The 141,447-nt window shown below is 41.1% G+C and overlaps 8 protein-coding genes across 11 annotated transcripts in view; 5 read left to right on the top strand and 3 right to left on the bottom strand.

Moving 5' to 3' along the window:
• Positions 1-233: 233 nt before the first annotated feature.
• sec61b (SEC61 translocon subunit beta) lies at positions 234-5,595 on the bottom strand. The gene is made up of 4 exons (XM_020093297.2): positions 3,684-5,595; positions 3,088-3,185; positions 1,904-2,008; positions 234-768 (listed from the first exon to the last, which is right to left on the bottom strand). The coding sequence occupies exons 1-4, from the start codon at positions 3,684-3,686 to the stop codon at positions 681-683; spliced, it is 294 nt and encodes a 97-aa protein (XP_019948856.1). The 5' UTR covers positions 3,687-5,595; the 3' UTR covers positions 234-680.
• On the top strand, positions 5,049-9,493 carry alg2 (ALG2 alpha-1,3/1,6-mannosyltransferase). Its single transcript, XM_020093295.2, has 4 exons — positions 5,049-5,219; positions 5,320-5,457; positions 6,312-6,479; positions 7,069-9,493. The coding sequence occupies exons 1-4, from the start codon at positions 5,049-5,051 to the stop codon at positions 7,807-7,809; spliced, it is 1,218 nt and encodes a 405-aa protein (XP_019948854.2). The 3' UTR covers positions 7,810-9,493.
• On the bottom strand, positions 8,794-10,172 carry LOC109633441 (phospholipase A and acyltransferase 4-like). Its single transcript, XM_020093296.2, has 4 exons — positions 10,050-10,172; positions 9,537-9,660; positions 9,143-9,444; positions 8,794-8,889 (listed from the first exon to the last, which is right to left on the bottom strand). The coding sequence occupies exons 1-4, from the start codon at positions 10,074-10,076 to the stop codon at positions 8,794-8,796; spliced, it is 549 nt and encodes a 182-aa protein (XP_019948855.1). The 5' UTR covers positions 10,077-10,172.
• Positions 10,173-21,735: 11,563 nt separating this feature from the next.
• On the top strand, positions 21,736-25,218 carry LOC109633381 (DOMON domain-containing protein FRRS1L). Its single transcript, XM_020093199.2, has 5 exons — positions 21,736-22,072; positions 22,846-22,930; positions 23,220-23,358; positions 23,865-24,111; positions 24,200-25,218. The coding sequence occupies exons 1-5, from the start codon at positions 21,868-21,870 to the stop codon at positions 24,370-24,372; spliced, it is 849 nt and encodes a 282-aa protein (XP_019948758.1). The 5' UTR covers positions 21,736-21,867; the 3' UTR covers positions 24,373-25,218.
• Positions 25,219-25,226: 8 nt separating this feature from the next.
• On the top strand, positions 25,227-39,433 carry tmem245 (transmembrane protein 245). Of its 2 annotated transcripts, XM_069537528.1 has the most exons (18): positions 26,019-26,654; positions 28,516-28,633; positions 29,173-29,268; positions 29,658-29,765; positions 30,179-30,382; positions 30,488-30,657; positions 31,732-31,755; positions 34,299-34,403; positions 34,489-34,571; positions 34,673-34,763; positions 34,870-34,968; positions 35,077-35,205; positions 35,382-35,504; positions 36,219-36,364; positions 36,473-36,573; positions 36,672-36,846; positions 37,846-38,040; positions 38,129-39,433. In XM_069537528.1, exons 1-18 carry the CDS (start codon positions 26,055-26,057, stop codon positions 38,175-38,177), a joined length of 2,616 nt encoding a protein of 871 aa, XP_069393629.1. In that variant the 5' UTR covers positions 26,019-26,054; the 3' UTR covers positions 38,178-39,433. The 2 variants fall into 2 exon arrangements, with proteins under 2 accessions (XP_019948755.1, XP_069393629.1); XM_020093196.2 differs by lacking the exon at positions 31,732-31,755 and having other exon boundaries at positions 25,227-26,654.
• Positions 39,434-43,553: 4,120 nt separating this feature from the next.
• On the bottom strand, positions 43,554-82,274 carry galnt1 (UDP-N-acetyl-alpha-D-galactosamine:polypeptide N-acetylgalactosaminyltransferase 1). Of its 3 annotated transcripts, none has more exons than XM_020093198.2 (14): positions 81,803-82,274; positions 66,634-66,746; positions 60,059-60,198; positions 59,770-59,938; positions 54,986-55,152; positions 53,563-53,690; positions 53,365-53,444; positions 52,795-52,965; positions 50,056-50,173; positions 49,541-49,721; positions 47,269-47,408; positions 46,948-47,046; positions 46,620-46,754; positions 43,554-45,694 (listed from the first exon to the last, which is right to left on the bottom strand). In XM_020093198.2, the coding sequence occupies exons 3-14, from the start codon at positions 60,195-60,197 to the stop codon at positions 45,548-45,550; spliced, it is 1,674 nt and encodes a 557-aa protein (XP_019948757.1). In that variant the 5' UTR covers position 60,198; positions 66,634-66,746; positions 81,803-82,274; the 3' UTR covers positions 43,554-45,547. The 3 variants fall into 3 exon arrangements, with proteins under 3 accessions (XP_019948757.1, XP_069393630.1, XP_069393631.1); XM_069537529.1 differs by lacking the exon at positions 81,803-82,274 and adding an exon at positions 80,847-80,879; XM_069537530.1 differs by lacking the exon at positions 81,803-82,274 and adding an exon at positions 80,851-80,874.
• Positions 82,275-88,085: 5,811 nt separating this feature from the next.
• On the top strand, positions 88,086-91,395 carry ino80c (INO80 complex subunit C). The gene is made up of 5 exons (XM_020092745.2): positions 88,086-88,403; positions 89,673-89,789; positions 89,884-89,995; positions 90,578-90,645; positions 90,730-91,395. The coding sequence occupies exons 1-5, from the start codon at positions 88,227-88,229 to the stop codon at positions 90,859-90,861; spliced, it is 606 nt and encodes a 201-aa protein (XP_019948304.2). The 5' UTR covers positions 88,086-88,226; the 3' UTR covers positions 90,862-91,395.
• A 44,757-nt stretch (positions 91,396-136,152) lies between these two features.
• The window catches only part of LOC109633180 (transcriptional repressor scratch 1), a 9,110-nt gene continuing 3,815 nt past the window's right edge, over positions 136,153-141,447 (top strand). The window contains exons 1-2 of the mRNA XM_020092820.2: positions 136,153-137,054; positions 141,170-141,447. The exon at positions 141,170-141,447 is cut by the window's right edge and continues 3,815 nt beyond it. Coding sequence (XP_019948379.1) covers positions 136,940-137,054; positions 141,170-141,447 — 393 coding nt within the window. The 5' untranslated portion in view covers positions 136,153-136,939. The remainder of the gene's footprint in view (positions 137,055-141,169) is intronic.

The raw sequence follows: 141,447 nt of genomic DNA, 5'->3' as shown, positions 1-141,447 counted from the left end.
TCAAAATGCAAGCAAGAGGAGCTGGGAATTGAACCATCAACCGTCTAGATAGTGGATGACCCTCTCTTCCTGCCCTTTGGAAATCATACAATAGTTCAAGAGTTTGTCAAGAAACAATTTTTTCTCTCTAACGACAAGAATTTACTTAATGTCAAAACAAGGTTCACAAAAGATTGAATTTGGACATCGGCACATTTTTTTTCCTTTTTTTATTGTACAATATTACAATTATATTTTGTACAAATGCAGGTTAACAAAAATGCAAGTCAGGCTACAAAGTCGAGAAATGTTTGCTGTGGGCCTGAAAAGAATAGTGTCTTTGAGCACGGCCATGAACCTTCATGCAGCAGATCTGCTGCTGCTACGAACAGGAAGCCACAGACACCAAACACACAGACATCACAATTGTGAGGTGGGCTAGCATGGTTTACTCCCAGTCATGTGATTAGATGTTCAAAACATGGGTGGGAAAAAAAAACAAGGTGGTTACCAACATCAGACTCAGATGAAGACTGTGTAGTAAAACAGTTGCATAACAATCCAGTTTGTTTGTCTGTCTGTGTGTTGCAAAGATGAAGAAGAGGGGAACTATGAGCGTAAAGTTGTTGTTCATTTCTTGTTTGGTCCAGTTCCAATGTGTTAAGAAGCCGAGTCGCAGGGTCAGAGGTCATCCGATGGAGTTAAGAGCGGGTGTACTTCCCCCAGATGTGCAGCATGAAGACTGATGCAATGAAGAGTAGGCTCATCACCAGCACTGGCACCGGGCCACTGTCACAACAAAGAGACACTGATTAACACCCAGATTGACATTTACATGCACGGACACACACATTCGTATTTTCCCATGGGGAAAGCACGACTGGTGTGGGAAGTGGCGACAACAATAACTATGCACGTTTTAAAGAACAACAAACAGAATCATTACACACACACACACACACACACACACACACACACACACACACACACACACACACACACACACACACACACACACACACACACACACACACACACACACACACACACACACAAAGCCTCAACCTTACGCTTTCACTCACTACTTGTGATATGTAATATGAGATTCTATGAGTTTGACCCTCACTTTTCTCCTTTTTCACAGCAAACATAAGACACCAAAAATCCCATAATTTGCGGTTACCCAGACCCGAGTGAGAGTCTCGATGGAGTGGCTGATTTTATTGATGAGCTTCGGAAACATGGAGGGACTCTTATCTCTCAAGGGGGCAGTGAGCTGGGGGAGGGGTGTTGGTCGGGGTTTAGAGGGTGCGCATCGCTAAGTAGCAGCATTTCCATGCCAACCATTTCCTTCACGCCCCCCCCTCCTCCCCCCTGTCAGAAGGCTGTAATTGAGTTGACCTTTCAGAGTGGATCCTTTAATGAAGCTTTGAGGCTGGCATCTAACGCAGAAACAAACACACACTCGATATACAGCACAGTATGGCAAGTCTGCCCTCCTTCGACTGCTGGAGAGACGAACTCAATAACCACCACGGCACTATCGATCAACCTGGCCACGAGACAGGATGCCTTCTCTAATATTCGGGACGAGGATGCAGTAGAATAAAAGTTTATGAGGGGGAGGGAATATGTGCTCTTCTTACACAAGCCTAATTGTGTGTATATGGATGCACACTTAAATGAAGCGGATCCAAAGCTCTGAAATTATTTGTTTCACCACAGCGGCACGTCTAACCAATTACCTGCCATTAAACCTGATGAACATAAACAACATTAATGATGGCGCAGGTATCGGACATCCTGAGAATTAGAGAGAATCTTGGATTTGAAGCATGGTAAATTATCAAAGATTAAATACGTGCATGTGAAAGTTGTGAAGTGTGTGGGTATATCAGCAGCTGCTTTTATTAACTGCACTTACACTTTGAGGCCTGGTGAGTCTTCTGTGTAGAAGCGCCACATGCCACCAGTGCCCGCCGATCCTGTGGTCCTGCCACCGCTGCGTGTACCACTGCTGGTAGCTTTCCTGTGGAACACAGACAGACATAACGCAACACGTCAACAACTGATAATACAATTATTAAGGGCTTCAAAATACAATAATAATGAACCTTTTATAAACAGCACGTTACAAAATATTTTTAATGAAATGAACAATGAGACTGGAAGCCAAAATTAAAAAAAATAATCTGTTTTTTACTCTTTCAAAATGAAGCCTCTAGAGAAACTAATAAGAATCATGAGACCATTCATTCTGAGCGAGCCATTTAGAAAAAACCTGTTTGCCATTTGAACTGTATTCAGAGACTAACTTCAACTACAGTAGTTAGTGATGAAATATTGGGGTGATTCATGGCTGTTCACTCGGTGATGAGATTAAAGGGAGGTTAATGAGGTAATGAAGATGGTGATTGAAGAAGGAAATATTGAGGGAGTTAACAGTGAGCCTCTGATTACACACTGATTAAGTCCTGCAGCACAACATCTATCTGCTGCTCCAATCTACAGAGGGCACACATACTATCTGAAATGTATTAATCACTCTTTACAGTACGATGAGGGAGGTCAGCAGGAGGGGCCGACGATGAGGGGGTTTGGGAAATAATTATGGAGTGTATGTTCAGGCCGAGACACAACACATGATGCATCAATGTTTGATGTGAAGTGTCCATTAATAGCTTAAACTGTACAGTGACAGCCAGTAAGGTGTAATACACAGTTATATGAGGGTTACAAAAGAAAAGTATCACAGTTTAAGTGCTGAGCGACTATAAGTGTCTGAACTCTACTGAAGTGGTGAGCATCCTCCTTCCAAAATATATTCTCTAGTTGAGTGTGATGGTTAAAAGACAGTGGTCCAAAATCTGTCATGGGCAAGAGGTGCAGAAATGGATCATGGGCAATATTTTCTGATTGGCATACTTTACAGATTTCTCTGAGTATCTGGAGAGCTCTCATGGCCTGTGTGGGACTGTTTTTGATGCAGTTTCCTTAATTTGTCATCCTTCCATGTTGTGGAAAGTTTACCCACTGTATCTGTGTGTGTGGATGACTGCAGCTTGGACAGACGTTTGGAGGTCGGATCATAAGCATGTCTGAGTATACCTTTGTCTGACTGTGGAGCCTGCGGCACGGGGGGCCACCGTCTTACTGGGGGAACGGCCAGAGGCCCCAACATTAGTTGCACTTACTGCGGGTCCAGGCTGCAAGAGAGAGACACCAGATTTAAAACACACGAATGAGATACAGCTCAATTACACCAGATATCTGTCACTCACACACACACATGAAAACACATGAACACAATGTTAAATCTAACCTGCAGAATAAAGACTCATGGGTATATAATGTACGTTTGATTGATAACTATACAATATAATATGTCACGTTAGAGACTGACAGTAAAGGCCCAGACTCAGAGTCCACACTATTCATTGGTTTCAACATCTGGAGTTAACTCACTGAGTCTCCACCAGATGTGATCACAAACATGTTTCAGTGATTAACTGAGAGCTGCACTAGACGAGCATGTGTGTTTTGTGGCTGTTTAAGTTGTAAGAAGTTAGCCACGTCTACAATTGTTGAGCTAACGTTAGCTAGCAAGCTAACAGATAGCAAAACGCTGGTTCGGTATCAATGACTGCGGGGAAACAGCTTAGCTTTAACTACGGTGATAGTTTGATGTGAGGCGAGAGTCCTACCATTTTGTTTTAGTGATGAGGATGCGAACTGAGTCCTTCTTCCAGCCGATGTCCAAGTCAGATGAGCAGCAGTCTGTGGGTTGACGGGTGAAAACTTAAGAAGAGAGTCCACAGGGCTGAGGATCGTCTGAAAAGGACACGACTGCAAAACACAAGACCATCGAGGGCGACCGAACATATGCCTGAGCGGGCTGACCGCTTCCAACACAAAAAACAATGATACAGACGATAACTTCAGAGCTTATCTTCACCAGACACTCACTAAATTTACTATTTAAAAATATATTAATATAAAGAATTAAATGTAGACATTTACTTTCACTTTAATTCACAGGCAAACGGATGAACCGCTCTGACTCTGAAGGAGACGTGTCCCCGTTAAGTCGAGGAAAAGGACGCCATTGTGGTTCTAACGGGAAGCGCAAGTGAATTAAGCTCAAGGGCCGATTTGAGCCAACATGGCGCCCGACCGATACAGTTTCAAGGCGGTAGTAGTGGCTGCTGCGGGCAGTAGATAAGCGTCAGCACAGGTTTCCAAACTCGGTGAAGATATAGAGGAGACGCGAAGGTAAACATGTGTTTAAATTGTAATGTGGTTATGGTCGTTTAATGTTAGTCAAGTCAACTGTCCAACGAGTTGTTCATCTGAAAGCTGTTATAGTTTCATTAGCTACAGGCTACTTGGTATCCATTATCTTATCTGTGTGCAAACACACGTATGTTACATATTATCAAACCTCATCTAAAGTCTCATGTGTGTATTTACCTGCAGTTCAGAGCCAGAGCTTCTCCTCTGGCTGGCACATGGCTCAGTTCTATGGAAACCGATGGTCATGGTGGTTAGAAGACAGATAGATTGATGTTTATCTCTCATAAACATGTGACATGAAGTGTTGTGAAATGTAAAAGTTAGAGAAAATAGGCAAAATCACACTATGTCTAGGTTTGCCATTAGTGCAGCTCTGAAATGTGTCCGTGTTGGCATCAAAGAGTAGATTCATGATTTTAGTTTCATATCTGTGAGTTATTTGTTTTCGATTTAAGTTGTTTTAATGCCACATTAAATGTCTCTTTGGTGCATCTCACAGATTAACGCAGTCACTCTTTTAAAGGTTCAGTGTGTGTAATCTGGTGTTAAATGTTGCAGCTGACTGCAAGGTCCCCCTTATACACTGGACCTTTAAGTACCAACTGTTGTAAACGCAAGTTTGCACTCCTGATTTGAACATTATTTGCACTGCACTGCCTGCTGATACTCATAGTCAACCACTTTTCTGTCACTTTAAATTAATTTCAAACCATGTCCGCAAACCAACATTGTATTTTTTGGATAATATATTGATTTGATCCGTTCTCGCGTGCAGGATGGTGCGGGTTGTGTTCCTCCATCCAGACCTGGGTATCGGTGGAGCAGAGCGACTGGTGGTGGATGCTGCTGTTGCCCTGAAGTCTCAGGGATGTAGCGTTCAGATCTGGACGGCCCATCATGATCCAACACACTGCTTCTCTGAAACCCTGGACCCAGACCTGCCTGTGGTGCGTAAACACACACCTACTGCGTATACTCAACAATGACATATGTAAAACACAGAATCTTTTAGCTATGATTTCATTGTTTCTGCTTCTTTTCTAATAGGTATGTGTGGGTGACTGGCTTCCCACCAGTGTGTTTGGTTACCTACATGCCCTATGTGCCTACCTGAGGATGATCTATGTAGCCCTCTACCTGGTCTTCCTCAGTGGGGTGGAGTATGATGTCATCTTCTGTGATCAGGTGAGTTGTGTCAAACAGCAACTATCTATCTGTTTGTTCGTGACTTATTGAATTCTTCTGAGCCTTCTCTCCTAACTGACTCTGCTGCTCAGAGAATAGCCTCCTTTGTGTTGCACAGTGGTCTGTCTCTTAGTGCCTCACCTTCGTACTGCACCATGTCCTGAAGTGGACACTCCCTTGTTTTTTTACTGTTTTGTGTTTCACACAAATGCACTAAGGTAACACCCTCTTACACATACAGTACATACAGAGAAAACCTATGTATACAGATCGACAAGAAGAACCATCACTCTTTAAGTTAATACAATCAATGAAAAAACATCTCACGCAAAAATAACAAAGAGCTTTTACAACAAATGAGATATGCAATGAAATTATGTTTCAAACCTTATTTTTCTGTGGTATTGTGAGATGTTTTAGAAACAGACATACATCATTAACAGGAAAATGATCTTTGGGTGCTTTTAATATTTTTCAATTTAGAATGTTGATTTAATGTTATATAATTTTGGAAGGGTATATCGCAAAAAGAAAGAATGCACTTAAAAGGATAGGTAAGGAAATGTTATTAAAGCTGAGGGCTTGACAAATCTTTTATTTAAGTTAAATTAATGTAAAGTTAATTGAAAAAATGTTTACTAAATCTCTTTCTCAATTGTTAACATGTACATTATTATACATAAAATAAATGTTTAGCAATCAGTTTAGATTTTCATTTTTTTTGTTTTGTCTCCATATTTAGAAAATGACATTATTGTTGTATTCTCTTAATATAGAGACAGAGCAAAGCAAATAAATGAAAATTATTATTTCTGGGAAAACACTTGATAGTATCAACTTTCATTCCACCTCAGGTGTCGGTGTGTATCCCGATGTTGAGACTTTCCCGTCAGAGGAAGAAAGTTTTGTTTTACTGTCACTTCCCCGACCAGCTGCTGACTCAGAGGAGGTCGGCTCTAAAGAAGCTTTACCGTGCTCCTATTGACTGGCTGGAGGAACGCACCACGGGAATGGCTGACATGGTATGTAATGGCTGAGGCTGGGAGGCCGGATCATACAAGAGAATGTGATGGTCTGATTTTACAGGTGTTTGTTTAAAATCCCATCAATATATAGTTGCTATACAAAATATTTCAAAAACAATTGCAGGATACAGAGACAAATTGCCTTCTGGGAAAAAAAGAAGTGAAAAAAACTACATTGGTTGAAATTTTGACTGTTTGACAGTTTCCAAATTATGTCTATGATTTTTGTCTCACTCTATTACAACACTTGGTTGCTGTAGTTCATACATGCATGTGATTAACTGGCCAGAAATACAAACTAACCATTTAAAACAGACAATAGTTGATCTTCTCAGAATTACTTTCCCTTGCTCTTGTATAAAAATACATTATTGAATAAACCAAGGTGATTATTTAAAGTGTGATACAGCTTGATCTCCACAGGCAGGATGTTGTAAAAAATCAGGGCCCTGATAGAAATGAAATGACATTTCAATTTTAGTCTAGACTTACGGCTAATCAGAGACCTCAGGCTGCTTTCCAACTCATAGGAACCTGTGATATATGTGAGATCCTTATGAACTAATCTCTCTGTATTTTCTCTTAGATTCTGGTAAACAGCAAGTTCACTGCAGGCATCTTCAGAGAGACCTTTCATAGTCTGAGCGGAGTCCAGACAGATGTCCTCTATCCTTCCCTCAACACACTTACCTTTGACCAGCCATCCACTGAAGCAAAAGGCCTGGAGGGGCTGCTCCCCGAGGCGACCTCCTGCCTTTTCCTCTCTCTGAACAGATATGAGAGAAAGAAGAATCTGGGCCTGGCTCTGGAGGCTCTGGCCTTCCTGAGGAGCAGCCTCCCTCCAAGTCAGAGAGCAGGCATTCACCTGGTGGTGGCAGGGGGCTACGATGACCGAGTTACGGAGAATGTTCAACATTACACTGAACTGAAAGAGCTTGCAGAGCAGCTCCACTTAAAGGACTGTGTCACTTTCCTGCGTTCCCCCTCAGATTCACTGAAGGTGGCACTGCTCCAGGGCAGCGCGGCCGTGCTCTACACCCCAAGCAGAGAGCATTTTGGTATAGTTCCTGTGGAGGCCATGTACTGCTGCTGCCCTGTTATCGCTGTGAATTCTGGGGGGCCCCTGGAGAGTGTGGCAGACGGGGAAACAGGCTTCTTGTGCGAGCCTACGGCTGAAGCCTTCTCCGAGGCCATGGAGAGGCTCGTCAGGGAGCCGCAGCTCCGCAGGGACATGGGACAAGCTGGGAGGAGGAGGGTACAAGATAAGTTCTCTCTTCAGGCCTTCTCAGACCAGCTGTATGGGTACATAGTCAGGCTGAGCCAGTGATGTGAAGGTCGGAGGAGACGCAGGGGAGAACCAGTGCAATATTGCACTGCAGACGACTTGGGTCGTCAGATTTGAAACGGATGTTTTCTAACAGAGAATGTATGTGTATATGTGCGGGGAGGTGAGGGGGTATTAGAGGACAATTAATCAGCATTCCCTTGGAGGGGTTGCTGCGAGGGAGAGAAGGATGGAATCTCTATACTAATTAAGAAAAGAGTAACGAGTTTACCAACCGTATCTCTGGAAAAATACCACCCCTGAAAGTGTGTTTACGTGTGTGTGTATAACCGTGTATGTGTAGCAGCGTGGCAACCAAGAGCCTAGCAAATGAGTGTACCAAAAGGATTGATTGTTAGACTGAAATGTTTTTGCACTGTGTATGTTATTTCTTCCTTTATACAGTAGTCTTTGTCTTTGTCTGTTTGGGGGATGATGATGAAGAAGAAGAATGCAGTTATAGCTACGTGCCATCAGGCAGCACACAGTCCCAGATCGATAAACAGGATGCTTTCTGCTACTTCCTGTCCACCCCGAGCTTAGTTCCCCTCTTGCATTCACAAGTTGCTGGCCTGTCCATGACTCTTGCTGCAGTGTGGAGGTTATTAGAAAATGACAGTGTGTCTGGCTTTATTAGAGTTCTGGCTGATGGGCGGTGTGCCTGTGTCTGGGTCATTATCAACAAGGAGAATAGCAGAAGGTCATTGTGTCTGCGCGCTGGCCTCCTCAGCCCTCCTACTGTATAGAAATGCTCTTATTGACATTCCTGAAGTCTTAATAAACAAGAGGACAAATAGTTTTGTGACTTTTATGGGCTTTGCTTTGTCGGCAAGTTTTTTTGGCCTTTAATAAAGTTTGCTAAGGATTTTGTGGGTGAGCATAGAGACAGAAACATTGTTAATGCAACGCACAGATTAATTTGTTCCTCGAGTTGTTAAATGAAACATTCTCAAAGTAGCAGTGAAGGATTCTTTTATTTACTTTGCCTCAGGAGGAGGATTCTGTCTCCATCCGTTGCTGCATTATCATTTGCAGAGTCTGAGTTGTGTCCACATGCGCCTCGTTCTTTTTCTTAAAGGGAATCTAAAAAAGTGGAAAAAAAACAATGCACCATATGATTATTTTCATGATTGACAGAAAATTATTCCATTTGAAAACCTGGATTTTTTGATTTTTTTGAAAATTACTGTGACGATTAATCAGTTAACACCTAGTTTGTTATAACATTTGATTTAGTTTTCTTTCAGTCTTTTAATCATTGCAGTTCCACAAAGAATTCCAGTTTGACTGGTTGTAGACATTTTCCACATCACTTTAGCATTGTCACTGAACTCACCTGGTTGCACACGGCGTGGCCGTAACGAACAAATGTGGCGAAATGCTCACTATTGAAGTTCATCAGGTCGTATTTGAACTCCTGCTGCAGAAAAGTGTCAGAGCGATATCTCATCATCTCCTGTGGTGACGGAATCAGGTTGTGTTTGTTGTTGTTGACCCTGATTCGAGTTCCTACAGGCAGTTTGATATCTTCAATGCGCTGCTTGCAGATTCTGGTCTGCTTCAGAACACGGTCCCCACTGGACTTTGGAGCCATTTGCTGAAAAAAGCTGCGGCAGGCTTTTTGTGTCATGTTCTCGTCTAGAAGGGAAAAATATGAACTGTCTGTAAATAAAACTGGTGTATTGTACTTGTCAGAATACTACTTTTTAAAAGTAATTTGAGTTTCTTACCTCCCACCCCAAAATGGATAACCAAGCCTTCTCCAACATAAACCCCCCAAAGAGACAATCCCAGCAGCGGGTTCACAAACTCAATCAAGTCTCCATAATCTGCCGTGGACACACTTTGATCCACCTGAAGAGACACAGGTTGAAGTCAGAGCAGTTTACTGTTTTACATGCACTTTAAATTTCCACTACATTTACTTATTGGATTCAGATGAGAATAAAATGCTGCCAAGGATATAGGAAAATAAAGAGGATAAAAAGAAAGTATTTTAATTTGAGTGACTTTTGAAGAACTACCTGTTGAGATCAATACTCAGCAAACAAGGCGGAGCTGCAGGATTAATATGGATCTCAAAATAGATAGACTCAGTATTTAATAAAAGTATATTCTTGCATATATATTAACATGTATGTAATAACATAATAACACAAGCAAACGCACACACATTACAGGACTGTAGGAAGGTACCAATGGACTAATAATATAAAGTAGACAATGTATTACTTAACGCTCACCTGTCGCCTTGTCATTTGGGAAAACATGCTTTTCCAGTTTCCCAACAGATCTGTTGTTGCTGTCGGCGGAAGTCAACGGACCAAATGGACTGAAGTGCATTTTCAGATTGTGAGGACGCAGTGACCAGGTTGTGTAATAATTAAAATGCCTTCATTTGTCACTGATAGCCTTGACTGTAGATGTTTCTGATTAATACGTTACCTATTAATCTCAACCAGACACTCTGTCATATCTCCTGTTCAGAAATATATTTTTATCTGCCATTTGTCTCAGTTTGTTTAAAATGTGTGGCTCACCTGCTCAGAGTTTTCAATTCCCACATCTCATATTGATTCAGACATTTCTTCAGAGTCAATTCCAAAAGCTGAAATGCAAAGAAACAGACAGTAACGCCACTTGTTTTTCAGAGCTGCAAATTATTTGTCCCTATAGGTCCAATTAGAGCAGATGGCCTTGGTTTGATTTGATATAGATGCAGGTCTAGTGTCTGGAACATCACAGAGATTTGTCAATTTATCTATCTATGTGATATGGATATTTTAAAGTTTGAAATAAATAAATTTAATATTCAGTATCTGTTCAGGCCACAAAATCCCAGTTCTATATATTTACACCTGTGACATTTGCTCTGTTGTTGGTTGTTTGATCTGTTACTGAACGGCAAACTCAATAATGGACATTGATTAATTGCTGATCTATTTGTCCCGACACATTATTCAGAGTAAGATATTTTACAGCCACTTTAATATAGTTTTTATGAAACAGCAACATAAAAAATATGCTAACAAACCTCTGAACAAAACTTAAAACAGAATATGTGGTTAAAAAAAACTAAAAACTAAATAAACAGTAGGAAAAGAACTGCATAAATCATGTTTGAAGACAATAAGTGAGTCATTACAGTTCATAAAGAAAAACTGAGTCCAATTAATTGTTCCTTTCATGACCAAAGTAAACTGCCATTGTTTTAAACACAGTTTGTGATTTTCATATTTAAGTTAACATTATGAATTAAACAGGTGTTTGTGGTTGGCAGTTATTATAACTGAGCTTTTTGCCATTCGAAACCCTTTGTGAAACACTGTAGGATAAAATTTTATAATATGACACCGTACGCCGAATAGAAAAGAAAATGAAAGAATGAAGAAATGCAAGTTGTTTACACAGTGTTAGAGTGTATAGGAAGATTAAAGAATGGGAGCTCACACTACTTATTTATAGAAAGTTTTAAGAATATAAAATGCTAACAGAGCAAGAAGCATGTTCCACATGCAGACACATTAAGAGTCGATGATGAGGGGGGCTTTCCTGCAGTGATTTAGGGTCCCTGCTCAGCCAAATGATAAAAAGGCCCCGAGGAGCCTGTGTGTGTGTGTGTGTGTGTGGGGGGGGGATGCACAAACACAAACACACAGCAGTAAACACTCATCAGACGGCTCTGTATTAGCTCAGTGGGAATGTGTCCCACTTTACTAACTACACAGACAGATGATGTGTGAAGTCTCTCCTCTCTTTACCTCAAAGTTGTGTCCCCTCTCCGCCCCTCCACCCTCGCCATCCCCTCTCTCACTCTCTCTCCCTCTCCGTGCCCTGTGGTGTGGTGGTTATTGAGATCACGGTGTGTCTGAGTGGCAGTGATAACCGGTACCCAGGTGCCACTGGCACATGCTGTTTAATTAATTAATGAGACCGCGGGGTTGGTTTTCTAATTCCACGTAGCCAGCACAGGGGTGTGGGGGGAGATAGCCTCGGAATGTTTAGGTGTGTGTTTTCAGGCGAGGAGAGGAGAGATGTATGTGCAAGTGTGTGTGTTTGTGTGTGTGTGTGTTATGGGTGTATATCTATTTTGTTGGCAGTTTGGGAGCTGGTTCCCTTGTTAGTGGAATATTAAATATGTATGGAATATTTTTACTCTGACTTTTAATCACGCCTCATGATTGGGAGTTAATCATGGGCTAAATGGAGCTGATGATGAGAGAAATGCAGCCTTAATACATCAATCTGAACTCTGCTGTACGGTAACCAGGTCATGGACTCGTTGCCCTGAAAACAGAAATGTACATGAAATGTAAACAAAAGGGAAGAAGTGGATGGTGTTCATTGCTGTTTATGGTCTGTGTTATACTGGTTTAAATGTAATGAACTGGGTGATGAAGAAGTAAGACTGTTAGAAGTCAATTTGCATAGTATATAAATACTTATATACATATTAGCATTTTGTCTTTATTGTTTGTAAGACTATTCTTTTCAAACAGGAACAAAACCATCAGAAGCCCGAGGGCAAGAAAACATAAACATTATAATAAATAAATATAATAAAACATTTAAATTACTCTAAGAGGTTACTGATAATTAGTCTTAAAATTAATAAAAAATTACTACATTCATCAGCTTGGTTGCTTTATATTATAAACTGTCCAATAAGGAAAAATATCAATCACAGTAAAACAAAATTATAATAGAACACAAATTATGAATTATCCTTTTGCAAAAAACACAATTTAGTCAATTTCTTAAATGTTTATAAAATCATAAATGAAGATGGAAAAAAACTTTACATTTATATTTTCTTAGTATTTTTACACAGTATAATATTTCATTTGCGATTCAAGATTCAAACCTTTGTCTCCATATATATTACTGCTCTATCAATGGAAATCAGGGAGGGCAACAAGAATTTTATCATATTATCTATGTTATATATTATATTTTTATATATAAACTAAACATATGAAATATGTAGTATGAATATTGCAAAGACAGATTTAGAAGAGTATGTTGTGCAGTAGTACACAAATAATCAAATGAACAACAATATGCAGTTGTATGGTATATACAGTATATATTCTGTACTGTGATGGAGAGTACATCGAGGAGAAAGAGCTTTTCTGCTCATGAACGATAGAATATGCTTAAACAAAAAGAATCTGCATTTGTATTCAAAGCTCATCTTTAAGAGCTGTTTTACATGGTACATGTTAGCAAATTATGTATTTTTCACTTTACTGCTTCCATAAACTATTCAAATATATGAGCTTACACCTCATAAATGTTAACACTGCACAACTCTCACCCTCACACAGGCAAAACAGTCGTTGGAGCTGGTTTCACGGAGAAAAGGAATGATTTACTAAAGCTGCATAAAACTCATCTCTTGTGGGAGATCACAATAAAACTTGTATAATCTCTGATAGTGGAATATTATAGATAGCCTCTATAAAAATAGCTTTATGGTTCAGGAAAGAGAAGTATTACGACTCGTTCTACTCTACGTGTTTTCTGGTTCAAACCATCTTAAAGCTTAGAGATAAACGAGACCATAGATTTCACTCAGCAGACGTCATTTAAATCACACTGGGTTTATCAATAAAAAGTCTTGTTTCAGATGTTAAGTTATGAGGAAATGTCTCCAGCGTTGATAGGGTGCAGTCAGATAAGAAACAACACATGATAACAGTAAATAAAAATGAAAGTAGGAGGTTGCACTCTGCTCCGATAAAAGAATACGTAACTTATTGATGAGATTGAATAATCACCTAAGTTTCCATTCATCAATTTGCCTGTTTACTACTCAGACTGGAACAACACACATTATTTTATTCTGTCAAAGTTACCTGGTAAAGATGCTTTACTGCTGCTCTCATTTGCAGCAAAAACATCTGGTCGCATTAGCATTTACAAGAGAAAGCACAAATCTGGAATGTTTGTACAAACTCATAGATGAACATATGTAATGATTGTAAATCCACACCTCCTTAAAAATGAACATAATGTATGTGGTGGTGTTTAAAACCCACATACAAACCTGGTATAATACGTTTTAATGTAGCACAGCCATTTGGATGGATGCTAGACACGAAAATATGATCTGGCAAAAAACTGCTGGTACAGATAAAGCGAGAACAACAGCAGGGACGTGTGCCTCCGATCAAACCCCTCTAACTCCAACCTCCATTGAGATGACCACACTCTCCTGAATGACTGTAAAGACCTGTCAGGTTAGTTTAACAATGCCAATTGCAATATCTAATGTTATAATTACACAAAATCAGTTATTACCTGACACGTTTAGGCCTCCTAGAACGTTTCTGTACCCCTACGTCCACTTTTTGGGAGACCCCTCCTCATAAAGGTGTGTCTCCCCCTTCACCTCTCCCCTCTCTTTTGGTGTGCTCCATGGGAGAGGTTAGTGACATTTTGGTCGTTCAAATTTCTGTATTTTAACCTCACAATCTCTATTTTTGTTCGTTTATACGCAAGCTTTAAGTTATTGTGTAATAGTCCATCCTAAACGTAATCTACATTTATGAAGGTGTTTAGACTAAATAAATGTAATTAATGGGCTTATAAACACTGTCTCCCACTTTCCCAACCCAGTTTGGATGAAACATCACTCATCTCTGTGTGACAAGCATTATTTTGAACACACAAACACACATCCTGGCTCCCTGGTTGCTCTTCCTGGATCAGCAGGGTGTTGTACGAGGAGGAGGAGGAGGAGGAGGAGGGAGGAGAGGGAAGAGGGAAGAGAGAGGAAGAGGCAACAGGAGAATAGACCTCCCATTGAACTTGGCCAGCTTCCAGCACTCATTCATCCAGTGATCGGCTGTAAGTCACTCACACTGGCTTTAAACAAACACATTTGTGTGAACATCACAGTGTTCACTTGTGTATGTGCAGACAGATGTTGTCATCACATCCTTACACACACACACACACACACTTCAATTTAAGTCCGTGTGTTTTCTTGCAGCACTCTTACCTGCTGCATTTTCATTTCTTTGCTTTTTGGGGTCTTTAATTGTGAGGGGGGTGGGGGCAAGACACATAATGGTGCATTTTAGCTGTGTGTGTGTGTGTGTGTGTGTGTGTGTGTGTGTGTGAGTGCGTGTGCGTGCGTGCAGGCAGATGTACGGGGTGAGCCTGCTACATCCTCATCCAGGGGCACCATCACCCACCTATGGCCCAGAGCTCACACTCGCCTGCGGGTACGACACTGGGCGCTGTGCAGGAGAAGCTGAGCAGACCCCTGCACAGCTGGGTGGGATAACCTCCGGTGATTACACTCACAGGGGTGAATGTCAATCAAAGTGTGTGTGTGTGTGTGTGGTACAATGCCCCTCGATTGTTGTTGCAAGTATGCTTTATGTACAACTATGCATTCTTGTTTGTGTGTGTGCGTGCACCCAGTGCCCAGTGATGGCCTGTTAGATTGAGCTGTCAGTCGAGAGGCAGCAGATGAAGATTAATGGAGCGAGCAAACAATACGATGCTGGCAATGATCATAAATATGCTAATGGACATTATCAATACACAGTCACTGACATGCATGAGGGAGAGAGAGAAAAAGTGTGTGCGTGTGTGTGTGTGTGTACAGTATTCATGCAAAGATTTTGGATATGAGGTGATTCAGGTTACTACGTTGAAATAATTCTCCCTCCCCTTGGGATACATGCCAAAAAGCCACACACACACACATTTAGACCATCAGTGTGTTGGCGCTGACTGACGGACGGGAGAGACGGGCGTCCCATGTGTTATGTTTGGGTTGTGGGCTACATGAGGGAGGGAGGAGGACGGGGCTCATTGAGTAGATGACATGATTGGTGTCACATTAAAATGTGTTTATTTAGCGTGTGTGGGTGGGTGAGAAGGGCAGACGATAGCGATGATGACTGTGCCAAGCCTCTGATTAAGACTACAGGTTCAGCTAATGGCACAATGAGAGGCTGATTAAGAGAGGAGGAGATGGTGGGGGAAAAAAATAAGCGCAGGGAGATAAAAGGGATGGATAGACAGATCCATTCACTAAAGTGATGATGGGGCTCTTTGTTGTCTCATCCCATTCTGTGGTTCTCTGGGGTCCATCCTGTGTCTGCAGCATGCACTCATTTTTTAAATGAAAAGCCTCTTTCTTCATCTCTCTCTGCCTCCCGCTGCTCCCCCCTCTCCCTCGCCGCCCATATGGGTCACACGGCACAAAAGAGCAGTGCAGGGGCCTGAAACCTGGTTGTCCACTCCATCACCTGAAAACACAGCTCTTAACCTCCTTCTGTCGACTTCTCACCTCCAGTTGTCTCCTCTCCTGCGTCCTCCTGCACACTCCGCTCTGCTCCACCAGGTTCTGCAAAGTCCACTGGGAAATGTCGGGGGGCTCACAGGGCTCTTCGACCTTCCCTGTCCTTTAAACACACATGCACTCCTACGGTCACAGACGCACGCTATCCATCCGATCCTGATGGAGAGTGTAATTTGTGTGTGGCAGGTTGGCGATGGATGGAGTGTGTAGAGTAGACATAGGGAAGTGGTTATGATTGGGGCTAATGAGCTCACAGGGGAGGCTGGGTTAGAGAAGGCTGGCCAATAGTAGGCCTGGCTCAGATACACTTCTCTGGAGGGTCCCTGCTGAGCTGAGGCCCCTTGTATCCCTGTGGGAATTTGTCTGTGTGTGAGTGTGTGTCTGGATGGTTCCGCTCGTCCCTGTGGTCATTATACACTCATTCTGCTGAGCTGGTTGTTATCGGGCTCCATGGACAGCAGTAGTTAAGCATTTAGATGTTGAACGAGAACGGTCATTAAGTCAAGGTCACAGCGACTCAGAGGGACTCGCTTGTTTTTGTTTTGAGTCTTATTGAGCATAAAACTCTTGGACGCAGAGCAGAAAAACTCAGTGATGATTGCTAACATTGCATCAGTGGGAAGTGTGGCTATGTGCGAACAGGTGTGTGTGACACTGAGTCATTCTGTGTGTGTCTCATTATCATGCATCGTGTGTCAGTGTTGTCCAGCAGGCTGAGCCTCCATGCCATGCTCCAGGGGAGAGTTATAGATTACTGGCTGGAACAGGCTGGGACCAGGGGAGCCGCTGGAGCCCAGACCCGAGAACTGTAGGCTGGGCACGGTTCTCAGCTCATCAGCCTGTCTCTTGAGGCTGCGGAGCTTAACCTGGAGCAAGGCTCTGATTAACCAGACTAATGACAGTGCAGCCCCCAGCTCCCAATGCCCAACACCATAATCACTGCTTAAGGCCCTGACCAGTCGGCATGTCTATATGGAGACAGAGAGAGAGCGGTGTCACAGCTTAATGGATAAGTCTACTGACAACAAGCATTTTAAGTCAGCTGTCAATACGAGCTTTGAGAGTCATTCACATGGAAGGGGACAGATGCACTATGTGCAAAGCTGGAATGAGATCAAATACATTTGGAGCTTAAATACATTTTTCTGTTTGTCAGCTGTACCTGTGCATGTAGCTGAGTGTGTGCCTGTAAATATGTGTCCCTGTGTTTGTGTGTGTGATCACAGTTGGAGGTGTTTAATGAGCACTGATCGATGTCTCATCTGGGCCTTCTTATCTCTAAAGCAAACATTTCATCAGCACAATGGAACCTCTCAGCCTTTGGTACACACAGAGACCCCAACAGACAAACTGCACAAACCAAACCAGGTACGCAAATAAGACAAAGACAGACATGCTTCTGTTCATATCCCACTGTCACAGAGAATTATCCAATAAGTCTAATAAGAGTGTGTGTCTTTTTAGTCTGTGTGTGAACTTCGGGAGGGGAAGGGCTGGTGGAGCACTCACTCCGCAGACAGAAGAGCATGTCAATAGTTCTTACTTTCATCTGTGAGTAAAGTGATTTCTGACATCTCCTAAATGAGGCCCTGGGGGTGGAGGGGCCTGCAGCGAGATCACAGACCTGCTTTATGACTGTTTGCGTGAGTGGGAGAGTTAGAGACAGAGGTAATAGCTTGACGCTATAAGTGGGGCTGAGTCGATAAGTGATCTAGCTATACTGTCCAGCAGAGAATGAGATGGGAGGTATCCAACGTAGAGTTCAGATGCCAAAATAAAAAAAAAGAAGCCACAGGGAGTTTACTGCTGCAGCTCTGTGAAGGGACAAAATGATACCTCTGCTACAAATACACTGTAATACATGAGCCACTTCATCACCATCCCCTGTTCATAGATATTAGCACTTACATGATCTCTTATAAAAGAAAGTAGGAAAAAAAAACATTCCTCCACTCCAGACATCGATGTGTTCTTCCTTGGCCACCATTCCATCAAGTTTTAATAAAATTGGTGCAAATATTGTCCATGGATTAAGAAGAGTTGCCACTTAGCAGGCTCCTTACCATGAAACGCTTAAAACAGGATTCATGAGTCCAAGACGTGTTTTGAGGCTTTTATCAATAATTAGACTAAAAGCAAAATGTCATGTTGAACAGAAGATATTGAAGTTCTACTCCTGTCTTTGTCTCTGAATCCTCAAATACATGAAACGTGAAAGAGAATCCTCCTTTACCCAGAAGATAAATATTTGCAGTTTAAATAAAAATGACAAACCTGGGATTATTAACTTTGGCCTCAGTAGTTTTTACAACTAACAGACAAACAGCAATATGATCTTAACCTCTTCCTACCTAAATGTGTCACTTTTAAATATGTAATCAATTCATTTAAATAATTTTTGGACTAAAAACTCTCAGTCAGATCATGTCACTGTTGGTTTTTGTCCCCCTCATAGGATTTGTTGATAGTAATGACACAATAAAAAATCACAACCTTTATTATTGAAGGTAACAGAGGGAAGAGAAGAAGCAGTGGCAGATATGAGTGCGCACAACTTACATGTATGTTCAATTGGCCACATGAGTCTGCAGGGGCTGTTACTTACTGACAGCCCTGACTACGCCTTCCACATCACTCCTGTTCCCCAATAACATCCAGCGCTTACCTTGTGTGTCTGGATGCACAATTGTGTATGGCTGGCTGTGTAGCAGGAATGTATTTTTCCTATTGATGTGTGTGTGTGTGTGTGTGTGTGTGTGTGTGTGTGTGTGTGTGTGTGTGTGTGTGTGTGTGTGTGTGTGTGTGTGTGTGTGTGTGTGTGTGTGGGTTTAGTTCCACCTTTGCTGGTTGATGGCTAAGCACACGACGGATCCAGGCATGCACTCATAGCAGCTGTGTTTCTGAATGGATCCAGCGGCCATTGTTCTGCTGTCACTAACTCGTCTCTCAGGCCCAGGAGACACACCACTGACATTTACCAGACTAACCCCCCTCCCTCCCTCAAACCCCATACCCCCCACCCCAAGGCATGCCTCACCCTCTCCTCACCGCTCCTCTCCCACCACCCTTTTCCTCTCTCCTGTCTCATTCCAGCTCTCCGTCTCTTCTTGTCTCTCTCTCTCTATGGCATGACGTGCGTGGACAGATGTGTTTGGACGGTGTGTGTGTGTGTGTGAAACTGAGTGAGTGTTTGTGTTAGGCCCTTTAAGGCTATTAAGATAAAATTGGTATGCCCAGAGTCCCTCATTACCCAGCAAGCATTGCTCCCTACATGGAATGGTAATTGGGAAGAGGAGAGAGAGGGATCGAGAGGGTTGGAGTAGAAGTGGAAATAATACGAGGATAAACGAGGGATAATTGGGCGGATTGAGAATAAGAGGAGCGATTGATCAGGTTGATTTGTGTCTGCAGAGAGAAGCGGTATGAATGGGGGGGGTTAAAGGTCACACACTCGTATGTGCACACACGTATGTGCACAGACATGATAAAAAAAACAAATTTTAAATGCACGAGGGGTTGATCTTCAGAACTGCACACTGTCCAACCTGAGTTTAGATTTCATACGTTAACATGCACTCAGACATGTTAGAGGAAAACTCTGAAGTGATATTTTTAAGTGGTTTATAGAATGGTCTCAATATTTTGTCATTTCCAAACTTTTACTGGTGATCACCAGATTTTATGTTTGTCTTTAAAACATTTTACATGCTTTATGTTTGAGTTTGTGTGTTAATGTGGGATTATCTATTTTAGTTCATCTTTACTGTCACTCAATTTTAGTTTCCTTCACACAGTGAAACACCAGCATCTCCTACAGGACACAGATGTCAACAGCAACGTTCCCTGCTTTATTCATCACCTCTTCAACTTCTGACCCTGGTAAAAATATGAAACTCCAAATAACGGACCAAAACAAATATAACAGTAACCAGTTATACAGTTTAATCACAACTTTTCTTCTAAAATATTTTGTTTTTTCGATATATTTTTACATTTATTAACTGAACCAAAATCTGCTGTCCAATTGCAATTATATTTAACTGAAAAATAAATGTGTGCTAATGCATAAAATATGTAACAAAATATTAATATATAACAATTCAATATTATGTCTCATTGCCATCATTATGAAATTTCTTTGAAGTGTTCTGTTAAGCTTGTATGCTGTGTTTTGACAGACAAGGTTAAATAAACTGACTGTTTTCTCTCTGAGGGATCAGAGTCTGTAAGTCTGTCATTCCTAAATAAGACACAAGTCCATTGAGGCGACTGAAATCCTCAACAATGAAAAGGTAAATCTTATGATATTTTTGATGACAGTCAGCCAAGTATAGTAAAAGTTTTGACACTGAGTCACAGAGAGAGTTTGGGTGTTTTCTGGGATATAAAAGAATAAAAGTGAGACAGATAGCTGGTCCGGGAGGAGACTTCCCAAGCAGAGCTGAATATAGAGTTGGAACTGTGGATTTATATCACCATCATGTGGCAGGACTGTGTACAAGCAGTTGCTGAATGTAAGCAGGGATCGTCAGATAACGATAATAGGTAGAGCTACACATGTGCGTCAGTGTTCCTAAAAGCATCTGGGACAAGACTTGTGGGGACATTGTGAGGCAAATTCACAAATTAAAGCAAAGCTGCACAGTATTAAATAAGTAATGCTTTCAGGGAGTTCTTATAGGGCTGCACAAACCTTTATACATTTTTAAACAGCATCTAGATGTGGACCAGCACAGAAATACACAATTTATTAGTTGTGGAAAACATTAACTAGATTTTCTTCCACTTGCTGGAGTAATCATGTCTTTATTTATATTGGGGGAGTCCAACATTTAGAAAACAGCTATCTTATTTGTTGAATTTAGCATTTTAAGATCCACCACATTTAAATGTATCCACAAAGATAAATAAAAGATTGCCCCTGCAGAAATTCAGTCCTGACAGTGTGGAAAAGAAAAACACTTACACCGTAATATTATAAAATAAAATGTACAGAATAATGTAGTTAATGAAACAAAACCTGATAATCCCATTGGAATATTATAGTAATATTCACTTTGAATTCTTAGTGGTGGGTGGCCACGTATTACAGGGATTCAAATCCTGGCTGTGGCTCTGGCAATAATTTTATTTTTAACTAACTATATATATATATATATATATATTTGTTTTTGATCTACCCAAATCAGTTTATTTCAATCCATTGGTTTTTGTTTTTACATTATGGCACGTCAAATCTGTCAGAGATTGTGTGTCATTGTTAAAACTTGCCTGTTTATCAGCATTGTCTTCAATAATCCCAAATTGATCGACCCTGATATCAGTACGTCTCGGCTCCTCATTGGTCGTGACTGTGACTGACTGAGGAGGGAGAAACCGGGCGAAACCATTCATCCAGCCAATACTTCCACCGACTAATGTCTCAGATTAACGAGCAGGAGTAGCAGCTACACTCAGATTTGAAAGAGGATTATGTTCGTGTATCTGGATGAGATGGTTAGATTACCAGTCTGGGTAATTTAGAGCTGGATTAGCCTGTTAATCACACGGTAACCCCCCCCCCTCAACATCCGCAAAAATAAACAGCCGAGCAGCCAATTATGATGCGTAGATGATTTTCGTGACGCTGCGATGGAGACCTACGGAGGAACAGGGATGGAAACAGAAATGAGCATCTGGTCTGATGTCCGCTCGGTTCAGTAGTTTTATGTCGCTTTTTCACGTTTAGATTATTGGCCATGATTTTCCTGCGGAGGCTCGTGCAGCTGCTGGTGCTGCTAATCCAGGGCGGATGGTGGGGGGTCGCTCCTAGCCCCACCGACGAGGGAGCACTCCGGGCCGGCCACGGGGAGCATGGAGAGCCGGGGCACCAGGAGCCACACAAGGACTCGTACAGCACCTTTGCCTCCGAGTTCCTGGAGTCCAGATATCTGTCCGATGACGGTGAGAAGCTACGGTTCAGTTTACTGACGACTCCCAGCCAGTGGGGTTTTGTTTACATGTCATTTACATGCGGCCAAACATAACATATGAGTATAACACACAAGATAGAGACAAATAAACAGAGACTACAAGAAGAAGAAAATGAACTGTGGTCTTTGTTATTTCTTGGATTCGACCTGCCTCTTCTGTAAGAGGCCTTTCAGCCTTTCAGCACCCAGGCCAGCTCCCTGCTGTTAGTACGCCTCTCTCTCTCTCTCTCTCTCTCTCTCTCACACACTCTCTCAATCTCTCTCTCCTCTCCCCCTCTCGTTTTTACTGCTATCTTAGTAAGAGAGTTCATTGACATAATACATATCCTATCCCCTTACCATAACCATCCTAACTAGATGTCTAAACTAAAACCAGTTCTCTCCCTCAAACAGCCCATTGAAGAGTAAAGTATTTTAGCTTCATTTCAACATTATCCCTAACCGTGACCATGTCTAACCATGACCTTAACTCAACCACAGTTCACATAATAACTCAAAACTTGACCAGGCCCTCAGAAATGATGTTTCATCAGGACCAGGCTTTGGTCCACATGAGGTCTACTGTTTTAAGGTCCTAATTAACAACACGTGTACACACAAACACACACACACACACACACACACGCACACACAAACACACACACACACACACACACACACACACACACAGTACAGATTGTCTTCCTCTAGCTTGCCTTATTGAAATCAAGCATCAGTTTTTATTTGTTGTTGCTGATTTTGCAGGTTATCCATTCCCCACCGCTCCACCAGTGGATCCCTTTGCCAAGATCAAAGTCATTGACTGTGGAGTCACCAAAGGCTGCATCAGGTCAGAGACAGAAACATCTTTTACCAGCTCCCTCATTCTGGAGACAGAGCTCATCTGCAGCTGTATTTCCCAGAGCTGCTTTATCCTAGATTCTGTGGCCTGACTTCAGAGATCTGCTGCTAAACATGGAAACTCTCCACTGTGCTTGTTCTCTGAAACATGAATAGAGCTTTACTTTGGCTCAACATTAATATTCTGAATATTGTGAGCCAAATGTTTTCCACTGCGCTCTTTTTGACTTATATTTCAATGTGAGTGTAAATAACTGTCTGTCTTTGTCTCGGTCCAGGTATGGGAAGCCAGGGTGTGATGCAGAGACGTGTGACTACTTTCTGAGTTACCGTCGCATTGGTACAGATGTGGAGTATGAAATGAGTGCAGACACAGACGGCTGGGTGGCCGTAGGTTTTTCCTCTGACAAGAAAATGGTGAGCAGCCATATACAATTATTTACATGAAAATATAATCATGGTCTGAACTGCTTGAGCTTATGTTCACACTAAGGCCATAATCTTTGATGATATGTCAAATGACATCACCGTGATGTTTCACGTGAAAGTTGGGAACCAGGAATTTATTATAATATATGTATGTAGTTTACACACAAACCTTTTATTTAATATTTATATTTTATTCAGAATCATTTGAAATTTGAAGAGTTTAAAAAACACATCAGTAAGTAACAATAAAGTGATAGGATCAAACATTTCTAGTGTTTATAACATTTGAACTAAGCATACAAATCAACTACAAGGTGGAAAACAGAATAAGCTGTGACCATAGAATATATATGTAAAAATGAAATATCAGCTGAAGATGAGTTTGACATCAGGCTAACATGTAGTCCATTGTTACAGTATTTCTGTTAATATGGTGATGAAGCATTTTTCTGTAAAGGTCTTCATTAATTGTTATTTCCTTATTATATCTTCAGGGCGGAGACGATGTCATGGGCTGCGTCCATGATGACAACGGTCGCGTGCGAATTCATCACTTCTACAACGTCGGCCAGTGGGCGAAGGAGATCAAGAGGAACCCGGCCAGAGATGAAGAGGGAATTTTCGAGAACAATCGGGTGACCTGCCGCTTCAAACGACCGCTGTATGTCCCCAGAGAGGAGACACTGGTGGACTTACACCTGTCGTGGTATTACCTGTTTGCATGGGGTCCCGCCATTCAAGGTGAGTCAAGCATCAGTGAAGTCAAATCTTTTTATTTATTTTTTCCTGCCTTTAATGTCATCTTACATTGTCTTACCTTTTCCAATAGGTTCCATCACGAGGCATGACATTGACAGTCCGCCCGTCAGTGATCACATGATCAGTATCTATAAGTACGAGGACCTCTTCATGCCTTCCACAGCGTACCAGACCTTCAACTCTCCCCTCTGCTTACTCCTCATCGTAGCTCTCACTTTCTACCTACTGATGGGGACACCATAATAAAGCACAGAAGAGCACAGAGGAGGAGATGAAGCAGCAATAAAAAAAAGTTGACTTTTTTTACATGCCACATTCAAGTGTGCACTTTGCACACAGTATTAGACATATTATCCAGGATAGAGAATATATATCCATTACTCTGAACTCATTCAGAGGATCCGGACAAATTATTAAACCTATATTTAAGTGTTATGTACTGCTGTCAGTACAAGAGGTCTGATAACAGAGTATTATTGTAGTTAAATAGGTAAACTACTTTAAGTATTTATTGTAGCTTCCAAGTATTAAAAAAGTTAGAGGGGTACACTTTCACAAGTATTTAAAATACTGCATGCACTGGGAAATCTGGGAATAATTTCAAAAAGCCACTATTCACCGGTGATCAGAAGAATAAGACAGCGCCAACTCACAGCAGTTTGCACAAACTCTTCATGTCCCCTCACTCATGTTTAAAAAGAAAATGAGACAGCTTATTTGGTGGTTTGTTCTCTGAAATATCCAAGGTCTGCCTACTGTATGTGTTTACAATTAAAAATATTTTCATTAACTTTTAAAAACTTTTAAAAAGAGGTTTTTGGTTGGCTCATCTTACTCATAACTTCCTTTAAGAACTGTTCCCCACCTTTACCTCAGCAGCGGCTGTTTGATTATCAGCACTGTTGCACTGTGACTGTCGCACAGAGAGAGAGACTGCTACACGAGTTCGTCTACGATTTCCAATGTGAGCAACAACAACACTGAACAAGAACAAACTGAGGATTTAACAACATTTTGCGTGGACATGGACTAACACCCCTCTTTCATTGTAGCCTTTTGATCTCTATTAAAAATGACTGAATACGTTGAGATGCCTCCTACTGAAACAATCTGCAATATTTGTTTATTATTAATAAAAAAATAACAATATACAATACAATATTATAAGGAAATACAGACATTGCTGTGTGTGAACAATCAGTCAAACAGTGTAAATATAAATAGGACATATTTGAACAGAATTACCACTGAGGTCATGTGCCTCGTATTTTGATGTTATTACTCTGAGTAACTTTGAATTTTGGTGGAAATTAGCTGTGGAAAATAGTCTTCCAGATGAATGACCAGTGACTGTAGCTCGTAACTTAAAATGTGTCAATTATGAACTGTAACCATGAGCTTCTAACCACACAGAACCAAACATTTCATGACAAATACTAAATCTGGCTGATTGCATTAAAGTCGATATACTTTTAAAAATCTTATGTGATTCTATCATGTTTCTAATCCATCTGAGAGATGTGCTTTATTGTCTCACACTGTTTGTTTAAAGGTACCACTGTGAGCCACCAGCCTTTCAATTCAAAATAGAATATATACTATACACATTAAATTCAATATATACATAATGCCTAACTATAAAAACAACAACCGTGTTTGTTTTAGATGAAATCATTTAAAGGGACAGTTCAGCAAAAAAATGGAATGGGGGTGAAGTGTTTGAGTTCACAAAACTTAAATCCTACAGGAAAAAAACAAGAGTAACTTCCGTTGCAGAGACAACGTAATTTCCTGTTTCTCCTGTTGAGGTCCGCCATGTTGTCTGCAGCTCGATGTCTCTGTGTTACGTCAGTGCTACGTCATATGTTTTCCTCCCTCACGCGGCGCGTCGCCCGGGTGGATCCAGCGAGGCGGGGTCCGGGAACATGGCAGACGAAGACGAGTCGGCATCGGAGCCAGCCGCCGTCTCTCCCCCGGAGAGCCCTCACCCTGGGCGGCCACACTGTGTTTCTTTCTCCGAGAGCTTCCAGCCGGCCGTCGGGATGGTGAGCCAGCTGCTGAGCCACCCGTCCTCCCTGAAGTTTGACAAGAACATCAAACAGGCCTTTTACAACACGGGGGCCATGATCTTCGTGGGGATCTGCTGCGCGGCCGCGGTGCTGGTCTACTTCATCCTGGAGGCCTTCCTCCGGCCGCTGCTGTGGGCAGTGCTCTGCGGCACCTTCCTCCACCCCTTCAAGCACTCCCTGGCCCGGCTCGGCCGCTCGTGGCTCAGCGGCCTGCAGGACAGTGGGACCCCGGTAGTGGTGGGGACCCTGTTGGTCCCGGTGTGGTGCGTGAACTACGGGGTGGAGGCGATGGGCCGGCTGGTGCTGGAGAGGCTCACGGTGCTGCTGGTGATCGGAGCCGGGGCGCCGCTGCTTTACTTCCTCTACCTCTTCTGGAGCGTCATCGGCATGCAGGTGATCCTCGGGCACATGTGTGGGATCATCGGCGCCGTGCTGGACTGTTTCCACGCAGTGTGGGTGAGTGACTAGACACAGACAACTGGACTGAGACAACTGGACTGTCCAGCTGGACAGACACAGCTGGACTGACCCACTGAGGACAGTCTGTGTGAGGGTGGTGCTGCTGGGTGGGTGAGGTCAGCTCTGACTGAACCGCTGCTCAGGTCTGATCTAATGGTTGAAATCAACATTATTATGTCCCACTTCTTCCTGTAAGCTTCACACATGTAAAACAAGAACTTAACTTTGGAGCTTAAACTATTTCATTAACTGAAAATTAATCAGCAACAATTTTGATGAACAATTTATCTTTAACCGATTCCAGCTTCTTTGGTTTGTTGGTTCTTTTACTATTTTGATTAAACGTAGAAACAAAGTCAGTTGTAATAAGAATACCTGCTGTTTGGTGCTTTCCCCACTATTACTTGACATATTCTCTAAACCGAATGTGGAAAGAAATTATTTTTAGTCTGCAGCCATACTTAAGTATTTTGCTATTGTAATTTTTTTGAGGTGTTTAGCCACTTGCAGCATCTGTTTCACTTCTGTCTGTCCTGGGAGAGGGATCCCTCACATGTGGCTCTCTGAGGTTTCTATGTTTTACCCCTGTTGATTGTTTTTGGTAGTTTTTTCTTGCTCTTGTTGACGGTTAAGAACAGAGGATGTTCTTAACTTTGAGACAAACTGGACAAATTGTCCAGTTTGGACGACAGTAAAACACATGCCAGCCTCCACAGAGAGGACCCCCCTCCATGTATATAATTTATATTTATATAAATATAAAGTTTTTTAGATATAAAGGGCCCATTCTATGGTAAAGAAAACAACATTTCATACAATGTTCCTCCTCAGGCAGCCTGTTCTTTCTCTGAATGCAGAGGGGGCCTGACACAGGGCCCTTGTCTGTTAATGGGAAGGAGGACATGATATTAAATTTCACTGAAATGTGTTTTTGTATGGAGCTGAACAATCTAAGATCTTTGTTACCAATTGATTACACACAGCTCAGAGTATCGTTCATCACTTCAGTGTTTTTAAATGTGCAGCAGTTATAGCGGCACACACTCTTAAAATCTTGATGCAGTAATATGTTTTCTTGAGCTATGACTGCTGTGATCTAGTTGACCTGTTGGCTGGTCAGTACGTTTGGGAGCAATATCACAGTATTATGAGAACATTTTCATGATATTGATAGAAGAAGTCATGATGCAAAGTCACATTTAAGTTAAGAAAATTAAAAGAAAACTCCCAAGTCACTCTGCTTTTAAATAATTAAATGTCTTTTAAGTATCCTGGTGTTGTCATATTAAACCCAAACTTCTCAGAGGGAGTATTTAAATCCCTGAAGAAGTTTCAGAGTTTAGGTTTGAAATGACCAGATAATGATTCTACAAATCTACAATTCAGACTCTATTTCAACTTGGCAGTTGGGAGACAATAAATCAGGTGTAATGTTTAATATTTTCAAAAAGGAAAGCTTGTCCTGATTTAAACTAGAATAGCTTAGTTTCAGAATAGCTACACTCCTCGTCTTCAGTACAATGACTTGTATTCTTATTCATTATATTAGACACAACTCTTCAGGATGATTCATTTGCAGTTTCTTTTCTTGATAATTTGATACATTGGTTGTAAAATGCCAGAACATTGTAAATTAAGCACAAGGTGATATCTTTTCTTGTACTCAGGTTTTGAGAAAGTTTCACAAAAACTTAAAACAAAGAAAAATGCTCTGTTCTCCCATGAATACTGACTTTTTGCTCGTTGTTTGAATAGTACTATAGTTACACCTCAGAGTCTTAGCCTGTAATTTAATGATTCTTGGAGTAATGGATTTTAAAAGCAACACGATTGTCTGTTTTTATCTCCTGTGTCTTAGGTGTGCACTGTGGTGTTTGGCTACTTGTCGACAGTTTGTTTCAAGTGGGGTCCTCAGACCGAGCACTACCTGAGGGTTCTGGCTCTTCCTGTCTGGGCCATCCTGCTCTTCTACATTGGTGAGTTAAGAAAGAAGAAGAAGCCTGGAGAATCTGCTCAGACATGTTAGTTTTCATTTCACTACCTCCTCTTCCCCCCTGGGTAGATTACTTAAATATTTTTGCCTGTCTGAATGCAGCAGTTAGCTCATAGCAAGCTGCAGAGAAACACTGTGTTCTTTCACATGTGAGCAGGTGGGTTTTTTTTCTAGCTGAGATAAGGAAGCTGATCTCTACAGGTCCACAAGTCCAACATACACAGCACAGGCAGAGTAACATAGTAAGATGAGGAAGTCTCTGGTATTTTTAGCACATACAAGGCGTGTCTAGAAAAAGTGTTGACCCCTGGGCATGAAATGTTAATGCATAAGTCGTCATGCTCAAGGAATGAACAAGCAGAGGACTGTTCGTTAAAGTGATCGATACTATCTCAAAGAAGTTTGCTTCCTATTTAAACCCACATTTTATGGCAAAAAGTGCTTTGAAAAATACTTCATCTGGTCAAAGTAAGTTTCTCCACAATACAGAGGAGACGTGCTCAACATGATTTCTGTTTTAAGTGTCTCTGACCGGCTCCTGGAGAGTGCCCATGTTTGTGGTGTTGGTCGTCCTGCTCATCGTGGGCTCCCAAGAGAAACCACCTGTCCCTGGCCGAGGTGAAGATTTATAGACACACTGCACACACACGCAATATCATCGCTATCATACTGACTCTTCAGAAGTGGTGTCAGTCATCTTATGCAAGTCTCAGCAAGAGAGCAAATATGCACATCTCTCAAAACTATTGCTTCAAAACACGAATGGGTTGAATAAGCGTATAAATTACAGATCAACACCATAGGCTCCCCATAACTCAACAGTGGAAAAGTGAACCTCCTGTAATGACAGTGTTTATATTGTATTATCTCAGACCTTTGACCTCACTCAGAGTGAGATATATCTTGCCTCAGTTTTCCCTTCAGGTCAGGTCCTGGAACCACTGGACTCTTCGCAGCCTCTTCCTGTGTGAGTCACTGTTGCTCTCCGTCTCTCTTCCTCTCCTCAGGTGAGCTGTCAGGGCAGGTATTGTCATTTGCTGCTAATACCTTTTACATGGCGATCTCCTGTAGCAACCTTCAGCCGAAAACTGAGCCCAGTGAAAACTCTGTCACAGGTAAGATCTTTTCTGTCTATAGCTTCCAAATGTCTCTGTGTTTGACCATTCAGACACAACACAGTTTCAGAAAACAAGCCTAAAATGGAGGAATAATGGTGATAGATAAAGCAGAGTAGAGGAGTGTTTATATATTACTATAATGTACATTAACCAGAAGTCAAATTAACTATTAATTAATGAAGGCATATTTTAAATGTGAAAACAATATATTCACTGTTATTTAGTGGAGAAACAATCTCTATTCTCCACAGTCAACTTGTATTTGGACGCAGCTTCTAGAACCTATTCCAGAAAATGCAGCTCAAAACACTTCTTTTGTTTCACCATTTAGTCATGGTGGTTAACACTTAGTCTGTCTTTCTCTTCCTCTTATATGCTTCCTCTGCTCCCTCCTCTCATCTCCCCCGAAGACGGTGTGCAATCTGTGGCCCCCCAGCCTGCCACCCCGGGGTTCCCTCGGGGCCCTCGTTCATTACCTGCTGGCCTCTTCCAGAGAGAGAGAACCTCCCACAAAGCCAGTGATATCTACTTTATTCTACTGGTCTGGGCCATAGTTCTGGTTCAGGTCTGGCTCAACCTCTGGATCCTAAAACTGCTGCCTATCCCTGTAGCTGGTAACACGCACACACGCACATGCACACACAATATATGTTTGCAAACATTCTTTGACATGCTTCTGTGTAAATCATAATGAAGCCCGTGTTGCATTAATTCTTCAGTGTGGGTCCTGAAGAAGCTGGTCGTCCACTTTGGCCTCATGGGCTTTGCAGAGCGGACTCTGTCCTCGTGGTGGACGGTGGTGGAGAGGTTTGGACGTGAGCGAGAGGAGGCCCTGCTGCCCGGACCCGTCAAAGGCCTTGCCCAGTTCCTGCTCCGCATCGACACGAAGGTAATGCCTCAGACTGATCTACAGGTGGCGCTGTTGCAGCTGGTGCTCTTACTTCCTCTGTCTTTGAATTCGCACGACCTTTTAACAGCACACAGAAGTATACAGGTAACATTATCACCAGCCTCTGCAGTTCCCCTGAGCTCATTTTAGCCTCTTTTAGTTAATAGCTCTGGATTCCAGGTCCTCGACTTTGTTATTTCGACTCACTGCTCTCCTCAGTGTCATTTCTAGCAGCAGCAGCATCATACAGCTGTTTCCACAGATAAAGCTCTGATAAACACACAGCTCCACAGTGCAGTGAGTTCTGAGAAGCTGGTGAACATTGTGCAACATTAATCAACTTGAATAGCTCTCAGTAGAGCACATACCTCCTGCAGTCCCTTTATTAAACCACATTTAAAACCAAGAGATCCAAGATATCAGTCCACTAAATATGCCACATTTCCAGGAATTACTCTATGGGAAATCTGTGAAGAGAAATGTGTGGATCCTCCCCTTTGTCTGGGTCCGCACCAAAATGTTATAGATTTATAGATTGTCCCATCTATCCACCAAGTTTCATAGGAAACCGTCCATTTTAGCTGTTGGTTTTGTGCTGTTCTGGTGATAAAGAAACCAACCAACCAATGGACGGGCAAAAACATGCTAGGGAGAATGAATGGGTCATAATGATGCTCCATGTCTACTGGATGTATAGTTAGGAAACTGTTTGTTAGTTCCATAACAAATGATAATATAAAAAGTATAAAACCAATTATTTCTCAGCATCTCTGGACTTAACTAGAAGTGCCTCTAAATGTGAGGCATAGCTCAGGTTCCTCATCGCTGAAAATATTTGTAGTCTTTGCTCTGACTGTTCTGGGATGTAGTTGTTTGTAATCACAGTGATTCTGATCCCACACTCCCTGTATGGTCAGTAGATAAACCCCGCCTGCCAATCTCTTGATCCCTCACTGCCTGTGCCCAAACAGACGTTGTGTTCTTGTTGCACGGGTACATGTGATGACTTACTGCACAGATCTTTGTTTTTTTTCCAACAATAATCTTCCCAATGTCTCTTTGTCTCCTCCCAAGCTCTGGCATTGGCTTAACAAGCAGGTAATGATTCTGAGGAGCAGCGTGTTGAGAGAAAGAGAGACTGACAGAAAGAGTGTTTGAAGTGAGAGACGGGGATAGAAAAAAAAAAATCCAGTGTGAGTGGGTGTGTGTGAAGGCGTGAACACACCTTGTAGTAGCTTCGACTGGCGCTTTACTCATTCACTATCATCACCCTCTCATCCTGTCTTAATATTTGTGTTGCTGCTTCCCCTGCTTCTCGCTTTTATTTGTTCAGGAAGCTACAGCTGGGGGGGGGGGACTGTTTGCTCCCTCTGCCCCGTCTGTACCTTCCCTGCTTTAATCTCACTGGCAGGTTTGGCTTGAGTGTGTCTGAGCTGCATGTAGAGGAGGCCGATGTAGAGGAGGCCGATGTAGCTCGAGTGGAACAGATTGGGAGGGGAGGGCAGTGCTTGTGAAAATGCTGTGATGGAAAAGGCCCAGAACAAAACGCCCTCTGAAAGATGAGTTTGCACTTTGGGACAAATCAATGGAAACCCTGAAATCAAATTCAGTTGGTTTTACTGAGTCATGTGTGCAGGAAGCAGTCTGTCACACAGTACAATGAAATTCTTAGTCTCTGAAACGTCCCAGCAACGTCCCAGCAACATCAGACATCACTAAATACAAGTCACAAGATATCAATGACAGTAGAACAGGCAGTGGAGGTGCATGGAAACATGGAGAGCCTCTGTAATTAAGAGTCTGTTCAGATCGTTTTGCAAAATCTGCAGATGTATCTGAAGTGTATGTGATGTAGGATATTAGATGTTTCCTCAGGACGTTAAGGCAGAAACATTCTTTTTTCCAGTAACAAATCCCTTGAAAAGACAAAAAAATCATCCATACATTTATAACACTATCAACTATTCTGTTTAACTGTTCCCTGATATAGTTGTGTGAAAACTTAAAAACACTTCCAGGGTAATGTGCTACTTCGTTACCATGAACATAGACTCTGTAGTTTATTCATTATTTATTTGTCAGTGTGTCAAGTGCTTGACAAAGAAGGACAAATAAAAACAAGAACACAAAACCTTAAAGACAACAAACAAAATACAAATGTATGATTTGCAAATGCATAGTTTAAATCAGATTTGGCACAGTACTGTTACTGATGGGGTGAGGGATGGGGGGACTTTGCCAGCATATTGCAGGGCCAACATACAGAGAAACTACAAACTGTGAGCTGCTTCTTACACATCCAGAGTGACGACATTAGAAATGATTTATTATCAAATTGGTTGGTTTTAATCTTTTCAGTTTATGAACCCAAAGAGAAATATAGACCAATGTCCGTCTAATGCTGAAAAGGTTCAGTTATATTTAGATTTTGAACTCGGGGGAGACGTGGTAGAGAGTTGTCATGGCTGTGCGGTTAATTCAGGCATTTGACCTTCTCACATGTACAAGCTGACTGTTGTGTGTTCACCACAATATTAAAGGAGCAACGAGCTGAGGTGCATTAACGTGTCCTCTCGCTTCCTTATAGAATAAAATGATGCTCACAACGTGCACTGGTCAGTTTGATCACGTGTCTTGGACTTCAGAGAAAAGTTATTTTACAAAGATGTTGTGTTTTTTGTTGAGACAGTATCAGATCTCTTATTACATAAATACTTTATATATTTTTTATTTTGTCTTCCTTTCATTTATTAGTGATCTCTCATGTTGCATTAAACGGCAGTGATTGTAATAACTTTTTCAAATCAGATCCGTATTTCTGCTCAAATATGAATTCACCTGTTCATCATTTTTTCAAATCAAAGTCATGTTAAAGGGATGTTTCCATGTTTTTGCTCCTTTAATTGAAGTGAGTCATTGTGTCCAGTGTTATTGTTCTCAGTAAAGCTACATTCCTACAGATGGTGAATCAAACTTCACTCATGAGATGACAGATTATTTCTGAGCTTTAGGTTCGACACTCATTGTGCAGCTGCAGATTAGTGGAACCTTTTACTGACACATCTCATCATAAAACATCAGGGCACAGTCTGATGAAAAGGAATCGTCCACTAACAGAGTAACTCCAGTAACCGGATTTTAACACGTGGTCACAGACACAAATGGAGATTAAATCAGTTTGCTGTTTGGAGCATCGAGAAACCTGAGTTGAGAATAACACCAACTCAAAACAGAATACGCACTTTGAAAGATACATTGATATTCTGACCATGCTTCCAAAATAAAATACACTCACAGAAACAGAAGTCGCACACACAGCAGCACGCAGCCCGGGGGTGTCTCCGGCATGTTTCCGTGCTGATGTGCAGAGACGTGTGAATGCGTGTGTGCAGATATCCCGACTGTTGGTTCACTCAGTCAACTTCCCTATTGTCCTCAGGGCTGAAGGGAGAAGCGTTTAGATCCAAAATGGCCTCTTCACATGGAAAAAGGACGCAGGTTTCTCCATGTGTCTGATCACTGTATGTTTTCAACCCCTTCAGAGCAGCACTGACTTTGCGTCTCCTCCACCACCTCTTTGCTTTCCCCTCTCTTCTTTCTCCCTGTTTTTGTGTCTCCTCCCTCCTCCCTACTCTGTGCAGATGATCGTGGGCCTGGAGCGATCTCTGGATAAAATCATCAGCATCTTCATCATCTTCCTCCTCGTCACAGGGACGCTGCTCATGGCTCTCCTGCTAACGGCTATGGTATCACTTATTCTGAGGAATGACTTCAGTGTATTTTGGGTGATACTGACATGGTCCGGGCTGACAAAGAAACGTTTTTGTTAAGGTTCATCATGAGAGCGTTCACATCATCGACGTAACCAGTAACCTCATCAATGAGACTGTTTCCAACCATCCAGAATGGGCCAAGTATGACGATGATGTTAAATCCCTTTCTTCATATCTCTTTAACATTTGGATTCATGATTTCTCTCATGCTGAACAGTTTTCATTCATCTGCTCTCCTGTAGTTGGCTTCCAGAGGCTCGTGTGGTGCAGAAGGCTCTGAATTCAGCTGCTACTAACGTGCATCAACACGGGAGAGAGTGGATAACACAGAAGGTTTGAATAATCGCTGACTTATCTCACTTTAGAAATAAAGAACATGTAAGTAAAAATATGTTGAGAGCCAACTGTGCGATAAATCTTTTTTTTCCCCTGTGTGCAGCTTCACAAGATGTTAGGAGACAAAGTGAACCACACAGCGGTGATCGAGAAACAAGTTTTGGAGCTTTGGGACCGATTGTACCACTCCTGGTTTGTGAAGGTAATATTCAGACGGTGGAGGTCTGACCAGTTTCTTTAACTTCTTGATGTCAAGAAGAAGATTCTTTAAATTCACCGGAGTAATGAAATATTCCCGTCCACTTTGCAGAACGTGACCCAGTCTGGACGCCCCCGTGGTCAGAAGTTGATTCATAGACAGAACAGCTGGTTAGTCGACCTGCTGGACTGGAAGGACATTGCCTCGTTCCTGCAGGAAAATATTGAGACTCTGCTGTCTGTAAGTACGGCCGTGTTTTTACACTATCTCCTGGATGAGGCAGAGGATTTGCATGTACATTTGAATAAACCTTTGCCTTAAGGCTGCTACGTTCTTTGTTTACCTCGCATCAAAAGGGATATATTTGACTTAGTACAGTTTTCCTGATGATGACATGTTGCCTCGTTGTTCCGTAGATCCTGGAGTCTCTGTGGGTGGTGATGAGCAGGAACGTTGGTCTCCTCATCTCCACGACAACCACCCTCTTCACTGTTTTGTTCCACAGCGGCACAGCTCTGCTCAACTTTGCCCTGAGTCTGGTATGAAACACTGACATTCAAATTTGCATTGGTTCATTGGGAACATTATGATAATCCTCTCTGTTTAGAACCAGAAGTTCCAGTTGGAGGTAAACTGTTCACATTAGCTGTATCTTTAGTGGTGTTGCAGAAGAATGGCAGGTTATTACAACTAATGTTTTCCTCAATGTGCAGGTTTTTACAGACCATATTCTAATAAAGGTATAAAAAAATACAACAACATCACTGCTTGTCCTGATATGTTACATGTCCTGTAATTTGCAGATTCAGTCTTGATTAATTGTTTAGTTTGTGAAATGTTAAAAACAGCAACTGGAGGGAGCTGGTTAGGGTGCGTTCCACGTATGTGTATACATGTCGAGTAGCGGGTCCCTGGTTCGAATCCCAGCCAGTGGACTGTTTTCTGCCTATTAGTCCATAACCATGTCATCTTGTTTTCTGTCTATGCTTCACTATCTCTATCAAAATGTCAAAAAGCCCCCTGAAATATATTCAGTAGAAAAGAGGAACCAGAAAATTGCTCCCATTTCATTTGAAGAATAACTGAAACAAATGATACATTTTCAAAATTGGATAGTGATAAATCTTCTTAATCTCCACAACTCCGTGCGGCTCTAATATCCTGCCGGGCATCTTTCCATTTAACATTTTCTTTTCACAGTCTATTGACCTTCAGTAACCTTTTATTCTCTGTTGTTTCCTGTGTGTATGCAGGTGATCTTCCTCACCACTCTCTTCTACCTGTTGAGCTCCAGTGGTGAATACTACAAACCAGTCAAATGGGTGATCAGCCTGACCCCTCTCTCCCAGCCCGGACCCTCGTCTAATATCATTGGCCAGTCTGTGGAAGAGGCGATCAGGTAGTCACATGCACACAATCATCTAAAGTGTTGTTTGGCAAATGATACAGAATCTATAAATATATCTACAGGATTATTTTTGACCTCTGCTGTGTGTTTGTGTTGAAGAGGAGTGTTTGACGCCTCTCTGAAAATGGCCGGCTTCTATGGCCTCTACACTTGGCTCACTCACACCATCTTTGGCATCAACATCGTCTTCATTCCTTCTGGTGAGTCAGCTTGTTCATTGTTTGCACAATATGTCCTGCTGCTAAGCCACGAGCCAACGATTTCCCCCCTCTCTGAATCCCTCTCTCCTGGCTTGAAGCTATGGCTGCCATCCTGGGTGCCGTGCCGTTCCTGGGGACATACTGGGCTGCCGTGCCGGCGGTGTGCGACCTGTGGCTGGTGCAGGGCGAAGGCGTCAAGGCCGTGCTGCTGCTGATCTGCCATCTGCTGCCCACATATTTTGTAGATACAGCAATCTACTCTGACATCTCCGGGTATGTGTGTGTGTGTGTGACAGCTTGTGTGAGTGTTATTGGAGCTTCCACTTAGAGCATTGCAACATTTAGCCGACAAAGTTCAACATCCCTTCTGTAACTGTTGTTGTAACACATAAGAGCCCAGTATCTTGACACAGCTACCAGAGGAAACTCTTTTAGTGAAATCTATAAACAGGGTCTTTTTGCTCTGCCACTTTCATCCACTGTTGGCTTATGGAGAGGCACCTCATGAAAACAGCACAGGCCTGATAATACTTACACTCAGCTCTGGGGTTAAGACTTCATTCAGCTTTTAACAAGGAGGTTATGTTTTCGTCTGCACTTGTTTCTTTGCAGGATTATGCAAAAAACACTCAACCAGTTTCCATTTCATATTGTGGCAGTGCGGTAAGATCCAATGAAAATCCCATTACATTTTAGTGCAGATCCAGATCAGGGGGCAGGTCCTGGAATTATTTATCACTTTCTTTCACAATGTGCGATAAAGTGTTTTTCTGCCTTTCTGTAGAATCATTTCTCAGAGAATTAATGATAGGGAAAAATCTGACATGTTTAGTCAGATTCTAGTGAATTTAAGTGCGATTTCATAAGCGGACTGTTGGACCTTGGTGGGACATGCAGTCTAAACGGGCTGGGTTTTTTTAGGTTTTAGGGCTTTTGCTCAAACACTAACTGTGTTTTAGGTTATTAAAGAAGGAGGATCCCAAGTTTTGAAAAATACCAGTGTACATGTGACCCAGGCCTCAGACCTTTGAATTCTCCTGTGGCTGAACTTCAGATTTACTTTTTGCACAGAATGAGGACTGTGAATCCTGCAATCCATTTCATACAGAGTAGACTGTGAAGGAATCACAGCCAGTGACAAATAATCACAGAGACCACTTCATTTCTTAATACACACGACCCGTCAATATTGTGTTCAGATAAATTTTAAAACCATCTGAATCAATCCTTTAATGAGCCCTTTATACGGTTTTTTTTTTCTCCGTGTCTCAGGGGTGGTCATCCGTATCTGACAGGTCTAGCGGTGGCAGGTGGAGCGTACTATCTGGGTTTGGAGGGCGCCATCATCGGGCCCATCCTCCTCTGCATCCTGGTGGTGGCCGCCAACATCTACAGTGCCATGTTAATGAGCCCCAGCTCTGCGGTGCCCACGCCGGTGCAGTCCTCCTGGCCTCTGCACCCCATCAGGTAAACACAGCACCTGAAATACCTGAAACACACAAAGAAAGCTGATCGATCTTCATGCCGTCACTGTCCTCTCACTTGTGACTTTCAGGACGTTTGCAGACTCCACGCCATCCGTCATGAAGATGACCAGTGAGTGATAGTAAGAAGGCGCGTCCCTGTGGAACGCTCCCTATTGGCTGATTCCTCAGGGGGAAGTGCTGCCCCACCCCCGAAGCTCTTCTTCCCTAAGCTGCCCGGCTCTACAGGCGTCAGCCTCGACCAAGAAGAGATGGTGGTGTAATGGTTGATCTCCCATGATGTCTTCTGCTCGTCAGACCAGTCTCTGTGTGAGCCGCTCTCATCTAATACCCTTAAATTACAAATGTGAGCGTATGTCCTGATCCCAAACATGGACCAACATGTAGAGATGTTGATGCAAATCACCTCGTCTTCAGGACATAGTGCCTAAATTCATTTTCTTATATTGAGAAATGGCAGAAATGTTCCTGTAGTTTATGAATTTTAAGATGATATATTTTATCTACGAGGCCCCTGATTTCCACCGTGTATGGCTGGCTCTGTTTGAAGCTGCAGCGTGTGGTCGCACCGCTTCTGTTCTCCCTACCTCTCTCCTCATGGAGGTTCAAGTAGAGTTTGTAGTGAAGGCAGGTAATGAACACTTCTCACCACAGCGACCTCACACCTCGCTCCACAGAACGGGTTGTTGAGTGTTTGATGTTTGAGTGGAAGAAGCTGTGAGTCTACAACACTCAAACTCTGCTTTAACAAAGACGTCCGTCTCCTGGACCAGGCTCTGTTACACTGTTTAAAGTGTCTGTACGATTAAAACATCGCACATGTTACAGTTTTTCTAACGGTTACAGGTTTAGACTGATGACGTTTCCCTCAGCGGGTCAGGTCAGAAGACCGACGTTTAGTAATTTATTATTTTTAATAGACACTGAGTGCACATATAGGTCGGAGTATTAGGGCCATGTTGAAGAAAGAAAGACTGACATTTTGAGAATGTAGTCGTAATATTCTGAGAAAAGTGGCTGTTGAGAGATGACTCATAATATTGTCATAAAATTGATTAGAAAAAAGCTGTTTCACTTCCTCTGGATCCAAAATCTTAAAGCAATTTTATGGTGAAACTAAGAAACATCTTTTGATTAACTCCCAGTTGACAAACATTTCCTTATCAACTAATAACGACTGAATTCTCGTAAATTACAACTTTATTCCCGTAACATTTCAACTTTATTCTTGTAATCTTTTAACATGGCCCTAACACTCTCTCTCACACACACACACACACACACACACACACACACACACACACACACACACACACACACACACACACACACACACACACACACACACACACACACACACACACACACACACACACTTCCATTCTTCACACTCTCAGCTGATCAGTCAGAACTGAAGGATGTTTACACTCTGAGGACGTTGATGTTTGAGAGTTTTCATCAGCACTTTTCAACCTTTGCTATGACTGTGACTTATATCCCCATCACATGATTTCATCAGTAGTTCAAACCTCACACACCTCTAATTTCTACTCCTGTTCTCCTGCACTTGTCCACCTCACATGTCACCTATAGTCAGCGGTGACGTAGTTTACATCACTTGAAGCTTTATTTAATGAATGTAATGTGACAACGGATGATTCATGGCCACTTTGTTATTTAGCTGACAGTGGGGGGGTGGTGATGTGGTTCTATCAATGGTTTCATACTGTAGTTTTATTTGGTACTGTTGCTGTGATTTATTAATTACTAGATATGCACTAACACAATAAACACTTTCAATTGATCTGCTGTGGCTTTGTAGCATTTAATATTTACTTTCATCCTTTTTTTATTAATGTATGAAATGTTTGGTCTATAAAAGTTTAGTAAATGTTAAAGGGCTCATTTCATTTTCTTATAGGAGTCATTTTATAAAACCAAACATCTAAGATATTGAATTAATGATATATGAAGTTTCTTTATCAAGTTAAGAATATTAATATTTTATTATGTCAAAGTCCTTGTTCTGCTTCAAATATGTACAGTTTGTAGTGTTATAACAGATTATCAAAGATGCCAATTAATTTTTTATTGATCAATTAATTGACTATTCTTTTCAGTTCTCAACTAAAGAGAGTTTCATTTTTGGGGTTAGCCTGAGGAATCTATTTACTTTTGCCTTTTTTCACTGTCATGGTTCAGTGAGTTCATGCAAACACTAAACAGGTTCAACTGGAGAGTTTGCTCAATGACAGGAAAAAAGACGACTAGGCAAAAAAATCTGCTGCTAAAATATTCAAAACTAGTTCACAAGAATTCAATTACAGAGCAGGATACCGTTGACGATCACGGACGTTGATTCCGGTTTGTTTTTCCACCAAACTACTAACAGTTTATGATCACTGCATCAGTTCTGCCTGAAAGAAAGAAAAGGAAATAGTTTTATTTGATTATCAACCCCTTCAGAAACAGCTTAGCGGCCTGTATTGCAGACTGAGGCCTAATGAGCAGCTCATAGGAGGGATGACGTTGAACTGCGTGAATATTAATCAGGCTAGAAACTTAGAAAAGTCTTAGTTTGCCTGCATGAATGAGAGTTACAGGCTCCCACTGTGTTTGTGTGAGTTGAGTCAGATGGTGTCGTCTGTTCCGTGAAGACTTTACAGATTGTCAATGTGTCAGTGAAGCTCTGGACAGATGGACAGAATAAATATCAGATCCATGTAAATCCACTGTGAGCCTGCTGCTGCTGAAGCCAGACATCCTGTTTCCTCTTCAGTCAACTAACAAACAATCCACAAAGCCACCCACCACAGGAAGAAAAATATAAATAAATAACTAAGTAAACAATAAAAGAAAAGGAAATGAACTAAAGTTGAATATAATCAACAGGCTAAGACAAAATGAAACACGATAAAACAACCATCAGGTAAAACACCTCTATTGAATAACAATTTTAATAAAATTAAAAATTAATTTGTAAATGTCAATAGATTTAAAGCCCCTGAGGAGACCATGCAGACTGTTCCAGTAGTGTTACTGATATACAGATACTGTATATTGTCCAAAACGCCTTAGTTGGACGACTTTTCAGTTTCAAAGGAATTAAAAAAAGTGTGATAAAACCTCTGCCTTCTCAATGTGATGATTAATAAATACCATCAACTTTTCTCAAATTAACAAGATATTTTTAATGTAATAATAAGATCATTATATTGATTACTAGGTCACAATAATGAGATAAGGAAGTCATACTTACAGACATTAAAAGTACAGTGTGTAGAATTTAGTGATATCTAGTGTTGAAATTACATGTTGCAGCTGAACACCCCTCACCTCAGGTGTTTAGTTTGTCCAGTCTGGACTAATGTAAAAAAACATGGCGGCCTCCATAGAGAGGGTCCCCTCGATGTAAATACGAAGTATTGAAATATAAAGGACATTTTCTGGGGTAAAGAAAACTACAATTCATACAATTTAGATGAAACTAACTAGTGGAAACATCCTGAGGATTATTCTACATTCAATTTCTGCCATAAGTTCCCTTTAACCTAAATGTTACACACTGGACCTTTTAATGCATTGTGTTAAAGTAATTAACTCCTCAGTACAGTAATAAATCAATTAAATACTTAATTGGTTATTTGTTGGATTTAAACTAATGAAATCTCATTTTTGTCTTAGTCTCAGACTCTTACTCAATATAAGATAATAATCAACTAAAATGCATAAGATAAAGTAAATATCTAAATTTTTTTACCTCTTCTTTTCAGAGAAAACTAACGTGTTTAGAGAAATAAAAGGCCACTTCCAACAAATCAAAGACAAGTTTAAATGAATGAGTGTTAGTTCAGTGTCTGACAAAATAAAAATATGAAGTCCACAGATAAAATCAATAAAACAGTAAAACAAATACATTTGATGGACACATTTGTGAGTTGATGAATTCACTGTGTTCCTCTGAACACGCTTCAGAATTCTGTCTCTTCTCCGAGTTTCCCCTCGGGGCCAGGGGCCGATTTGGCTTTGATCCATTTCTTCATATCAAAGACTCCACATGGTTCTTGTGAAGTCTGCATAAACCGGAGTGAAGTCTTCCTGAAATCACACAGCTTTAAATCTTCTTAACGGCAGAGTCATTCATTTCACTCGCACACAGGGAGCGTAGAGATGCATCTCTTGAAGGAGACTTTCTCTGCATCCACACGGCAGATTCATCTTCACCGAGGACCAGAGGGAAGAAGAGGATGAAGTTCACACAGATTTACATCCTATCATCTCAGCAACACTACACGTCTGCAACAAGAAGCTGTGTTAGTATATAACCTCACTTACTGGACAGGAGACGCTTTCAGAAAACAAATACACCAAAATGTAACATTAAAGAATCTGTATGCAAAACACTGTTGTCTAACGTGTCCTCCTGATGGCTCTCGTTGGGCCTAATCCCGACAAATGAATAATTCAACAGATCAAGTGGAGGAGTATAATCCCTTCCACAAAACATGTAGTCATTCGGCCGCCGCCCGACTCCGTTACCTTCGCACTGCACCGAGTGAATGATTAAAGAGGCAGCGAACAGTTTCCCCACAGGACTCATCTTGTTTCTGCTCAGACTCACCTCTGCTGCTGTGATTCTCACTGTGAGGAGATAAAACAGATCCCCCCCCCCCAACATCACAGCACTGGTCACAGTTCATGATCGTGACGATTTATCTTCCTCTTGGTTTTTCAAACAGAATTCTACAAAAAGCTGTGAATCTGACTTTAAAGTTTAGAACTACATATTAAACACACCTACTCATCAGCCATGTCAATATATATATATTGATATTAGCTGATCAAACTTATACTATGTCAGTGTGAGTGTATGTCAACTTAAAATATCCTGTTGAGTAAATATAACATTTATCTAAATTAAGGAAAATAAATCCACTTATTCACATTGTTCTGCAACTTTTGACTTATCATCTCATTAACAGATAAGGTTCGTTCCATTGTAGTGGAATTGTCACTGATCAATATTTATTATTTAGGACACAAGTCTTCTTGTCCTTGTTGACATTGGTCAGTTCATTTTCAACCTCAGAAACAGAAGTCGACAAAAAGTAAAGTTTCACTATCGTTACTATTGTGAGCTTTTTTTCAGTTTTTTGTCGAATTCTCTGAGAATAATTCAGGGCTGATATTTATGTGTGTGCATGGATCTAGTAAATTTAAATGTGGTTTTACTCTAGTGCCATTATAACTGCTGTTTTCAAAAGTCAAAGAAACAAACGTCAACCTCACATTTAACAGTTATGAAAGAAAGACTGTTAGCAGATATAAAATACTGAGTCAATATTGTAATACAAAACTAAAGCTTAAATGAAAATCAAACTTAACTAAACATTTAGTTAAACAGATTTATCTCCCTGCATCAGAGGGATTTTGACCAATGTGTTTCTGAGTGTGTTATTAACATGTGAGCAGAAAAAGGCAAAAACCCTCGTATCGTACTGTAAACCTTTTCACCTTTATTTTCTACATTTGGATCAGCTCAGTGTGGAAGCCTGGACATGTCAGTCAGCTGCAAACCCCCCGACCCTTGAAAATCAGAACATCTGATACACCACCCCTCCGGTGTCACAATCAGAAAATGCTCACATCTTCACCACAGTCACTCGCTTTGACATGAAAGAATAAAAATCTGTCGACACCCTCCTCACGACCGTGTCCACAACAAAGATGAACCAGTGACGTGTCCGGTGTGTAAACTCTTCCTCCACTGGAGGAAGCTGAAATGGTTAAAACCTTTATGAAGTCACCTCTCCTGCTCTGACTCACAGGAGTGATACAAATAGAAGTATAAAGAAAAGATGATGGTTGAAATGACACTGATGAAGCTGTTGAGCCTGTTTGGCTCCTCACAGAGATATGAACAGTGGAATACTGCAGGTGAGCTTGTAAAGAGAGATATGTAGTTATGGATTAAGATATGTCATCTGCTGCTGCTGTGCTCTTTGTAATCCACAGTTTAACACTTTCACTCCGTTCTGCTCTCTACAATATTAGTCTGTCCCTGATTAAGTTGTTGATACTCTCGCCGCGTCCCAGGCATCGTTTCCTACTGTAGATATGTCCTCAGGAGAGATCAGAGGCTCGGCTCTGTGAAGCAAAAATAAAAGCAGCTTTTTGTAAGACAGAAGCAGGAGTATGCTGATCTGCTGTCAGCCTATGCTACGGGCTCTTGGTCGTCCAACAGTGAGGACTCTGAGAGCTGCTTGTTCTGGAAAACCGGGAGCTGATGGACTGATTAGTTATAAAACCTGCACTGACGCATCCATCCACACACTCCGCTGGAGGGAAGAAGCCCTTGGAGTGTTTTTTTAATTTATTTTTTTACATGAGGTCATTGAGAAGAAGATATGCCAAAATGGATTAAAGTATCAGGCTTGTGAAGCCTTTTTTTCCTATATGTGTACTCTGTGTGTGTGTGTACTCTGTGTGTGTGTGTGTGAGAGAGTTAGGCAGTGAACATCGGTTACATATGCAGAGTCCTCTGTGTGTATGTGCCTGGTAGCTCTATGTTCAACACTGTTAAAGACAACAGACGGACAGACAGACTAGGGTTACTGCTCTGTGACTCTCACAGGACTGTAGAAACAGACAAAGCCATGTAAAAACTGGACATAGAAATCTCAAGATATCACAAACATCTTTTTTTTCTATACCACTAGATCTCTGCAGAAGGCAGACGTGGGTCCTCGTGTTCATCCTCCTGTTTTTTTTTTTGTTTTGTCTTTTTTAATTTGCAGTCCCTTGGAAAATTCCTCAGCATGGAGGCTTCAGTCTGCAGGATGAATTGCAGAGGAGTAACACCAGAGGGAGACATACACTGCTGCAGGTCTGTAGGAGGGGCTCTGACACGTGCACATGACAGTCTCACACATACACACGCTCACGTCCTCATGCACTCTTCTTCATATGAGTTAACCAGAGTTCATTTTCAAAAATCCAATACAAAATTAAATTAAAAAAAAAAAAAAAAAGAAAAGTAATGAACAAGGAATTCAGGAATTCTCAAAGCATACATTCATCTCAGAGAACACACAGCTGTGCACGCAGACACACATCTAAGTGCATACACTCGCTCATTAGAGGCAGTCAGTAATCCTTAAGTGATGAGTTGAGGGGTGGACTGCTTTATCCAGGGAAGCTGTGAGTGCAGAGCCTCGACTCCACCAGGCAGTCTCATACTGAGTCTCTGGTTAAAATCTCTTAAAAAAAAAACCATAAAAACATAAAGGAGTCTTTCCTCTCTTCCCCGCTCGGAGGAGGGTCGAACACACTCCTCCCTCTGATCTCTGGCAGAGGTAGTACCATCTAATCCGTCCTCCTCCCCTCCAGTGTCCCCTCGTGGGAAGTCTTTCCTTTCCTGCCCACGCTTTAATAAACACGTCCATTCCCCTCGTCGCTTACTCTGGGCTGCTGTGTGTTTGTGAGTGTGGTCAGAAGACCTCTGGTAGTGTGACGTTGCGGAGCAGCCACTGTTGGGAGCGTGTGTGTGTGCAGTCTCTGACGCTGGGCACCTGGCTGTCCTCCTCGCTGGCTTTGTCCAGACACTGGTTACTGTTGACGTGGATCAGAGTCAGCTTCTGCACAGCAGGAAACACAGAGCACATGTGCGTGAGAGGAAGCACATCTGGTTCATTTAAATTCACATAAACATGTTTATAAATCTTCATCTATACACAAGGTTCTCAGTCTTATTTCAGGCTGTATTTTTTTGACACCATTTTGTTTTTGGCTCTCAGTGTGAGACGTGCTGTGGTTGGGCTGGGTGATGTGTCACAGAGAATATATTACTCTCTAAGTGAAGACGATAAATACTGACTGAACTGACAGCTGGTCTGAAATATGTGTTGTCATAAAGTTTGTGTACTGGGAATACACAGGGCTCATTATAGTCAGTTAAAAACTGGGAATTCGTTAGTATTCCTTTTAATTAAATAGAAAAAATGTAAAACTGTAAAAAAAATATTAGGGATTACATTTTCTGAGCTGCAATTGCAAGAGGACCTTGGTATTGAAAAAAACTCTGGACCTATATGTATATTTTATGTTCAAGCCTGATGGTGTCCAACGCTTGTTGCAGACAATATCATCAAACCGACAATAATCACACATTCACAATTGGGACACAATGTTAATTAGTTAGTTACGCTAGCTATCAGTACAATGCTGATGAGAAGCAACACAGAAGATAAAATTCCCAACCAGATGAACACACCAGCAGCTTCCTCGCTCTAACACATAAGTATGTGTGAGTCCATCATTATTAATTTCTTTTCAGGGTTAGCGTTTTTTTATTTTTACTTATTTTGGACAGAAAAACATAAATGACGAGTATTCGGAATATAAAACTGGTGATAATCAAATATATTTTTCTGTACCTGCTAAGATGTGCATGAAAACCATCTGTGTACATGTACAGTTACTACACCAGTCAATCCATATCATTTATCATCATATTCTAACATGCATTCCAACATGTTGGTTTTCCTCTTCTCTTCCACTCACCACAGGGTCGTACTCCCAGAGCTGGTTGCCTTTGAGGTGGTGACACTTGAGCATCATGACGGGTCCGTTAAGCTTGGACACGTCTAAACACAAGTCGTCAGTCCTGATCTCCTTATTGGCCGTGTAGGAAAACACCTGCATGTCACATCAACAGATTCCAGCTTTTAAACAAATCCACCGCATATTTCTCCTTAACATTTTTACAAGCACTTCTATTTCCTGATTACTTCCTGGAATGACAGTAAACTTCAATGTTTTCTGTTAAGATAAACATGTTTTTCTTCTTATTTTGTGTTGTGTTTTTTGCTCTGCTTTGCTCATGTGTTACCTGGTTGCCTCCCATGCCGTGGCAGTTGAAAATGCCGACCTTCTCATTCTCCTTGCGGGCCATGTTGTCCAGGCACTGGTTTGTCTCCACATTTCGGATCTGAACCAAACACACAACCACAGTGAGTCAAACATAAAACATATATATATCAATGTCATTTATATTATTCGAGTGTGTGAGTGTGAGTGTGAGTGTGAGTGTGTCTGTCTGTCTGTCTGTCTGTCTGTCTGTCTGTCTGTGTGTGTGTGTGTCTGTGTGTGTGTGTGTGTGTGTGTGTGTGTGTGTGTGTGTGTGTGTGTGTGTGTGTGTGTGTGTGTGTACCTCTCCCAGGGAGTAATAGTGTCTGGGGATCTGGGAGTCAGGGTAGACGTTCTCCAGGTACCAGCTGAAGGGTTTACATTGAAGCTTTTGTCTCAGAGCAGAGCGAGATGTGATGTCACCGTAGTCCACTTTGGTCACACCTGGATAAACACACAACCAACATAAAGGTCAGGTCCTAGTTTGTTGTTTTATTTTTTTTAAATACATTTTTCCCTTCAAGAATTATCTAAAGAGTGTCAGTGGTAAAGGCCACATCGTTATGTGACACACACACAATCACAATATCATTGGATTTCAGAGCTCACTTCTCATGTGATCAAGTCTTTGAAAGAGAATTAAGTTGAACTCTAGCAGAACTCTATCTGATGAGCATCTAATCGACCTTTGCAGAAGCCGGCTGCCCTGCTTAACTGTGAATTCATGACATGTGATTCGAATGAAAACCTATTTTCAGGGAAAACACGTATTCGACCAGCTTCGCAGGGTAATCCACTTCTGACAAACTGATCAGGTTATGATTGGGAAAAGAGCAGAAAACTTGATCAACACATTAAACAGCCTGGTTCCTCTGACTGGCTGTGTCTGATCAACTAATATGAACGCCTCGGCCAACCGGTCACAATCATCCTCTTTGTTCCTGTTGGTAAATCACTGCCAGGAAAGTGTTTTTCCAGAATGAATCTGATGTCGCAGTGAATTTGACTTTTGGAAATAAAATATCATTATATCAAATATCATATCATTGTATCCTACTAGACATTTGTATCATAATTACCATACAAGTTGTGGCCAAAAACATGTTTTGTGAGGTCACAGTGACCTTTGATCATCAAATTCTAATCAATTGATCTTTGAGTCCAAGTGAATGTTAGAACCAAATATGAAAAAATTCCCTCGTGGCCTTTCTGAGAAATTGCACTGGACAGACCGATGTACAACCTGAAAACATAACAGACACAACTTAAATTAAAAAGCTTGTTGTGAAGCTGCTAACAAGAATAACTCAAACTTTATTTACACTGTATATTTCACCACAAAACAGGAAGGAATTACTTAAAACTTACTCTTCCTGAACTGAAAGCAGCTAAAATGAACTTATTATCACACAAAGTGATAGTGTAAAAATAAAAGAACAGTTTAGTCTCACTAACAAACTAAATGCTGTAGGTTGAGGTATCTACATCTGCAAGTGTAAGCCAAGTTTGTGAGGGTGTTACTGATGGCTCTAAGAATATTTGGTATTCTGTAATATAATAATAATAATAATAATAATAACTGTATTTGTATAGCACTTATCTAAACAAAGTTACAAAGTGCTTCACAAGAAAAATAATAACATCCATGGCTAGAAGAAGAATAAATTATAATAAAAGGTATTCAATTCAGTTACATTTTTTGGGCCACGGAGCAGTTTAACTATCACATTTGAGCTCTGTAAGAGTGGTTGTTGTAATGAAAATAATATCTTCAATTGTACCTTGTCATCAAGTGTTTCAGCCTATTAATCACAATAACGTTGAGAGAGGCTAAAGGGAAATCTGACTGGCTACTGGCTTGTATGGCAGTGCTATGAAAGCCATGTGGCTTCAGTAGATCAGACTTCATTACCTCCGTGCCTTTTTTATTCTATTTATTTATTTTTAAACTAGATTTAACTAAATACCTACTCTCATAGGTAACAGAGTCAGAAGCTGTCATATTAAACCCAACTGTTCCCACAATGAGCAAACCCTTTGGCGACTGTGGAGAGGGAAAAACTCTCTCTTCAACTGGGAGAAACCTCTGGCAGAACCAGACTCAGTGCGGGAGACCATCTGCCTCGACCGGCTGGGGTGAGCGGAGAAAAATGGGGAAGAGAGGAGGGTGGGTGGTAATGAGGGAGTAGAATAGAGAGAGAGATGGGGTGGTGAGGTCAGGAGAGGGGAGAGAGAGCTCAGGAACATCATACGTGAACTCTATAAGTTTCTATAACATTATTGTAATGACAGTAATTACAAGTCACATGTTCACACAGAAATGCTTTCCAGTAAAAATAGGTTTTGGGAGGTGTATGTGTGTGTGTGAGTGATTGTGCGTGTGTGTGTGTGTGAGTGATTGTGTGAGTTAATAGCTGCTTCGTAGCGTGAAATTACTCGCCGCCTCCTGTCCTGCACTGCTGGGTCGCAACTGCAATATCACACTGTCACTGGGTTAATGGATAGATCACACCTGCCACAGAGATTAACCTCCACACATGAGCACATACATGCACAACACACAAGCTCCAACTCACCAGGGGAGATGATATAGAAGAAGTTTTTAAATTCATCCATCCACACTTCTGCCAGGCGCCGGTTGTTTTTGTTGATGATCTGTCCCGTTCCCCCAGGGAACGTGTAGGGCGTCGCCTTTCTGAACACGTGACCCACATGAGAGCATGTGACAATTTCTAGTGTCCCACCGCACTGCCAGATCTGTGAAGAACACACGTACAGTTTACTGTGTAGAACACACACACTGAAAGGCCTGATCACTGAATTGGCTGATCAGTGAGCTCTGAAAGATGGATGATGCAGATTGGTCGTGTCCATGTTGTGACAGCCTGAATAAGTGTGACTGAGAGCCAGTCAGGATGACGCCTGACAAAGTATTAGTCAAGTCAACAATTCAGTCACTGAGCAGTCAAACTCAAGTGTTGTGTGTGTTTTTATGTGTGTGTGTTTCGGAACCTGAGCAGACATTCCTGGATGCCTGCCAGTGAATGGAAGAATACCGTCATTTCAATTGGCTGTGGGTGTGTTCACTCACTCTGAAAGAGATTTCCAGGTTCTCTCCACCCCAGATGTCCATGCCTGCGTCATACGTGCCGATCTCCTGGAAATAATCTCTGTCTATGGAGAACAAGCCGCCTGCCATGGTGGGAGTCCTGAGGGGAAACAGGAGAGCAGTGTAAATGAAGATTGAGGTGAGTCAGTGGCACTAAATTCACTTGTGGCTTGTTTTCTAAAGGTCACACGGTACTAACAGATCCCATCGGTTTTATATTTCACCGCTCACACGCCCTGCTCTTTGCGTTTTTCCAACTTATTCATTTTCTGCTCTGTTGTTGTGATGGCCGTGTCAGTGTTTATGTCCTTCCTTTATCTCTCCCTAGTAAACCGATTTGGTTTGTTTTCCCTACTGCCTGAATTTACTTTCATTTAACAACTAAATTCACATATGAACACATAATACCATGCACTCAAACAAAGACACAGATGAAACACTTCATGAGGGCACGCAAGGTTGTGGTTTGTTTGCAGTATTTAGCTGAGAGTAAGAAATAATAAGAAAGGGAGAAGTGGAGAAAAACAAATATATTCTTTGCAGTGTAACATTTAACTTAAACTTCTAATTAAATCACAAATTTAACATGACTGAAGCGCAAAATAATAAAGCAAACAGAGCATTTACAGTGGACCAATGATGTTGTGTCACAAAACAATCTCTAATTAAAGAAACATATATAATCAGGAAGCATTGAGCACTTAAAACACACTGTGACATTTCAATAAACACAAAGTGACAGAAACTATACATCTTGTTTTATGCTAAGAAAGTAAAACTATAGGATTTTTTAATGGTAGATTTGCGTGTCTTTTTTACATTTGCTGAGGATGTTATGTTTTCAAGGCCATTTGTCTATCTGTCAGCAGGATTACTCAAAAACTGTAGAACCAATTTCCATTAGAATTTCTGGAGGGGTGGGGCATGACCAAAGATGGAACTAACTGATTGAATTCTGGATCTGGATAAACGGGCGGATCCAGGAATCTCTTTTACCTTCATTAACATGGCAACAGACAAAACTAACAGCCTGAGCACATTTCTAGTTTGTTTTTGTAATTTCTCTCAGGTTTTGTGACTGACAAAGGCCAAATTCAGATAGTGTGAACACACCTAAGACACACTCAGACCAGATCATTGGTCTTTGAGAACAGAAATGATGTGTTTATTTGCATATAGAGCGGGGAAGAGAAATCTGATCACTGTTCACTGGAGACACATGTAGAGACACATTTTAAAGCCACATGTGACGTACTTGTGATAGGATCACAGGAAACAGAAGTTGATACCAGGTCTGAAGAGGGTCATGAGGTCATTTAATATTTTCTAAGGATTTCACTTAGACCTTGGATAGTTGTGTTTTTTCTGTCATGCCACGAGAAGAGTCTTTCAAAGTGACCTCAGACTTTTCCACAGTTTTACAAATTACAAGGCAGACAAGTCCCTAACAACCAGTTGAGCTGCTGAGGTTTCCTCCTGCACCATCACTCTTTGAGGCCTCTCAGTGTGTGACAGTTCTATAGCTTCCTATGCACTAGCTAATGAAGACCAGTTCCTTTCTTCTTCTTCTTCTTCTTCTTCTTCTTCTTCATCTTTCGGCTGCTCTCTTTTCGGGGTCGCCACAGCGGATCATCTGCCAATATATCCACTACCCCTCCTATTTGTGATCCGCATGTTTGTTTTGGCACAATTTTTCACGCCGGATGCCCTTCCTGACGCAACCCTCACTATTTATCCGGGCTTGGGACCGGCACTAGAGCTACCCAAAAGTGTGTCCCTAGTGGCTGGTTTGAAGACCAGTTCCTTTAATAACCATTATTTTAACAGCAAATATAATAACAAACACACATTTGACAAGTTGAATTTACACTAACACTGATTTACCAGTGGCCCATTATAATATGTTATATGAACTATATTGGTGCACGATTTAAAATAATAGGAGGTGCTTCCCTCTGAAGTCTCTAATGTGCAATACATGAAACTGCTGCGCGACAGGACAGTGTTTATGTAAATTGAGCCATTAGTGTAAAATACTTCCTAATTTCTTTAAACAAAACAGGCCACCCACAGGTCATCATTAAGAAAATGTTGTCAGGCAGAGACGTGAAAAAACAACTGAAAAACCGAGATGAAGAGTGTTACATAAGATCTATTATGTGTGTGACCTTGAATAATGGCGTCAATGGTGTTTAGAATCGAGAGCAGGAAGACCTGATGATAGACAGAAATAAGATTTTGATTTTCCTTCCAAGTCCTGGACCATGAGTAATGGTGCATGGAAAAGAATTACACAAAATCTCACTTAATCATCTTGAATCAAAGAACAACAGAGAAAAGTTTACTGTATTTTTTCACTCATCTTGTCCTGAGAACATTTTATGGTTCTGATGAAAATTAAATGGTGAAGTACGATTATGCTGTGCACGTTAATTGTGAATGCCTATCAGCGATGCTAAAGTTAAAGCAGATGTTATTTTAAATAGCTTAATCACACATCAAATGAGTATGATCACGTGTGCATGCTTATGTTACTGACATGATTCAGGCCTCATCCCTGAAGCAAAATTCTCTTTTTGCTTGACCCAGCAGAGGTCAGAGGGCTGGTTCAACCGCTGCCCTTCAGCTGCTGGAGCCTGAACAACTCGCTGGATGACACAAATATACTGCGAGTAAAACCCCTATGAGTCAGTGGTCCACTCGTCCAACTGTGTCACCAACCTGACAGGCAGTGTGCGGTCTCCTTTGCGGCGGTCCATCTCTCTCTGGGGTACAGGGTACCAGCGGAAATTGAGCTTCCAGTTGAAGCCTCCGTATGTCATGTCGGAACCTGCCATGTACTCAAACGTGTCGTCACTGATCACGTCGATGATGGGGCACACCACTGTTTTCCTACAGCAAACAGAAACACATCAGACATAAAAACACACACAAACCAGAACCCGCCCACACACAAACATAGCACATAAGCCTGTTATTCTTAACGGTGAGTGGTCATCAATTACGACTAAGGGCTCATCTACAAGGTGTGGTCCCTTCAGGACCAAATCCATTCCAACAATCATACATGCTGTGATGTAACCTTCAGCCATCACTCATCACACCTTAAACCTTATGTTTTGTGTGTGTGTGTTTTGAGTACCAGCTTGCAGGAAGCAGTTGACAGACAACAAGTAATTAAGCATCAAATAAACACAGGACAAGCCCCCTACAGGCTCAACAATAGTTTATTGATTTTTTTTATGCTCGCCAATGGTGTGTAGGTCTCCTGTGTGTTTGTGTGTGTCTTACTTGTCTTGCTTGATACGGGCGAGCAGAGGCTCCAGCCACCCCGTTGTGCATTCACAATGAGCATCCAGAAAGGTTATAACCTAGACACATGGCGAGAAAGGGTTAGACAAACCTAGCAGTGAACACACCATATGGAGAACAATTCACTGGGTAGTGGATGTCATGCATATGTGCATGCACGTGTGCACATGCACACACCTGGCCAGTGGAGAGGGACGCTCCTTTGAGACGAGCACGGATAAGTCCAGACCGCTGCTCCATCCTCACCACTTTGACAGGGACTTCAAGTCTTTTGACATACTGTTCCAATGGTCGCTTCAGGAAATCTGAAACATACAAAAGTGGGGGTCTTTATTATTTCAGCAACAGATACTATTTTTGAATGCAAGCAAGTACCAGTGTTGCATTGTGGGGTCTTCTGTAGTCTTAATGTTGCAAGGCTAGTGAGTGTTTGAGTCTATCTATATCATAGACTCTATATAAAGATGGACTACACGACAGCTCCACAAAAGTGAAGCTGACCACCACGCGTCAGCTGACTACAGTATAGTGTGATTGGTCAAGCTTGTGAATGGATGGGAACTCACTAGTGCTGCTCCATCTCCCTATTACTAAGTGCAGACTCAGAATCCAAATGTGCAAGATGGCAGCACTCTTATCCCGGAAATTTTAATTTCATTTCTGGATAGTGGGAAGAAGTTTAGACACGCTGTCCATCTTTATAAACAGTATATGGTCTATAGTGATTTCAGAATGAGCGTGAGAGGAATCGACTTGCTGCTGTCACTCAGTAGCCACTGGACATTGACCTGTCTATAGAGTCCAACAGAACAAAGATTTTGGTAAGCAGCCAAACGCTGTTTCATTGTCTGATGGTTATGGCTGGATGAGAAAACTGCAGAACAAATCCATTAACTATGAGCCTTATTTTACCAATGTTGTTTTGTATGGGGCACAGTGTGATCACTCACAAAAATGTGAAAGACGACAGGACATTGTGTTCACTTTGTCAGTGAGCATTATTATTATATTTCCATCAGTGTTTGTTTGTCTGTTAGTTAGCAGGATTACGCAACTGTTTACCAGAAAACTTGGTGGAAGGATGCAGTATGGGTCAGAGAAGAACCCATTAAATTTTGGAGCGGATCCAGATCCGGGGGTGGATTTTTTAATAATAATTCATGGATCTTGATTCATTTTTTTAACTTGGTTACATAAGGGGAATGTTGGGTCTCTCACTTGCACACACACACTGAATTGTACCGTCAAACCTGAGGTCCCATAGGGTGTAATGGTGCTGTGTGGTGGCGGCTGGGGGGGATTGAGGGTAATAACAGAGTGTAATCCCTGCGTCTGGCAAATTAAAGACCTAATCTCCCCCAAACAGGGATTATCAAGCATTGCACAGGATAGAGTGGCTCACACAGCACATATATGCTGACTGGCTGTTGGCCACACACACATACACACACTCAAAGTAAAGTAAAATCATACAGTAGTTCTCTAAATAAATAGGTTAAGCCTCAAACAAGAGACACTGAAGGAATTATCTGCAGTGAGTGTGTGTGTGTGTGTGTGTGTGTGTGTGTGTGTGTGTGTGTGTGTACATATGTGTACATACCTCTCTCACTGGCATCGTCCACCAAGACAATCTCCTCTAGCAATTTTTGCGTAGAGCGGTCGATGACGGAGTGGACGGTTCGCAGCAGCGTGCTCCACGCCTCATTGTGAAATACAATCACCACGCTGGTACGTGGAAGATTATCAGGGTATAATTTATTCTTGCACCTACAGCGAAAAGAGAAGAAGTGACAATATTTGATGTAAAAAATATTTCAAAGTACAACAAGCGGAAATGTTTGAATTGAATCCACCACATGTGCAATAAGTAAAGTTGTCGGAACACAGACAGACCTGAGCCAACAGAGGGAGAGAAGAGAAAAACACTCTGAAGACATCCCAATCCAGCCTCTGTCTGATTGTAAGAGACTGCTACAAGCAGAGCTGCAGCTAAAGTGAGTCTCCACAACAGAGAGCTGAATTACAGGGACTTGAACATCAACTCTACTGCATTAATCAGAAACTGAACTGTTGCATTAATTAAAATTATGAAAAGTCGAATTTTTATCGACTTCAAACAAAGAAAACTGAGGGAGAAAGACGAGTGAGCAGCTGAGCATGTATCTCCAAATTTAGATAGAGACTGGCACAGAAACAGTGGGTCAGCGCAATGACAGTTGATTAGTGATGCTAATGAGAGTGTGAGTCATTGTCAAAGCGGTGTAGCACACACACCAAACTCTCTTACTGAGAGACAGAGAGGGATGCACAGGTCAAACAGGTACGAGAATAAGTAAGTTTTAAATGAACATACTAATTAGTCTGCATCATTTGAGCCTTTAACTGTTAAGGTTTGCATATTTAAAATAACACCTGATCACTTTCCGAAGCATAGACTTGGTTTTTAAGGTCTAATTATCTATCTACAGGGCAGCCACTTATTAAAGAATGTTTACTTTCGTAAAAATACTTTAATCAGCTTGTGGAGAGTGGAAACTTGCTTCAGCCTTCACAGTTTGTGGCTTTATTTTTCAAAAGATGTTTGTCATCATCTCGTGATAGTCTGAAAGATATGTTATCTGTAAGTAGACTGACTTCCAGGAAATCTACTTCTGTATTTTATGATATTTTTGGAATAAATCATACACGGTTACAGAAGACTTTAACATATTCCCACTCCTGGGCCCACCTCTGGTTTGCAGCTTTCAACAGAGAAAATCTTTCAAACTGTTGGTTCTGACAAGAGTAGGAATTAACCAGATAAAGGCAATAGTCTGAATAAGACACTGCCATATAAACAGTATTTTCAGATGACTTTAAACTTGATAAGGTCATACTTGGAATAAGCAATAATAAAATTAAGATATATGGAGTATTCAAACCATAGTTTTTCAATGTAGTCATGTGTACATCTTAATCTAATTATAACATCCTATTGGAGTTTTTGAAGCATTTTGTGTCATCCACATACAAAACTTACCAACTGCTTGACGAACCATGCCCTGGGTTCCAGTTTAAACAAATAGTATGACATAATGTTGACGTAACTCATAATCGGACTATGATCTTTAACATGTAAAGGAAATATGAATGGAATAATATATTAACATCCCATGTAAATATCATAATCGGAGTAACGTCTTGTTCCCAATAAGGTCAATAGCCAGTGACCTACACATTTTAGACGATTTCAATTTAGAGTTATTCAGACTATAGTAGATGATTCAGTGATTAGTGTAAATTTACATAATACACTGCAATAATATACTGTATAAATATAATGATTCATTTAAACCACCGTTCCACTTTGCCCTTGCCATTTTGCAAAGGTTTTAAAGAGTTTGTCATATGGCTTTTCTTATGGCATGTGAGTCTTTCATAAGCATCTCACTAATCAAAATGAACAATTAATTACCTGTTAAAAAGCTTTGAAAGCCTTCTTGATTCATTGAGAGCAACATAGATATTACAGATGGATCTATTTGCACACCAGATGGCACAAAATATGGACACAATATATTCCACAAGAATGTTAATGTTACCCTCCAATAAAAAAGAGAGAGAGCGCAGATGAGAACGGTAGGAGACAACGTCTGTGGTTCAAGAAACACTGGGGCCTGACACGATACTTGCATTTGAGCTGTCTGACATTTCACTGCCGAATGAAAATGTTTTTTTAAAACGAACCTCAGTGAGCCGCTCAAACTGTAGAAACAAAACTGAAAGTAGCCTGTGACTTCCTGCCTCTGACAGACTCAACTCTCACAATAGCCAAATGGAACATGATCTCTCTCTTTATTCATCACCCTCCCTCCCTGTGTCTGACGGTGACAGAGAAGAGGAGGTCAAGAAGATACTCCATCATGCAGCCGCCTCTGAAGCATTTTAAATAACACACACAGTCATTTTCAGGCAGTGGCATGCAGGCCCATACCCTCATCTAGGAGGGGAGGTTGACGAGCGCAAGAAATGAATCACTGTAAAAACAGGAACACCCGATTTTATAGAGGTCAGGTAATTATCTCTGTCCGAGTGACAAACACAAACAAGACTTTACTTTCCCTGGATATGATCTTTGCTGCGAGGCTGATGGGAAACAAGACTTCTGTGTTTCAACCAACTAAACGTGTTGACACATGCACGCTCATGTGTCACACTTCCTGGGTATCCGAACAGACTCGGGTGGTGGAGCTACATTTGGCAATAGCTAAGCATGAGTACGAGTAATGCAGGAGTAATGAGCTGCAGGCTGTGTCTCCGGCCAGTGGATTGTGGGGATAGTTAGGAGGGGTGGGCTGAATGGTTGTAATTAAAACATTACACACACAAACATATACGTACATACATATATGTTTTCTCAGTCGGGAGAGAAGGTTGAGAAAATGTCAAGTTTTTTAAGTTGTGATCATGGAAAGTGTTTTCATATTCTGCAGATCCATCCAAAAACACACACACACACACACACACACACACACACACACACACACACACACACAGAGAGAGAGAGACAGAGAGAGAGACTTGACAGTCAGAACGACCAGTCCTCTCATCGCTGCAGTGCTGAAAATAATGAAAACGAACCATCAGTGAGTTTCAGCTAATGGTGACCTGCTTTACTATGATGAATTTATTCTGAGTTTCTCTAAAAGCCTGCCGATCCACATACACACAAATAAACACACATGCACACATGTGCATGGACCTACACACACAGGGACATTCCCTTGCTCGATATTGACTCAGCCTTATCTCCTAATTGGAAAAGCACATAGACAGAGAGAAGGCAGAGTGAAAACACACCTAGTAATCAACCCTCGCTCAAAGACTAAAACCCATTTCACGGATCAATGTCCTCTTTCTCTCCTGCCTGTCTGGTGTGCATGTGCCCCTGCCTGTCAGTCTTGTGTCTGTCAGTCAGTCTTTCCGTCTGTCTCACTGAAAACCTTCATTACTGATCTATGCATGTTCTGCTACTGAAGTGAAAAAAGGAGCAAAGGGGAACGAAAGGCTAAGCTGGCTTCCACTTGCTTGAACTAACCTTGACATATCTTGCTGCCCTGTCTGCACAACCTACAGCCACTGCTACTGACACACACTAAACCAACAATAAAATCCTAATTATAGACAAGAAGGACCTCTGAATTACACATATTAACAAATTCTACTCAAGTAAAATAAGAGGCGGAAAAACATTTTTACTTTCTCGTCACTATACTTAAAATGAACTTGTGTTTATGTTTGTTTTGATTTTCTTTACATCTTCATAAAACTGTGGGGCAGTTAACCTGGTCTATGTGTGCTGTTATCCTCAGTGTTTCATCATATGGTGTCATAACTTCTATAATGTCAGTTATTTCCTGTTGAACCTTCCGGGTGAACCAATGGGCTGTTGGTTATGGAGAAAAAGGCAGTTTGATTTGATAGGACAGGCAGAAAGGCAGCATTGTCATTAGTGCAGCATGAGGTCACTATGTCCCAGCTTGTTGTGTCCCAATTCCATAATATACACTAATCCTCAGCAGATTTTAAGTCTGTGTTTGTTCATACAGCAAAAGAAACAAAGTAATGACTATAAGGGTTTCACATCTGCAGTTTGGCTCATTTGGTCCAGACCAGGAGAGCCTTTTAGCTCTGAAGTGGCTTTTCACACTGTCTTGTTTTTTTTATTAATTTCTTTTATTTTAATGAACCAAGATCTGTTGACATGAAATTAAACTTACCAACACTCATTATTAAATTCAATCTCAGAAGCTCCATTAAGGTCTGGGCATTTTGTATCAGTAGTGAAATGAGCCGAACAGACGGTGAAATTCAGATGAGTGAAATGCTCTGATATTTCAATAATAATGCACCTTTGCCACTGGTCTCTAATATTTCTCCTTGAGAAGGCTGTGCAATGATATGTATCCGCTTCCTGACATTCAACGAGCATACACAGTTTCCGCAACATTTTGCTCTCATTGGAAATGTGTAGCCTAATGTTAGCCACTTAGCAGGGCTGGTCCGAATCATTGATCTGAATCATTGCTGTTTTTGCTGGTGGCTGGCTATGTGCGGATACTTGTAAAATTCCCTAAATGAAGCCGAGCATGCATTAAACCGCTCTGTACACGGCTGTACAACTCAGCAACAGAGAAAAACACCAAGTTATCTCTTATGTTATTATGAGAAGTGTAAAAAACTTTAGTTATGAAACTTTGGCAGGACAAATTATAATATTATAGCACACAACTGTAGTGAGTATCTCAACCATCAGTGCTACTAACATCCATTTCAAGTGGAACTTAATGTGAAAAGCAAGAGAAAGTGATAGAACAGATGATTAGGTGCAGGGAGGCTGCTCACCCTTCCAGGCGGACGTCAGGCAGTGAGCGATTGAGGGCAATCATCTCAGAGGCCATGAGGTTGAACTGGTTAATCTTAAACATCTCCTTCATCTTCTCCTGGTTGTCCTTAGGGATTACCACAGGCTTCCCCCCTTCACCGGGCCCATCTCGCGGCCTGGTGAGAGTGTCTATAAGAGGTACACATACAGATTTAGAAGAAGAAGGTGCTGGAGGGTGTGTGGGTGTGTGTGTGTGTGTGTGTGTGTGTGTGTGTGTGTGTGTGTGTGTGTGTGTCAGTATACACTCACGGTCTCTCCCAGGCAGTCCTCTCTCCTTCTTGTCATCGCACTTGTTGCACTCGCTGAAGTAGAGCAAAATGAACATGTCCAGCATCACCCACACCAGAGAGGTGGCCAAAACCACCTTACAGTAGGCAAACCTCCGCATCCTAGAAATATAATGAAAGGATGACAAAAATATTAGAGCTCTGGCTGAGATGAGAGGTAATGGCTAGCCTTGAGCTGCACACACAATCGTAGCCTTTTCCAAAGCTCTGCAGAGATCTCTCTCCACCCCCCCAAACCCCCCGACACCCCAACCTCCGCTCGTCCCAAAGCTCTGTGCCTGAGTATCTTCACAACACCTCCATCTGTCCTTCCGCCTGCCTGTCTGCCTGACTCTTGGTTCTTATCTGTCAGCTGTTTATCAGCACCTCTCCAAATGGTCACCTCCATACTCAGGAGGGAGCAACAAAATGGACACTGTGCATTGCTGCATTTATATCTAACATCACTCCAGAAGAAAAACTGTAAATCTATTAGGGAGTTTGTAAAAGTTACTCAATAAAGTTAGTGTCTGACATAATTCAAGGCACATTAAAGACTGTCATTTGTGTGTTTGTGACATGTGAGTGTTTTGGAGTGAATGTTTCATTGCTTTAGTTGCTTTCAATTGTCATGTGAATTACAAGGCAGAAACAGACTGTATCAGAGTAGTGTACAAGCCAAACTACCCTTTGCACATTTAACATACAAATCCCTGTGTGCCAAAGTGCAGACACAAACACCCCCTCGCAGGTAAGCTCAAACGCACACATGCACACATACACACCAGAGAGAGGAGCTGTGATAGTAATTGCTTTTTCTTTTGGCAGGCAGCGAGAGACAGACACAGCCACATTAAAATTCCTCTGCTCTCCTTTCCCTCTCTCCTCCAGCACCATCTCTCCTCTCTTTAGCTGAATCTTTGCCTCAATGATCCCTCAGGTTGCAGCAGCAGAAGGGAGAAAATTAATTTGGCCACGGTGATTTCTCTCGTGGCCCCTGGGAGGCAAAAAAGGTGCTTGTGCATAGCTAGCTTAGCTTAGTTTAGCTTTACTTAGCAGCCACAGAGGATGGAGAACTGCAGAGCAGCATTTCTAAATTCCACCTGATAGGATTCTGGTAGCATAATGTGCCTCATACAGCAGAAAAGTGAAGATCTGTCTGTTCTCTGTAAGTTTGTCCTTTCTCAAGACTTTTGTGCCTGCAGAGCCAAATAGTTTCAATGTCCTGACAATGCAGTAGTTTACAGTCCTACCAAGTGAAAGCTATGTGCTGTATCTACTCTGCAGCACAGCATGAAATCCACAACATCAGTTATACTTCCTCGTCAGACATATCAAATAAAATGTGCAAATGGCCTTATCATGCTACTTGTAAGACCTACTTGTAATAAGAAGTGAATGCTGCCATAAACCAGCCAATATCAATATTATCTGACACTGTCTCACCAACTGCTGTGGTTTCATTAAAAATATTACGATGCAAATGCAAAGCTGATCCCAACTGAATACTTTCATTGCTCCAGTCAAGCTTGTCATGCAGTTTGAGTTTTGTAACCTTGGAAAAATTTCCCCCTGAGGCTGACAAAGAGAAACTGGTGCAGAGAAACCACCAGTTCATCAATGTGATAATATGAACTCTAATACCCTCGAGAAGAAAATAATTTAATCACATCAATTTAACTGCAGCGATTGTGCATACACATTAAAAATCCCCACCCTGGCACTCAGTGAACAGCAGATTGAATCAAATTCAGACTGTGACTTTTGCATTACAACTTTCTTATTGAACTAGCATCTACATGGGAAACAATGCATGTCCAATCATTTGAGAGTGGCCTTTTAAACTTTATAAGCATTTAAGTAATAATCTCAAATACACTGAAACATATGATGGCTTAAAAAGAAAGTGACACCTTTATATGATTTGAATACCTTTTTACTCCCTCATCATTTTAATTTAACTATTCATTACTGCAGCTGCAAGATACTGAAGCACACATTTCCTTTGCACAGCTGTTCCAACAGTGTATGGTAGTGCTGCATATAGTAGTACTGCGTGTGTGTGTGGACAGGAAAATGGCTTTCTTGTTCTGTACGGATGTCTTCATCTTGAGTGTTACCAGCACAGCATGTTCACACCACTGACTGTGCTTATGTTCACACACACAGGTGTTACTCCAACTGCAGTAAGTGTAGAAGGAGCACATGAGTGATGGCTGAATGAGATAAAAAAAAAAAAATTGCCATGCTTTACTGAATGTCTTCAAAGTGCTCCCCTTTACTTTTTAATACAACTACTTTCTTTGATAAATAACCTCTGTATTTTTCTGAAAGCCACAGTAAAGCAACCAGGTTTTCTTCATTTTTCTGGGTTCCCATTGCATCTCTGACCCACTTTAAAGTTCAAAGACGGTTTCAGAAACAATCAGAACCAGCTGAAACCCAATATAAACCAGATAAACAACGAAAAAAACATTCTTGTATAATCCTGTAAGGTAAATTCAGAGAATCCTCCTGGATATCCTCTATCAAATTCTCATCTCGCTGTTTGGATCACTCGTCTCTAAAATTCTTGACATTCCAGGGCTAGTGGGAAGCCTGATATCCCGCCCTCGCGCTTTAATCTCCTCTCTGTTTCTCTGACCACTGCAGGATTGTACCACCCTCAATTGACCTCTGCACAGTAACACAAAACAACCTAATAACACAACAAAAGCTTTTCTATATTAACTTTTCTGCTGGTAAAGTCAGAGCTAGGCATATATGCCAAACATATAACATCGCACTGAGACACCAAGCTACACAGACATGGAAGCGCTCTGTCAGAAAGAAATGCACACATATCATCTTGCTCACAAAGTTGTGTCAAAACGCTGTCAGAGGGATGTCAGCTGGTTTCCCTGAATGCTATTTGATCACAGCAAATGTAAAAGAGTTAGACAGCGCAGTGCGAGCAGCGGCAGCAAAGATATGGATATACATAGACTTAACACACATATACGCACACACTTTTCGATTACTGTCTTTTAACCATGCCTCACTACTCACTATATTTCTAATCAGGCATGGCAGAGGACACCTCAGGTCTCCTCTGTGCTCGCGGCCGCCTCGGGCCCTTGTGAGTGTGAGTGTGTGTGTGTGTGTGTGTGTCGGTTTAGTTTATGTTGGGCGCTAGTCTCTTTGAAGTCTCTTTTAAACAGCCTGGCTCCCTATGACATTAAACAGACACACAGTTCTCCATCCCTACATCTCCACACTCGCTCCCTAATCCATTAACATATCACGTTCCCTCCATCTTTCTTTTATATCTCCATCTCGGGCATCTCGCTCTTTCTCTCCGAGCCACCCCACCCCCACTCCCCTGCTCGTTTCTTGGTGATGTCGTTGCCTTTCAAGAGCGGTTGCCATCACTACTTCCCTACAAGAACACAATTTCCCCCTTCACATCCTTCTCTGTGTCTCTCTTCATATCCCCTCCTCTCCTCTTCTCCACAGGCTTAATCCCCCTTTAGAGATTGCACAACCAGGGTTTCTCACAACCACTTGGAAAACTCTGTGAGAGCCTGAGGATCCGGAGCTTCACTTGCTTCACAATTTATGACTAGGGGCGCGGAGCCTCCCTTCTGGGGACGTAATGTTCATATCTATAAAAGAAAATTAAAGAGGAGGAGAGGGACATTGTATTCATATGAGTGAGAGCCAATGAGAGAGGAGAATTTATTTGTGTGTCATCAATCCACAGAAAGGTTTTGCTGCTAATTCATGTAATAAACTAATATAGTTTATCCGTATAGCAGAGTTTTGTCTTTACTCTACAAAACCAGATGGCTTTCATTTTAACAACTTTCTCCCTCTAAAACAAACATGTAAATATGTATGTTCCTGTTTGACTAATGCATCCTCAATAGAGAAAAAAAGAGATGATGCTATTGAAGTGTGTGAAGTTTCCTTGGGTCACGATCAGCTTGAGAAGCTCAACAGTTTCCAAGACAACAGTGATAGAAGCGGTGATTTTCTCCACAGTCGTATAATACCTCTCTCAACTGGAGCAGGACAACGCTCAGGCTAATATTAGGAGTGAAACAGAACAGCGTGGCCTGACATCTCGTCTGCATTGCTCTCTGTGGAGTAGCTGAGGTACACAGCCGCTCCTGGCATAAATGGTTGGGATCACTTCATTTCCAGGTCATAACCTTGACTGCAGAACATAGGCTGGTCCCATAGAGGAAGAGGAGCAAGACGAGTACTGAGGCAGAGAAAAACATGAAGACCCACTATTATTCGTAGAGGGAAAGGCAGAGTGTGAATATATGCGCATATATATATATAGCATGCGTACATAAAATATAGATCTAATGTTGTGTCTGATTGATGTTTTACAACACATGTGGGTGAATTTGCCTGAAACAAAGATCCCCTCCACATACATTACTAAAGTTATTACAATTCTATAAAATATAAAACACTTACTAATAAACACTTTGAATGAAACTTGGCAGGGTTGTTCATCATCAGTTTCATGAAAACTCTTCTAAATTATTCACAAACCAAGGTGGTGCGCCACAGGCCAGGATCTCTGTGGCTCACCACTTTGGTTTAACATTTTACTCAAGCAATGTTACTCCCTTCTTCTTCCTTCCAAGCTGTGTGATTGTGAAGAAAGCAACACAGGATATGACTCAATATGTTCTCACTACAAACTATGAACTGTAATGGAACCTGAGAAGAGTGATGGACATGTGTCTGTCGGCAGTAATACTTTCAGCTCTGCTCTGATATTTCCACAGACAATGAACAAAGGAATCATAACATGTAAAACACGCACATTATAGGGGTCTGTAAGTAGGTGGTGATTATTAATATAAAAAAATATAAAAGCCGAAATTGATTACCAATGCAAAGCTTGGCACGGGCACAAAGTGGAATTAAACACTTCAATCTCTAATCACTAGGGCATTTTCGGCCAAAATCAATATATATCACTGTCACAGAGGGTGTTCCCCTGACGGATTCCCCAGCACAGCTGGATGGCTACGCTAGACAACCACAGAATGCACAGCATATGTATAAAAAGAAATAAATTATAAAAGAAATTCAAACCTCAGAATCTTTTATCAGGTCTGTGTGATGCAAGTGTACTGTAATTGCTCTTTTAACAAATCATAATCTCGCTTTTTCTCTAATATTTAATTCACCCTCTCAAACAGTCATGAATTAATCTCAACCATGCAAATGTAAAGAATGAAGGATTTAGGATTTTCAGCGATTAATATTTTTGTGTGTGTGCTTACGCAGATTTGTCTTCAAATTTACAAATCTCAATGGACTGACAAATCTAGCGATTTATTTTTACCCGCTTACAACTACAACTTATTTTCTCTCTCCGCTCATATCTGTAAATAATTTTGTTACCGTAACTGCTCTACAATAAGGAATCATATTTTGCGGTGGTGGTTATCAAACCCCTGGCCCTGGCAGTTGTTTTATCTCCTCTCACCAATGAACTGCAAAAATGTCTTTCCCCACATACCTTTAAGAAGTTAGGAAATCTTAAAGAACATGCATGATTAACTCAGTCTAACAACTGAACCCATTGAATCATCTTTTATGCCTAACAGCACAAAGACAAGCCGGTGCAAGCTTGACATCTCATCAAGAGTTGCCACTGACAGTTTATTTCCCAATGAGCAGAGCAGGAAAGTGAAAGCAGAGATCAACATTTAACTGGGGGCAGCAGATTCAAGACAGTTATCATCAGAAAGTGTAACATACCAGACACAAGCAAAACAGCTAATCACTAAAGGATTAGGTTAGCATTGTATATCACATCTAAATTATCTTGGAAATCAGATACAGCATAAATAATGAAAATACTAAGTCTGTGTTCCTTGCAATGAATAGTTTTAAAGATTTTAAATGGGTATAAAGTAACAATAATTAGAACCTAGATAAAGTGAATACAAGAATCCACTCATATCCAGGCTGCTTTTTAAGAGAGCTCTCAATGAATCTGAACAGCAGAAAGGCCTCTGCAGTAAGACTGATCCCTGTCCATTATAACAGAGATGGTCTTCAACATTCACAAACACTGTCGAGTATTTTAACAATAACAACAGCTTCAACGCATAAGGAGAAGTTTGGGAAGGTTTATGTCTTACTCATCTGTGGTTAACCTTTGACAAATCTGGTGCTTAAATAAATAGTCCTGTTTTTACATTCAAGTTTTAGTGACTGTAATTGATCCCCTATTACAACCATTCCAGTGTACGTGATGGAAAGCAGCCTACAGCTCTTATTTGTCAATCCTCTTTTTGTGTTCCAATGTCCTCGGGAGAGAGATATTTCTTTAAAACATCACATTATCTTTAGGTGAACTGATTTTCATTCATTATTACACAGAACAAGGACAGAATTTTTACGTATGTCAGGAGAAAGAATAACTGATTGAATCCTCTTTCATTGTGCAGCTACTGATGCTGAAGCATGAGAGGGACAACTGACAGCAGATCATTGATCTGTTGTTCATCTCACAAAGCCCCATCCTCCCTGCATACATACCTCTCCGAGTGACTAAAGGGGTCTCTGGTCAGATGTGTAGGGTGCTCCACCAGTAGAGGGGGTGGAGCTTCAGAGATCCCACTTCCTCCTTTGCTCGTCACTCAAACATGCTCCTTAAAGAGACAAAAGAGACACAGACCCATTGTAAACATCTGAGCATCTAGAAACGTGAAAAAGCTTCATGCACACAATACAGATGCAAAGATAAGTAAAACTTTTATGTGATCTGAAAGTGTGATCTCAGTTAGGAACTGTAACCATGGTGACAGTGCGAAATGTTTGGATTTATGTTTAAATTTGCACTTTTTTCCCTTTATTAATGAAGCACATATTACTTATGACAGAGCTACACTCATCAACCTCCAAAATCCAAAGTGTAGGGATCGACCCAGACAGAGAGGGAAGAAAGCTGCATAAAAGTTAGGGTAAGTCAATTTGAATCAGAGGCTGCTCCTCTATGGAAGGAAATTGATGAAGTTTGCTCATGCAGCAACATGAGATTGGAGACCACAATATCTAGCATTGAGCTGCTGCACTTATTTGTGGACAGAGAGTGTGTTTAATGTTAATATTATCTGACCAAAGAATTCATTAGTGCCATAATTATTGCTGTTTATATTCCTCCTGAAAAAATGTTACAAATTAAATATATAACGTCATTGGCAATCAAATGAATGGTGTGTTTGTTTTTTGAGCGACCATTTCGGCAATGTGATTGTGTAATCTAGTGTTGCAGTACAATAATTAAATGAAAATCTTGAGTACTGTAATTGAACTGTCTTCCATTTCATTTCCCTCTTATACATTCCAGTTACAGTATGAGGAGTGGGGTCTCTGTTTTTTTTCCCGAACAGCCTGGAAAAGAGACAGCAAGCGTTCTGATTGCACCTTGGGGAAGCAAGAATGCAATGCAACCACAGGAAGGCTAGAGAGAGACTGTCACTCAACACCCTCAAACACTTCCTGACTCTGCACGCACAATAATAACACTCATCTCTCTCACATAATCGCACAATCAGAGTCACAATGTCACCAGGCATATTTCCAGCAGCGCCAACGCTTCCCGGTATTAGTGGAAGTGCATCATCAAACATGCCTGAAAAGGGTTAGACTTTCGAATGCTGTCAGTCATCTATAAAACTGACGACATAACTCTGCATCTTTGGGTATTGTGTTATAAATCCATCGTGCTCCCTCCTTCCACACCCACCCATAGGTTAAACATAGCCTAAGGCTCTCTGCCAGCCTTGGAGCAGGACGAAAAGAGAGGGAGAGAAAAGACAAGAGGGATGAAGGGGGAGGGAAAACGGGGATGGACAACTGACAGATTTTCAGAACTGCTCATTTCACTGGATTAATCTGCTATTTTTGAACAATCCGCAGAGAATGAAGATGAGAGTGACTATGACTCAGTGTGAGTGTGTGTGTGTGTGTGTGTGTGTGTGTGTGTGTGTGTGTGTGTGTGTGTGTCCTTCAATCTGATCCTTGGCCTACTTTAAAGCATAGTCATCATTCCGCTCCACAGGGACTTCAGTTTTCTAGCCACTGTACAGGTGTGTGTGTGTGTGTGTGTGTGTGTGTGTGTGTGTGTGTGTGTGTGTGTGTGTGTGTGTGTGTGTGTATTAAGAGTTTGTATTACAAGAGGAGCCATACCATAAATCTCTTCCTTTCAGCCCACACACCCATTACTGACTGTAAAAAGGCTGTACTGCAGTGCAGGTTTGCCTGAGTATGTGAAAGGTCCTGGCCACCAAAGGTGTTTGTCTGTCTCCTCCTTGATGAGTCATCATTCCTCATCATTCCTCATCTCCTCCCTGGTTTTCTCGCTCTCTCTGTCCGTCTGTCTGTATGAATTCACATGATATTGCAAACCATGTCTCTTTACATCCTTCTTTTCTGAACCTTGATCTTTCACACACCTCCACAATGTTTGAGTGGAATGTAATCCATCTGCAAATTGGAGGCAGTACGAGCAAGAGCTTCTATAAATACTCGACAGCTTCCCCTGACGATCATAAAATACATCTACAGATCCACACACAACACCGCAGTGCAAATAGCAACCCGTCTCTGTCGCTGTCGGCAGAGCAATGCTCTTCCTCTGCCCATTTCATGCTCTAGTCCATGCATGAGTGTCGTATGATGAGGAGGAAAAGACAGAGCAACAACAAGGAGCACAAGAGACTTAAGAATAAACATCATGGTTTAAAAATACAGAACTAAATTATTATGCTATTAAAATAAAATTTGAATTAGAAAATTTGATCAAGAGAGATGCCTGTGTTTAGCCGGGCTCTCGTCCAGCAGTGCAGCAAAATCGGGAGGTTTTCCAACATGTGCAGCTACCTCAGCTTTTCCTAAACCTGTGGGCATTAGTTGTTTTCTTATAAAATGTAAACCCTGATCTCATACTGTTAAAGACACAAAAACATGCTATAATAGCTACTGCTGCCTTAAGACAGACCTGATTTCACACACTCGAGTAAACTGGCGTTCAACACAAAGATGCACACACCTCATGCACCAGATGAGAAGTCTCAGCGGTGAGGCTTACACTTAGTCAGGTGTGTAATGCAGAGCAAGTGAGCAGAGGTCGACCTGTCCAGACAGTGAGCTGTGCCCGTGAACATGACATGATACAGGCCAACACTACACTGACACAAGCCTCCACAGAGCAGAGACATGAATCTACTCTGAGGATCTGTGTTGATGTGAGAACTGCTAACTCTCAAACGTCTATTCTAAAATAGTCGTCTCTTCTTCAATCCCAAAACACCCATTCTCTGTAAGAATCAGGTATCTGAGCCAATACTAACCTGCTTAAGGGGATCAAATATTAGCCAGACATGACTGATCCACATTAAATATAGTTGCTGTGCTGCTCCATTCATCTGTGGAAGTAAAGCTTATTTGAAAACATTATCTGTAAAGGCACATGGTAAAATTCAACTTGTGCTGATGCATAAAAAGTGTAAAATCTTATAAACTGTGTATTAGAGCACAAACAATGGATGTGTGAACATCCACGCTCACAGTGAAACACAGTCTTATTCAGGGAGGCATTCTTATATCTTACTATAATGTGAGGAATTATGTGATTCTCCTGTCTCAAAAAACATGAATTCCATCTAAGTGTGTGTTTCTGGGCGCCCCAGGAAGTACAGTCAAGAATGTGGTTCATTTTGGACATGTGAATTTGACTCAAACTGATATTCAGTATGGGCTGATATCCAAAGCCCAGGAAACTGAATCAGTATCGAGAAGGGAAAAATGTTATCTGAACATCTTGGCAGTAACCCTGAGTTTAGTATCGAGAGAAAAGAGAGTTTTCTCCTTCTTACAGTCTTTGTCATCCTCCCTCCCTCTCTTTGTTCCAGCTGTGACCAGCTGAGAATGAACACAGAGAATGCAGCTCGGCAGCCAAAAGGCTGGGTCCTCATCATTCCACCCTACTTTTGCCTGCATCTGTGACCCTAATGAACACTCCCTGTTATTACTCACCAAGTCTCACTCTCGTCTCCCACACAGGCCTCTTTCCATTCAGTCTGAGTCGAGGCAATTCCTGTCATAAATAAGACCAGTGACTGAGCCAGACTAACAAATGAAGAGGTGAAGTTGAGCTCATGGATAGACAACTGGAGAAATTTCTGCTAGCAAGCACAAGTCCTCTTTCGGCAAGTACAATCACTTAACACAGATTTTGTGGTTCATGCAATTCTGCACCAACTCTGAGGCTTCAAAGCAGGACCAGAGCCAAACAAGGTTGAGGAGTTGTCAAACAACCTTTGTTCTGGACAATTTGGAGAGTGGTGTGGGCTGAACTAAAACTAACAGACAGTCAAATCAGTCCTTTACAATTCCCCAAGCTCGGAGTGAATAAACTGTGACCAACCAGCCATGGCCAAGCATTAAACCAAACTGTTCCACTCTCTCTCTTTCAAGACTGCCAAGGAAAGACACTCGAGAGAGACAAAATTAGGAAAGACAGGAAAAAAGGCCTCTTTTCTTACCACATGATATGAGCATGTGTGTGTGTGTGTGTGTGTGTGTGTGTGAGAGCGCGAGTGTGAGTTTTTGGTTACTAGCCAGGGTTTCTGTTTGTGTTGTGTGACTCTGTTTGTAGCGTATGTCGTACCAGAGGGACTCCAAAGATGACATTTTTGGCCTGAGCAACAACAAACAGTGTTGTGCCAATCCTGTGCACTTCTGCACCTCCCCTCCACCCCATCCCAACCTTCCCTTCAATCTCCTGCTCTGTCAAACACCAGTGGGAAAGGAAGGCCCGGAGGGGCCTGGAGCACCTCGTGCACGCAACAAACACTAAAATACATGCCAAATAGAGACTAGAGGAAAGGCAACAGAAGATGACAACAACAGTGTCACAGGCAACGGCAGGCATAGTTCACTATTTCTGACAGCTTTCCAGGGGGAGGCCCAGGGAGGAAAAAAACAGGAATGCCAGGAATAGCAAGGAGAGAATAGGTAAGAAGCAGCTGGTCTAAAATCTCTGGACACATCACTGATGTCACACTTATCAGGGATGAAACAGCTTCCACAACAGCCTGTTTTGCTTTCCACAATAAGGCCTTGCTCTGGGAGCCTGTCATTTTCCAGATATATTGTAATATATTGTACTCACAGAGGGAGGCAGGGTAGGAAGAGGAAGACAGAGGGACCAAAGAACAGGCAGAGAAGGACAGATAAAAGGAGAGTCACAGAGAGAAAGAGAGAGATCGGCTTCCTGTTTATGGAGACTGTAGAGGACAGGAAACAGAAGAGCAGACCGCTCGACCAACGTTAACGGAATGATAGTGATGACAATAGACACACCACATGGAGACACACATGCTCACTACCTTCCCTGCGTCCTGAATGACACCGAACAGATTTAGCTCAAAACTTTCCCATCTATCTCCATGTGTCCTGGTGTCATTTGGAGAGTTACAGTTTGGTTCTTGATTCTGTATCTCCCTGCTGTCCCAGCTCCGGCCAGCAGCCGTGTTAACAGGATAAAGCTGAAGTGCGTGCATGCCCCCAGCTGTGTGCTCAAACGCTTTTGGCAACATTCCCAATCCAGGACAGACTTCCTAGCAATTCTACTCAGCATGTAATCTCCTTGGTAAAGCGGCAAAATGTGGATTCAACACATTTACAACGGAGGCCGTTTTAAGATGCATGCACAGCAATAACATTAACAATTGTGAGGTTAATTTTCCATGCAGCACTTAACAAAACGCAGGTTATTTAAAAGCTTTAAAATATACACAAAACAAAGGATAGTAAATTATACATGCAAGACGTAGGAGACTATAGAAAGCATCTTCAGAGCTCATTCAAAAAAATGTTATACACAGAAAACAATTAGATAATTCAAGTCCACAGCTCAAAAGGGATGATAATAAGATAAGTAGCAATAAGTTCTCCCCACTGCAAATAAAAAAAAACAATTTATTGCATTACTACAGGGACAAACCACAGCTTTTTTCAGTAAATAAAACACACTGTGACATGGCAACTGCATTATCTTTTATAGATTAAAACAAACTGCTGAAGCGGAGAAAAAATTTTTTATGTGAATAAAAGAAGAGCTTCATTTAGAGCCAAAACTTTTCATTTTATAGACAAATGTTTATCTCTTCGAGTAATATTGGACTTGTGGTCGGATTGTGACTCTGTGTATTCATTAGCAGCTGGAAACTTTCCAACATGTGTACAGGGTTGATATAGCGTTTCTTTTTTGCTGCTATTAATCACTTACCTGGGCCTCAATCTGTTCAAAAAGGAATTTACACTGTTCTTCTGTAACCCCTGAAGCTAGAATTCACTAACTATGCAGTGGCTTTTCTGAGAAATTGTTATGCAGTTCGATTCTGTCATCTCCAAAAGCTGCAAGGCTGTGGCAAAAATTTACATTTGTTAAATGGAGCTCATTGGGAGCAATCCAGATCCTGAAAATATGCTCTGACTGATACTTCGATGGAATTAGTCCCACAGGCAGTGGCTGGCTGCCAGGATGTTGGACTGTTGAGGATGAGGACCACTGGTTAAACCTGGGTTTGTGATAATCCTCCAGGATTAGATCATTTTATTTGAAAAAGGTGGTGACTAGGAAGAGACGCCAGAGTTCTTTCAATTTGATCTTTTTTGTGTAAATGTTTTTGAGATGGTGCATAACCACTGCCTCGAGTGTTTTACTGAGTAAAATTGTTTATTAGAGAAATATATAGATAATTCCAGAAATCTCTGTCAGCCTGTATGTGGGTCACATATCTTGATAACGGTTCATCTTCTTCAGCTTCACACTTGACATACTATTGAGGGTGCAAGGAAGTAGAGTGTCAAAGTTGGTGATATTTGGATATGGGATATATTCAATATATATAATATATTATTATATTTAAATAAACAGATGACCAGAGCTCTGTGGCAGCAGCGTCTGGGACAATGTAAGTGATGATGTCGATCACAATATCAACGCATCACACACAGTATGTTTACGGCAATGACAACTGATTCTCCAGTTCTGGATTCTTTGATTCACCAAACTTTGAATGAACAGGTGAAAAGCTTTCTTTTCAGCAGCGGTGGCATGGCTTCACGTTCAGGGCTCTGTGGAGTGAGTACCGCAGGTGACTTTTACAGTATTACATAGGAAGCTGCAACCAGTATCAGTACAGGCCAAATAAATAGCCCACTCCAAACAGACTACAAATTTAAGTTAACAACAAGTTTATATGTCTGGTAATGTTTGGTAATCCCTACATTACTAAGGCATATAAAATATTGATATTGTAGGGGAAGCTTTGAACTGCAGGTTTTCAAGATGCCATTCCATATACATGAGTTTGTCATTTCGCCTATTTTCAAGTAATTGCAAGAATTTCATCATTGTATCATTGTTGCAGTCTGATATACGCAACTGCTATGTAATGCAATGGAAAAATTAAGAGAGCCATTGTCGTAACACACCAGGATAACGGTAGGAAAATGCCCAAGCTTTGCCCTGTCTACGGCTGTACAAACCGGTCAAACCGGGAAAAACAGAATAGCTACTTTCGAGTTCCGAAAGTAGTTACCCACAAAGGGGAGAAATTTAAAAAACTGACAGAAAAAACGGCGGCAGAACTGGTTGAAACATAGCTAACGTTAACGTTAACTTTTCCTCAGTGTGTGTGGATCATATCTGATATGTTTTTTTAGATAATACCTGCTACGTGCAGGCTCACACAACGCTTTAGAGTACTCGCTTTCCATCATTTCCAATCACCGTTCTCCACTTCCTGCCCCCCATCTGAACTTTGCGCGTCACGGGAATCACGAGACTGCAAACCACCTATAGTCTCCAGAGCTAAAACAGTCTGATCATGAGAAGGAAACATCTTGAGAACCCATAATCATATACCTGGCAAGCTAAGTGTGCTGAGTCACTGCAGAGTATAGTATCCACTGCTTCAGCCTCCAAACAAAGTAAATCTGTTGTCCTTTCACAGGAGAGAGACACTTTTCATTTCACTGCTCACACAGTGCCATTAAAATGACTTCAAAACAAATCAGGACATCTGCTATCCCCTGCTGTCTGTCACCGACAGTCAGCAGCATCATGTAACCTGTGTGTTAGCACCCTCGCTCCTCATTAAATCTGCTATTTAACACTACTGGTGCAGAACAAGTGGTTCGGTGTATGGGATCATATATCAAAAAAATGGACATTCAATAGCCTACTGGCTGCCGCAAAATGCCCAATCAATCACCAGGCAAATCTAAATATACACACACGACTCAACTTGCACACACACAACATTGTAAAATGTAATGATGTAATGACAAGCACACACACATACACACACTCTCTCACACACACAATCTCTCACACAGATACACACACAAGCACACACACACACACACACACAGAAACAATTCCTAACAAAGCTAACACTGTAAATATGTAATTTAAGCAGCTCCGTCAATAGCCTTTAGAAACACAAACACATAAAACCAGATGTTCAGCAATAACTTCATCTTAATGACTGCAGGTGAAATCCACTATGAGCCACACGCATGACTAATCTGGCCATCCTCTTTCCAGTCTAGCTTTATTGAGAAGTCACACACATTTCCATCTCTATTTCTATCACTGTGGCTCTAAATATCACATTGTAATAGAACTAGGTCCACACAGTTTTAGATGCCCTTGTTTGATATGTTGAACGCATCTATCTAAGCACGCAGACAAAAAGGGAAGAATGACTAAATAACCAAAGCACAGGCTGGCTGGCCAGTGTTTCCCTGTGCATTGTTGTGAAGTCTTTTTTAAGTCCACCTACAGTAAGTATAGAGGGCAGTATCCTGCTGTTGTCTCTCCCTGCAGAGCTGCAGCCACACTGACCCACATTCCAAATTATGGTAGATTACACTGCAGCACATACAACACACGCACGTACGTGCACACACTCATTCCATAAACCCAGTGCACCTGACATTTGTGGCTCATAGAAATACAATTTCTGATGGCTTAGCAGGCACACAACACACACAATGACCCCAATGGGGTCTGTTGTTTTGCAGTCCATCAACTAGTAGTAATCCTTGATATGTTTATCAGTGTGACTGCGGACTAACAACTGCACTCAAGGAGTCACACAAACACAGAACCACAAACACGCTCAGACACTCTGAGATGCTACCTGATTGCAGATAAGAGCCAGAGGTGGTCCCCTCATGGGGGTGCTGCACCTTCAGCACTCGGGGTGAGCCCGGGGCAGATGGGTTGCTCTGTTACACATCACACATCTGCCAGAGCAAGGGAATGTCTGTTCTGGCCTTATCTAGGTCTCGTCTTTAGTGATTGATTATAAAAATACTGTGAACAAAAACCTATTCAGGGTACAGTGTTGTGCAAACTTCAATCTCTATTTTTTAGATTTAGCGGCTCTTTGACTTAGTGGCTGAGTGTTGAGCAATGCTTTCTCAAATCAAGAAGGTTCTGGGGTTGAACCTGACTACTTCCCAACTATAGACCTGATGGATGATTACAAACATGCTACAGCAAGCAGCAATCCTGCCACTTCCCTGGACCAAGGAGGTGACTATCCTGAAAACATATATTACTAGAGCATTCACAGGAAGCAGATTGTCTTCCCTGCAGTTGTTTAGTTGTGACTTTGTACAGTTGTGAATATAAGTACCAATCATAAAGCAAATGCAGAGTTTTCAAACTAAAATAGGACCAGTAGTGCTTCCAAACATAAATAGTGTGGACGGCAGGTGTAAACATAGCAGTTGTGATGCCTATTGAAGCTAAGATATAGTGTTGAAGTATCCTGCCTTTAACTGAAAGGTACTGCATAAACTAATTTTCTTGTTTAGACCACAAGCAGCTGGGGAAATGGTATTAAAAATCCCCATGACATTGAATTTTCACAAAACAAACAGGTGTAGCAGCTGGATGGAGAAGCCAACGAACGCTCACAAACAAACTGAAACACATTAAAAACACCACAAAAAAACTACAGGCCAGAGTGAAGAGAAACATCTGCGTTTAAGTGTGTGTCACACAATTGTTTCTCCATGAGTCAGCAGAAATTGGACATATTCCACTTCCTCCTATGGCGGGTGAGGGGGGGTGGGGTGGGCAAGGAGCGCGTTTGTCGCCATGGAAACTATGTCTTTTCCTGTTGGGTCATATCTCAGACAGAGACAGATGCTGTGAGCAACATAGGGATGCATGAGCAGCGCAGGTTATTGTTGGAGCGAAGCTACACGGTGATACCAGGCGAGCTGTATCCAGGTGTTCAAGGTTTATAAAGTCAAACATGTATTACAATAGCCAAAATAGTACCCTCCAAATATATTATTTAAAATAAAACCCTTCAGAGAAAGTAACGTTACCTTAAATTAGAAACCAATGTTAATAGGAAAAATGCAAAAACACAACAATTAATTCTACAGATACAACTTAAGTTAATGATATAAGATACAATAATCTGATTTTAAAAGTGATTTACCCCTTTAGCGCCAGAAAATCAGCCGGTTTCTCTTGTTGAGCATGACATGCTTTTCTTTTGCAGTAGACTTCTATTAGTTTATTTTCCTCCCAGTTTGCCTGAATTGTTTCTTGGACAAAGAGCTGATAGCATTAACTTACATTTGAGAGATAACTTTTAAAATAAACTGCAAAGGTTTAGCCCACATTTTCTAACCATATCACCAGAAGGTTTAATTCATGGAGTGGAAAATTGCTTTTGGGAAAATATTGTCTGATAGTAATATAGTCTGTAGTGCATCATCTTTTAAGGTTTGTTGTGCATTTAGAGCAGTGTATTGCCCTCTTCCCCATCTCATAAAGCATGAGTGCCATTTTTTTTTAATTACCTCCCCTTCAAGGGTTAAAACCATTACAAACACTTTGTGGTTGAACAACAAGTCTGAAGAAATCATTCTAATTTTACTCTCTAGTAATGAGGGCCAAAGGTTTTCTCTACAACCACAAAAACTGAAGAGCAGGCCAGCAAAGAAGCCGACATGTCCTCTCTGTGTGTCTGTGATCTCTGCTCAATTTCAGTAGCCTATCAGCAGGAAACCTACACACAACAACCAGGGCAGTCAGAGTTCAGAGTGTGTGTGAGTGTGTGTGAGTGTGTGAGTGTGTGTGTGCGTGTATCACTGGTTATATGTAACTGGATTACGGTTACATATAACCAGCAAATGTTGGTTATATGTATGATATGCAGATGTGAGACTATAGCGGGATAAATTAAATGTAATATTGATCTAATGCTACTCTGAATAATTATCCTTAATGGATTAACAGCAAATATTGTTAACAGCAAATATTGTTCTGTCTGTGATAGATCTGACTATCGTCATGATCATTTATTGGCACAACCCTGACACAACTGCTGTTGAATACTGTGCTAAATCTGATTTCCTTATCATTGAGAGAGCATAAACACTCTGTGCATCCAGCTGAGACACACTGAGGGCGAGAGGCTCTGAATCATCTGTAGAGGCGCTGTGTGCAGTCTAAACATCCTGAGAAATGCGGCTCTTTTTCCTTCAGATTTACATTATATCTGTTTACGAGGAGTCAAAGTACAGTGAAAGTAAACAGAGACATGTTATGTAAATGAATGACAGACCACAAAAAAGAAAATCACACTCCTCACACATATCAATAGTAAATACTCACAATCTGTACACATATACTGAACACATGCACACAGCCAAAGTTTTTGTGTTTGTGTTGGCCTTTGGTTGCTTCCAGCCCTAGAGGGTGCAGGGAGCTGGCAAGACTCCCTGGTGGCACTGACTGACCCACTTCTGTGGAACTCTATCCCTAATGTGACCCGTTGGAAAGCCAGAAGAAACACACACAAACACACACACACACACACACACACACACACACACACACACACACACACACACACACACACACACACACACACACACACACACACACACACACACACACACACACACACACACACACACACACACACACACACACACACAACTGGAACTGCCTGACTACAAACCCTAAATGACGATAAGAGTCAGAGAAAAAAAACTGCTAAATGCTGCTGATGCTATCTCCCTCTCTCTCATCTCTCTCTGTTTTCTGTTTCTCTCACTTCGTCTGAAGATCAACCATTTAGGTCACAGCTATCTGATCTCTCGAAACTAGCTACAACATCCGGAGTGATTTTCTGTAAGGTCTACGATAAAACTAGGCTGCAACAAACCCAAGCTTTTTCAATTTCAATTAATTATAAATGAAGCCAATAAATAAAAGTAATATAGCGTCACTGGTCCAGTGTTTCTACTCGGGTGGAGGGTGTGTGTGTGCGTGTGTGCGTGTTGAAGGGGGGGGGGGGGTATAATGCAGCAGCATTTCTGGATTTATCCCAGTATGCAGTCGGGGAACTCTGGTGGTGCGCATGTGTTGTACAGCAGCAGTAGCAGTGAATGTCAATAGGTCATAAAAATCTATCTAACTTAATGTTAGCTAGTAAAATTGACCTTCATGTCTCCTCTCTCCTCTCTTTCTCTATTTTTGTCTATATCTCTCTCACTCTCTCTCACATCATGCAGAGGCAGAAACGATGTATGTTAGATGTGTTTTGTTTCAATTTCTTGTGAAATAAAGATTTAATTAAAAAGACAAACACTGGAGTGAACAAAGTCAAACTGATATTTCACCAGCATGAACAGATACAGCAGAGGTGTAATCTCTCTGTAGTATACAGTATAGTAGAGTAAAACTAATCCATTTCAGAGAGTTTAAAATTAAATTCAAGGTCACATGTCTTCATGTTTGGTTGATTGTGGTTTGAAAGCATATAGTCTTATGATCAATTAATGATTTTTTGATAAATAAGTTAATTGTTTGCTCCAAGAGTCCAAGGTGACATTGTCCAATTGCTTGTTTTGTCTGACCTACAACCTAAACTCACTTTGCCAAATTTGCTTGACAAAGTACTAAGATGATTAAGTGCTTCTCAAATTTGCTGTTGATTAATTTTCCGTCAGTGAATTAACTGATTAATTGAGCAATTTGTCTCTGCAGTTATGACATATTTATCAACTTCTCACTCACTTCACATGCTATTTAACACTCAGGCAGGTTGCTGATCATCAGCTGAGATAAACAGAAAAACAAAGCGTGGAACTACAGTGAGTTCAGCTCATATTTACGGTGCTTTGAAGCTAAAAATAAAAACAAACAACTCAGACAAGGATATTGCCTGTGGGTGCACAAACCTAATGTTTCACTGTCTATTTACCTAAGCAGCAACAACATAGCAAAACAGGGTGACTGAACTTTTTGGGGTCAGGAAAGCTGGTATGAGCTCCTCATGCATATTGTCCACTAATCGTGTGTACATGCATGCGCCTGTTTGTGTGCATGTGTGTGTTTGCATGTGTATCTGATCCGGCCATAGTCTGGAAGAAGGAACAATGGCATTCCTGTGCTCTGAGCTCCAGGTGGCTGTGGAAACCCAATCCCAAACCAAGCCTCGCTGGCACACAGAGTGCCGGGAACGCCGAATGCTGCTGCCTCCCTCCGGAGACATGGGCCAGAATAGAGCTATTGTTCCAGACCAGCTCAGAGAGCAATAAATGCACTGCAGCCACCCTCAATGACAAACACAGACAAGCACAAATACTAATACACACAGAGTGGATATCTTCCATTTTCATGTAAAGCTAAATTAAGGGGAGACATTTATGACCATGATTATAAATAGAACAGTAAAAGATCTCAGATGCATTTGTGCAAGTATTTATGACTTGGATTTTAGTAAAGATTGAACAAATTATATTTCAAAACATGCTATTATCGTTACTATAACCACCTGTATTATCATTGCATAGAGGAAGCATGCAGCTCATTACATACACATACACTCCATATTAGCTACAGCCATTGATGTATCTACACAACACACATTTCTATCTTCATACATGTTGATGGATGTGATTGATGTCATTCACTTCATAGGACATTCATCTGATTTTATCATAATCCAAATACTAATCTCTCATATAACGATACTCATGAGAGGCCAAAATGTTCCCAATTTGCAAAAAAGTCTCAAATAAGCCCTGAAATAAAAAAATGGGACACATACACAAAAGCAGGCATATCTGCTGAGGCCTGAACACAGTTAACACACACAGGGCAGGAAACGCATCATGCAGACTCCACGGCCTTGAAATGAGGAACATGATTCATTTCCTTTTAGTTCGAGACAGTCAAACCTTAGCACAGCACTGAGTTCAGATACACAGCTCTCAGACGAGGTCCGAAACATGTCACTTGCAACAACCCAGGTCAGAAAACCGTTTATGTTCACCAAGAACCGATGCCACAGGTAGCACTAAGGTTCAGCAGATTCCCTCCAGCGACACAAAATATTCTCCCTCCGCACGCACACAATCAACAGCACACACACCAGGGATTAATAATACATGCTCCCCTTTTCTCTCCCTTTAAAGAACATGACAGATTAATTTAAGCGGCTCCCTGTCAATCCCACATCTTCATCTGCTCTGCTCCACAGCTGCTGCTTCTTGCAGGATTGATAGTGAATCCATTTTCTTATCTCGCCAGATAATTACAGCATTGTTAATGCTCACTCGCTCATGCATTCTCTCCTCTGTCACTCACTCAGTGAGTCTCTTCTCCTCACACACACAGAGAGACTTACACACCGTGATCCTGCACATGCTTCAACCAAGTGACTGAATTACAGGAAATGTGATTACCCTCAGTTTAACAGAGGAGGAGGAGGAACCTCTAAATCTACAGCCCAAAAAGCAAAAGGAACAGATCGATTGAGGTCCCTAGCTTTTCTCTTCCTATTTGTATGAAGGCCAGTCCAAGTCCTCTCATCGTTGATAACCCCTGCAAGTATCTAGTCCAGTTTCACATGATTCAACTTTCTGTGAAAACCAGGATCTGAATGACTGGGAGTCTTCACAGGATTCATGCTAAGCTAAATCATCTGACCTCTATTAGGACACAGGAGACACAACAAGCACCATCAGGGGTTAAATTCCCAGTGCACAGCTCATCTTTCCAGGCTGTGATGCAACACTGGAGCTCTGAAAGGTTCAGGGGACAGACACAGATGAGGAAGACTACATGCACGTCAACCATTGTGGTCCATTTAAAGCAGGAGCTGCTGTATGATACCGTGCATGGGTGCAGGCTGTGTGGTAACTGTCTCCACACACACACACACACCATGTGAACTGTCAGGAAAACTGGCTGCAGCCATATGCGGCAAGTGTGAGATCATATTATTCTGGCAGTGGCCCATTCTCCACAAATCGACATTTGCTGACAGTAAAAGTATTTATGAGCCTCGATATCGATGAGATGAGTTTATTTCTTCAAGCACGTTTCTGACCGTGTGTGGAGGAGCTGGTATTGATCCGTTAACGAGCAAGTAAAGTGACAATCCGTGTGTTTTAGCGGTGAGTCGCATCACATCTCGGTTGCTTGGCTGCTTCTGTCAACAAGAGCCGCTCCGCTGTAGCAGCGCAGCCCGCTGCCGCTAGATAACCTCTCTGCCCCGCCGGCCAGAAACAAGCCTGCGGCGGGTGGTGGAAAAATAACACAACGACAACACAATGACTTCCACACGCTTTGTTAGCTTACCCGGGGTAACGGGGCTCCTCGGTCCGCTTCCGACGAGAAGAGACGACGGGCAGAAAGCAGCGGCGGTTGCAAAGTATCGCAGCTAAGTTAGCGGGGCTAGCTAGCTTAGCCTGCTAACGATGATGGTGGAGGGAGGAGGGAGCTGTGTGGTCCTCTCTCCACGCGTCGACGAGTCAAACCTCGGGGGGGAAAAAATAGCCGAGGTGTTTCTCACGGTGAACGCGACCACGGTGTCAAAAAGTCGGCGGCGGAGGAGACATCCATCGGGGAGGGAAGCGAGACTGTGAATGTGGGTTCAGGCGGCGGCAGCGGCGCTATGCGGTGCGAGCTCCCCCTCTCTACGGACGGACGTGCTGCCTCTGCCTGGGTCTGTCTCACCCACTGAGGGAGAGGAGAGGAGCTCGGCTGCTGATGTGCGAGGCGAACACGGGCAGCATCACCGCTCATCCCTCCCTCCACCAACCCGGAAGAAATACGACAACAGATCCCATCCTGTTTTACTAAAGAAGTGCTACAACTGCATTCGAATGTGTGCAGCGTGCAGGAATTAGTCTGGACCCGAGGTTAAGACAAAATGGGTTAGGGTTAGGTTACAATATACTGAATAATAAATACATTCATTTGACATAAAAGCTCTATAAAATAGAATAATGCAGCCTTGTAGAGATTAACTGCATAGGTAACAGTTATTATTATTAATATGGGCTCATAATTTAACTCAAATCAGAGTAAGGACTGAGTTATAATAAAGAAGAATTCATCAAAGTCAAAGGGCAAACAGTCAGACAGTCTTTGCATTAGAACTATAATTATACATCACACATTATAATTCACCAGAGGGTAAATCTTTTACTGCAGCCGTAAATTAACCCTCAGGGAAGCTGCTGCCTCACATTCACAAGACAGGAATTTTAATTAGCATACTCTGTACCACAGCTGATTGTTTTATATGAGAGAAGACTTAAAGGAATATGTAGAATAAACTGTTCAAAACTAAAGTGGTATAGTCTATGTTGTTAAACCACATTGGCAACAGAGCAATGTTTTAATTGTAGACCAAGTCAAAATGTATTCGTATAGCCCACATTCACAATTTGTCCCATAGGGCTTGACAAAGTGCAACATCATCTGCCCTGAACCCTCAGCAAGAGTGAGGAAAAACTACTGAAAACACTTTCAGCAGGAAAAAACACATATAAACTACAGAGACATCTATTGAGGGATCAATAGATGCCACGTGCAACAGAGCACATCAATAAAATCACAATATTTACAACATTCATGAGAAAAGAAAGTGTCCAACATAAATGGGGAAGTGTATCAAGTATTTATACAAAATAAACTGTCTGACAGAGATGAGTGGAGCATTAAGACAAATACTTATATACTCATCCATTTACATCCAGGACAAGATCCTTACCATCAGCATTATGACATTTTAGTGAATAACTCTGTGGGATACAGCTTGTGACCAAAAGGCATCCTTTATCCTGGTTTAACCAAACAGCAACATGTTGAACCTCAGGGAATTGCAGAGAACCAGAATATCAGCTCACAAAATACAAGTCAAATAAAAAAGACAATACTGAGGCCAATCGTCATTAGAACTTGCCCTCTGGTGCTGCTGTCGCCTTTATCAAGTGGTATCACACTTAAATGTTTGCATGCATCTGTTTTTGAACAAGCCACACAAATGAAGGCTTCTTTTTTCAAGTTTGAGGGCACTCAGACTTAAGGTTATGAAAGGATATGATAACTGGCTCCTGTATTCAACATCCCTGTTATCAGACTGTATTCACCAAAGCTGCTTTGTATTCCCATGCTTATCAGGTCAATTGATGCAATTACAAATGATGAGACAGTTACATGCAAAACATTGTTTAAAACAAAACATTTCCATGTTATCAGTCCAACAGGAAGCACATGTGATCATCCAGATGTTGCAGTTAAATTTACAGTGAAATATACCTGTGTGGTGGCACGCCGTATAAACTGGTCAGCTCAGTATGACAGAGGGCCATAACTTGTGCCTTTTTTATTGGCCACCGCTTCAAAAACATACCATCCATCCTGGATGACCTCAGATCCACTTAAGGCGCTGTCACATAACGCTAAAAACAGAAAGGAAAAAGACAAAAAAGTAGAGAAAAGAGAGTGGCAAAGAAAATTGTCTCCTCTTTTCCACCACAAGCAACAGGAGAACTGTTTACGGCAAATGGGAGAGTCTCGGTTACAAGAGGCTATAAACAAGATGTCAACAGTATTGCTCACTATTACCTGTTCCATCAGGGGAGTGTTTAAATGTCTTCACTGCAGGCATAACCTTTTTTTCATCAGGATTTATTACCAGAATAAGAGAAGCACTTGGGAGTGCTCAGGCTATTGCCATTGCCAGGCAGAGCGTGGCCGCCCGATTCAGTGAGTTCATTTTTTTCACTTGATACTAATTTATTGACTGCTTATTCACAGGGGTGGTAAATTCTGTTTCTGATTGGCAGTGCAGTCCCAGGTGCAACTCTGAGAAAGATTCACTGAGGCCAAAATGTGATGTGCAAGATACTGTGCCTGTCCACTCTCTCAGAGTAGCACATGCAAATTGGTCGGTGTCAGCGTCACTGCCAAACTCCTGTTGCACATAATGAATTCAGCAAGGAGCTGTGTATCATTTTTATGACTCAACGTTCTACCTGCACAGACAAAAACCACCCTGCGCCGACTTGATGAGATGTGAATAGCAATACAGCTACACTTCTAGGTCAGGTCAGGCGGAATGTATTCAGGAAGCAAGAAACAGCACAGTGAATGATTAAATATGTGATACACACAGCCTATTTGCATTCCGCCCCGACAAGCTTGCCTTCTTGTATTAGTCATTATACATCTGCAAAAGGCTTTCATAACCTTGGCTTTCTTTTAATTTTTCCTTTTTTTTTCTTACAGTCTCTAATCATATCGTTGGGAGAGAATATCCACTGTAGCTGCACCAAATCCACTTTAAAGCTGTGAAGGATTGGATTTGATAAAGCAGTTTGTTCCCTGTTATTCTTTTTGAATAAACAGTCCATATCCTTTGTGCAGCATGCTCGTAGAATAGAGAAGCAGGCCTGGGACTTTCAGTTGTAGTTTAGGGAGGCCAAAACACTACTGATACAACCTTGAGCAAGGCATCGCAGTACAAATTTGTTTAACAGTGGCGTGAGGCTAAAGTGAATAACACCAGGTTTGCTCAGTTATCTGTACATAGATTTTTGTTTCTGATTTGACGTATAAAGTTTGCACATGCATTCAATGTTTCGAATTCTTTGACTACTGCAACTGAAATGTCTCTTACCACACACACACTCATACATATCCAAGGAATCTTTCTACCAATACAAAAAGTCCTCACACTAGGCTGGATCTGCCTGCACATGCATGCTCTCGCACACGTGAGATATCCATTCCCATCACAAACATTAACACATATCCAACACCAGTCAATCACTCGCTGACGCAAATCAATAAAGTGGTGCTGCGGGCTGTGCCAAGTTTACATGTTTGTTTTAAACCCTACTCCAGAGTCATCAGAGCAGAAAACTCCACCAACTGACTTACATAATGTGCTTTTAAATGACACCCCTAAGAGCATATGTGCATGTGTGTGTGTCAGGTTGAAAATCAACATCATGGTGGAAAGGCTTTTTTCGATGGACAGTTGTAAAAGCAGAACAGACAGCTGAGAGCAGCTTCCCTTGTTTGACAGAAGAGCTGTGTGTAGCAGCCAGATGTGTTTAGACTATAAACTGGAGTACAGGTGGTGGAAAATCTCTTACTTTGATGTCACTGGTTCCAGCCGGCTGTCGGCCCCGTACAGTAGAGGATGTGTTCATAAGGAATGGGGTGTGTGGGTCCGGTGCCTCACAGTTATCCGCTCATAGTTTAACTTCACCCATAAAACATTCATATCTGTTTGCAATTGAGCTCGCACACAGTCTCTAGATATACTTTATTCATGTAGCTGGCAGCGGCAGTATGCCAGTGCTGAAATATGAATGAGACATTTGGAGAGACCTTCCTCTGAATCAGCATTTCCCCCAGCAAGTGTGGTCCTCTAGTCACTATCAGACACGACAAGGACAGTAAAGATTCCGTAAAGCAACTGCGTGTGTGTGGCTCTCAAACACTAAACACCAGCATCCTCAGTTCATCAAGGTCTCCACAGCAGCAGCAGCAGCAGCTCAGAGGGCACCGTGTTGAATTTGAATGTGGTACATCTTTGTTGTGTGGAGATGTGTGGATGCTGAGAGGGCCCTCCCTAGTAGGCCGGTGCAGATTGATGGATATGCTAGAGGCGCTCTCTCCTTAAGGTGTTTGTGCGAAACACTGTGACTGAGAGACAAGAGAATTACCATGTACCTCCCAAGGCCTGGGATTCTATTCTAATCAAAGAGCAGATAACCGGAGGCCACTTCAGCCTGCAGTTACGCTGACAGGAGAGCTTGTTCAACTTCACCTGAACTACTTTATAGATCCCTGTCAGGGAAGCTTTTTCACTTCCAATCTTTCACACATCAGGTCCAAGTAAGTTCAGTTGCTGTTATAACTGTATTCAAACAGTAAATATTTGGCAACGCAGTGTTCTGCTGCAGTATGTCCCAACTGTGGGGCTGCAGGGATTAAGACATTTCTCTTAATTGGATAAAATACTGGATACTTTTCCCTCTTTTGATCACGACAACATTCAGATTAAGATGAAATAATCTTAAATGTGTGCAAATTAAATCAAGACTGGACCTATTATCTTCAGAGTAACAGGTTTCAAGTTTTTGGATGGTACATCAATTTCACTGAGACAAACAGGAGGTGGGATCTAACTCAGAAACATTTTCTCCAAACTGTCCTGTTTGTTTAGAAAAGTCAATTATGGTGCATGTTGGTTTAACTTTACCCCTCAAAGATTTTATGTTATTTTCATAGATTTTTTTCTGGTGCTTCAGCAACAAAAACACAAATCTGATCATGCCCCCACAATGTCCCTCTATCTGTTATTTGTGGATATATATATAATATAGAATCAAATCAGTCTTGTGACAGGAATGTTTGAAGGGAGCAAAACTTCATCATAAAACAGAATTTCGGATTCATTGAGAAGAAACATATTATTATAATTTTATGCATATAGTTGTGGTCAATTCCAAGCTATTTCTTGATGATAGTTGGAAATATATTTGTATCCCATGGACGAGATCAGAACAAAGAGCCATTACATACATTTTTATTTGTAATTACTTACAAAAATAGAAATAATCCCAGGCCTATGCTTTGTAACTTCGATATTTTACTGTATATTTAGGACGAAACCTATACAGAAGAACATAAATTAGAGGAATGAGAGTCAACAATTTTTTTTAAGATGATAATTAATATAAGAGATCAATAAAAGGCTACAGATACAAGATACAATCAGTAAGCTACAATCAACTGCTGAGTAAGAACAAAAAGTCCATCCTGTGCAACTTTAGAGGACGGTGAAGAAGATTTATCATCTAAGTCCCACGAGGAACTGAAAAAGTCTTTACTGACTGTTCATCAATTATATGATCCTCCTTTTTTCAGTTTGCACAGATCACTGGGTGCAGAACCTCCCCTGAAACACAGGGTGGCAGTAACACTTCACTGACAGTGATGTCTGTGCATGCAGGTTTAATTGTTTACTTATATGAGAAGGGAGCAGAGGATTCTGTCTTAGGCAACATTTGGGGACAAATTTTACTCTGAAGACAGGTCCATCCAAAACTTTTTTTGATTGTGAGAAACAGCCCAATTATTGGGCCTTGCTGTAGAGATGTCAGTGACTCAGGTTAGATTTACTTTAAGTTTCCAGATGATTAAGTCTATAAAATATGTAGTGTCGCCAAAAGTGTGTTGTGTGCAACATATAATAGTGTAATAGAAAAACATTGCTGACATGTTTATTGGAGCCTGTGCATAGAATGGTTGAAGGACAATATTGTTACCTTAATTGGTCTTTCCACGCATTTTGAACTAATAAAAACAGATAAACCCCAATAATAAAAACACATATACACACACACACACACACACACACACACAGTTATATAGCTTTGTTTGTGCATGTACTTATTATTGTGGTTTATTCATTATTTTAGATTATCATAGTTTATGAGTGCACTAGAAGTATTTTAGTTTTGTTGGCTCATTTTTGTAAATCAATATAATCAAAATATAATATAATGAAGATTATTTAGAATTTAAAACATTATTATTATTTTTACGCTCTCTTATCCGGAAGTGAAATGGTTCCATATCCGGGTGAAGTTTTGTTTACAGTCCGGATGGTGGACGCTGAAGTCTGAGGGGTTTTAATGAGAAAACTGGGTTCACATCGAGGAGATCCACAGTTTTTGATGTGTTATCAGTACAAATGACTTCTCAGATCCCCATAACCGTCAGAGCCCAGCCGGCAGCCGCCAGCAGTGCCGCTCTCCGGGGGAAGAAACGTCCCGGCAGCCTGGCGGTCTCAGCCGCTCCGCAGGCCCCCGGGAGCGGCAGCAAGAAGAAGAAAGCCCCGCCGATGGTGACCCCGACCGTACAGACACAGGTATAACACACAACCATTAATTTAACAACAAAGACAAAACCCTAAATATGTTATTATCTAAAACACATCGTATTCATCGTGAAGGCAGATCAGAGAAAGCACATGAAGACAGAGTCAATAGTTCTCACAATTAAAATGTTGGTCAGTTTTATTTCACTTAATTCTAATCTGTTTAATTTATCAAGTATTATTTCAATTGAAAATATTGGCAGAAATCTGTACGGAGAGAGTATTACTGTAGTAAAATATGATCTGAGTCTATAACTATTGTAGTATGCTGTACTGCAATGTAACTTTTGAGTATTACATCAAACTCAGAATAACAATATTGACAAATTATAAACTTTCAACTTGTTTCAACATTTTGTATTGTTTATATAGACCAGTAAGATTTTTGATAGATAGATAGATCAACTTTATTGTTTGTCCACATTTCTTGTAAATGTGTTGTGGGAGTCATGCAAAGCTTATGGACATTTTTCATAATTATTTGATAATTTGTAGACAAGTCCCAAGGAGGGTTTATGCTAGTTTGGACTATCCAGACCACCCACCCCAGAGGAAGTCTATTTAATGGCTTCAGAGGCTTCATATCTGCTTTATCACTATCGAGAAGCAAGTAGTACTTTGGGTACATTCTTTTCACTTACTTGTTTATTTGCACATATGACTATTGGTACATTAGTGCTTGCTTTTTAAATTTTCCATTCCTAGTACTTTGCCTGTTTGTACTTGTACTCTTTTGTAGTTTCATGAATTTCCATTCCCTGTATTAGTTCAATGCTCTTAGTGTTTTTAACTAGTTACTCTCACAGTTGATTTTGTGTATTGGTTGGATGTGAGTCCCGGCTGCAAATCAATTCTCCCCAAGTGGAACAATAAAGAAAACCTTGAGCCTTGAAAACCACTACACTGTAAAAGTAACATCATAAAAAGTTATACATGGCAAATACTCAGAGTCAAGAAGTCCAAGTGATCAGTAGAGCACATATTATAGTAGACAAAACTATAGTGTGTAGTGAGTCATGTAAATTATGATTAGAGCGTTGCACATGTCTATAAAACAATATTGAAATGCTAATAAATAACCATCTTCTCTTATCCCCAAATATGACTGTAAAGCACCGTTGATGCAATAAGATATAGATTAAATTGAAGCTTTAGGTTTCAGGTTACACTGTGTGCAGCTCAGCTTTGGCTTTGTTTACCTTCAAAACACATAAAGAGAATTGAAATGTGGTTTGTTGCTGCTGTCTCATGTTTCATCAGATAACCGTAGTAGAGACGGTAGCAGAGGTGAAGGCAGCGGCATCAGTAGACAGCGGTCCAACACCTACCACAGAGCCCACTGCAAAGCCTCCTCCATTCAAAGACCCCACATTCATGGTGAGTGTCTTTGTCTACCTTGGTTTAGGTTTACCTGCTTCTATTGCTTGTTAGTCAGTTTATTTTCTCTTGTCTTCTGTCTCTATCTTGGCAGCACTCTGGGATTGGTGGAGCAGCAGCAGGCAAAAAGAATCGGACCTGGAAGAATCTCAAACAGATTCTGGCTTTAGAGCGGACTTTACCCTGGAAGTTTGATGATCCCAACTGTGAGTTATTATATCTAAGCTGCTACATGTTGTTTATACACTATGGTAGAATTTTAAATTATGCTTTTAATATGCCAACCAAGGAATCCATTTAATTAGTTGTAATTAAAGTTTGATCTAAAGTTATGTTTTGGTCAGTTGCTGGTTCAGTGTATTAGATCTGAGTGACATCTAGTGGTAAACATGCATATTGCGACCAACCCCTTTCGTCACCACCCCTTCCAAACATATAGGAGAACCTATGCTGTTACATTACAGGTAACATGAAAACATGAAAGCCCCTCTTCAGTGCCAGTGTTTGATTTGTCCATTCTGAACTACTGTCATAACATGTTTGACAACTATGGAAGGACCTGCTCCTGATGTAGACATAATCAGCTCATTCCAAGGTAGTTAAAACACAATGAGTCTCAATAGACACTTATGAAAATGAGAATTATATATAATTTTTCTGCCAAATGACCCCCTAAATCCTACACACTTGACTTTTAAATATGAGACTGTGGTGATAAAGTGTCAGTTTTAGAAAAAATGCTCATTATTGTGTCAAAAAGTATTCCAATGATCCTTATGTATTTACAGACTACAACATAGATGCCCCTCCCTCCTTGAAGCCAGCCAAAAAATATTCTGACATCTCTGGACTGCCTGTGAGTATAGTGCTAAAACTGTGATTTAACAAGCAGAATTATTTGAGCCAAGTCGTGTATAAAGAACACAATGTCTTTCCTCAGGCAAACTACGTGGACCCACAGACAAAACTACGCTTCACATCCTCTGAGGAGTTCTCCTACATCCGCCTCCTCCCCACTGATGTCGTCACAGGCTACCTGGCCCTTCGAAAGGCAACGTGCATCGTGCCTTAATGGCAGAGTGAGCCCTGAACCAGAATCAAACCAGAGCAGAACTCTGGTTCACTGTCACAAGTTGAAAAACATCTGCACTGCTGTCGTGAAAAAAGCAGCTTGAGTCATAATTGTTACTGTGTGACAAGACACATACAACTAATTTGGATTTTTTTTTCAATTAAGAAAAAAACCAATTGAGTGTTGCTTATTGCTGGAATTAATAATGTCCCTCTATCAGAAAATGTCCAGTGAACTGGACAAAACCTTAAAGGGACAGAAAGTTAATTCTTATTTTTTAAGTTAGTTGAAAACACAGCAGTAGGTAATTCCTTTGCTTATTTATTCAAATGTATTTCTTGCTGCTCTGGATATTTTTAATGAAATGTTCCTACAAACCCTGCAGCGTGTTTGTCTCTTTTATTGTGGAGCAATGTGACTACTTGGCAGTGGAAAGTAATCTGATCGGTTAAGAGAAGAGTCATCGTTGTTTCTTCATTTCAGTTTGTTACTTGTTATTTTTGTGTTGCATATTAAAGATCACTTGAATTTTCAGTATGTTTCTTTTCCTTTAGTGTTTTTTTCCCAGATCAAAACTGACAAAAGTTCTGACTGTGATCACATGTTGAACACTGATATAAAACACTTTTTGATCATGACAGTATGAACTGAAATCATCTACGACGGCACTCAGCATTATCTTGGACCTTCTGTTAAATGCAGCATGTTCCCGTCTGTAAGCTATGCAAATGTATCCAGTCTCCTTTTATAAGATACACGAAGCAGGCCTAATTTTACATGTGTCGTATGTTAATGTAGAATTGGTTCCACATGGTTTTTAATTCCACTGCTGCATTTGATGTATGATTTGCTCTCCAACTGGTGGAGTAAGGATGTCTCATTAATCACTTGTGGCAGGCGTCCAGGATCCTTTCCATGGTATATTTAATGCTATTTTTCACAAACTTGATGAATGGGGCCCAGTGTCTTTCGTATGTGAATGATCCCTATTATGCAAATGATGAGAATAAAGGCACCTGCACGGTCACTGAGGGATCGACGAGTGTGCAACCTTTTAAAATCCACTGCTCTAACCACTGAGCTGAGGGTCCTTACCTGTTGAGATGGCGAGACAGACCAACCTATCTAAATCACCATTTATCAATTCATTCTGGATATTCTGTGGATACACATTGCCCAATAGTCTGTGTTGGCACCGATCCCTTCTTCCAATCTTTAGAGACTCCATCCCGGGAAGATCTAGTTTTTAAATATGTTAACATGTCACCTGTGTGCCGTTAATATAATAATAAAACATACATTAAGCAGACAACACCATGGCTCAGTATTTCTACCTTCAGGGAATGCTCATATATGCGTGAATGCGGAGCAAATATCTCAGGTCAAAGTTCACCAAGGCCGAACCCCCAGCTAAGCCACACTGATTTGCTTTGGCACAAGAAGCAAATGTTTTATTTGCCTCCTCACTCACAAACATTGAATGTGAAGGTTCATCACTAATATATTCATGTATGTGTGACCGGGCCCTCAATCAGTCACAGTTTGTGATGTCACAAACCTAGGAAACCAATCCTGTCAACTTGTGGGTGGCGCTGAGTATCTGGAAAAGGCTGCACAACTGCAGATGGTGCTGTGAGGGTGATGGGGAGCAGGGTCTTGGTTATATTAGCATATTCACAGTTACCAGTCAGAAGTGAAGAGGAAAGTTGGAGAGTTACATTAAACGAGGGACATTTTTCATGACAAACCTTTTAAATATGTAATTTTGAGGAACAAAGTAGAGTTTTAGGGGCTATAACAAGCTACTGGAGTGAGACTTTATATTAGCAGTAGATCAGCTGTGAATGTTATTTAAAATTTTTTTTAAAGGAATGTGTCTGCCATTTGTGCAAATGGACGCCCTCACTCATGCCTGAGTGTAACTTCTCTCAGCTCTGGACTCTGGTGAAGCTGATGGAGGCAGTATAGTATATCTATGAGAGTCAGAGCAGCATTTCCATTCCTGCTGTGGCATCAAAACCTCAACATAGTGATTAATGAACGGCACCGGGGCTTTCTGCTACACAAGCACACCATCCAGTAAAGTGTGTCTGCGTGCAAGCATGAATGTGTAGGTGCTTTCACAGTTTTTAGGAAATCTCTCTGCAATGTGAATAAGAAAGAGAAGTGAGTTTATCTGTTTGTTTAGGGTTAGTACAGAATAACATATATGAGCAGTTAAAACCTGCAGCTACACCTGTCTCTGCAGTCACATTTTACCACCACCTGGGGGCGCTAGAGCTCTGCTCATTCCGATATCCAACCTCCCTGAGTGTTTGGTGTCCTGCTGTGAGTCAGTAACATCAAAGATGTGAGTCCATCTCTGAACAAAGCCGAGGATTTATCAACATGTACTGATGCAGGAGAGTCTGTATCCGTTCTGTCACAGGTCTGACTGCCGTCCTCACATTATGTTTGATAAATACTGCCAACTAGTACAAGGCTGCCATAACAAGTCAAGATTCATATAATTGACATCATAAATATTAATATGAATGCTACTGTTACAGTGAAGGTGTCAAACCCTCATTTATAAACGTGACAGTGCACACTGACAGTAGAATTCATGATACAATATATAAATGAGCACACTGATTCAAACAGGCTGATGACAATCATTACTAATTCTAAAGTGGGTATGGAAATGGATGCAAGTAATTTAGCTACTCTACAGCTCAACCATATAATAACCGTCATTAAGAAATTGATTGGGGGTGTGTGTAACATGACTCATCTATCTTTGATGGAAGTCTTGGCACCTGCAGCACCGCACAGGATGTGTTTTCCGAGAGTGAAAACACCAATCAGCGAGTGGCTCCTCTGTCGGTTTTGTTTTCATGTTTATACTTTGCTGAACTTCTGCGGGCAACTTTCTGCTCCACCAGGGAGACACACTGTGTGAACTAATGTCATCTCGGTACTCATTTAGGTGCTGTCTGCCCTCAGGTTTTTGTCACTGTCACATTTTGGTGATGATGGAGGTGGCGTGGTGTGCTGTATAATGCCTACAGACAGTAATTATATAGCTTCTCTCACTTTCCCAGTGCAGAGCATGCAGGGTTTTTTCTTGGATTATTTTTCACCAGTGTCATTGGACAAATTAAAGTTTTGCAGAAGTATGTGGGGGACACGCAGGCCATACTTGATGCACATTTTGCTCAGTGAACCATCACAACCAGGGAGAAGCTGATCCACTCACAACAAGTTGGGGAAAAGCTGTTGATGGAAGCCGTCTTGCATTACTCATCCGACATGTCTTACTCCTTAAAATATATGAGAAAAATGAGAGCTAGTGCAAAATGTCAGGTCGGAGAAATGGACTGCACCACCAGCTCTGGTAAACTGATCGATAGAGCAGCTCCAGTGCCTGCTGAGCCAGCAGGGGAACTTTCATATTTATGCTTTTGACCTATTGGAACAGTCAAACTAGAGAAGTGAACTTCTTTACTGCCCGTTAACACAGATATAACAGTCTGGATCTGTTAGATGCTTCTTCACCACATAAATTATTTTGCTACAGCAGCTGAGGCACAATATTTATGGTGGTTGTCAGTTCTGCAGCAGCTTCAGTTTGACTCTGAACACCAAGTCACAGACAGGGATCAGATTTAAACACATCTAGAATGATCAGATTTTCAACTTTGTTTCACAAAGATTATTCCCGAGCTCACAGACGTCCATCTCCAGGCAAATGTTACTGCAGAATACTTTCAGTGAAGAGCTGTTTGCACAGTTAGAGTGGGAAAAACTTCCTGAAACCAACTGTCACGACAGTCACTTTCACTTTTTGCTGCGAAAGCCAGTGTGCAGGTATTTGTGACAAGAGGGTGAAAAGCTCTCGAACAGTCTCCACAGTCCTCACATAACCTCTGTGTTAGCGACGGGATGGAGCGCAGCTATAATCTGAATCAACTTCACAACAGCAGCCGGGACAGATCCGCATCAAGATGAGAGAGGGACCCTCCCGGAAAACCCTTACTCCATGTCTCTGAATTGCATCTGTACACTCTGCCTGTGAAATAAATATTTTAACGTCTGCAGTGTGTTTATGGATCTCTTGTACCAAGAACCACTTCCACTTTAGAATTCACTTTGGTAGAATTTATTCAGACTACATTTACCATGATTCAGTGTAACAGCATAGACAGCCTCTCCCCTCTGAATGGAGATTTATTGGACTAAAGGCTGGTCTAACACACTCAACAATCCCTCCTTCTCTCTGCCGTCACTGTCCAATGCTCACTTATCATTTTCAATGTATGTATCAATAATTAGTCTTCTATACGATGACTGAGGGGTGATGACTGGGTTGTACGGTGACGGCAGAGAGAAGGAGGGATTGTTGAATGTGTTAGACCAGCATTTAGTCCAAGAATTGGCCTTTGAACAAATAGTGTGATAAGAACGACAGAAACCATCTATGAGAAATAAATCGTTTGACACTTTTCAGTTTGGTCCATGTCCCATCCACTCATGTGGAGGATGCTGGACTTACGACCTATACTGCAGCCAGCCACCAGGGAGCAATCGAGATGCTTTGGCTTCACTTTTGGGGGAATAGTCATGTCGTCCATCTTTATATACAGTCTAAAGTTTTATCTGACTGTGCAACTAAACTCAAAATATATTTGAAGCAGTCGTTTTCAATTTTCACAATCTGTATGGACTTAACAACTTATTTTATTATTAATAAATTACAATATTTCCCTTCTCCTTTTAGAATTTCAATTCAGTCGAGAAAGACAACAAATCGTCTGGTTCATAGCACCTGAGAGCACAGCAAGGAAGCGAAGAAGCAAATATGTCTGTTTCCAAAATAACAAACTATACTTTTAACGTTTTTTCCCTTCTTGTGGTGTATGGTTATGGGGCCAACCACCAGCAATGCTTAAGCTGCGATTTCCCCCCAAACTTCTTTCCTGTCTCTTTTTTTCCTTAAACATCATCACAATTTCTTCATGTGTCGATAATTGCTGCTTGAAGCTGTATTTTATCCTTCTTGGGAAACCTTTACCCTTCGCCACGTTCATGTGCGCACTTTGTCACCGCTTGTGAGATTTGTCACTCTCTTAACAGGGACAAACCACACTGATATTTAACCATAACTGATCACACCGCAGCTGCCCACACGGTAATACAGTTACACGGTTCATTTAGCCTGGATACAGAAATGCTGATGGCTGCCTCAAGGAGGTTGAGTATTCGTTTGTTTTCTCTCTGCTCTAGTTTACATGCAGCCTGAGAGAATGCGATGAGTTACCAGTTGTTCTTGGGCTGTAGAGGTCAAACTGCAAAGTGTCATCAGATAGCTAATCAACTCATTCAGATATCATTACACTGGGCTAAATCCCTGTTAATCCCACTGAAGATTCAATCAGTGTTCCCTCACAGGTCAGCATGTTCCTGTGTGTGTGTGTGTGTGTGTGCTCATGTGAAGGCATAAGGGATGGAGAGAAAGGTAATACTTCATGTTGATGGACAATGATTGTCCTTCAATGGGCCCAATCACCGTCTCCTCTCTGTCCTTCTCCTCTCTTGTGTTTCCTGTCCCGTCCACTCCTATGTCCTGTCTCCTCTCCTTTCCTCTCTCCTCTCTCCTCACCTGGCCCCTGTCTCTGTTGGTCAGAAGATCATTGCTCTGCTTTGGTCTTTGGCCACTCAGACATGAGGACAACATGCAAACTCCACACAGAAAGACCCCGGCCAAGCCAGAAAATAACATATGGTGAATATTATGTTGTCTGTTGAGGTTCAGCTCAGTATGTTTTGGGTTTGGTAAATTGTTTCTCTGGCATATTCATATATTTTCATTCATTTCATTGTATTTATTTAATGCTCATGACACTTTTGTATTATGCTGTGTTGAAAGCACATGTAACCTGAGGCTAATACCCTGCTACCCTCGTGGGACTAAATTTATTTTAAATATGGAGAGCAATTCAATTGCCAGTTCAAATAGTTTTACAAGCAGTTTTATTAACTGCATTAAAATAGGACACATTTATTAGATGAATCTTTCAGAAAAGGTCAGAAAAGTAATCTTGCCATCTTCTGCATGCAAAGCAACATTAAACTGCTCGGTTTATGAATAGGGTCTGGTCTGAAATCCTCTCCCTATAACAGAGTGGAATTGGGTTGAATTTATTCAACTACCTACTGGGACTTTTACAAGAGCAGCACTTTGTTTTAAACCTGAATTTTACATCATTATTTGAGAATAAAGAATTGGATGGGCAGCAGGGGATGTTGTTACTTTTAAAAGAAAACTCAAGAGCTACATTTTTAGGTCTTAAGCTTCAACATTGATTTTATTTATCTGTGTATTTATTCATACATCTTAGACTTTTACTAGAATATCATTGTATTGTATTTTTTTAATTTCCGAGGATTGTTTTCATTTTAATACATTTTTATTTCTGATTTAACTCACTCGAAACATCTCATCTCTTTCAGCATTTTATTATTTAATATTTTTATCATCTCTTTTAGCATTTTTTAACATCTTTTTTTATTATTTTATCTTTATTATTTTATCGTTATCAGCCTTTGGTGTTTCCTCATTGCAAATTACAGAGATTTTCCCTACTCTTTCCTCAGTCCCTGCTATTATTCCTTTGCTCTGTATGTGGATCAGGGTGGGTATTATCTTTTATTGTTTTTATTCTATAAAGCTGTTAACATTACATTGTTTGTTTGAAGAATGCTATACAAATACATTTCACTGTATGTATAATCACCAAACAAAGGATCCCTTTAAAGTTAATAAATTATGTCCATCTGTCTGTCCATCCATCCATCCATCCATCTATATACTGTATCTATCTTTCTCCGTGGCTGGGATTAGCTCCATCCATTGCAGAGCTCCTTTCACGTGAATAAAGTGTCATCGCACAGAAAGAGAGGTAATAGGAGGGATGTGACCCCACAACCTTTTCCACTTCAGATGGAACCAATCTCTCCAGTCAGAGACGGACCATCTATTCATACCTGCCTACCATGGTGTGTTTGTGTCTAATGATAGTGCCCATCCATTCACATTGCTGCTGGTGATGCAACTGGATGCCTCACTGTGCTTAAAAGCTATTACATGTCAGGCCTGGATTTGTGTGCCCTTAGTCGTGTGTGTGTATTTGTGTGTATCTTTGGACCTGTGTCTCAGACCCGATGTTTTATCACCAGCTCGGCTCCAAAGCCAATTTACAGTCTGATTGCCATAATCACCAACTGGAAAAATAATCTTGGATGACTTTGAATTAACTTGTAAATGTTTTCTTCAGGTGTGTATAATGCAGATTTTAAGGCTGTGACATTTTACGTAAATCAATACATCAATTCATATATACAACACATATATATATATATATATATATATACAACACATATATATATATATATATATATATATATATATATATATGCAACATATATATATATATATATATATACTAGTGATTTTGCAAAATTAAACTAAAAGGCAATGCCTTGCTGTAAATTCCTCCACCCTGTAGCTATGAGCTTAATAGTGCAGAGGCAGAACTACCCATTCTCACACACACACGCACACACACACGCACGCACCCACGCACACATGCATGCACGCACACATGCACGCACGCACGCACGCACACACACACACACACACACGCACACACATTCTCTCTGTGTTCCCCAGCCATATTCATACACTGGATACACCTCAGAGAGAGCAAAGAGGTAATTGCATTGACTTCAGAAGTAAAACAACAGTTACAGGCTTAGTGTGCATGAGTGTGCGCGCGCATGAGTTTATTCAGTGTGTGTTTAAACCTTTCATCCATCCCTATCACTGTGCATAAGAGCTCTGGTCCATTCCCATTCCGCCTTATGCTCTGCTTGCCCTTGGAGAACAATACAACAACTATTCACTATAGCGGATATACACTGGCGTGTTGTACACTATCATTTACCTTTTAGGCATGTGTGCACGCTGGGTGTGTGTATGTGTCGCAGAAAGTGCGAGACAAAGAGTGCATATATAAACAGAAGGAATGACCCCAAGCGCACACACACACACATTCTCACTCTGATGCACAGTTAGTGTTTTTGGAGAGTGTGAAGGTAAATGAAGTGTGAAATGAAGAGTCAGAGAACGTTCCTTCCCCAGGGAGCCTCCACAGCGGACTGACACAGACCTGGTCGAGATAGATCAGGACAGCCAGATCCAAACCTTCAATCTCACTGAATCAGCATGTCCCCTGGTGGGAAGAGCACGATGTTTCCAAACCAAACTCTTTGAAACTGTGACTTTTTTATTATTCTTTATATGTACATCTACATTTTTTTAATTGATGGTATCTTTTCATTTGTAACATAAAGATCCAAAGAAAAATAAGTGTGATAATCACACTGATTTCCAGTTTCTCTTCATAAATTGAATTTGACATCATCCCTTCAGTAGCTATTGTCTGTTTGGGCGGTGTTTTATTTTACTTTAGCCTATCAGTAGAGTGTAATGATAAACATTTTTCATCAATTATGTAAAGATATAATATGTGACAATTCCTCATTCATTTGATTCTTCATTAAAATGCACACATAGGCCTGTTATATACATATACGTATTTTGTCTACATGTGCACCCACATTATCCAAAATGTTTTCCAACAATGCTTAAACCCCAATTTTGTTCAAGGCAACAGGATGTTGTTTTTTTTAATTGCCTCATATCTCTGCTGAAACGTCCAGGGCAAACCTCGTAATTGCGAAGGAGAAACTCAGTTAGCAATTTTTCCTTCTGCTGTTTTTATTGGTCAATTGTAATGAGTCAGGTTTATTCATTACCGTTATCTGAGTCACGTGAATAAAACTTCAATACACAATCTCTTCCGTGAACATAAATTGTGCCTGAGTTGCTACAGGTGGATTTTCATTGGCAATGGTGAAGAGGACAACTCCCATGATGCCCTATTCTGCTTTATGATATGACATTATTGTTTTGATTGAGAGAGCCCTAGTGGCTTAGTTCCACATTGCACATTAAACAGTAACATGCAGCTGCATTGATTTTGTAAATGCTTGTTCTGTTTTGGAAATATCTCTTACTACTGCTATTTTTCTGACTCTGGTACACACGTTTGACGTTTGCTGATATTGTTAAGGTGTGTTCAGATGTTTTGGAACAATTTCAACTCACGTAAAAACACATCTATTTGCGTCGCAGAGAATTGGCAGCTATTTGCATCTTTGTATTGACTTTGAATTTAAAATCCTACTGCTCGAAAAATCAACCATGCATGTTGTCTGACCACAGAAAACAAAGTCTGCATAGGTAGAAGGTTCTGGTAAATGAATGGCTCAATAAATCACTGAACTCAAACACTTATCTGTGGTATACCTCTTACTGCCAGTTGATTTCTTTTTAAATTTGTCTGAAGAAAATCATGATGCTTAAGACAGAAGTAATTTAAGAAACAGACATCCCATGTTTTTCTATTGGCTGTTCTTAGCCACTTTAGTTTATACCACTTTGCTATATGAGCTAATCATCGACCTTCAATACCAAGCATTTGCTGAGAATTTTTTGAGGAGTAAAATTCACTTACACAGATGTCAGTCATATGAGTGACATATCCCACGTTAAAAGTAGCTTGTATTCTCCTTTAAAGGCAGTTAACATCATGGCTGTAGTTGCAGGTCACCTAATTGTACTGCATGACGGTAGCTTCAGCTTTTCTCTCCTCCACCACGCAGAGTCCATTACAATCGGGTCTTATCTCCTCTAATATGCTCCGCTGTTAATGAACAATCAGTCCCGTTAATGTCCTGCTAATTAATGGCCCATCAGCCTCTTCAGAGTGGTAATTAAGTGCCAGTTGAGGCGTCTAATTGGCACGGTTTGGACTGGATCGAGTCATGCTCGACCGTCTGGGACACAAGAAGTAAATTATAGCACCGTCATCGTGGCGGAGAGGACTTTTACGGAGACTGCTGACTTGCTTGTTTAAGAAATAGAATTATCTTGTTAACCTGTGCAGAAGTGAAGTGAATGACAGTTTCACTCCAGCGGCTCTGTCAGAGGACAAACTGTCAAATCTGAATTAAACAGCAATCAGTGGTAGAAGTCTTAGACAGTTTCCTAAATTACTGATTGAGAGCTGTCACCTTTATTTGTAGTAAATAAAAATCAGCTTTCAGGGTCACACATTATCACTCAATTTCATTAACAAGCATAAGGAGACTACAGATTTAAACTGGCTCCTATTGATTTTTGGAGATTTTAAAAAGAATGTCGTTCATTAAGTTCTTATGGTCAACATATTTGCTGTGTGTTTCATATTTACAGACTCAGCAGACACAGAGTCACTTTTGTTTTATCTCTGATTTTGTTCTCCACCAACTCCTGAGGGAGATTATTGGTACTTTAATCATTATTTGCTCAACTGTGTTCATAAAATCTAAACAGACGGTTGAAAGATGTTCAGATGCTTCGTAGAGCTGATGCAAACTACATAATTACTTGATTATATCTGTAGATTTGTCTCCATGAGTAATTGTCATTTCATGTGATGGGAATATATAAATATTGATCATAGCAACATTAAATGAGTAAAAAATGATAAAATGTTATAATGAAGGACAGGAGAGAGAATCTTATGGATATCACAGTTTCAGTACAAACTAGACTATCGAACAAGCTTCACACATGGCTGATGTGCTCCTTTGCTAATTAGTTACAGTTAGGCAAGAAAAAAAAACCACAATAGAAAATATTGTAACGCAGACACAAGTTCAAAACCAGCTTGAGACGTGAGGTGGATTCACATATGGCTGGATGCCGGCTGTGAGCTGCTCGGTTAATTAGTTTGACTGTTAAAAAGAACGGAAATAGCCAAAGGTTTAGGGCAGAGTTTAAGGCAACGAGCGGATTCAATATAATACAAGCTAACAGTGTGAGGTGGCAGTTTTCACTCACATATGGCTGACTGGTTGCTTCAAGCTGTTGGATAATGAGTGAGGGAAAGGTAAAGAGAAACAGGGAGGGAGGGAGTGAGGGGTAGAGAGGGAGAGGCGGGCGGGAGGAGAGGGGGAAGGAGAGAAAGAAAGGAGATGGAAAGGGGAGAGAAAGTGGGGAGAGATGGGGGTGAGGTGTTTTTTATAATGAGGGGACAGAGGAGACGAACACCTGAGTAGAGAACGAGAGAGAGAAGGTTGGAGGCAAATAAAGACTCCATTTGGCAGCTAGTGCACGCACACACACACACACACACACACACACACACACACACACACACACACACAGTGATGCACAGAGTATACTGGTTGCTCGGAGCAGCTTGGGATAATAAGAAACACAATAAGGTGGTTTTTATAATGAGAAACAACAGCTGAACCACCGATGGCGGAGAGGAGAGTGTACAGGGTTGCAGGCCATGGACAGCTCCACTTACTGTACAAAACAAGGCTCTGCACGGAAATACAAAGTTGCTGAGATTCCAACGCTCACTGGAGAAAACTTAGTGGAGATGGAGATTATTGAACAGACTAAAAACATACACCTGTGTATGAGAAATTACTGCTGTATCATTTTAACAAACATCAGTGGCAGGTGGGAAAGTTAACACGATGAAGAAAATACTGTGAGACAATAGAAATCACTTTCATCATTGGAGCACTGGCTGGAAACAAGTTATATTTATAATCATAGGACCAATTACCATTTAGAACAAACAACCTGCATGTGAGGAGTTTATATAATATTATTACATCTGTCTCTCCATTATCTAGACCACTTGTCCTTAGAGTGCTGGAGCCAATCCCAGCTGACAGAAGGTGAGAGGCGGGAGTATACCCTGGACGGGTCCCCACCATATCACAGGGCTGACATACAGAAACAAACAAGATAAATTTAGAGCCCCCAATTAACCCAACCCACAATCTTCATGTGTTTGGACTGTGAGAGGAAGCTGGAGCACAGGTAAAGAACATGCATACTTCACACAAAATGGAGAAATGGAGAAATGTCAGCCTTTAGTCAAACTTTCTCACAGCTGATATTTTGACTTCATGATATGAAAAGCACAGATATTACTAATAACTTTAAAGTTGGTTCATTTCCAGTGTCGCAGGAAGATGTGAGTGTGTCACTGAGCCAGTACGCACAATACCAGGATCCTGAAAGCGAAGCAGATTACTGGAACCCAGCTGTGACGTGTGTAAATGTCTAAATGTGATTTGGTAATGGATCTCCATCAAAATCATTAGAACTGTATTAACTGTACAAAGCTTATGTTGTTGACGTCACAGCAGAAACACAACATGGATTATGTCTCTATACAATGAGACGATGACACATTACTGTACATGTGTGAGAGACACAATGATGAAGATATTTTGAGACATTCAAACAAGGTGAATGCACACGCTAAGAGGCTTGTCTTTCTCTTTATGTTTGTGCATGTGAGCCTATATACTGAATAGTGAGGTGTCTCTATGTGTGTGTGTGTGTGTGTGTGTGTGTGTGTGTGTGTGCATGTGCGTGACTGTGTGTGTGTGTGTGTGTGTGATCAGAGAGCTCTACAGCCTTCTTCTTTTTTCTCCTGGATAAGCACTTTGTTGTCCTTGGGAGACTGCTGGTGCTTGGCTTCTCGTGCACAGTCGCCAGGCGCTTTTCCACTGAGGCGTGCACGTGAGGTGACCTTCCTTTGCCTCTGGCACAGTCACGCTGCTATGCACCACGCACGTACTCACGCACGCATGCACACACACGCACACGCACACACACACAGACCTATATGCGGCCTCAGGATAACACATTCTGTCCCCTGCTATGTTTCAAACTGACAGACATCCTGTGTTGTTCATTTTAATGGACGAATAGAAACACAAATTACCACATTCACACACATTAAACCACTGCACATTACCCTCCCCCACCTTACACACACGCATGCAAACACACACACACAATGTAACAGTGTCTTTAATGAATGTATCTGCAAAATTGCTCAATGTTTGTAATGAAAGATTCATTAAACATTCTGTGACAAAACAATGCATTTGTTTCACACACTACAATTATCAGGTTTCTCTCCAGATCAAGAGCAAATTGAACTGAACTTTCAAGAAAATCTGCAAAGAATCCAAATGAATGTGTATTTCCATTCGGTTTAGTTAGTAAAGAACTAAACAGATAACACACTTCCCATTACCGCTGAACATTACCCATAACCCTTCCCAAACACTTTACACAGGAGCCACAGTTGCTGCAGAGGTTTGTGGGTTTGCAGCCGTGTTACGACATTTTTAATGACAGCAGTGATAAAAGTGTTTCAGGATGCAAGGCTTGTTCTTTCAGCCCAGATGTTGACCTCGCTGTCGAAGCCTCGGAGCTGCCGTGAGCGCGGGCAGAAAACCACCCCGGGTGTTACCATGGTTATCAGCTCTGTACTGACAGATGCTCATTAGAACAAACAAGCACACGTACACAGAGCCAATAAGTTGATGGTTTCTCCTCACTTGAACAGTTTGGCCTTCTTTCTGTCTTTGAGTGTCAGACCTCTCGAAGCGGTTCAGAGGAGAGCGGAGAATCATTTTTCTTTCATAATCTGGTTCATTCAAGATTTAAACTCCCTAGAAAATAATATAATGTGATGTATTTCAGCAAAATGTGACGTGGACAGCTTTGTTTGGTTTTATGTGACTCATTACAGGAAATTTACAACCAATAATCAGACTGGGAGTCGAGGAGCCCCACCTCTTTGACTCACACACTCACACCTCACAACTACAGCTCCCACAACAATTAATATAATGTGACACATGTTGTTTGTTTGCTGCATCTTTAACTCAGTCTTTCATACTTTACATTCATACTTTTCTCTGACACGTCTCCTGCTGAAATTGTTGCTCGTGACTGTGAGTTTAATGTGATTTAAATACGCCCCCCAGGAATAATTCTGTTTATTTTTCACGTCCTTTTCTTTTGTTATAGATGCTCACTTTTGTTACTGTGGGTGCTGCAATGTCCCAGTGTCTCTCTGAGGAGACGATAAAAGTTTAATCTTCATCTTCCTCACCTTTCCTTTCCTTTTCTCTCCTCTCCTCTATTCACTTTACCCATCCTCTCCTTTCTCTTTATTTTTCTGTCCTCTCCTTTTCTCTCACCCTATTCTTCCCCTCTCCTCCACATCCATCCTCTTCCCTTTCCTCTCCTCTCTCTTTATTTTCCTCTTCTCTCCTCTTCTCCCCCATGCCGCTCCTCCCCTTCGCCTCTCCTCTCAGTCTTTTTTCCCTTCTTTCCCTCTTCCTCACCTTTCCTCTCCTCTCCTCTCTTCTCCATATCTCACCCTCTTCCCTTCCCTTCCCTTTCCTCTCCTCTCTGTTCTTCACCTACCCTCTCTTCATCTCCTCTTCCTCTCCGCCATGTCTCTCCTCTCCTTCTTTTTCACCTCTCCTCTCAGTCTTCCTTTCACTCTTTCTCTCCTCTCCTTTCCCTTCCCTCTCTTATCCTCTCTTTTCGTCATCTTCATCTTCCTTTCATTTTCTCTCCCCCTCTTCTCCCATCAATCCTCCTCTCCTCCTCTTTTCCTCTCCTCTTCCTCTTCTCTCCTCTTTCTCTTCTCTCCCTCTGCAATTCCCACCAAACAACACAACTTTTAGTTCAGCACTTACTGGAAACACAAGCTGTGTATAAGGTCTTTACAGTACAGTAGCAGTGGAGGAGGACATGAGCATTATTCTCCACAGACATATTTATTCATAGATTCACTTCATCAATCTTTAATGTGATCAGGATTTTTTGGCCATTATCTCATGACATGAATGTGACTGGAAATATTCCTCAGACTTTTGATCCTGTCTGTGCATCTTCACAATACACCTGAGTTTCATTATTCTCCATTTAAAAGCTACCAGCAGGTCATAAATGTACAGCAGATTAGCATACAGTGGTGGGTAGGAGCAGGCAGACAGGTGTTAATGATCCTCTGAGGACTCCCTTATTTATTCATGGATTCACGTCAGCCTAATCCTGTTCATATATCTGAATGCAGCGTGATGGCCCAGCCAACTCTCCTTGTGTTTTGATGTAGCTTTACTGTATATTGGGCCCAATATACGCAGACAGAGAGTGTCATATTAAATCGTCATCATCGTTTTACATTGGCAGCTGCTGGGCTTTTTTGTACAGCTGTATTTACATGCAGAAAAACAATTAAGACTCAATGAACTCCTGAACAAAATGTTTTCCTCCATTGATGGGTCTTTAACTTTTAATTGTGACGTTTTCTAATGAAGTATTGGTCACAAATGTCAATGTCTTTAATGTGCTTTCATTATGCGTATATATGACATTTAAACTGTGAGTTATTTAACTTCAAATAATTATAACTGGAATTTAAAACTATACATAACTCGCAAAATCGCTATGTTTGAAGACACAGAGTTGATGATTAGAGCACAAAGAAAGAAAAACTTGTGTCTGAATTTTAAGTGATTATTCAATCAAGCAAATTCACTCAAAACATTTTTTAGCTAAAGTAAAACCCTTGGGTATAATTTTAAAATCGAGAGATTGTCTTCTTCAGGGATTCTTTTACGTTTTAATTTATTCTCTTTGAATTAATTAGCGGTTAAAGCACTTTTGGTAAACAGTAGATTCAGTGTACATATGATAATAAATTGTCCTCTGTGGAATCTTTTGTCAACACATTATTTTTTATAACACACATGGATGGATATCTCTATATTATGCATCTTCTATTTGTAATAAAATCCACAAAGAGACAAAAGAGACACAGGGATGTTTAGTGTGACTGATGAATTCATTAAATGAGAATTAAAGGAGTAACATTTATCAATAGAGTAAAAGAGAATGAACACTTTTAAGTGATTTTTAACAGTGGGTACCTTCTTTGTACAGTAGGCACAGTAAGCAGACAGACGGCAGTAAATAATCCTCTGCGGCCTCTGATTTTTTATTCATAGATTCAGTTTACTCTAATTTTGCCGGCTCATTGTTGTGTCTGTTGCAGGCCCCTCCCTGGCGGCGGCGTAGCTCATGAATATTAATGGTGTAAATCTGCATAATTAGATGCGGTGTTATCATAATAATAAAGGCCTACAGTATATTGTATCTCTAAAAGGATCCTAGAAGCTCAGATCAAATCTTTGAGCTTTGACCCAGAAAAGAACAAAGATGACTGCATTGCCAAGACCCGTCTTTTGGATCTGCAGCAGAGGGCAACGAGAGGCACAGCCACACAAAACTTTATTGTCTCGGTACGTGGGACACAAAGTTGTGTTTGAGCTGAGCTTTTCTTTATCAACATGAAATAAACTGTGTGTATTGTATAACACACAATTTTGAGTTTTTGCTGTTTTATTCATATAGTCTTAGTCATTAATCTTTTTTCTTTCTTTCTTTTTTTCTTACTCCTATGAGCTATATTGATCTCACACACACACACACACACACACACACACACACACACACACACACACACACACACACAAACACACTCACACACAGATACACACACACACCCATGATAATTTGTCTAACCCAAAAGGGGCAGTTGCAAGATTTCAATCTGGTTTCAAAGTTTCATATCTAGAGCAACAACTGACTCCATTGACTTGCACGAACACAGACACACACACACACTCACACAAACACACACAAACTAAACATGTACACATGTCTCAGTCAAGCACAGATTCATCCCTGAAAAACAAACATACCTGTATACACAAATGGAACTACACAAGCAAACACACACGCTATTTATACACACATGCACAATACATACGTGTACAAATAATCCTCTTCACCCTCCATCTCACTGTTTCTCTCTCTCTCTCTCTCTCTCTCTCACACACACACACACACACGCTCACATACACACACAGAGGCTGGCTGTGTCCTGTGGTCTGTGTGTGCTGATAAGGGTTTAATCCTGATTGGAGCCTCAGTAAAAGGCTTTGTTATGAAGACTAAATAGACTGGCCCTCGGCGAGCACACTGGGACACTGCTGATAACATATACACATGTGCACGGACACACGCAAAATGGATGTATACAAACACACATATGCACCTTTACATACAGTGTTTAACCACAACATGTAGACACTCAGGCTCTATGCATAAACATGCACAGTTATGAACGTGCTATAAATGCATGCCTTCAGACACACTGACAGACACACACACCATCTCTCCATAAAATCGTGTGCACGCTTTTGTGTCTGTATGTAAATGTGTGTGTGTGTCTGTGTGTGTGGAGTTTATCAGTGGCTTGATAAAGCTCTGGAGAGCGGTAAGTGTTGGCAGACTCCAGACTGAATACGCTGTAAATAGACTACTAATAGAGAGAGAGATTAGAGGAGAGGAGGAGAGGACAGTAGAGGAGAGATATGAAAGAGAAAAGGAGGAAGAAGGCGATGAGAGAGGAATAACAATGTCAGCAGAGCCACGCTTTTCCTACGCATTCGACCCAACACAGGAGGCGCCTCCGCCATGTCACACCTGTGGCAGCAAAGTTGCCTCGTCGAACGCATCGCGGCTTACAGAAGAGTGATGGATAAGCCCTTTTATTCGTCTTTTTTTGTCACTGCACCTGAAAGCTGCCCTGCTCACAGGTCCAAAGCACAAAGCTGGCAAACATCTCACAGCAGTTTATTTTTGTCTGAATACTTTTATCCCTGTCCTGCAGCATCTATCCCTAAATCCCTCCTCAAAAACACCCGACAGGCTGAATTACATCTTGTTGTCCTAGATATGTAAGTATCATGATGTTTTAAGAACAAAGAAAAAACAAACAGTATGCACAGTAATAGATGGAACAATATGATAAACAAGAAATTGAAATAAAAACTTAAAGAATTAAGGGTCAATTTAGTACCCAAAGGAAACTCACACAGACATGGAGAGAACTCCACACAGGAATGCCTTGACGAACCAGGATTCAAACTAAAAACAAACTTAAACAAAAGACGTTGTTGATAACGACAACAGCACGTTCACATCGTCGGGGGTGTTCACAACAACGGCAATGAAGACTGATTTTCCAGTTATAAGTTCTGTTAGTCGAGCTACAACAAATCTCAAAACGAAAGTCTGTTTTTGAGCTTTAAGCAAACCTGTAACAGACCCCAGCTTCTTCTCTTCCTCTCGATTAACTGTCCCGTCAGTTAATCAGTAGATCCAGCCCCTTCCAGCCCCTTCCTGAGGTCCCTAACCCTAACCCTGTGGCTGGGGGACATCTGCTCTTGACCTTTCATCAGTGACCTTTCCCCTGCCCAGGGGTCATTAGATGTATCCCGGTATCATTACAACTGTCCCGAGAGGTGAAACCTGAGGTCAAGGTTGCTCCTGGAGGTCAGAGGTGAAAGGTCACTGCTCTGTCATCAATAACAAACAGGGTGTATGGCCTATTGTTGTCTACAAGTAGTGACAGGTAGAGCTGGAAGGGTCCGGTCCCACAGGGGACACATCGGTGGGATCAAGAGTGGAGTTCAGCCTCTGTTTGTTTGCTTGTGACAGTTTTTTAAAAAGCAGAATACATTATGCACCACAGCTGCACTGTGTTTTGCCCTTTTGCTGTTAAATTCACTCGCTTAAGATGAATGTTCACCTTGTGGTGCTCAGTCAGACGTGGGAGCTTTTTCAGGCCATGCATACAGGCTTTGCAGATTCAAGCCACAGGTTTCTTGTTTTGCGCCAGTTCACACAAACACACACACACACAGTCTATAGCTGGGTAAATACACATCTTTACTGTCTGGATCACTTGCTTTCACTGCCTCGCATCCTCAATGAATAATCGTCCCGTCCTTGGAGCACAAATCTTTTCAAAACTGTTCCTCAAATTGAATAATTCTGAGAAAGCTGATTTTGCTTCTTTTTCTTACACAGGCAGAGAAACAGGGTTTTTCAAATATGCTGATGTATGAGTGTCATTTAATCTGAGGTGATTGATTTCTCATGTGATTCACAGTCAGTGCTAAACCTCCAAATGGCTCTCAGGTACAGACTGGTCTTCAGGTTTGCTCTATAAGCAACAAAAAAAGCTTCAGAAACTGCAGAAAGCTGCTTGCCTTTGAATGTTGTGCAGACCCGTACACACCCAAACAAAGAAGAGTGTTTTTCTGCTGTTTTGAAGTTTCACTGTAGACAACAAACTTTTCTTGAGGAAAATAAAAATCTAAAACTGCTTGTGTGGATGGAAAACTTTTGAGTGGCGTTTTCAAATTGTGGACATGGCCTCCATCACCTCGCTGCTTGTCACAATCCCTCACAATTGCTTTGTTTGTTTCTCTTTTCTTTCTCATTCAATTTTTTTCCTCAGTTTCATTCTCACCTTCATTTCCTCATCCCCTTTTGCCGCCTGCAATTCTGACCCCCCGCCTTCCCCTTCCCGTCCCACCCCTCCCTCTGTGTAACCTTGCAGGGTAAAGCTCCACTGACATCTGCTTCATAAGTATTCAGGACTCCGCGCCTTTGACATTAATCAGCCTACAGTACATTATCTCCCCCACTCCTCTCCTGCCCCCCCTCCCCCTTTTTACCTCCTGCTCTCCCTCTCATCCCTATCGCCCCTCTTTCACCTCTCTTCTCTCGCCTCTGCCGCCTGTCTTTACCCCTCCTGTTCTTCATCCCCTCGTATCAAGCCTCTCAGCTTTCCAACCACTGTTTTCTTATCGTGGTGTGATAACCAGAAGAGAAAAAGGGCATTACTAAGTATGTATGTTGCCTACCTGAATGTCTGGCTATCGAGATACAACACATTATCTGTTTGCCTGCCAGTCTTAAGAGTTAGACAGCAACTTTAATATAGGACTCACAATACAGTAAGATTGGAAAAAAAGATTGTTTTTGACCTGGAAACAAGCAAAGGTCCAGACAAGCAAATATTTATCTTCATACTGGTTTGACCGGACTGAGAAGTCTCTACTTTGTCTTAATCTCCAGCTGCCAGACGGACATATGTCCATGTGATAGACTGTAATAGTTAGATTCAGATTGCAGCCTGCTTCTTGCTCAGCACATGCTGGGATAGACTCCAGACCTTAACCCTGAACAGGATAGATGAGAACAGAAAATTGATGGATGGATGGATGGATGGATGGATGGATGAATGGATGGATGAATGGATGGATGGATGGATGGATGAATGGATGGATGAATGGATGGATGGATGGATGGATGGATGAATGGATTGGTGGATGGATGGATGGATGGATGGATGGATGGATGAATGGATGAATGGATGGATGAATGGATTGGTGGACGGATGGATGGATGGATGGATGGGTGGATGGATCTCCATATTACATCTTAACTGCATCAGTATGGAGAAATGTATATGCAAAACCCTTTAACATTTTTCTATAGATGAAACCTTCTGGGTTGTTGAATTTTGCCAGAATTGGTACTTTCTACTTTAACAGGTTTATTTAGCAAATATAGGTAAAATTGAGGTAAAGTTTGAGGCCTTACATAAGTGTGCAGTTAAAGGATTTAACAACCTTTAGTTATATTTACATAATCTATATAATTTATAGATGTATATTTATAAATTTGTGCTTAAATCAATTCCAGTGGTCAGCAGCATTCCTTCCTGCAACATCACAAATGCTGAGCCAGGTTCAGACAACAAGCTGCTTGTAGACATGCAGAGCAAGTTGCTCTATTATCGGTTTATGCCGCTTGAGAAAGAGCAATAGCTCGTTCCATTGGACAAAATGGCCTTGACCCGTGTAATGGTGAACCTGCTCCAACTGTGGATTTAAAAGAAGACACTTTGAGAGAATTGTGTGTGAGACAATTGTGTGTGAACAGAGGAAATAACCGTTCATCCATTGAGTCACACTTCCATTTTCCAGATTTCTAAAATACTAGAGAAACTCTGAATGCTACAAAACACAACATCAAGCGGATATTACGCCTATAAAAGCTTTTGACCCCTCTGGCAAGCAGAAACATGGCTAAGGCAAACATTTACACTTTAGAGTTATGGCGCTATAATTCTGTAGTTTGCATTAGAGTGAAGGGAGATGGTCCTGACAACAACAGTGATGTGCACGTTTCATCACTAAAGTAGCTGATAAAGCTACCATCTGAGAGGGAGTAGATTATAGGGGTAGATGAGGACAAGGCGAGGTGTCTAACTGTCACACAGCGCTCAGATCAGCTCGGAGGTGTGATGTATGCCTCCGCTGCGAGCTAACAAGGGATTATAAAGCTCCACATAATCCTGGATGGGCGGGCTGGCTCAGGACTCTCACTGTTACTGCATTAGCATTAAGCATTAATGGTGCCCTAGCATTAGTGTTAGCAGCTAATAGTGTCCCAGAATACATTAACAGCTAATAATGCGATGCTGTAAGATTAGCATTAAGTTATAATAATGCCATAGCATGCATTATGAGTGTGTGTGTGTGTGTGTGTGTGTCAGTGGTGTGTGTGGGAGCATGCATTAGCAGACGATATACAATTTACAGAGAGAGACAATAGAAGGTTACAGAAGACACTGAAGGAGGGATGCTGTACCAGGTGAGGGGTTTAACAGAGTGTGTAGCAGCATGCATTAGTTACAGCAATCACACACACACACACACACACACACACACACACACACACACACACACACACACACACACACACACACACACACACACACACACACACACACACATAGGTCAAGGTCATCTCACAAAGAACATATCATTTTCTAAATACAAGAAAAACTTCAGAGTTGAGGATATTAAAATGTCCTTTCGTCATTTATCAGTGCCTTCAACAACTGCTGTATACCAGCATTACATGATTTTGACATGTGTTTTTTATATCTGCTATCACTGGGATTCCAGCAGGTGTTTGAATGAATTGAACTTGTCCATGCTACTTGTTGTGTGGCCACATCATATGGCACATTTCTGTAATAGTAACAGTTAATTCATCAACGCACAGTTTCTGACTTCCTTGAAAGCATGTTTTATCATGTTGCACTTGTTTGTCCATGAAAAGTCTTGGTGACCATGAAAAAATAACAAATGCTACTACTCAGCTTCAAATGTTGACGATGGCAGCGTTCATATCGGGGATATTTTGGATAGAGGGAGGTAGTGGGTATGTGTGGTCTATATTAATATACAGTTAGTGTGTAAAAATTGCAGGCATCTTTAAAAACATTTAACTATGTGAAAGAAAATGAAACGAACATCCATCTATACTGGCCTCCATCACCATGAATTTTTGTGGCTCTATAACAAAGTCATAGCATTTCCACTGCTCCAACATCTGCGTTTGGCACAATGATGTAGAAATACAAATAGACAAATCTGGTGAAGTTTGAGGGAAATGAACTCCAGACCTGTCAATAAGGAGGAAGGGGGGCGCGTATACAGACAATAAAAAAGAGGCAGAAGAAACAGAGAAAAGGAGATAATTATAAGAATAAAAGCATGAAGAGAGAATTAGACAAAGAGGAGCAATGCAGACAAAAATGCAGAAGGGGGGAAAGAGACAAACATCTCACAGAAAGAGCTATAATCATGCTGCAATTCAGTGGAGCCATTATCAGGCTGCAGGTTGTTCGGATCTTTACAGAATAACAGCAGGGGTTCAGAGGAGCTTCTAAACCACCCACTGTTAACGTACCGAGAAGGGTCCTTCCAGCTACAGTACTATCTTTAGCTGCAATTTTTAAGTGGCACACCACTCAATCTCAGATTTTCTTCCTATGACCCAAGGAAGTAGAATCAGGATTTATGAGTTTGCAGATTAAACTGTATATTCCCGAGGAGGCGATGAGCTGCTGAAGAGGTGGGTTTTGATGCTGAAGTCTTAAATTCTTAAATGATTAGAGCAGAAACAGGCAGAGAGAGACAGAGACAGACTGGTTAATTTTTGGTATCAGATGTTCATGGATAACATATGTTAATTACAGCTGTTAATGATGCCATAGATTACCACAATAGATGACACAGGAAGGCTCACAGCTGAGACAAGGGGCAAGTGTGTGTGTGTGTGTGTGTCACGGTCATGGTCAACTCCCAAGGTGCTTGGAATCACAGTGCTATTCGAAGTGCATGTAAGTATATGTGTGTGCGTGTGTGTGTATGAAAAATCCAGTGTAATTGCCCTGTCTATCCATATCTGCCCACAGCTCCATGTGGGACCCGGGCTAAAGTGGCTGCCACTGCTTCAGAAATAGCTGTCTAAATGGCTGGAGGGAGTTGTAAAATACCCCATTGTCTCGATGGTCACATAGCTCGGCCTTAAGGGACCTATTTACTCACTCACTCCAACAAATAGAGGCCATAGAATTCTCCCTTTTGTGCACATTTGTTGGATTTTCAGAGAAAAGCATTGTGGAGAGTTGTAGTCGAAAGTTTTTGGAACTACATGATTAGAGTTCCCTCTCTGCACTGTACAGCTTCTGTGCCGTCTAATCCTCATAAATCCAAAATGTCTGGTCTGCTGAACAGGAATTGTACAATTTGATTGCATCTACCTTGTTAAAGGGAAATCGTGGCATTGTCAATCAAAGATGGTCACTTTCATTCACAGGAACATTGAGAGGAAACGTTTCTACTGTTGAATCTAATTTATTATCTCAACATGTTTGCTGTTGCTAATAAAAATGTTCCTATGCATCAATCAGAGGATGTAAATGTATTTTCTTCAAGTGCTTGGATATGAAAACAAAAATGCTTCTATTATTGATTGATTGCTTTCCTCAGCTACTGAAGCATCTTTAGAAACATTAACTCTTTATAACAATATAATATGGTTTCTTTCCACCTGTGCCACTTCTCATGACTTACATCAGCCCTAGAGGTTCGGAGGCATTTAGCAGTATCAACATACGTCATCAACAAATATGAGTGGCATCAAGCTTCTTATCTCTTAAGCTGCTTTCAGACGTGCAAGTCTGGACATGTGAGCCAATGTGAGGACACTGCAGGAAAGTGTCCAGAAAATTCCCTGTGAGTGATTGGGTGTGTTCATAATGTTTATTAACATATGAGGGATGTGAAACTGAAAAAAAACAAGAAGAATACAAACAACAGGAAGACAAAATGTGCCATAAACAGAGAAGACACAGATGAAGATGTCAACTTCAAAAGAGAAATCAATGGCCAACGTCAGAGTCATTGTGCTGTAAACAAAAATACTGTGCCTTCTGCTTTATGTCTGGTTTATAGATCATATCCTGCTTCCTGCATGCTCTACCCAGAGGCCAACCCTCGTCTGTATGTTCCAGACATTCTCCTGTTGTTGGGAACACGTTTGACCAGGAAAACCTCCTGCTGCGTTCTTTATATGTAGAAAACAAACTCCTGAAAATGCCTGAACCCAATTTTCCAGAGTTCATGACTGAAAACGGCTTTGGAAAGACAGAAAATAAGTATATTTCCCAAACCGTTGAATTATTTGTTTAAAACACCAGCTAGACCCTTTCTTCTTCTTAGTTTAAAGATGTAGTCACAGTCTCTTCTCTACCTCCTCTTCCTGTCTCTCTCTCTCGTCTTTACATTTTGCTATTCTTTTCATTCCTGTCTTTTTTTCCACCACTTGCCCTGGAGACAAAATGAACCAGTATCACTAAACTCTCAGTTGCACAGAAACACTTGTTTAATGAGTAAATTATTACTGCGACTCACAGTAGGCTTGTGTTTTTGGATATTTGCATTTGAGCAGAGTGTGTGTGTCTTTGCCTATAAATGTGGATCATTATGCATTTCGCTGTACATCAGCACACACTCACCCTCTATCAGGAGTAATTAATCAAGTCCTGTCACCAATCTGTAATCATTTACATCTACGCTACTTACTCAAATATGTCTGTCTGGCAGTTTGAACGTGTGTGTGTGGGGGAGTCACCTGCACCATCTGGAGTATAGGAGTGTGTGTGCACGAGCATGTTGCGACACAGAGGGGGTCCTCGGAAAACACACAGACGCATTCTAACATCCCCCTCGAGCTGCAACACACATGCACATGGATTTATGTGTTCATTATGAGCCGTAATCACAGCCTACATCTCACACCTGTGTTCTCGTCTCTGTTACATGCTTGGAGATGTCTGTCCGTGTGTGTGTTTGTGTTTGTAAGTGAGGAATGAAAAGAGCACCTCGTTCTAGAAACACAAACACTGTCTATTGACACACAACTGGTGAATCAGTGTGTTGAAAAATGGCCTTTGGTGAATAGTTGAAAGACGAGCATGGAACTGTGATAACATACTTTGGAGCAGTGATGAGAGTGCACTGGGTTTATGGCATATTTGCTATAAGTAATAAAATGTAGCATTGATGAATAAGATAATCCACAGACGTTGATATTAAAGGTCGTATTTGTTGAGGATCTTAAGACTCACTTCATTGCTGGTATCTCCCTATACATCCATACTATAATTTATAAATAGGGCCTCACCCTGAAGATGCTGCTTATCAACCTGCTCTATTTTTCGAGCCTGCTGCTGCACTGCAAACTAAAACATGTATTAATGCTGATATTTTCACGGGATTAGTACACTTGAATTATTTTGGTTTACTGTATTACTTTATGTTTCCTACTCTATGTAGTAAGCATGTGTATCAGTGGGACCTCGATACTGTGTCGCCGCAACACGATCACTATTACACAGACTCTGGCTCCGAATGACGTCAAGAACTCAAGATTGTGTTACAGTAAAATAACTTTGCTCTGATGATAAGAACAAGATCATTCACATGCTGGTAGGGGCATATCTATCCTCCCAAAATATCGGGACATATCCTCACCATCCACATGCAAACCTACGCCCATGAATCATGCACTGTATTTTCTTTCCATCTGGCCCTCTGACAACAGTATCTTCAAAGACAAACAAAAAGTTAGGGGATGTCTGGCAGTATGTGTAGGAGTATGAAAAAAAAATTAAAATTCACAGGAGCTACAGACACTGAAAGTTTGCACAGTGGTGCTCACAGAGATCTGTCTTGAAAGAGATGCCAGCATGCCTTTAATTTAGTGAAGTCCCAAGGCAAGAGAGGGCTTAGCGTGTAGAAGGATGCAGTCTGAGGCAGCATACACACTCAAGGACAATAACCTTGATCACGGGAGCACTTCAGAATTCATCACTGCTTGCAAGTGTGATTTATGTTTGAAAGAAGACTTTTCAGGGTGCACAGAGGAACACAGGAGGATGCACCAGCCACAGCCTGAAGGCAGGGGTTCCCTTGTACACTTTCCTCGGAGTAATGACATTACTATAATCCAGAGACTTGTTCAGGAGCTGTTTCTAAAGAAAGCTGCAGCTGGGATGTTTCCTCCTATAATCAACACAGCAGAGGAGAGAACCTCTGAAGACGAGAGTCGAGTTACACTGGGAAGTGAAACAGATGCCTCGACTGTGCCTGTCGTAAAGTGTGAATGTGCTTAAAAATGGTGATTAGTGAGATGACTGTGACGAGAGTGGGACACACGCAGAAGGACAAACAGCTACACATCTACGCTCAGTGTATTAATACAGTCGCAGAGGAGATAATCAATGAATACACACAAATCAAATGACTATTGATTGTTTGTCATCAGTAGTAGATGAATAACGCAACAGCTCTTACTGATCTTGAACATTCTCCTCTTTGGCATTGTGTGTGTTTGTGTGAGTGTGTGCGTGTGTGCATGTGTGTGTGGGGAGGGGTCTTACATCATCTACATGACAATAAGAGGGGCTCCACATTGTTCCCCTGAAAACACACACACACACACGCACTCACATATACACACACACACACATACACACACACACACGGATTGCTTTTAACTTGTCTGTGAGCTGTTTTTGTGTGTATATAAATACATACACACATTCATACTGGTGTATGCTCTTGTTTAAATGTGTCATTTTTCACACTATTGTTTACATGTTAATCCCCCTATTTCCATTCAAACCTCCTTATAGCTCCACATGGGTTGTGTGTGTGTGTGTGTTTATGTGTGTGTCAGTGCAGACGGTGTCTTGCCATTGTGTTTGACCCCCTGTAGTCTTTCAATTATATAGGGGACCCTGCTGAAGGCAATGCACTCATTTAAATACAATGAAACAGATATTAAAGACATAATAAACCAGTTAGTCATTCTTGTGTTGTTAGGACACAAAAGCAGTTTATTAAACACTAAATATTGTTTTCTTAATTAAGTCCTTCCTGCTTAAGCTTCTATTCATTTTACATCATATATTGTCAGTGCTAGTGTTGTTAGCATTTGAAAGCCTTGTATAGTTTCCCTGTCTGCTTTGTCATATATACAGAATTATGTACATGGCTGGTAAATATTCTCACCAGAATGCTTTAACTTGTATTTGTACAATAGTATGAGGTTTCTATTCACCTTTGATTTAAAACACAAGGATTTTCTTATGATTTCAAAACTGTCTTCATCTGTCATCACAGTAATATATGTGGTATGATTAATTGGTATGGGCACTTCCAATCCTATAATCCTTAATTGGACAACAAACTGTATCTCAAACGGTTTAGAAGAAATAACAGTTTTATTGTTTAATTGGCAAATGCAAAAATGTAGAAAGATGTTTATGTGACAGAATCAAACCATAATTGACATATACCAATAAAACTTTACAAACCTACAAAGTGTTTTGTGATGAGTGACAAAATACCTCTCACTTCCACACAGTCATAATGTTACTCCATAGACTGCTTTTCTTTCTGTCTACACGATGCACATGAATGCAGATTTCTTACCATGTCAGCATCTTGTGTAATCCTGTCCTTCTATATGCTCTTCAGGTTCAAACAAAGTTCAGCCAAGCTCTTGTTTCAACATAGCATCATAACACAGTGTGAAGACATGGCTGCAGCCTTCACTCAGCTTGACGACAAGGGAAGAGAAGTGGCAACAGTAACAACGAGGTGTGTGTCGGGTTTTGTGCTTGTTTTAAGTTTTGATTAGAAATTGGAGAAACATTATCCTGGATATTCACCCCCCCCACCGTGTCACTTTAGACTGTATGGCCCAGAGGTTCCCTGTGACTGTGAACAGCAGATTTAAGCAGCCATGTTTAGTCTAATTAGTTTGTGATCAGATGACCTGTAGCATGTAGTGTTCAGGGCCTATGTTTGGCTTTAGTCATTCCAAGAGGCTGAATGAAAGAGATGAATTCATGGATCTGTTAGATGAACTCTGAGATGGAACAAAGCTGATATAAAAAGATAGAATTAAAAAACGACCCATGCTTTTTCATGCAGTTTTAGCCTAAATGACTTGGTACAGGTCCAAGCTTCTCGCAGGCTTTTAAACTCTCAAATAAAATTATCTCTCCTCATCAACTCAACTTCAGTGCACTAAACATTTTAATAGGGGGAGCTGATTGTAGTGTGGAGAAACTATAACATGTGGATCAAACATTACATATTTACAGGCCAATGGATACAACTGTGGCTTTCTACCACACTAAAGTTCACAAGGGCTTTCAGCTTAGCAGTAAAGTGACATTACTTTGACAATATATGGTGTCAGTGCAGGATGTAGTGTGCCCTTGATTCAGTGAAATTCATATTCCATTAACCAAGTGTTTTAGATGCACTAATCCTTAGATATAACCAGTTTCTTTGCCATTACCACAATGTTTTCCTATCCTCTAACAAAACATTTTGCAGAATTATCCAGTTGTGGCGTTCTTATCTGGTGACCAGTCTGGAACTTAAATACATGCATCAGTCCATATAGGAAACTGGTTAATGTTTGTAATGATTCAAACAGCTTCTTCCAACAATTTCATGCATATGAGCCAGATAATCTTCCAGATTTCTCCCTAGTTTCAAGAGTTTTTATCATGTTTTGGGTTTAAAAACAAAACAAGAATTACAATACGGTAATGAAGTACTAATCTACCTTTCTCTGTCAAAGGCTGAATGTTTCCTCTTGAGGCTTGATACAAATACAAAGACCTAAGTCTTTGTATGTCAAGGACCTATTCATTGGAAATCTCTCACATCTTAACTGGACTCTTAATTAGAACTTTAATACATGCAGGGGGACTGAAGAGGCCAATTACAGCATATTAGAAAGGACCAGTATCAGTAGATGATTATTCACCATGTTGACTTCTAATGTCACAGTTATCTGGAAGTGCTTTGTCCATTTGTAGTCAAATATTATTCAATCTGTACGAGTTTAAATATTCAAGTTATCATCCATTTACAATATCAGTTGCAACAGTAGCTGATGATCTGACCTGCTGTTGCTGAAATTCAATACACTACCGTTTACATCAATTGAAACCTTGACTAACTTGTGATCTGACTCACTGCCAAAGTGTCATGTAGTTGTTGTTTTTGTGACATAAACTTCACACAAAGCACCAGATTCTCAGTAACAACAGGGTTTGGTATTATTATATCACATTAACGCTGCCTTTCTGTTGCAGTGCCATAAAATCAAGTATACAGAGTGTGAAAATGAACGTGATATAGATAAAGGAGGAGAATAGATTTTCCAGCTGCGAAGAAAGGAGAAGGGAGAGGAAAAATCAAAGAGCATTAGCATAGCTGTTCTTTGTCTCCAGTCTGTCTCTTTACCCTCTGAATCTAATGAGTAACCAATGGTCTGCCAGACAGAGATAAGGTATGTGTGTGTGTGTGTATGTGTGTGTGTGTGTGTGTCTGTGTGTGTGCGTGTGTCTGGTCCCAGCGTTAGCCTGTCTCTCCCTGTGGACCACAGTGTGACAGCGAGATGGATGTTCCCCTCAAACACCAGCTGATTACTACACATGCAGTCAAAACATACGACGACTGTGCCGAGCCGAAAGACCATGTGTCATGACATGTGCTGCAGATTCATTGCTGTGTAATCTCCAGTGTAAACTAACATATACAGTGGATGACAATGTAAATATGTCTGCTTTGAACCTGGCCTGGTCTGACATTTGTCAATAGCTCTACAAATCAGATCTGCAGAGAGGGGACTTTTTTATTCCAGAGATGGAGGAGATGTGCAGCTGGGGAACGATATTTTCTGGACCATACCAGTGCACTGTTCTCACGGATAATCTTAAAAGCTTCTGGAGATCCTGATTCAACCTCATCACTGAATACTCTGACCTCTGTGGAAAAGCACAGTGTTAAGTTTATATTTGTTCTATCAAAATTAAATAACCACAGGTAGCTCTTAATTATTTACAAATCCTTTGTGAGAAGAAACAGTGAGACTGGTAATCAGGATTTTGGATCCAGAGGGACTGGAATGCCAATGAGCATGGGTTCTTGTTGTTGCTTATTTCTTGAAAATAATAATGATTTGTAACGTTATTACCTTTTCTGATTAATTATTATTAATTATGACTTTATTCTATTTTACATTATTCTCAAAATCTCTGAAATTGTTTTTCTTCATGTGGCCCTAATAAAAAATATCTGTCATACTTAACTACAATACGTCTTGTAGAAGCTATTTGAGAGTTTCAACATGTCGTCTGATTGATGTGGACTGTCAGCTAATTAGCCACAAAAACCTATGAGCGAACATATCATATATGCATATAGTCACAGTTAAAAAAAAAGATATCTGGATCTGCCCCTTTGTCCAGATCCCTGCCAAATTTCAATGGGTTCTTTTTAGGCCCATGTTCCAACCTTCCACCAAGTTTTGTGGAAATCTATTCAGTAGTTTTTGCATAATCCATCTGACAAACAAATGAACAAACCAGCCAACCAACAAACAGACAGGGGCTGAAAACACAACCTCCTTGACTCAGTGATCTTTTATCAGGGAATAAAGTATTTAAATGATGAACTGTCCACTTGTAACTAAACTTACTGAATGTTGTGGACGACAGACTATAATTACAAAAAAAGCTTCTCCACACCAAGAGGGATTTTTTCCTCTACATATGGTGGCTCCATCTGGAGACTGTGATATGGGAGACAGCTTGTTATGTAGCTCTCCAAATCATCCTACAGTTGTTTACTGCATGTGCAACTTTACAAAGTTTATACAGCACTTTTTTTTATCAACTTCAGTGTATATGAAACCTGCTGCACATCATTTCATGTCAGTACTATCACTGTATCTATTCTCTTTCTTGGTTTTTTCCTAATTATGTTTTTTCTATTTCTGGCTGCAGTAAATTAGTGTCCCATAGGAATGACTTGGTGCATATAGCAATTATAAACATCAGAAGATAATTATCAAATGATTTGTGATACCTTGGTGTGCGACTGAAATCCTCCCAGCCTCCATCTCATAATGAAGGTGAAGGAATCCTTTAATCAATGTTTTTTTGTGTGTCGTGTTTTCAGTGATTTTTTAAATAGTCCACTAAATGAAATATGGAACATTTTTCAATTTCTCATATTCAGTTTTACTATTTCAATCCTATACTGACAAACATTGCTTCTCTTAAAGAATTCCAACATATTTCCAGTGAAAAGAGACAATTTAAAATCATTTTGGCTACATTTTATATAGAAGAAATTTAATTCAATCACCTTAAATACTGATTGAAAGATTTAACATAACACATTTTTTATTTTTAACTTCCATTTCTCCGGCGGCTCTCCATCGTCGATAAGAAATCTCTTTTCTTGGATTTGCATGGCAGAACACCAGATTCAGAGCAGATGACCTTTATAAGTTAAACTCTGCTGTAACTTTAAAGTTTGGGCAGTAATTGTCTTATTTGGTAGCGATTGACGCAGCTTTGCTTATGGGAAAGCCACAATATAATCATACAAATACATGTGCAGAGAGAATAATATCTCTTACATGTAAAGTTGTCACAGGAAAGTTCTGACCCATTCTCAGTTTTTCTCTTTTCTCATGATGACATGATTGGTTACAGTTTCCCATCTTCTGGCTTTGGAGGAAAATCAGTTATGTAATCACATGAATAGCAGTAAGATAATGTGTGCAAATTCTTTTTTAACTGGATGAAATTCTAGCAAAACTCTACAGTAGTTCAGATTAATAGCCATGTGCAGCAGAGCAGGCGGCACGGCTCAGAGCCAAGTGTCCCTTCTGCTCATATACGGTCGGGGCCAACAGCCAGTTAAAGCCCTTGTTCGGGTCTACGGCCAATTAGAGCCGCCGGTCAGAGCGCTGGGCAAGTATGAAGCACTGGTCAACGCTTTTAGCCAAAAGTCCTGTTTGGAGTGGAGGACTTAACGTGGTTATTCTGCTCATTATTCACATCAGTGAATCAGCACCTTTTGCCTTCTGCTTTGAATTTATGATAAAATATAAATACTGAAAAAATGTTCTTCCCCCATTTATAGTTAATGCATTTATTTCAAATTGTGGCACGATGTGACATTTTACACACCAACAACTGAAAATGAAGAATTAATTTAATTAGCAACACTAAAAAGGACCATTACAATTAAATCAGGTGTATACAGACTCCCATATGTACCAACTGCACATTGACTGTGAGTGTGTGTTCACAATGGTTGGGTTGAGCTGCCCCTGTTGGCTCCTCCGGCCACGGTCCTGTGGTGGACAGGCTCAGGTCGAGGCTGTTTGCCAGCAGAGGGGAAAACCATCGGTCAGCAGCGTGAGCCAATGAGACCCTCTGCTCTGCCGCCACAGCCAGACACAGAGGTCAGCCCGGGGTCAGGGGGTCAAGAACAGGGTGAAATGTCAACAGACTCCCCTCAGTGACCAGCAGTGATATATGCAGCACACACTCACACACACACACACACACACACACACACACACACACACACACACACACACACACACACACACACACACACACACACTCTAATGACTGTCAATCCCACCCAACAGTGACCAGTGACTTTGACTAATTCTCTCTGCTGCTTCATTTATCACATGATCTGAATGAGCAGCTAGAAACAAAGCTCCACACGTCTTAACAATGAACCCAGCTCCAGTGTATAAACGCCACAGAATGAGTGATTGATGCATGATGGAAGTGCGCACACACAAAAATCAACAGATAAAAAAAAGATAAATGCTGATGTGACATAAAGACGAGAGGAGAGGGTTCGATGCTAATCTCCTTCTCCCTCCTTCAGGTGGCCTCTCTCGATAACACATCACAGATTCAAGCTGCATAAAAGAGCAATCACAGAACAATTTAACCTCTCTTGCGTCTGTGCTCACACCCTGAGAGTGTGTGACGCCGCAGCAGAGGTGGCAGTAGTAACTGCCAATTCACTCAACGAATTCCTCACAAATGATAACTTTTGGGCCTCCTAGCGATAAAGTAATTTCTCCATCTCTCCTGTCGGGGGCTTGGGGGACAACAGAGGCCTGTGATAATCCTATAAACAGAAGCTGTGTAGATATGGGCCATCTATTATGACCGGGAACAGTAGCGTAGATAGCAGCATTTATTATCTGAGACAGCAGACAATACATTCTCATTCTGTGATACTACTGCTGACAGACACCGAGTGATCCATCTTCACCGAGCGAGTGAAGTGAGAGGAGGGAAGAGAGAGGGAGCGACAGATGGGGAGTGAGAGAGGTAAGGAGGGAGCGAGAGGGGAAAGAGAGAGAAAGAGAGAGAGGTGGGTGGGTGGGGGTGCAAAGTTAGTGAGTGTATATAGAGATAGATGTGAAGACGGGGAGAGTATGTAGTGGAGAATTATTATCGCTGTGTTCTGCATTGGCTGTGCTTTCTGTCTGTTGTAGGCATAAACAATCAGCCTGTATGCAAGCAAACACACACACACACACACGCACACACGCTGCTCCACTGGTTGATGTAGCTGACTGTGGACCAGTTTGTTGTTGCCCGAGGCTGCAGCTAAATAAATAAATAGGTAGTTACAGTGGTTTTATTGCCAGGCCGTTATTTTACTGCTAATACTAATAATTCAGTATAAACCAACTGCCCACCCAGAGTCTGTCTGTGCTTCTTTCCCACTGTTTTCCTCCACGACAGCAGCTGTATTTGAAGTGATACTAGTAAAGCATTGTAGGAAATGTGCTAATAATATGAGTGCTATTAACTATTATATTATATATATATATATATATATATTATATTATTATAATCAGCGTTTAACCAAAGAAAACAAGCAAGATTTTTAACTGCAACTATTTTATCTTGAGGATCTGGTTGTGACCTTTGGGAAATATTCTTATACTCCATTCTGGAAGTCAAGTGAGAAGATTGATGTCACTGTCATGTCTGTGTATGACATGACAAGGTAGAAGAGAGAGGCTGAGCTTAGCTGAGCATGAAGAATATGAAACAGGGGGAAACAGTCAATCTGGTTCTATATAAAGTCAAAACTAATGTTAAACACAAGCACCTACAGTTCACTGATAAAGACATTATATCTTATTTTATATTTATTTTAACTATGACTAGTGCTAAAAATCTAGATCTAGAGGATTTAGATGGGGTTTCTAAGGTGGCAGTTGGACCTTGGGGGAGGGATACATTCTACTGAGTGCAATTCTGTCTATTCTTCTACTCAAACAGATTTGTAAAAGGGAAACTGGTGCTTTAGGTTTAGTTATGTGATAGAAATATTTCTTGATGGACAACAGATCATCCAGCACTACACCATGCAGCGTCTCTGCTGTCTGCCTCAATGTGACAATACTTCACTGTTGTCTTCAGTTTAAACAAATAGAAATATTAATTATGGACAGTTCCATTCTTCATTATCTCAAGACACCAGCTCAGAACAATAGATGTAAACAGTATAAGAAGCAGTTTCCCTCACTTACACATCGACTAGCAAAGAAAGCACCTTCATTCACCTCTGCAGGTTTTCTGGCATCAGTTAATAATGATGTGGGGAAAATAGACGACAAGGAGCGAGACACAGAGGAGTTGATGAAACGAGTGCAAAGGTGATATTTTCATTTGTTTCTCACAATCTCTTTTCATTAACTCAGAGGTTTGAGCACGGTGGACTGGAAAAGAGCAGCACTAAACACAGAGAGAGCTGTGGCTTATTATCAGTGTTTAATGACAGATGAGAAGAGACACAATTAGAATGAGCCATATGGATGATCATATGGTCACTTTATAATTAGCACTATTTGAAAATAGAAAGTGGGCTTACATAAAACAAGAAAAAGACAAAGTGGTGGTTAATTCACAAATAACACAAATAAGAGACAGTAATTTGAGGCATTTAAGAACAATGCAGATGAGGAACTTTAGTGGGAATTGACTTCTGTTTTAGGACCTGATCCAAGTAATAACTCGCTTGGAAAGTTTTCAGACATCTTTTTTTAATTGGATAATTTTTCATGAGTTGTCCAACCCAACAGTTACCTTCTGCATTTGCATCTTAAGCATCTACTTAGTCACTTGTTGAGTGAGTCGCTAGTACACCAACATTTTGCCGTCAATGTCACAAATTCATTTTACACATCTAACAGTCTAAAAAGCTAAACTGAACACAGAGTTGGTTCTTGTGTGTCTGCAGCAATAAAATTTAATTAACACACTTTCCAGCACAAGTCATCTGAATTTGGGTCAAACGTTTCCTACTATTGTAGTTTTTCTTTTTATACACGTATTTATGCCAGAATGAATGAACTGTGTTTGTCGTGTGCCTGCTTTTAATCCACCTCTCACACTGTGTGCTCTGCTTTGTAGTCCTATACTGAGAGGACAGTAAAAACAAAAGGACCCCAACAAATATATAGTTTATCTACATCCTTTTATTAGGAAATTGTCACTCCAATCATCCTTAACATTCCTGATAGACACTAAATATCTATCAGCGATACTAATGTCATTTTTAATTTTAATAACCTCCTGAAGGAAAATGTGAAACAGCCAATACAGGAGAGTTTGTATTCTTCACAGCATATTCCTAAACAGATTGTACTTGCTTTACTGTGTTGCTCCTCCTGCATCTATGCGATCCATAAAGGTCAGTGCCACACAAAACGCACTGCAGCGGCGACATTTTCACATAACACTCTCCAAACACTGGAGGGAAAACCCTGGAGACAAAGCCGACTGCCTGTGTCCCAGAATTAGAAACAGTCAAGTCCTCACTCGATGCTCACCTTTACAGTTCACCTTTTCATAGCTTGTCCCACCTTATTTTTATGTAAATGTTTTTTTTTTCTTCAACATTCCTCAGCTGTCAGGTCACGTCATTCCTGAGGTTGTAACAGAGGATTACAAGACTGAACGTCGTGTTTTTTGTTTTGAAACTTGAATCAAATCCACAGTTTACTTAAATTTGACTATACAGAGTACTGTGCTGCCTCGGAAGACTCACACACGCTCCTCCACTGTTTCATAAAGCAAAGATAACATAAAAATAATCTCAGAAAATAGGCATGATGCGTATTTAAAAAAAAAAAAAAACATAACGTGAAAATAAAAGAAATACGATTATGGAATGGGTTCATCCAAAGTTCATGTCATTTCTTCATAACAGAAGTGCGTTTGTAAACTGTTTGCCCTCTGGGGGCAAATAAAGTTGATTTAGCATTATTGACAAAACATTAGAACATTTGAACAGTGGTGTGTTAGAATAGTAATGTGTTGTCCTGCTGATGGAACATCAGGCGGCTACTGATGCTACAGCACTGCCTCAGGGGCTCATACCGGCTGTGTGCGAGTGTGTGTTTGAGCGGGAGTTTGGGTCGTGCGTGCGCCCTGCAGGGTGGTGTATGTGTATCTGTAATCATGTGAGCATGTTTATCTGTGTGAACATGTGTGTATGAGTGACTGTGTGTGTCTGAGAGACAGATTGCCTGTGTGAGAGATGAAAAAAGAATCTGAAGAGGGCGATGATGGTGTGGATGAAATAAAAGAATGAATCCTCTGATGATATTGGAAACAGTTGGAGATGAAGAGGAGGAGGAGGGAGGGAGGGATGGAAGAGTGAGTGTATCCACTGAGGACTCTTCTGCACAATGCTGGCTTCTTCTTCTTCTACAGAGAAATATCTTATCCATTCTATAAACTGCACCAAGAGCTGTGGACGGTTTATTGTTTGAAGCATCGAGTGGAGGAAGTTGAATGTTATTTCATCAAATTGCGGGATTCTTTTTTTTCAGCGCTGTTTTGCGTTAGTGAGACCTACAGGATTTTTGGGGACACAAAACAAGCTGAGAAAACAAATCACTGACATATTGTCACCTAATGTGTTGATACAGCAACTTAATTATCTATTTATCGAGCTGTACAACACTAGCCTTTATAACCTCTGTTTGTGTGTTGTTTGGTTTGTTTGGATGTTAGTTTACAAAAAAACAACTCAACTCAGAAACTCCAAACTTAGTGAAAAAACATTAGGTGTGGATCTGGATCAGGGGTCAGATCTGGGATTTTTCATTTTCATTTTCTTTACCATTGCAGGATGGGGCATTTTCAACATTTCCCTGTTTTCTCTCAGAAGAATTCATGGATCTTCATTGAATTTAATTGATTTAATTAATTTAAGACAGTTGGGGTTTGGAAGAGGTGCAATTGATCTAGTTTGTTGTGTTTGTGAATGAATTTTTTATACTCTTTCTACCTCTGTTTTGTTCTCCACCAACTCCGGAGGGAAATATCTTGCTCTTTGGCTAATAGACACTCTATGTTTACCAGCTAGTCTCTAACTGTGTTTGTCTGCAGTTTGGACAGTAGGCTATCATTTGTTTGTGGCTGCTGAAAAAGTTATGAGAACAGTGCAACTGAATCACAACAGTACATTTGCAGGCTGTGAAACAATTAACTGCAGGACTACAGAGAGCTGCAGAGTCAAGTGATGGTCCTCTTCAGGTTCATCACTTGAATTTCATCCAATGTGGAAGATTTAGGTTCATAATGCGATTCATTTGAAGCCTATTTTTATTTCCGTGAATCTGGAGCTCCTGACAGATCCGCCCTGGTTTGACATGTCTCTTTGGCTGCAGCACAGACTCACTCATGCTGTGTGATCATGTGATCCAGTCCCGTAACAAACAAAACCTAGAAACATCAACCTGATGCTGCGGTGACTGCCTTTGTACTGTACATGAATGCAAACTAAATAAATCATGTCAGTTTCAAAGCCAGAGCTTTCATCTGCATACTGAGACACGTGTGTGTGTGTGTGTGTGTGTGTGTGTGTGTGTGTATGTGTGTACACTGGTGTAATGTGCTTCCAAATATTTGATTATTTGTTTGATATGCTTGATCTTATCATTTAATGTGTTTACACAGTCAGAGTGGACAGAAAAAGAATATGTATTTGATTCTTTGATGTGTCGTTGAAACTCTGGTTAAACTGATTGTTTCCAACATTTACTCTCCTACATCATGGCTGAAGTGTTGGAGATTGAGGACAAAGATGTAGCACGTTTCCACTTCCCCTGACATTACTTCTGTTCATCACCTTATCTCACTAAATCGACCATTTCTCTGTTCTATCCCCAAAGTCAATGAATAAATGGCCGAATCTTGTTGTTACCTGCAGCGTTTTCATAACTCTTTTACTTGACTCATTGCTCCCTCTTTCGGTCCTTCTTTCATTTTTTTTCCTTCTCACCTCTTCCATTCTCTGTGTTTTCCGAAATATGTCTCTCTTTATCACATGTGACATGGCAGGATAGGCCTGTCCAAGGCAGGTAATGATTTTTTTTGTTCTTATTTCTGTGTTGAGAGGGATCAGAGTAGTGCTGGTTATCGGGCCATTTATTACCCTGCCAGCTCGCCACTCAGCTGTCGGGGTAAATGCAATCCCTCCTGATTCAAACAATTACCCCAAGATAGAGAAATATCTCCCACAATATAGCATTGTGGGTCAGAGAGAGTTTACGGAAATACACAAAGAACGAGGACAAGGATGCTTTGTTGTTCTTCCTACCAGACCAGCAGTTTGTTAGTGCACAAGGGCTGTTAGTCTGGATCGTGTGCATATGTATGGAGTAAATGTCAAAGGCATTAATCTACACTCACTTTGCAGACTGAGAAAATCTACTGTTATGGATTCATTATGAACACAATACAGTTGCATGATACTTTCTTAACTAACGCTCATCAATCCTTGATATTCAGATTCCTCAGTCTACATCATGTAGTTTTATACTCATCCAAGTATAAGTTTAGGTATAAGTATTGCAGTATAAGTATACTCATCCAATGGTATTCGAGAACAGAGTGTAAAGTGCAACTCTGTGTGTGTATCTCACAGTGAGTGATGTAGCACGCTCTCTGAACCAATGACAGCAATTAACTGTGGTGGATGAGAAAATTAATTTGTATGCATACTGATCAGACATGATTTCTGATATGGAACAAATTTGCCTCTTGTTGTTTTATGTAATTGCATGGAGTTAAAACATTGTACATTGGTTTATAGTCACAATTCAAACCAAACCATAATTTTCTTTATTTCTATCATTATTCAAGAACGTGGTTTTATTTATTTCTTTACCTCATGTTTATATTGTGTAATGATTTCCTTTAAAACTCTGGCTTCTCAAGAAGTGCAGATTTTCTTTGCTGTTGCTCAGAACATTTTATCTTCACTCAGATTACTGTTGTGGTCCTGTGCTTCAGATTGAATCTTTCTCCTCACGCTCATCCCGGCTCTGTTTCACTCTTTCAAGTTCTACGACGTTCTCAAAATGAAACACCTCATGTAGTTTCTGACTGAGCTTGACTGGTCTTTACTGCTGATCCTGACGATGACAAAAACACTCTCAGCTTAACATCCACAGAGCTGTTTTTTAAATCATTGTTGAAGTGTGCATGTTACAGTCCAATGCTACTTTTTATTTTCACTATTGTTTCCAAAGCTCAATGATCACAAGTTAATAACTCATCTTTTAAGTCAACCTGAACAAAAAGTTTGAACACCAATACTCCCATGACAACAGAGCATTGTACATTAATTTCTTAAAGCTGTAAATCAAAAAGTATTAGACATTCAATATTATACATTGATTTTGCGAATGTAAAGACTGCGTGTATTTTGCCTCTCCTCTCCTCTGTTTTGGGACACACTCTCCTGTGCTAACGTACGCTGCTTCTGTTTCACCAGTACAGCGGGAGTCATCAAAAACTGCAAAGAAACAGGCCACATTTCTCCCCTAGCCCAGCACTTCTGCATGTGTCTGCAAGTGTGTGTGTGTGTGTGTGTGTGTGTGTGTGTCTGATGAGAAGAGCTGCTCAGCAATATTTAGCGTTACTGCGACAGAGCAGCTTTAGGACAGAACAGAACAAGGCTCACCTTCAGAAAAGACGAAATGAGAAGCAAAGAAAGAAACAGAGAGGGAAGAGAGACCGGAATGCATTTTGACTTTCTGATGATCCTCAATGAAACATTTTTCTTTGAGTAAGAGGGAAAGATCTTGGTGGCGTTAAAAGCACCAACGTTTCCTCACACGTGTACTCACCCATGAGGGAGGAAATAAAGGCAGGAGAAAGTGCATGCAAATAAAGATGATTAACTATGAGGGGCATGCATTTATGTGTGTGTGTTTGTGTGAATGTGTGTTAGGGTCAGGGATGATGTGTACTAATGAGTCACAACAAGAAAAGCATTATGTGTTATTCCAGTGGACCAGTAGGCATTAGAGTGTTTGTTAATACATGTGTTTGTATTGGGGTATAAGACAAAAGGTCCAACAGCAGCTGCCTGCCTGTCACATGCATCACACACCATATACACACCCACATCCACCTACACACACACATGCTCGCACAACCTATACACACCAGCTGGGCAGCGGCTCTGTGTTTGGTGCACAACACATGTGTCGGCCTTCAACAGGAGCTGCATCAATTAAGCCAAACAGGACATCGATCACAGCTAACCTCATGCAACATCTGACACACACACACACACACACACACACACACACACACACACACACACACACACACACACACACACACACACACACACACACACACACACACACACACACAGAGAAGAAACAGTCACACACACAAAGAGCAAAAGCACATTTATGTTTCTCCCACATTACTCATAAGAGTGATATCAAGTCAAGTTTTAAATTACCCCAAAATAGCAAATTACAAATTTTCCTCAGAGGGTTTGTCCCTCTTCACTCAGACATTCACTCAGATACAGAGACCTTCCCTGGAAAAACCCTTTATTGGTGAAATAAAAGGAAGAACCAACATAAAGGGCAACAGATGAGGGATCTCTCTCCATATAGAAAGTGCTGTTCTTCTATTAATGAATTACTGTTAATCTCTAATGACAATGACATGAGGCAGCTCATCAGTGTTGTCTTCTCTTTGTTAAGTGATTTTTTTCTTTATTGATAGGGCAGTGTAACTGTGAACTAGGGAGAGAGCTGGGTCAAAACTGAATCTGCAGCTAAAGTATCCGTATTAAGTGAGAGATGGACAGAAATAAACTCTTCAGTCTTTTTCTAAAGTCAGTCTTCTCCATTAAAGTCTCTTTCTTTGACTTTAACAATATAAATAAATACATCGAATCTTGCAAACATTTTCCTCATGACACTGTAAGTTTGACAGTTTGTGGTGATATATGGTGTTATATCTTTCATTGATATTTTCCTTTTCAATAACTGTCAAATTTGTTGAAGAGTAAAGATTTGAGAGCTCAGTTTGTGAAGTGATTTTGTGTCATCAATTAAAATGAATCAAAACTGAAAACCATAAATAATTGCTCATGTAGAGGTTCTTAAGGTTTAAATTAAAGCAACACATATATATGAAAACATGTTTCCTGACTTAGTCGACTCAAACATTGACCAGCTGACCACATTAAAAATAACACTGCTGGCAAATATGTCTTTTTGGGGGGGGGGGTTTGCTCACAAGGTCTGCTGACAAAATAAAAAATCTCCAGTTTCTCCCCAAAATAAAGTGTGGTGCTGTTTTTGAAGTGTGAGGATGACACAAACGTGAGAACACCCAGAGCTTTCCACTTTTGGCTGCAGTTCACACTCATGTGTGCTCCAGTGAAAAATTGTTCCTCCCATCCCTAAAAATTACTCAGTTACAGACACAGAGGGCGACTTGCTGTCACTTTGCTTTTTCTTTGTTGGTAAAATATACAGTAGATCTTACTTTGAAATTACCAGAGGTCAGTGATGAGAAACATCCCACGTCCTTGTTTAAACATCTGTGTGTAGGTGTCAGCCTGTGTGTGTGTGTATATGTTCTAAGACATGTTTGAGTCCATGTATACAAGCCTGCCAGTTTATTTCTGTCCGTGTCTCATTGTTAGGTTGGATGTGTGTGTCCACATGGCCTCTAATGATGATGAAATGTGTTGTTAATGTTGTAGGTTATTTCAGTCAACTGACAGTTGTCGTAGAGGTGGGTGTATTGTGTAATCTGTGTGTGTGTGTGTGTGTGTGTGTGTGTGTGTTTAATTGGACCTCCCTGAGCCAGTCTCCAGGTGACGGGACTCATCTGTTCTTTCCCTGATTAAGGACAACAGATGGACTGGTAGTTACACACTAACACACACACACTCACACACACACTCATGCACATGATGCATCGTCAAATACACTGAACCTACACATATTGTACAAATCACATGCCCTGTAATCAATACCAAATACTCATAGATATGATGATATCCATGGATCATGCACAAATTACCAAGATGCCTCAGTTTGTTCAGTCTTCATAATTATTGCCTTTCTCATCATCATGGTCATTTACGCAGGAAAACTCTGAATCCCCCGCATCCTTCTGCAAATCATCCACATGCTGTCTCTTTAACTTGACATCTCCACTGTCCTCCTCCATCTGTCGAATATCATGACTTCATTTATTCAGCCAATGAGGCTAAAGACAAAAAAAAAGAAAAAAGAGTCAAGGAAAACATGAGGATGAACCAACAATGTGACTTGTTGAGAAATGTGTTTCCTTTTCTGTTACCTTTTCAGTTACCTTATTAATATAAAATTGATTTTAAACATTTTGAAAATACTTGATTTGTGAATCATTATCCTCAGAAAAAGTCACATACTCAAGATACAGTAGAAAAAACAAACTTTAAACTTATTTGAAGCACACAACCTCAACCGTGCCTATACAGTCATTTTGCAAACACAAATTTAAAGGAGGGAAATTGAAGACAGAGAAGGCAAAAGTTTTTTTTTCTCCTCTCTTTGCTTGATTTATGATACAGACAATTGCATGTATGTGCATGTATACATTATTGTATGCAACACCGTAAACAAAAGAAATAGAGTAAATATGTTATATTATAGAATATAAAGATGAAATATTATAAAGACACTAATGATGGGATTTCAAACTTAAATAACTTTGGGGTTATTTATGATGCAGTTTACAGCTGAATCCATAATTAATGTCTTATTTCCCCATATTGTCTAATTTCCCACAGATGCTGAATCATTACCCAGGTTAAGTTTATGGCTGTAAATATAGCAATTAAGTGAGACTGAGCTTGTGCAGCTCCAGAAAACTTCAGTGCCAGAGTTTGATCTGTCATCTTCTCCCATTACTGTGAATACTTGATCTTTAGGTAGTTTCTCTGTAGATCTGAGTCATCCTCCGAGCCTCCTCTAACCTTTAACAGATGTTCAGCAACTTTCCAACAAACCTGAGTCAGTGTCCTGCCTCATTAAAACACGGCAACAGCTTTTAGATGTTGTAACAACACAAACTCAGTAATGTGCACTGCACACACACTGGGACTAATTAAAAGATATTTATATATTATATATGTATATGGTCACTGTGGGTCTCAAAGTGAAAAAGATATTGAGATAGTGTATGAGTTTTACACTTTAATTACCTCCACCAAGGAGGATATATTTACACCCCTGCCTGTTTTTTAGCAATATTACACAAAAACAACTGATCAGATTTCCACAAAACTTGGAGCAGATCCCAGAACCATTCATTTTATCAGCTTCACACTTGCCATGTGTTGTTCATGGCCTGAGGAAGTGCAGTTCCACTTTTGGTGCATTTTGGACACACACAAGTTTATTAATAATAAATATTTCAAGAAACAGGCGACCTATGGGCCTTCAGTCTTCTTCTTTGTCCTCGGATAAACTACAGATAATGACAAAAGGGTTCAAACCACGGGTCAACATCGCTGCCAGTTAATTTTGAGTTGTAAGTGCTGATCTCTGTCATGCAATATTATTTAGCTATCTTCAAAGTAAACGTACATTGTTGCTTTCAAGTGGAATTATAAAATTTTATTTCGAACTTGTGAAATTAGATCTGAAGATTGAATTGATTTATTAACAGAGCTCTGAAATAGCCAACATGTACTGTGTGAAGTCACTAATTCAAACATATATAAACCAAACATGTGAATAGTAATGAATCACATTCAATTTCATTTTATAGAAACATTTCACTATAAATTCTTGATTGCAAATAAACCAGGTAGGATGAACACAAGGTTTATCTAACTTCACTCTGCACAATAGATTGTTTATAAAAAGCTCATCCACCACACAAATAATAAAAAGTGCCAGTATATTGCAGAAGTGTTTGAGGAGGACTTACGAATGACATTAAGGAATAATTGTGAAGTATAGCAGCGGAGCATTAACACAGGACAAGAGAACAGCCCTGCACCAAAGTCTCTCTAATGATCAGTGTTGTTCTTACATAATCTAAAGAAACTTGGGAGTGAACCTGGTGTGACCCCGGAGCAGATAGGACTCTTTCTCTCATATTAATCCGCCATGCAGCCGCTGTAAAACACTCCATTTGGTCTACATCCATCTGCCTCCGAGGCCACATTAATGATAATTACGAGGCTCTCAGCATGCTAGTTAATATCCCCCATAAAACCCATGTCATCGAGCAGAAAAGCTCAGATAGAAAACGCTTAGCAGGTGATAAAAAGAGGAGAGAGGGGATAACAAAAAGAAAAGAAGACCCCCCCCCACTTCCAAATAATAATAAAAAAAAGATGCTCACAAGGAGACAATATTTAAATTGACGTTACACGCTGTGATAGCTGAATCAAATCGATGAGTGCTTAAAGAAACCATAACAATAATTTCCATTCTTATCTCCCCAAAACATGGCGCCTGGCCTCACACACACACACACACACACACGCTCAAATAAATGAGAAGGAATGGAGGAAGGAGGGAGAAGGAGAATGAAAGACAGAGAAAGAAAAAGAAAGAAGAGGGGGGGGGGGGGGGTGATAACAGCTTCAATAAATCATCCGGGCCAGTCGCCGCTCCCCGGGGATGTGGGATGGATTAAATTAAGCACTCCCTCTACCCGTGTGTCTATCCATCTCTCCCTCTCTCTCCCTCCCTTTCTCTCCCTCTCTCTCTCTCTGCTCGGTATAAATGCCAACAGCTGATCGCGAGACGGCACACTCACGGGAGCACCTCGCGGAAGCTGCAGAAAGAGAGAGAGAGAGGGAAAGAGAGCAGAGAAGAGAGAGAGACAGAAAGAGGAGAGGATGCTGATGATCCACACTCGGACGAGAGGAGTCTCTTTTTTTGCTGTTAAAGGGAATTAAACAAGGACTATTTCGCAAACAGGGAAGGACAAGGTGGCCGACATTTATTTTGAAAAGCTTCCAAAATCTATTTTTCATCCTTTTTCTTATCTTTCTTCGCATCCCTCCTCTTCCTCCTCCTCCTCCTCCACCTTCCTCCTCTTCTTCTGAGAGGCCCGCGAGCTGTCTCACCCTGCAGGGTTTCCTTCCTCCACCTCTTATTTGTTTTTATTTATTTATTGTTATTATTGTTATTGTTGTTTGGCTGCTCGCGAGCCTCAGTCTGCCGGTGCACGCGAGCGCAGAGCGAGCGAGCGAGCGAGCGAGAGAGAGAGAGACCCGGAGGGAGCTGTCCGGTGCTGAAGTTGCATTTCTCCTCTTTCTCGTGCACGAGAGAGAACCAGACAGAAGACGAGCAGAGAAGAGAGGAAGAAGACGTTCAAAGAAAAAAGAGGTGAAGACTTTCCACCGGATCAGTGCGAGACAATCTTCCTCCGTCCTCTGCGTGTGAGCGCGTGTGTGTGAGTGTGTGTGTGCCGGGTTGAGACCACCACCACCACGCTGGCCAGGCCGTCGTGGATCGGCTGTGTTGTTCGTGAGTGTGTGTCGTTGTGTTGAGTCGGTGTCGCACCCCCGCACCATGCCAAGGTCCTTCCTGGTGAAAAAGGTGAAACTGGATGATTTCTCCACGGCGGCGGATCTGGAGAGCGTCTACCGGCACAGGACAGACCTCAGCCTGCGGCTCCATGACAAAGGTAGGTCAGGCTGAACTGCGCACACAACCCAGCACTAACAGGTGTCTCACAACAAACACAAGTCGGTCTCTGAGAGGAAGAGGAGGTGGAGGAGAGAGAGGAGGTGCAGGTAGAGGGCGGACAGGCAGGGGAGCTGAGAATGCCATTTCCAAAAATGTGTGTGTTCCAGAAGAATTCCTTTAATGCAACACATCCAAACATAGATCTCAGTGCAAATACTCAATATCTATAATAAACCATTTAATTTGTGCTCCTATAGTATTTTATTTACCACCTGTTCTTATTCCTGTCACCACTTTTTTTTTTCTGCAATTCCTCTCCAGCATTTCCAAGTAAAACTTGAAATGGGATTGTGCGCAACCAGTGGGGATGTGGGTGTTGCTGCTCGGGGCCATTTATGGAGCCCATAAGATGTGACAGTGTAGTTATGGCCTCTCTCACAGGTGACCTAATAAAAGCTCTAAAAGTTCCTTTCAAAATAAACAATCATTCCTGGTTCCAGTGTGCTGCAAGTGAACAGGATTAGACTGAAGAGGTTCATTCCACACCACACAACACTTTATTACTGAGAGGGTGAAGGCTGCAGCTGGTTTGATTCAAAGCAGTTGCTCGAGTTGTGCGAGTCGAGCTGCCACTGAAGCGGAAAGGTCACTTGAGAAATCAACTAAATCCAGCACATCCCATGTTACATTGATTTTGGCTCATCGTCAGCAGGGAGTTTACCCCCTATGCAGGCTAAGTCAGGCTAAAAGAGATAAAGACGGGATGGAGGTTATTCTGATCTGCTTCACCTTCACTTGGTTTTGGAGGCAAAAGCCGAGCCCAAGTCTAAATGTGCATTGATTCACACTGCTCTTAAGTGGACTTGCCTCTGCGAGCTCAGCATGATGCTTGTAATGCTTGAGATGATGCATGGAACCTACTCTCCTGTATCCCGTAGGCTGGATGTCTTCTACAGAAAATGAGCTGACAAACGCAGTAACACTTGAAGTGATTCAATGGTCGAAACTGCAGCTGCAGCACAGATAAGAAGCAGCTGTGATCAGACACATTAGCACCAGTGCACAGGTGTTTTCTTGGTTTGTTCTCCTTGGCTGCATTTTAAATCAGCTCCTTCACAGGCTTGAATTGTACTGTGTTTGTAGAGGGTTAAATTTGAGCTCCGTACCAAGGTGTGCATGTCCTGTTTTTGCAGAGTTAAGATATTTCTGCACAATGATTTCTCCCCCACAGATAAAAAAACCGCATCTCCCTCTGTGCTACACTTACAACAGCAGCCTGTTGTATTATTATCACATAAAGAGAAAGAGGAGGAGACCCTGACCACACTTATCTCATTTCACAGTCAATGATGAACTGTTGAATGCTATTGAGCTGTTGAATATCGCAGTAGATTCCTAAGCTGAGTAACATCTCTATCCAAAACGATTGATTATTTCAGACAGTCTTGGTTAAAGTGTTGAATATAAACAGTATTTTATTCTATTTGTTTGTTTAGATGTACTATTAAGGCATAATACCAAACACACTGTAGTTACCCTCCAGCAGGAGTAAGCAGTGTTATTCACTGTTTTAATGCTGCCCTCTGCTCCTGTGAAGCTGTGAACTTCCTCGCTCCCTGTGACTGTGTGCGTCACATCTTACATGAAAAACCAGAGATGTCCTTGCCATGTAAATGAAGCCGCTGCACTGCTTCTACCCCAATGTCATCGACATGTTGATGCACATCAGCATGTGCATTCGGCATGCACGCACTCTCTGCTATTTCTCCGCTCATAAAGCAAAAAGCTGTCAGTGGTATATTTGTGATGTCGAGGTTAACCAGCCCTGCTCCGCTTGACACGCGATCTGCTGCCTCAGCAGCGCCGCGCCATACACTGCCTACACCGGCCACCTTTTGTCTCCATCCCCAACATCAGATGGTGACAGCTTAATGCGGCTTCTACATACAGTACAATACAAACTCTACCCACACAGCATTATGAACAACTTTCTGCTTGAACGAACCAGCTTTTGGAATAATTTATGTCCACCCCATGTTCCCTGTGTTGTGTGTAAGATGGGAGTGTGTTTTCAGACAGGACATGCAGACATATAGGAGGGGTGTCACCTGGACCTTGTTGCTTCTGCAGCATGTATAAGTGTATATTAATTATATGAAAAGAGAAAGTATGATGAAATATGTTTGGACCATAGGTTGTGTTTACAGATCTCTGTGTTCAGGAACAATTAAGTCTGTATTTAAGCTAAGCCAAACCAAACCTATTGTGACAAACTAATTCTAAGACACAAAAACTGCAACTGTAACATTTACTTGTGTGTGTTTGATACCAGTTGCATCTTTGTCGTTATGTAAATAGAAAATGAGCAGAGCAGCATGTATTTAGACTATTTTTTGTATGGATCAAAAGGTTTTTCATACTATGTGTTTGTTTGCATATACGCAAGGCACAGTGTGCAGATTAATGCACAGTATTGTCCTGCATTTAATTACACTTTCGGTTATTTCGCCAGTTATGTGGACAAACATACATATTTATGATGACTATGAGAAAACACACACCCACTTGAGAGATATGAACGTATCAAGAGGGAGGGCAGCATTATCCAACCTACTATGGTCTATCTGTATCTATCTATATTATCTATAGTGCTTTACAATGAGTTTAAGTATATTGTCTATAACACCTGCTGTAAGTCTTTAACTCTGCTCTGTGAGTAAGAACCTTAAACTGACCGAGTCTCACTGTGACTGCATCTGTCCGTGGTGCTGATGCTGGTTCTCACACTATATCAGCTTTCTCAAGTTCAGGGTCAGTGTGTGTGCATTTATCTTTCAGAGAGGAATTGTTTTAACTGTAACCTTTGAGGCTGAGGGGAATTTTATAGCTGAATTACTATCTGGACCAACACTGGAGGCTTTTTTCACACTGGCAACAGGTGTGCAGGAGAAACACAGATGTTCTGCTCTGCTGTTTCACATGTATGTTCACAGTTATTTAAAATATTACCGTTAGTGCTACAGCACCGAGGGTGAATTGACAAATGTCTCTTGCTTCATATGCAGAGTAATTGCAGGGGATGGGATGATCATTATGGTGCAGATATGTAAGTGAAGGATTATATATATATATATATATATCTTGTGTACAATATTACTAGTACATTTTGAGTGAAGGGAGGACCATAACCTTCGGTGCTTCTTAAAATCATCTAATGATCTAAACTTTTTGTGCTTCACATAACAACACAATCTTGTGGTTTTTTGTACAACCTATACATGAAAATGTGCTGACTGACCTTGGATCAGATCTTATTGGAACCTACAGTCTCCCCCACTGCGTTGCCATGTTTGGTTTTCTGCTCTTTCACTGTAAAGAAACACAGCATCCGGTTTTCTCATCCATTACAGCGCCGCCTGTCATGTCAGCAGTTATGTCCATCCACAGCACTCAGTGAGCGACTTAATGAGGTTACTACATACAACATGCTAAGAAACTGCTAACATGTTACATGTTACAATACTTATGTCAAGCCATTGTCTCTGTGGTGTGTTTTGTTATGAATGGACTCAAACGGGATGCAGGTGCAGAAAATAAACGCAGCTTTATGAGACCAGATGTTTGTAACTAAAGGTGTAATACTCACTAATAGAGTTGTTAACATGAATGAGGAGGCACTTCTTTAACTCCATCACTTCAGAGGGTGTAATGCTCGACAGTACACAGTGTCTCTGTAAAGAAAGATAAAGCTGAGAAAAGACGAGTATCTAGTTTCATTCTGTTCCTTCAGCTGCTGTCAATACAAACTTCTTTCTCCTGTTGTGTCCCTTTAGATCCAGAATTGTATTGTATGTCCATTACAATTGTTACCAGTGTTTGAAGGGTCTCTGGTGTAGAGGTTGGAAATCTTTCCCACTTTTCTCCTCTGTGACTCTTATTCAGATTTGTTGAGTTGTCTTCTTTACCACCAATCAAACGATGTTATAGCTGCTCCAGGGACAAATACTGTGGTTTTATTTCTTTATACTGAGTCTCTGATTCTTATTCTATTTTTCATTATAACTTCCACTTCAATGTTTTTTAATGTAAATACTGTTGTTTGTTTTTTTCCAGCTGGTTACATCAGTGACTACATCAGCCCTGTTGTGTACGATGGTGAGAGTGACAGTGGGATCAAGGTGCCGTCTCCCGACCCTCTCTACGACGGCATCCACAGCGACTACGGGGCTCCTGACTCTGAGTCACCTGACAGCCCCGGCTCAGAGATCACCGATGGCTACATCAACGGAGATGCAGCAGTCAGTGAGGGTTACACAGTTGATGCCTTCTTCATCACCGACGGTCGCTCGAGGAGAAAAGCTCTCAGCAGCCCCAGGACCATTCAGAGGCAC

Source organism: Paralichthys olivaceus, chromosome 13 (genome assembly GCF_024713975.1).
Source record: "Paralichthys olivaceus isolate ysfri-2021 chromosome 13, ASM2471397v2, whole genome shotgun sequence".
Taxonomy (NCBI): domain Eukaryota; kingdom Metazoa; phylum Chordata; class Actinopteri; order Pleuronectiformes; family Paralichthyidae; genus Paralichthys; species Paralichthys olivaceus.
This window is presented reverse-complemented; position numbering and strand designations above follow the sequence as displayed.

What these genes read in the sequence shown, in the direction of transcription:
- LOC109633381 (XM_020093199.2), top strand. Translation starts at nt 21,868, where the DNA reads ATGATTTTCCTGCGGAGGCTCGTGCAGCTGCTGGTGCTGCTAATCCAG. An exon ending in CAGATATCTGTCCGATGACG is followed by an intron (nt 22,073 to 22,845) that starts GTGAGAAGCTAC and finishes CTGATTTTGCAG; the next exon opens with GTTATCCATTCCCCACCGCT. An exon ending in TTTCCTCTGACAAGAAAATG is followed by an intron (nt 23,359 to 23,864) that starts GTGAGCAGCCAT and finishes TTATATCTTCAG; the next exon opens with GGCGGAGACGATGTCATGGG.
- ino80c (XM_020092745.2), top strand. Translation starts at nt 88,227, where the DNA reads ATGACTTCTCAGATCCCCATAACCGTCAGAGCCCAGCCGGCAGCCGCC. An exon ending in GAAGTTTGATGATCCCAACT is followed by an intron (nt 89,996 to 90,577) that starts GTGAGTTATTAT and finishes ATGTATTTACAG; the next exon opens with ACTACAACATAGATGCCCCT. An exon ending in CTGACATCTCTGGACTGCCT is followed by an intron (nt 90,646 to 90,729) that starts GTGAGTATAGTG and finishes GTCTTTCCTCAG; the next exon opens with GCAAACTACGTGGACCCACA.
- tmem245 (XM_020093196.2), top strand. Translation starts at nt 25,962, where the DNA reads ATGTCTCTGTGTTACGTCAGTGCTACGTCATATGTTTTCCTCCCTCAC. An exon ending in ACTGTTTCCACGCAGTGTGG is followed by an intron (nt 26,655 to 28,515) that starts GTGAGTGACTAG and finishes CCTGTGTCTTAG; the next exon opens with GTGTGCACTGTGGTGTTTGG. An exon ending in CATCGTCTTCATTCCTTCTG is followed by an intron (nt 36,574 to 36,671) that starts GTGAGTCAGCTT and finishes CCTGGCTTGAAG; the next exon opens with CTATGGCTGCCATCCTGGGT.
- LOC109633441 (XM_020093296.2), bottom strand. Translation starts at nt 10,076, where the DNA reads ATGTTTTCCCAAATGACAAGGCGACAG. An exon ending in CCCAAATGACAAGGCGACAG is followed by an intron (nt 9,661 to 10,049) that starts GTGAGCGTTAAG and finishes GTGTCTCTTCAG; the next exon opens with GTGGATCAAAGTGTGTCCAC. An exon ending in TATCCATTTTGGGGTGGGAG is followed by an intron (nt 9,445 to 9,536) that starts GTAAGAAACTCA and finishes TTTCCCTTCTAG; the next exon opens with ACGAGAACATGACACAAAAA.
- sec61b (XM_020093297.2), bottom strand. An exon ending in GGCTCCACAGTCAGACAAAG is followed by an intron (nt 2,009 to 3,087) that starts GTATACTCAGAC and finishes TGTGTTCCACAG; the next exon opens with GAAAGCTACCAGCAGTGGTA. An exon ending in GACTCACCAGGCCTCAAAGT is followed by an intron (nt 769 to 1,903) that starts GTAAGTGCAGTT and finishes TTGTTGTGACAG; the next exon opens with TGGCCCGGTGCCAGTGCTGG.
- galnt1 (XM_020093198.2), bottom strand. Translation starts at nt 60,197, where the DNA reads ATGCGGAGGTTTGCCTACTGTAAGGTGGTTTTGGCCACCTCTCTGGTG. An exon ending in AGGACTGCCTGGGAGAGACC is followed by an intron (nt 59,939 to 60,058) that starts GTGAGTGTATAC and finishes TACCTCTTATAG; the next exon opens with ACACTCTCACCAGGCCGCGA. An exon ending in ACCTGGAAATCTCTTTCAGA is followed by an intron (nt 49,722 to 50,055) that starts GTGAGTGAACAC and finishes TGTTCTTCACAG; the next exon opens with ATCTGGCAGTGCGGTGGGAC.
- alg2 (XM_020093295.2), top strand. Translation starts at nt 5,049, where the DNA reads ATGGTGCGGGTTGTGTTCCTCCATCCAGACCTGGGTATCGGTGGAGCA. An exon ending in TGGACCCAGACCTGCCTGTG is followed by an intron (nt 5,220 to 5,319) that starts GTGCGTAAACAC and finishes CTTTTCTAATAG; the next exon opens with GTATGTGTGGGTGACTGGCT. An exon ending in ATGTCATCTTCTGTGATCAG is followed by an intron (nt 5,458 to 6,311) that starts GTGAGTTGTGTC and finishes ATTCCACCTCAG; the next exon opens with GTGTCGGTGTGTATCCCGAT.